The sequence below is a fragment of the Eumetopias jubatus genome, unplaced genomic scaffold, assembly GCF_037043125.1.
Source record: "Eumetopias jubatus isolate StellerSeaLion01/CBP00866 unplaced genomic scaffold, mEumJub1_p1.0 scaffold_7, whole genome shotgun sequence".
Classification (NCBI taxonomy): Eukaryota; Metazoa; Chordata; class Mammalia; order Carnivora; family Otariidae; genus Eumetopias; species Eumetopias jubatus.
This window is the reverse complement of record NW_028274813.1, coordinates 61,473,523-61,615,797: the sequence shown is the minus strand read 5'-3', so window position 1 is coordinate 61,615,797 and position 142,275 is coordinate 61,473,523. Positions and strand designations below refer to the sequence as shown.

The 142,275-nt window shown below is 37.3% G+C and overlaps 2 protein-coding genes, 1 long non-coding RNA gene and 1 pseudogene across 5 annotated transcripts; 1 reads left to right on the top strand and 3 right to left on the bottom strand.

Annotated features, from left to right (window-relative positions):
• Nucleotides 1-39,305: 39,305 nt before the first annotated feature.
• LOC114217884 (transforming protein RhoA pseudogene) lies at nt 39,306-40,069 on the bottom strand (annotated as a pseudogene).
• Nucleotides 40,070-44,646: 4,577 nt separating this feature from the next.
• LOC148163900 (uncharacterized) lies at nt 44,647-45,681 on the bottom strand. Its single transcript, XR_015768633.1, has 2 exons — nt 45,331-45,681; nt 44,647-44,940 (listed from the first exon to the last, which is right to left on the bottom strand). It is a non-coding gene; the product is annotated as an uncharacterized LOC148163900 (long non-coding RNA).
• A 20,401-nt stretch (nt 45,682-66,082) lies between these two features.
• Nucleotides 66,083-100,805, bottom strand: LOC114217799 (uncharacterized). Of its 3 annotated transcripts, XM_028114744.2 has the most exons (9): nt 100,616-100,805; nt 100,293-100,390; nt 85,911-86,032; nt 83,938-84,076; nt 80,738-80,859; nt 78,859-78,969; nt 72,801-72,907; nt 69,207-69,297; nt 66,083-66,411 (listed from the first exon to the last, which is right to left on the bottom strand). In XM_028114744.2, exons 2-9 carry the CDS (start codon nt 100,387-100,389, stop codon nt 66,295-66,297), a joined length of 906 nt encoding a protein of 301 aa, XP_027970545.1. In that variant the 5' UTR covers nt 100,390; nt 100,616-100,805; the 3' UTR covers nt 66,083-66,294. The 3 variants fall into 3 exon arrangements, with proteins under 3 accessions (XP_027970545.1, XP_027970546.1, XP_027970547.1); XM_028114745.2 differs by lacking the exon at nt 100,616-100,805 and having other exon boundaries at nt 100,293-100,499; XM_028114746.2 differs by lacking the exons at nt 66,083-66,411; nt 69,207-69,297; nt 72,801-72,907 and having other exon boundaries at nt 78,878-79,454; nt 80,653-80,859.
• A 43-nt stretch (nt 100,806-100,848) lies between these two features.
• Nucleotides 100,849-141,566, top strand: SRP54 (signal recognition particle 54). The gene is made up of 16 exons (XM_028114741.2): nt 100,849-101,096; nt 111,284-111,394; nt 114,990-115,081; nt 116,245-116,329; nt 119,797-119,901; nt 121,410-121,476; nt 121,557-121,614; nt 124,862-125,012; nt 126,369-126,517; nt 126,879-126,979; nt 127,502-127,588; nt 130,905-130,978; nt 131,194-131,302; nt 136,318-136,488; nt 139,866-139,961; nt 141,044-141,566. Exons 2-16 carry the CDS (start codon nt 111,317-111,319, stop codon nt 141,133-141,135), a joined length of 1,515 nt encoding a protein of 504 aa, XP_027970542.1. The 5' UTR covers nt 100,849-101,096; nt 111,284-111,316; the 3' UTR covers nt 141,136-141,566.
• The last annotated feature ends 709 nt before the right edge of the window (nt 141,567-142,275 follow it).

The following is a 142,275-nucleotide window of genomic DNA, read 5'->3' as shown; positions in this document are numbered from 1 at the left end:
TGACCTATCACTAAGTTTCTGGTAATTTGTTAGAGCAGCAATAGAAAAATACATCCACTTCTCAGTCTGAAAATAATCTTAATCCTCAGCTGATTTTCAAGGCAATAGTGACTGACACCTTTGAACTTTAATGAATGATTTAGCTCTTTCAAGCTGAGGTTATTAGCAATTCCTTAAGTTTTCTGAAATGATTCATCCAGTTCTACCCCTTCAAGTTGCAAAAATTCATGTAGTCATTTCATAATGCCTCATTACCTTAACCATACACAGCCATGACATACATAGAGTCAAGAGTTATCATGTATATAGCAAGAGGATGATTATAAGTGGACAAAGACTTTTTTCTCTTCATTAGATTTGATCTTCCCAGATCTCCCTGGGGATCTTGCTCAGTCAATCATCTTTCCTCTATCTAATATCAAGCTCTCCACTACTGAGATCTCTACCCTTAGGCTATAATCTAGTCAAGTCTCTTCCCTTGGGGGGAAATTTTTAAGTTCACCTCTCTTTATCTTCAGCATTGTTTCTCATCTTTTCTTAACCAACATTTAAAAAAGGAAACCTATGCCCCTCATTTCTATTTCTTTATTTCTTAACTGTCCATAGTCTCCCTGTACTCCCCTAAAGCTGCTCTTGATTCTGACACCCTAATTGCCAAATCCAATGGACTCTCGCCCAGGAAGAGTCCACCTTATTCACTCTGTTCCTTGACATCCTCTCCTACCTTGGTCTCTGTGACACACTCTCCCCCGGTTCTCCTCCAACCCTTCTAACTTTCCTGAGTTTCCTTGGCATCACCTCTTCCTCCTCAACTTATTTCCTAAACCTGATGTATCTCATCTTTCTTGCATCCATTCTCCTCTCTCATCACTCCTCAGGGAAGTCTCCTCTAACTCAACATCTCCTGACTACATAAACTGCCCCATTCTCATTGGAATATGATGTTCTCTAGGGTCCTCTTGTTTCCTTAGGGACTCTACCACAGCGCCTTGAGGGTTTTTGAGATGAGGAATGACTCACCAAATTGACCTTTTATAAAGATTAATCTGGGTGGGGTATGTAGGACTGGCTGGATTGAGTAGGCCTGGAGGCAGGGAAACCAGCTGAGAAGGCATAGAAGTACCAGTACGGAATGAAAACAGCCTGAATTATTGCCCTGGCAATGGATGGAAAGGAAAAAAAGCCAGGAGAAATATTTCAGTGGAAGTATTTAAGGTCAGTACTTGATGACACATTAAGGAAGGAGAGGAAAAGGCAGAGATGACTCAGAAATTTCAGGTCTGGGAGACTATAAAGGTAACAACATCATTAACAGAAATGGGGTAACCAGGTATAGAAATAGGTTTGGGAGGAAGCTGAAGCATTTAATTTTAGATATGGAACATGAAAGCTGAGATGCCCCATAGAGGGAAGACTGGGCTCTGTAATCAAAAGAATCAAGGAACAGTTTCCAGAAACAGGATAACAAAAGCTGCTAAAGTTGATGTAGGCGCCCCCCTCATTCCACAATTCTGCTTTCCACAGTTTCAGTTACCCACAGTCAACTGCAGCCCAAAAGCAGATGATCCTCTTCCTGATGAATCATTGGAAGTTCAACAGTCGCCTAATGCCAACCAAACTCCTTCACCTCACCTCACCTCATCAAGTAGCATTTTATCATCTCGCATCATCACAAGATGGGTGAACACAGTATAATAAGATATTTTGAGGGAGAGAGACCATATACACATAACTTTTATTATAGTATATTATTTTTTTAAATGTTTTATTTATTTATTCATGAGAGTCAGAGAGAGAGAGAGAGAGAGGCAGAGGCAGAGGGAGAAGCAGGCTCCCCGCCGAGCAGGGAGCCCGATGAGGGGCTCGATCCCAGGACCCTGGGATCATGACCTGAGCCGAAGGCAGATGCTCAATGACTGAGCCACCCAGGCGCCCATATAGTATATTATTATAATTTTTTATTTTATTATGACTTATTGCAGTTAATCTCTTACTGTGTCTAATTTATGAATTAAACTTTATCATCTCCTACCTCATTTGCTCCTTTATTTTGGGCTGCTAACATATTCAAGCCCACCTTATCTTTAAAAAACTTTTTTCCTTCGCTTTGATTTCCTCAGAGCTTCCTATGACCTTATTACTCTTTTTTTGTGTGTGCTACTAAGTAATATAAACTTTACAACTAGATGTAGTCTTGATAGTGGCTTGAATTCTTGCTAGAGCTATTTGTGTTAGTATGTCCTATATGTTTATGTCAGAGTCTCGAAAATGTGCGTTTCTGTAGGGCAAAAGGCATATAGTAAATTAATCATAAAATGTTTTCAGCTATGACTAATCAAGAAATAGTTGTGAGATTTGGGATGCTGACTTCTGAGAAACAATAAATAATATAATACTACTTTGCCATTAGCTGTTTCCAAGGATTTAAAATTCTAAATGCACATAGAGTTTCACATAATGGATATCTCTTAGTCATAAGTCAGGATTTTTCTGATATCTATAACAAGAGCAATTGCATTCATTTAAGCCCATAAGTAAGAGTCTTGGGCAATCCCTATGGCAATGAATGTAGATGTTCACATGAGAAACAGGCAGTCAAGTTTTAAACTTAGAAGGCACCATGAGAACACTATTTTTTTCCATTATTAATTTAGATATAATCAATCTTCAGTAAAGTTATTTGTGTTATAGAGCTTTCCAACAGGGAAGTTGACAGTGCTTTCCCCTCTATACTCTATACATACATACACCTACATTTCTCCTTCTATCCTAAAAATCTACCTTTCAGCCCTGATCCACTATAGCTGCCTTCTTAATTGATGAAATTAGAGAAAATGTCAGAATGTGATGCTATGAGTTGGCTCTAAGAGCTAAAGAACAAAATATTTTAAAAACTTAAATTAATTTTTATAACCAACTTCTAGAAAAAGTTATTTTTATAATTTCACAAAAATAAAATATGTCTTTTATGTCATCCTAACAAAACTAAGGCCCCACAACTAGAAAACTTCCAAAAAAATTTAAAGATTGAGATTTGCAGGTAAAGCAAGTTTATTCCTCACAGTTAAGTATAAAAATTCAATTAAAAACCATTTAGAGAGGGGCGCCTGGGTGCCGCAGTGGGTTGAGTGTCTGACTTTTCGTTTTGGCTTTGGTGGTGATCTCAGAGTCGTGGGATCAAGCCCCATGTCTGGCTCCACGCTCAGCTTGAAGTCTGCTTGGAACTCTCTCCCCCTCTGCTCCCCCTCCCCCACACTCTCTCGCTCTAAAATCAATCAATCAATCAATCTTTTTAAAAAATCATTTAGAGGGTACCTGGGTGGCTCAGTTGGTTAAGCGACTGCCTTCAGCTCAGGTCATGATCCTGGAGTCCCTGGATCGAGCCCCACATCAGGCTCCCTGCTCGGCAGGGAGTCTGCTTCTCCCTCTGACCCTCCCCCCTCTCATGTGCTCTCTCTCTCTCTCTCTCAAATAAATAAATAAAATCTTTAAAAAAAATTATTTAGAAAGCAACTACTTGTTATAAAGCACTTTGCCAAGCACTGAGCTTAATATTTAAATATAATATAAGAAAGTCATAACGGCTCAGCTTAAAGGTCTGTGTTACAAACATGTCTAGAAATACATTTTATATTGTTATTCTCATTTTATAGATAATAAAGCTGAAGTTTATCAGAGTAAAGAAATTGTTCAAGTTCCCACAGTCTGTCAGTGGTAGAGCTGGGATGTGAATCGAGATTGATTAGATGTCAAAGTCTATTCATCCAGCAAATATTTCTAAGTGCTTTCAATATGCCAGCCACTATTCTAGAGACATGGGCTACATTAGGGGAGAAAACAGAAGATCCCTGCACTCTTGGTGTTTATACTCATTAGCTGACAACTCCTGTCTTCTCTCCTGCCTGCCACTCCCCCACACACATCCACCCACCTACACACACACACACACACACACACACACACACACACACACACACACGTACTTTCCCAAGATTAACCCTTCTACCTAGGTTGTTGATTTTTTCATCTTTATCGTAAACCTCCTTTGAAGCCTGGCTTAATCAGTTATTGCCTCTTCCACTGGATCCGTTCAACTACATTAACTATATACAGGTCTCATCTTGAAAAATGCCTCTACTTGTCCTTACTTCCATTCTTCTTTCTTGCTCCACACCATCCTCCGTATTCCACAGCACTCATGCTCTCTAACCCTCTGCTACCTGGTTTCCCTTCCACAGGTTGTTTGCAGTCCTCATGCCTCTCGATTTGTCCATGACATTTAATGAGGCTGGCCACTCCTAGAAACTCCTTCCTTGATTGCTGAGAAGTCACCTTATGCTGGCTTTGAATGAATGGTGTTTCTACATCCATAAAATTATCTTTAAGAAGAAATAACATCTTGTCCTGTGAATAATGTCATCACAGTGATACATTGAATAAGTCAGAAAATCGGCTGATTTTTTCTTGAAATCATCTAGAGGAATTTTTTCTTTTCATTTTTTTAAAAGATTTTATTTACTTATTTGACAGAGAGAGAGAGAGCACGAGTGGGGTGAGGGGCAGAGGGAGAAGCAGACTCTCTGCTGAGCAGGGAGCCCGTTGCAGGGCTCGACCCCCAGACTCTGGGATCATGACCTGAGCCAAAGGCAGATGCTTAACCGATGGAGCCACCCAGGTATCTTTTTTTCACGTTTTTAAGATTATTCTTTTCAAACTTTTTTTTTTTAACTTTTTATTTTTCTAGAAAGAGAGAGCACGCACATGAGTTGGGGGAGAAGGGTAGAGGGAGAGAGAGCATCTTAAGCAGGCTCCACACGCCAGAGCCTGACATGGGGCTCAATCTCACAACCCTGAGATCATGACCTGAGCCAAAACCAAGAGTCAGATGCTCAACTACTCAAGGGACTGAGCCACCCAGGTGCCCCTAAGATCTTTCTAATACAAGATGATACATATTTATATTCATGTATTTCAGTGGAAAGCACAGATAACTCCAACTGACATAAAAGACAATTTCTACCACTCAGAAGATGACTCAGAACTACTTCCTACTCAAGACACACTCAGAAGCAGATATAAGAATTTTAAAAGCCTGGATTTGAAGTCATTTAATGTTAGGACAAAAAGTCCCCCATAAATCAATTGTATTATAGCCCCAATAAGTGTTTATTATAGTGTCTCTAAATTATTAAGAAAAGATAAAATTACGTTCAATATACTATTAAGGAGTCTGAGAATGCATACAGTGTATTTTTTATATATGTATATGTGTATACATACGCACACACATTTTTACCCTTTCCATTGCAAAATACGTAGAACAGTACACAAAAGAAGTACACAGCCTAGCCTAAGGAATTATCACAGAAAACACTGCCTAGGTAAAGAAAGAGAACACAGTGCATACCCTAATATTTATGAGATTCATCCATGTTGTTACACATAGCTGTAGTTTATTCATTTTTGTTGCAACGTGGTATTCTATACATTCACCATAATTTATCCATTTTTCTGTTAATTAAAAATTAGGTTGTTTGCAGTTTTGTCTATGAGTATTCTTGTACATGCGTCTTGGACATGTGAGTGTATAGATAGCAACAGAATTATTGGGTCATAGGATATACATATTTTTAGCTTTAGTAGATAGTCAAACCCTCTTCCAAAGCGGTCACACAAATTGGCACTGCCATCAACAACATTATATAAGTTCCAGTAACTGTAAATCCTCATTAATACTTAGTATTGCCTTTCTTTGTAGCCATTCTGGTGGCTATGTAGTACTATCTCATTGTGGCTTAAATTTGCATTTTCCTGATTGCTAATGAGGTTAATTATACTTTTATATGTTTATTGGCCATTTAGATTTTTTCTTTGTGAATATCCTCTTTACATTTTATTTTATTATTTTTTTAAAGATTTTATTTATTCAATTTAGAGAGAGGGAGAGAGACAGAGAGAGCACAAGCAGGGGGAGAGGCAGAGGGAGAAGGAGAAGCAGATTCCCTGCTGAGCAGGGAGCCCAACACAGGGTTCGATCCCAGGACCTGGAGATCATGACCTGAGCTGAAGGCAGACACTTAACAAACTGAGCCACCCAGGCACCCCTCCCCTTTACATTTTAAAGGATTTTGATTATTAAGTGGTTAAAATAAACAGAATGAATTTTGTTAAGTGGAAAAGGGACAAAGAACAGCTACTAAAGTTCTTTAAATTTTTTTTTAAAGATTTTATTTATTTATTTGACAGAGAGACACAGCGAGAGAGGGAACACAAGCAGGAGGAGTGGGAGAGGGAGAAGCAGGCTTCCCGTGGAGCAGGGAGCCCAATGTGGGGCTCAATCCTAGGACCCTGTGATCATGACCTGAGCCGAAGGCAGATGCTTAACAACTGAGCCACCCAGGCGCCCCTAAAGTTCTTTAATTTTGCTCTTGGGCTCTCTGAGCAAGGCAAGAAAAGACCAAAAGCTGTTGTACAGCAATGGAGAGTTATTATTTCTATGGAGTGAGCTTGAGGCCAGCAAATAGAGAGAGAATATTATTTTCTCAATAGGTTTTGGAGAAATTTATCTTTCAAAATATAATGTGCAAGTTTTGTGAAGTCTAAAGGAGCAGGGAGGCTAAAACCATAGGGACCCTGCTCTATCACATTTCCTTTTAAGCCTCAGGATCCAGAAGGCATTAGTCCAAAGAATGGAATCCATCAGTTTCTAGGGTGTCTAGTGGGTTTTGATAGCAGCAGAGAGTCTCATAACCAGAAAGAATATTTTTGAGAGATTGCAAGCCTAACATTGGAAGCCTTCCCCCAGTCTAAAAGTGAAGCTACAGTGGGGGCTGAAATGGGAGGGCCAGCTAACCGCTGGTTGATCACATATGGGAAATTCACAAATATAGACGAGTTTCATTTCCCCTTCATGTCAGATTATTGAGACTTTCTGTAAATTCTGTTCTATCAAATGACAAGAATCCCTTATTTGCAAGACATCTCTACAATAGTTAGGGATAATAAATCATGCTGGAGAAACAATAGGCTGTTGCAGAAAGCAAATGTCTTTTATGACTGGTTTTTTTCTTTAATTTTTTATTGTTATGTTAATCACCATACATTACATCATTAGTTTTTGATGTAGTGTTCCATGATTCATTGTTTGTGCATAACACCCAGTGCTCCACGCAGAATGTGTATGACTGGGGTTTTAAATTTCTGTTTGGCCTATAAAGCCTTGAGAAACAAAAAGTTTCCTCATCTATAAAGAATGGAGCTAGATTCCAGGCTCATAACTTTAAGGCATACATAATCCATAGTATCTAATCCACTCTAGAAAATAGAATGCTACAGAAAGCTTTATTATTCATTTTACAAAGTTAGCATAACCCTGAGAACAAAATCTGAGACACATAGTACACAAAAAAAGAAAACCACTGACTAATATCACTTAGGAAAACTGATGCAAAAAAAATCTTAAATAAAATATCAGCAGTCGAATCCAGTAGTATATTATTTAGAATAACACACCCTAACTGAGAAGGGTTTATTTTGAGAATGTATAGATGGTTCGACATTAAGAGATCAATAAATAAATTTCACTACAGAAATGCATCAAAAGAGTAAAAATCCAAGATTGCTTTGAGAGAGAACAAAAGAGAACTTGGGAAAATTCAATGTCTGTTCCTGGTTTGTAAAAAAAAAAAAAGTATAAACAAAACCACAATAAAACATAAACAGCAAATTTCAAACCTAACGTTAAAACTTCAGTTACGCTTTCATCAAAATCAGGAACAATAAAAAAAATCCCTGCTATTGTTGCTATTATTTATATCTGTTCAGGAAGCTAGCTAATAAATGAGACAAGACAAAGGAACAAGACATAGCTACTTTAAAATAAGAGAAATTTATCATTATGTGTGGATGGTCTAATTGTCTGGAAAAACCAAGAGTCAACTACAAAAGCTATTACCACTAATAAGAGAGGTTCAGAAAGATGTTTGGTTAAAAGACAACTTTCCTCTACAGTGGCAGTAGCCGTTTGGAAAATATAAGAAAGATCCCATTCAAAAGAGCCCAGATTGAGGCCTTTGCCTTGGTAACTTCTGCTTGAAATATTTCGCCTCCAACCTCTGTGTGTCTGCCACTCTCTCATCATTCCTTTCTCTTCTCAATTTCCTGTTCTTTATAAAAGACTTCTCCCCATTCTAGGCCCTAACACTCTTAATCATTTCCAGAGGCAGAGACGGCTGCTATGTGTGTTTGCCTGTGTTTACTTTTTCTCCTGGGTACACAGAACACATTTCCCAGCCTTCCTTGTAGTGAGTTGGGTCCATGTGACTGAATTCTGGCCAATGTCCTATGGGAGAAAGTGCCACTTCTGAAGCGGGGTGGGACACAAACCTCTCAACCACTTCTCTGCTCCCTGTTCTCTCTTCCCACTAACAAAATGAGAATACTCCAAAGACCCAGAGATGGTAGAGCCACAAGAAGGAAGTAAGAATTAAGGAGGCTTTGTCCACAAGTCACGGTTTAGAAGAGAATTGCTCAAGGAAGTCACCTTATCAGGAACACCCACTTTGGTTTGTTGCATGAGCAGGAAGTAAGTTTCTTTCTTTCAAGTAAGATGTCTTTGGGTTTTTTATTACAACATTAGACAACCAGACTAATACATTTATTGTTTGTCAAACATTATGGCACTCTGTAGACATTAAATGTTTAGTTTCCCTCAGCTCCATTTCCATTTCAGTTTGCTTGCCCAAGACCCCATAGCTACTTGAGTGGTTAAGCTACTGGTTTTGGAGACTAAGCTCTTTACCACTAGGCTATACTGATTCACCAGAGCAAGTACATTTTTGAAAAAGAAGAGCCATGAAGATGGCCTTCCTTACTTTACCAGAAGCAAAACGTATTATAAATCTCTAAAAATAAAAAAGAATAAAAAGGGCAAGTAGACACACAGACCGATAGAATAGAGCTACAAATAATCCCAACAACGTGCCCGACAGATTTTTGACAAAGGTGCAAAAGCAAGTCAATGGAGGAAGGAGAACTTTTTTTATAGATGGTGATGGAATGATTGTGGACAGCTATAGGCTATAAAACAAAAACCTTCCTCAACCTAAAACTTACCCCTTATATAAAAATTAACTCAAAATGGGTCATGGACTTAAATTTAAAACATAAAAACTATAAAACTTTTAGAAAAAAAAGAAAATTTTCAGATCCTCTGCCATTTTTCAATCAGACTGTTTTTTTGTTATTGAGTTGTATGAGTTCTTTAAATATTTTGGACAGTAACTCCTTGTCAGATATGATTGGCAAATATTTTCTCCCATTCAGAATGGTTGCCTTTTCATTTTGTTGATGATTTTCTTTGCTTTACAGAAGTCTTTTAATTTTATGTATATATGTACATGTATATATATATACTTTTATATATATATCTATAAAATATATGAAGAACTCTCAAACTTCAACAGTTAAAAAACTGGGCAAAAGACAGGAACAGACATTTCACTAAAGAGGATAGACAGAAGGCAGATTAACACATGAAAAGATGTTCAATATCATTTGCCATCAGGGAAATGTGAATTAAAACCATAATGAGATACTGCTACCCATCTATCAGAATGGCTAAAATAATGAAAAATGATAAGATGAAATGCTGGCAAAGAAGTGGGAAAATCGAATCACTCGTACATTGCTGGTGGGAATGTAAAATGGTACAGTCACTCCGGAAAATACTTTGGCAGTTTCTTATAAAACTAAAAATGCATTCTGGCAACTGCATTCTTGGGCATTTATCCCAGATAAATGAAAACTTGAATTTACACAAAAACCTATAACAGCTTTATTTGTAATAGGCCCAAACTGCAAACAACCCAGATATCCTTCAACGGGTGAATGGATAAACAAACTGTGGCATATCCATACCACTAAATATTACTCAACAATAAAGAGGAACAAGCCATTGGTATAACTACTTGGATGGATCTCAAGGGAATTATGTTGAGCAAAAAAAAAAAAATCTCACAAGGTTATGTACTATGTGATTCTATTTATGTAACCATCTTGAAATAACAAAATTATAGAGATGGAGACTAGTTTAGTGGTTGCCAGGAGTTAGAAGTGGGGGTGACAGAGGTGTGAGCTTTGTGGAGATGGGACAGTTCTATATTTTGATTGTGGCTGTGATTACATTAATCTACATATGACAAAATTGCATAGAACTTTATACATATACACTCGCACACACACACACACACACACACACACACACGAGTGCATATAAAATCTGAATAAACTCTATGGATTATACTAATGTCATTTCCTTACAAAGAAAAGGAAAAATGGGGAAAGCACATGAAGCCCCTTATAAAAGAAGAAATACAAATGGCCAACTGTTTGGGAAAGATGTTGTCTCATTAGACATTAGAGATGTGGACACCAATTTTCATTTATGAATCTTCAAGGGTTAAATTTCACCTACTTTTTTTTTCACTAGAATTGTATTCCCCAGAAATTTTGGGTACTGTAGGCAAAGATTTATATATAAGATTGTCCATCAAAGTTCTATTTATAGTAGCAAAGAAAGAAAAAAAAAACAAAGAAACAGAAGACAATTCAAATAGTTAGCAGAAAGGGATTAAATAAATTATGATATATCCAGACAACTACTGTACTCCTGCCATTAGACATGACATTGTAGAAGTGTGTTTTATTCCCATGGAAAGATATTTTTAATGTATGGTTCAAGTGAATTTTTAATGGTTCAAAATAGTATGTATCATAGGTCTTAAAGATGTATCAAAATTTTAACACTGGCCAGCGTTTATTTCTGGATTGATGGGTTAAATGGTGTTTTTAATTTTTATTTCAAATATTTTCTTTGCTGTTTTGACTTTTCTGCAATTGGCATATATTGTTTTTACAATAAGAATAAAAACTAAGGGGTGGTGCCTGGGTGGCTCAGTGGGTTGAGTGTCTGACCTCAGCTCAGGTCATGATCTCAAGGTCCTGGGATAGAGACCCCGCCCTGGCTCTGCCCTCAGAGGAGAGTCTGCTTCTCCCTCTGCCCCTCCTCTCACTCATACGTGTGGGTGCGTGCTCTCTCTCTAATAAATAAATAAGATTTAAAAAAAAAGAATAAAAAGTAAGGTTAGCTGGGTTTTGTTTGTCTTGAAGCACTGCAACTCAGTAATATTTATGACAACCAGAAGACAATACAGCACGAAAACTTTATGATGGGTCTGTGAAAAAGTGTTTACAATACACAATGAAATATTTTTTTTGACAATATGATTACATATGAAGAATGCAAAATGCAAGTATGGACGCCCCCCAAGCAACATCATCCCAGTCCCTAAACTTTGCTTGATTGCCCCTGCCTCCACACTGCTCTTTTAGGCAGTAGAACACAACCCAATATCACTTATCTTTCTCCTTTCCAATTCTCTCTGTTGATAATATTGGCAATTTCATACACAAAAACACAAGGAAAATGGATTTTGAAAAATTATTGCTCTAGTAAATTAATTTGATCATTAAGTCTACTGGCTAGCAAAGGTCAGATGACCCTACAGATTGATAATTTTTCAGTCTTCTAATTGCTTGTTTATACTGAGATAGTTAATTGTTACCTTTCAGAGAAAGTAGTAAGCACACAGGCATTTAGTATTGTTCTCTATGCTCCTTAAGCAATATTTGTATTTATAACAAGAGTCTTTCTAAACAGCAGGAAAATCAATATGGTCAATGTTGTCACTCACCCTCCCACCAAAAACGGGATTGATCCTTGCCTTATCTGTGTAAACTGAGGACCACTTTTGGTTTTGATGTTCATTTTAACTTGATTTTGCCTTTTTAAAAATGCTGGGTGGGCACCCAGTGATCTGGGCCCATCTCTCTCTATAAAATGGTCCTGGAGGCCTCGCCTCAAAGTCACAGCCCCATCCACACATTCACCTCTATTTCTATGTTGTTTTTGTTCTTCCCCAGAGCTCATGTAGGACTTCTGACCAAACTCACTGAAAAAACCCCCTCTGATGTCTGTATGGGGCAACACTCAGCTTTTCTGGAAAGGTCCCTGGGTCATAGGGTGGCTCGATCCCACTCACTTTGAAAGGAAGGCTCTTCGGGACTTGCTATCTATGGAGTGTTTAGTCTCTGTCCCTCCCAGGATTTAGCTTCCCAGCAAAAAGTATAGTCTCTCTGTTCTAACAAGATAGCAAGTTTTGTTTCAGTCTGAATGTCGCTTCTCTGGGTTTTGAATGGCTTCAGGCTTACAAATTGTCTGTTAGTAACACCTAACTTTCTAGGCATGTTCTCAAAGATAGCCTAAAATTTAATTATGCTGTAATTTCATTCTTCATAATAATGGGGATACACAACTCGGTCGACCCCTGTACCTTCTGGAGTCCACCCTGTCGCATGATTGGACCTTGGGAAGTATATTCAAATGTTAAGATTCCCAAGAGACAATCAACACAGGCAGTTTTCTGCAACTTGCACTTATCTGTTTCTTGTATCATCTGTGTACAGTTTAAAGTTTGAAGCAAAGTAGCAGATCTAATAAAAAGCAAATTCTGAACTGTAACATTTTGTGTTTTTGTTTGTCTTTTGACTTTGCAAACACATTTCAAGGCTGTTGCAACCAGTCTGTTCAAGAACAAAAGCTCATCAGTGTGTCTCAACAGTCAGAGAAAGCAAATTGCAACAAGTAGTGCTAAAACTTCCAAAATAAGCAGGACCCGGGGAAAAACTTAAGGGGTCCAAAAGGTCTTATGTAACTTTAATTGGCCAGAATAAAAACTTCTATTTTTGTACAAGTCAGATAGAATTATGTAGACCAAGCCATTGTTTTGCAAGATCAAGACTAGTAATCTTAAAACATATTAAACTAAGCACATATCTTCTCAAGGAAGCACTTCCTGTATCCTCCCCACCCCCACCCAAACACCAAACACTGAACACTTCTTTCTTGGTTCCCTTATTTCCCTACAGAGCTGTTATAACACATTGTACCCATTTGTTTATATGTTAATAATCCTGGTATGGAGGAGGGCAGGGACAACCCCTTCCTCCTCTAAAACAATACATGACACACATTAGTCCCTTATTTAATATATACTAAATGAATGAATGAATGAATGAATGAATAGAATGGACGTTAGGAAGAATCTGGATTGTATTTTTTTTTAGGTTTTATTTATTTATTTATTTCAGAGGAAGAGAGAGACAAAGAGTGCAAGCATGAGCAGAGCGGAGGGGCAGAGGGAGAAACAGACTCCTTGCTGAGCAGAGAGCCCTGGTGAGCAGAGAGCAGGACCCTGGGATCATGATGCTTAACTGACTGAGCTACCCACGTGCTCCTGGATTGTATTTTTTTCAACTCCATTGTATGAACTTAAAGAGATGTGAAATAGTTTCTCCTTTTTTGAATCTTGAATAAGGTTGAAATAAAATCATGTTAAAAGTGGAATGGAAAAAAAGAAGTAAGATAGAAAGAACCCCAATAGCAGGAGGTTTAGTTTCTACCATCATTCATTAAACTTCTGGTGGGGGGTGAAGGGGACCCAGTTTTCTTAGTGGTGGGGTTGACATATCTATAAAATAAAGAGGTTTAAATCAGACGCTTGCCACAGAACCAGCTTTTTATTGCCCCCCCTTTTTAAACAAAGAGAGAGGGGGAAGAGAGACAGAGAAGCGGGGGGTGGGGTGGGGGCAGAGGGAGAGAGACTCTCCAGCAGATTTCTTGCCCAGTGCAAAGCCCAGCCCCGGCTTGATTTCATGATCCTTAACCAACTGAGCCACCCAGGCATGCCTAGAACCAGCTGATTTATAGATTTTGTGAGGCCCTTCATTATTCCATAGCACAGAAATGTATCTTTGTCTTTAGAAAAATTGGTATTATTAACACAGTTTTGGGAATGATTGTTATTAATGTAAGATCTTTTGCCTTTTTACATACCATTGTTTTCATGCTTTAGCAGAATAGCACTTTGGTAAAGGCCTCTGTTATAGCACTTGTCACTCTGTATCATAATTATTTGCCTCCTTTATGGTTTCTCATTAGAGAGCTCCTCAAGGCCAGGTGTCAGTGTTGATGTATTTATGTATCATTGGATAAACCACTTCCAGTACCTGTTTAATGCACAGCAGACCTCCAAAGATATATATTTTTTAAGATTTTATTTTATTTATTTGAAACAGAGAGAGAGAGCAAGAGGGGGTAGGGTGAGAGGGAGAAGCAGACTCCCTGCCGAGCAGGGAGCCTGATGTGGGACTCGATCCCAGGACTCTGGGATCATGACCTGAGCTGAAGGCAGTTGCTTAACCAACTGAGCCATCCAGGCGCCCCCTCCAAAGATATTTTTTGAAGAATGAATTAAATTTTAATATTTTAGGTCCACCTTGAACTATTTCAAGCATAAAATTTCACATATTCTTAAATTTAGGAGTCTTCATGGTTATTTTATTTTTATTTTTATCTTTTTTTTTTAAATTTTAGTTTATTATGTTAATCACCATACATCATTAGTTTTTGATGTAGTGTTCCGTGATTCATTGTTTGCGTGTAACACTTCATAGTTATTTTAAATTCATTTGTATTTCTCTGTGGTTTGTGCCATTATTGTTATTTAAAGTTTTAAATTTCATTTTAAATATGTAAGAGCATAGTAATGAGGAACTGATTCATATATCAAGTGGGCAGATCACAGAATTTAATTACCTACAAACTGTCAGAAGTGTTGTGAATTTTAATGTCTGTAAAGGCTTTTACCATGTTGGGATGAAAGACGTTCAAGAGTAATGCATCATCATCAGTGCCACCACAATCTACGCACACAAATTTGAAAGTACATCTAAAATACCATTTCAAATTCTGTAAGGACTTGCAAATGTGCCATATCATGCTACAAACAAAATCAGAAATAATTTAGATTTTTATTAGTGCTTATTTTAGTCCATTATTTCTAGCTAAAATGTTTCATCTTTGTTTTTTTTAAGATTTTATTAATTTATTTGAGACAGAAACAGAGAGAGAGAGCATGAACAGGGGGGTAGGGGGAGAGGGAGAGGGAGAAGCAGACTCCCCGCTGAGCGGGGATCTTGATGTGGAGCTCGATTCCAGGACCCCAGGATCATGTCCCAAGATCCCAGGATCATGACCTGAGTGGAAGGCAGACACTTAACCACCTGAGCCACCCAGGTGCCCCTTCATCTTTGTTAATAGAACTTAATCTTCAACTATATTTTAGGAGGGTCTTTGTTTTGTTTTGTTGTGGTGGTGGTTGTTAATCTAGCTCTCAAATTACTTTATCCCAAAATATGACCATATTTCATGGTAAAACCACTTAATTCTTTCTTAATTTCCATTATCTAATTAATAAAAATCCCTTTAGAAAATCACTCAAATCAGTTTAATTTTCCTACTATGACCACAATCACTGTACAAAACTCTATGGTTTGTTGTTGTTGTTTAATATGATCTAGTCATGCCATTTTCAACTTGAAAACCTTCAATGTCTTCCCATTGTTCTTAAAGTCCAAACTCCTTAACACAGCCTTCAAAACCCTGGACGTTCTCATCTCTCATCTATTCTTCAGGTTCTTATTGCAATGCCATCTTCTGGCCTTCTCCAGCCACACTCCCTTCTTTCAATCCCTGGTATTCCTCCTGTCTCCTGGAGCTGTTTTCTCTGCCAGGGATATTCTTCCCACTGTTTTTGGCTAGTTACTTCAGAGATCATCCCTTCCGTCCTCTGGGAAGCCTAGTGAGAATTCCTTGACTCAGTTAAATACCTATTTGCTCTAATCTCTCACAGCACTATGTGCATCTCTCTCATAGCCCTTACCACAAGCACAGCTTTACATTTATTTGTGTAATTATTTGATTATTTTGCTTCTTCCATGAGGACACAGGCTGTTTTTGCTCACTATTAGATCCCCTGCTCTTAGAAGAGTGCCTGGCACCTAGATGCTCAATAAATACATGTTAATTCTGTTCTATTAAGGCTTTGTCCAGATTTACCACAGGCACTAAAATACTAAAGGTTTAAAAGAGGGAATTTAAAAAGTAGAATCGTAAAAACTGAAATCACTATTCAGAAATTATTTTTATTTGTTAAGTTATTAAATCTGATAATGGAGACGTACATGACATTGGAAGATACATGCCATAAAAATTTTCACCAACAATAACATTTTTACTAGTACATATCAATGTCACTCTCTCTTTTGAGAGAGAGTCACTGTGAAATAATAATAAAAATAACAGATGGCATTTATTGAGTGCTTACCATGTAGTAGGCACCATGTTAAGTACTATACATGCATTATCTCACTCAATCCTCACAAACCCTTGAGATAGGCATTATTAAACCTATTTTACTCATGAGAAAATTAAGGCTTAGAGAAGTTAAGCTGAACTTACTTAAAGTCATACAACTACTAAGTGGTAGAGACAATACAGCCAATAGTCAACCCAGATCTGACTCCTGATTTCCCTCTTCATCCTTTCTTAACCACGAATATCTGTATGCTAAGAGATACTAGATCATCATAGGCTTTGATGTTAGACCAGCTCTGAGTTTGAGACCCAGCTCTAGCACACACCAGCCATTTGATCTTAGACAAGTTACATAACCACCTCACTTCCACCCTAAACCTCAGCAGAATTCTGTAAGTATAAAATGGAAATAATAGCACCTATCTTGCACGGTCGCTGTAAAAATTAGGTATACTATAGATAAAGTGCCTGACACACAGTACCTATTCAATAAATCACTGTCTATTGTTGTTTTATATGATGTTTATTTGTTTCAAGTACCTTGTAGTTGGCAACATTGTGTTTTAGATTGTTCAGGCTAGCACTCTCTATAATTTAAAAACACTGTCTCCAAAGAGATGTTTGTCAGAGCATGTGTCCTATTTTTTTAGCTTAGAAAATAGGATCATTATATTCAAGTATCATTTAGCTGAGTACTAAGGTTATTAAAGATACCTAACATATCTATGTTAAATAACTGAATGATTATTATATAGCAAATACACAAAGAATTCACAGGTAAACAGAAATATCTCTTTAAAACAGATCAGAAAGAATAAGCAGCTGTCACAAATTATCTCTGAGTTTTATCTCTTATTAAATTCGAAAGATATAGGTCCAATTTAATTTTTGCAATTTGATGCAATAATGAGAAAGCAACATCACTGTCTGTACATTTAAGTCTATAGTTACAGATTAGTCAAAAAGTTATGATTCACCACTCATACAAACAAAATAAATGAGCAAATAAAATGTTTGTTAAAATGATGCATAATATTTAATTACATTCATGTGAAAATATAAAGAATTTTTTAATTAAAAGAAATACATATGATTCAGATTGTCCACAAAAGTATTGAAAATTAATTGAGCTATTTGGATGATGGTAAACATATACAAGGACCTTTCAACATAGTTACTAAAAACAATTCTGCTTTTAAAGCTATGCCAATTCTTTTTCCCAATTCTAAAACCTCAGGGAGAAATCCAAATTAAGTAGTATGGTTTAAAAATAGAATCCATGAGATCTGCAACTGAAAGAGTATGTGGTTTATACACTGTATAAATTAAAAATTATAACTCAGTTTATATTAATCAGCAGTATTGGTTTAGAACCTATAATCAGCAATGATGTAAAGTGCCAGTAGTTTTCTTATTTTATTCTGACTTGCTCATTAGGGACAAATTTCACACACAAAAATTAAATTCTATAGCTTATCCATTTGGAATGTTTAACACTTCCAAAAGCTCTATCCATCTTGATTTAACGTTTATGTGAATTAACATTTCACACACTTTTTATTTATTATTTTTTATTTTTTTAAAGATTTTATTTATTTATTTGACAGAGAGAGAGAGAGTGCATGAGCAGGGAGAGGGGCAGAGGCAGAGGGGGAAGCAGAGTCCTCACAGAGCAGGGAGCCCGATGCAGGGCTCGATCCCAGGACCCTGGGATCATGACCTGAGCTGAAGGCAGACGCGTAACCGACTGAGCCACCCAGGTGCCCTTCACACACTTTTTAAATTATAAATTTATAATGCTATATTTATACCTGTATGATTTTATAAATGGTAATATTGTAGAAAACCACAAGATTGTGACTTTAAATAAAATAATTATTATTTACTTTTTTATACTTACAATGTAGTAAATAATCATTGAGTTCTGTGACATTCCTATAGAATGTGACATTTCATTCCTATTTATAAATTATTCGTATAGGAATGCATATAAGATATGTGGTAGCAACAAAGCTAGGAAAAAGATGAGTTTCTGATATGTGATTTTGGAATTAGTCTCCTAATTCTTACTTTAACTCTAGATGTTAAAAAAAATAAAATTCCCACATTCTCAGACACAATTAAGCAGTAGCCCCCTAAATAAAGAACAATTTTGTGTTTAGTATATCTGTTACCGAAGCGAGCACAGAACTACTTTATATTTAAACAATATATTGTTTCCAAATGTACCTCAGGACTTGTCGATTAATTTGTTTAGGAAAAAGACCACACTTGTAGATAAGCTAATTAATCTGTTGCCCAGGTGGGATTTGAAAGCCACAGGGAGAGGCCTTTCTCAAACCTCTTCCCCAAATTCCCAAGACTGCTGTCAGCCATTAATATGTTAGTTTGAATGAGTTTATCAGTTACCAACCTGTGCAAGACTTGTAGGAAACAGGAGCTCAGTGCAGAAAGAAAAAGAAAGGACAAATGTCCGGCTAGTATATCTGTGGTAGAGACTGTAAGCAGTTTGGGGAGCAGCGGCAGAACACCAGTCCTGGAAGAATGGAGAATGCGGAAAGATGCCACAGAAAAGGGGATAAAGCACTCATGGAGGAAACTTCACATATTTCACAGTTTTTCAAATAATCAAAAGTATGTTATTTATACAGTTGATCCCAAGCAGGATTCAAACAAAATAGTCAGATTTCAAATACTAAATAAAGATAACAAAAGTTCTAAATGACTAAGAAATTCTTAAATAATTACCTTTTTTTTTGGTGTCGAAAAGTTATAGGCTGAATTTCATATTGCTGTGAATGTATTCTATTTATTCTACTGGTTTTCTCCTCCTAGCCGTTAAAAACCAGTAACCTACAGGAAAACGGTAGTATAATCCCAACATTCCATGAAAGTTGACCATAATCAGGAGCTGGGCCAATACTGAAGTGGTAAGGTCATTTATTGTCATTTATAGTGAAGTAAAGATACATGTGCGTGTTTTTAATCTCTTTTATTGGAAATAGGAGATTACAGAACATTTAAATTATTGAAAAAACCCATATTTTTATCCTTTCTTATTCTCTGTGCGCAATTCTAATAGATGGGCTGTGATCAGGTGTTGAGCTCAAAATCTGCAAATGTAATATAAGGTAAAGTATTTGGGGAAGCGTGTGTGTCCATGTTTCTGGCTGTTTCAGGTATGTGCAAGGGTGTTAAAGACAGAAAAGCAAATATTCAAATGGGGCCTCTGGGCACCACTGGGAGCATGAACAGAAGTAGGCCAGAGGAGCCAGAAAAGGACCATTCCCATTTTTTTGTTGTTTTTATTTTTTTTTTCATATGTCACTGAAGGAAAGCAGAATGTTTTATTAAAAAACAAATGCAGTGGGGTGCCTGGGTGGCTCAGATCTGGTTAAGCATCTGCCTTCAGCTCAGGTCATGATCCCAGGGTCCGGGGATCAAGTCCCACATCAGGCTCCCTGCTCGGCGGAGAGCCTGCTTCTCCCTCTCCCTCTGTCCCTCCCACCCCCCCCACCTTGTGTGCTCTCTCTCTCTCTCTCTCAAATAAATAATGAACAAAATCTTTAAAAAAAGCAACAGCAAACTAAAAAAACACCCATCTCCACAGACACCCAGTATGGTTGGCATTAAGAGATGAAATTGCTTAGTCAGTGGCTTCCAAGAACCATCTCAAGTCCGAGGCTTTGCTATCCCACTGACAGCCTGAAGGAAGGCGGAGAGGCAAGCTCCACCCAATAGTGTAGAGAGAACAGCAACAAACAAGAGAGCACTTTGTATGGTGGCTCCTCAGTTAAGACTTGGCATCAGGCGGGCTTGGGTTTGAACCCTACCATGGGCACTTAAGAGCTGCTACTAAACAATGTATAAGTGTCTGTTTCCTGATCCTGTGCCTATTTCCTGATCTGTAAGTGGAGTTAATAATAGTGCCTACATCAGAGGCTTGTTGTGAAGATCAAATAAAATAGGTGCCTGGCATAAATGAGCTCAATAGTCATCATTATTAACTCTCTTCTCTACCACTGTTCTGAAGTTGGAAAGGACAGATTTTTGAGGGAGATCATAAAATATGTTATGAGTGACTTGTTGCTAAATTATTTGTTGAGCCAAATCTGCTTTAACACTCTGTATGCCCAAAATACCAAACATTTTAAATCTTTATCTTGATATAATTAAAGAAAATCTTTCACCTGTAGATTTTCTTTAGAAGTCTGTGGGAGGAAATACTTCAAAACAAAAAATAGGCCCACTGCTTGAGAGAAACGGTATGATTGTAACAGCTGAAAAAAGAGAGAGAGAGAGAGAGAGAGAGAGAGTTGGGTTACTTGATTATTTCATAGATCCCATCTTCTACACAAAAAGAAATATTTTCAAGCTGGAAAGAAAAATCAAAATACTACTTGGATACTGGTCTCCAGTCCCTCCAAGATAAAACTGTTCACATAATCCACACGCCTGGGACAAGCTTTAAAATCTGCAAATCCATAATATCAGTATTCAAAATTCAGAACTTTAAGACCAGCTACTTTCACATACAGAATTTCATCTACCCCATCCAATCCACTTCAGGCACACAAGGGTTTGTTGGTTGAAGACATACATATTACCTTTTACAAATGGAGAGTAAACCTGCTTATTCAACTTTGTCCAAGTTTAGCACATCATGGTGCTTATTCATGTATGTTAGATAGTAAAGGTAGATGAAACTAGACGAGAAGAAGCCTACAATATGTGAAGAAATAATGACTATTCTTTTTTTAAAGATTTTATTCATTTAAGAGAGAGCACGAGCAAGAGAGCACAAGCAGGGGGAGCAGCAGAGGGAGAGGGAGAAGCAGACTCCCTACTGAGCGGAGAGCCCAATATGGGGCTCGATATCAGGACCTGAGATCATGACCCAAGCCAAAGGCAGCCACCCAACCAACTGAGCCACCCACGTGCCCCAATAATGACTATTCTTATATTCTTACTTCTACACAGAGTTCAAGACTCCAGGACTCCTGAGAATCATACACTTAGATGCTGAAAGAATTGGCCCATTGATTTCAGAGTCAGTGTTAGTAATCTCTGAGAAATAATATAAGAGAAGGAGTTGGGGGAGCAGGTTTCTAGAAACTGTAGACTGATAACTTTACAAAATTTCAATAATGTATATTCTAATAATTACACAGTGGAAACCTTGATTCTGGTAGCCTGCAACATTCTGTAGTGGTTTATTAAACATTGGCTTATGAACGTTAATGGAAGTACATAGTGATCATTACAAGCCAGCACATGTTCTCTCAGAATGCCCTTCAAAAGTAATCCCTTTCCCTCTTTTGCTAAAGTTACCGGGATGGTGTATCAGGGGAATTCTATAGCTTGTTTTTGCTAATCACCATGGCTCCACAGTAAGATGAACTGGCCACTGTGAAAGCTATTTATGAGTATAGGATTCAAATGGTACACAAAACCTAAAATCTCTTAAGCGAACACTGGAGCTAGCAGGCAGGGATGAAATTAAAGCAGGCTCATGAACTGGAATATTTAAGGTAGCACAGAAACACTGGCTGGAACCCACTTATGGCTTCTTATTAGAGTAAGCAGACAAGTCAGAAACTTTCACTGGGCATCACAACAGAAAGATGAAGAAGAGGTGGTTAAGTTATCAGGAAGCAAGAGTAATTTATCAAGGAAACCAAAGAAACAGTGGGAGAAAAAGTCAAGCCCAGCTGGTGCAACAGCTAAGAAATTCTGGGGATGCAGGTTGCACAGATAATGCTTATGGATCATGGTTGTTTTCTAATGACACCCCACCAGATGATAAAGGCATCCTTCATGGTTTTTGAGTAACCAGGACCCTAACAATGGCAAGCTGTAATTCTAGAACACTGTTTCTCAACCCTGGCTGCAATTACAGGTTTTTAAAAATACAGTGCCAAGGGTCCCAACGCCAGACCAATTAAATCGATCTCTAAGGGTGTAGCCCAGTCCTCAGTATTTTTTAAAAGCTCCCCCAGATGAATTTAATGTGCAGGGAAGGTTGTGGATTACTATCCTAGAGGGAAATCTCTATTGTATATTGCTCTCGAACTTTTAACATGCGTACAAATCACTTGGGGATCTTGTTAAAAATGCAGATTTTTAATTAGTAAGTCTGGGTAGGGGCCTCAGATTCAAAATTTATAACCAGCTCCCAAGTAGTATTGGTGGGATTGATTCATAGACCATACTTAGAGTAAAGAGGCTCTAGGACAATGCTACAGGCATCTATTTCTAACCTCTTCTGTTGAAAATTTTATATTGGATTAAGAGCTATAGGCATGATTATTAAATATGATAATTAGAGAGAGAGAGCAAACAGTTTACTTCAGAATTAAGATTTTAAAATATTTTTACCAGCTGAAATAAACAAGATGAAATTTATTCCTTAACAGGGACCATTTAAAGTCTGTCATCTAAAAAAAAAGTCTGTAATCTAAGCTAATTCTGAAAAAAAGGAGAAGATATTAAAATGCATTAGAAAGCAATACTAATTTCACAGTGTGGAAATAGCTTATGAATAGTAAGAAGAGAAATGCATCTTAAAACAGGAGAATTGGAATATGATAAAAGTGGTATTTAAATTGGGAGAGGATTATTCAATTACATGTAATCAAAATGAAACAAAAGAAAAAAAAACAGCCATCCAGAAAAAAAAAATTAAGATCCATATTTCACACCTAACCCTAGGACCAGTTTCACATAAATCAAGGATTTAAATGTAAAACAAAAACAAAAACAAAAACCCTTGAACCTATGAGACAAAACCATGGAAGTATTTTTTTTTTTTTTTGCTGCTAATGTCTGAATGGGAAAGCCTTTCTTAATATGATATAAAGCTAAAAGCCATAAAAAAAACTAATGAATTAACCAGAAAAAAAATGCATGGTAAAAACCTTCATAGGAAATTCAAAAGACTAAGAACAAGCTGAGGAAAAACATTTGTCACTCATAGCATAGACAAATAATTAATTTTTCTAATATCAAAGAGTTCCTACAAAAGAATAATAATAAAAACCCACAACCCCCAAGAAAGATGAACAAAGTATATGACCAAGCTATTCACAGAAAATGTTACAAATACATCTCATGATTCCTCTACCAGTGTGCTTATTCAACTAAGACATACTGATACCCAACTAGTTATCTACCGATATGCTTTATATTATCTCTAAAGCAGGCAAATTCTCATGATGCCTGCTAATTGAGCAGTCATAGAAAAAGAGCATTTTCAAAAGGAGGGAGTGATCATCAGTAAGAATCAAATGCTGATGAGAGGTCAAGTATGAAAAGTGCCCATTGGATCCATACATCTATGGTCAATTGATTTCAACAAGGGTGCCAAGAAAATTCAATGGGGAAAGAATAGTCTTTTCAAGAAATGGTGCTGCAATAGTTGAATATCCACATGCAAAATAATGAATTTGGACCCCTACATCACACTACATATAAAAATTTACTAAAATGGATCAAAGACCTCAATGTAAGAGCTAAGACTATAAAGTCTTAGAATAAACAAGATGTATAAATCTTCATGACCCTGGATTAGAAACCCTGGTTTCTAGATATGGCACCAAAACACAAGCAACCAAAGGACAAATCAATAAATGGGACTTTATCACAATTAAAAGTTTTTGTGTGTTGGGGTCCCTGGGTGGCTCAGTCAGTTAAGTGTCTGACTCTTGATATCAGCTCAGGTCATGATCTCAGGGTTGTGAGACTGAGCCCCGCATCAGACTCCTCGCTGGGCATGGAGCCTGCTGAAGATTCTCTATCTCTCTCCCTCTGCTCCCCCCACCCCCTGCTCACATGTTCTCTCTCTCTCTTTCAAGTAAAAAAATAAAAAAAAGCTTTTGTTTGTCAGAGGACACTATCAAGAAAGTGAAAAAACAGCCCACAGAAAGAGAGAAAACATTTGCAAATCATGTATCTGATAATGGTCTAATATTTAGAATATATCAAGAACTCTCACAACTCAATAATAAAAAGATAAGCCAATTTAAAAATGAGCAAAAGATTTGAATAGAGATTTCTCTAAAGATACACACATGGCCAATAAGCACATAAAAAGATGCTCAATATGTTTAGTCACTAGGGAAATGCAAATCAAAACTCCAATGAGATATCACTTCACACCCACTAGGAAGGCTAGAATCAAAAAAATCAAATCATAACAAGAGTTGATGAAATTGGAGCCCTCATCTATTGCTGCTGGGAATGTGAAATGGAGCAGCTGCTTTGGAAAACAGTTTGGCGGTTCCTCAAAAGGTTAAATAGTTTTCGTAGGACCCAGTAATTCCACTCACATATTTACTCAAGAGAACTGACACATATAATCACACCAAAACTTGTACACAAAGGTTGATAGAAACATTATTCATAATAGCCAAAAGTGGAAACACCACAAATGTCCATTAACTGATGAATTGACAAAGAAAATGATAGATCTATTCTGTGGCATACTACACAATATTATTCATCAATAAAAAGGAAGGAAGAACTGATCCATGCTCCAGCATGGATGAGCCTGGAAAACATGATGAAAAATGAAAGAAGCCAGTCACAAAGGGTTACATATTGTGCGATTCCATTCATAGTAAATGTCCAGAATGGGCAAATCCATAGAGACAGAAAGTAGACAAGTGGTTGCTAGGGTCGGCAGGGAAGAGGGAATGGAAAGTGACTACTAATGGCTATAGGGTTTTTCTTTGGGGATAATAAAAATATTCTGGAATTAGACAGGGGTAATGGTCACACAACCTGGTGTGTGTGACCATACTAAAAATCACTGGGTTGTATACTTTAAACGTGTGATTTTTCTGGTATCTTAATTATATCTCTTTTAAAAAGCATTTATTGGATTTTTGAGACTAGGATATCCCTGATGTCCTTTGCAAGAGTAGTTTTACAAAGGTTGATGGCCAAAGACAGATTGCAGTGGACCAAAGAATGAGTGGGAAATGAAGTCTAGTTAGTAAAGTATATGCAACTCTTTCAAGGTTAGGTGAAGGATAAGAAGGGCAATAGCTGAGTGAGCAGAGGGAGGGGCTGAGGGGGAGGGAGAGGGATGAGCAGACTCCTTGCTAAGTGTAGAACCATCTCAGGGCTGGATCCCAGGACCAGAGATCACGACCCGAGCCAAAATCAAGAGTTGGACACACAACCAACTGAGCCACCCAGGCACCCTTCTACTTTTTACCTTTTAATCTATCTGAGTCACACATCTGCATTCTCATTCTTGTTTTAGTGTTTTATAAAAAGAAAAATCTATAATCTGCAATACTTTTGCAGCTGTCATATACATTTTCCTAAAAACATACAAAATTATTTGTTGACTAATTGTATGTGGATATGCATGCCCTGAATCTAACAAACTTATTTAGAAAGAGCACATAATTTTCTCCTAGTCTTAGAACCATGTAAGATTTAATTTAAACATCTGTATTTGATAAAATGATCATAGTGGCATGAACAGCAGAGGACACGGATTAAGAGGAGAGACACTAGAACCACAGAGCCTGGGTTTAAATCCCAGGTCTATGTAACCTATATGAACCTTAATTTCCTCAAATGTAAATGTTTACCATTAACTAAGTACAAAACATGTAAGATAGAAAAAAAAGTCTGTATCTGGATCTGATACTAGTACCAGAAATCTGTCATAAGCACACATACTGTTGGCAAACCCAGAAATTCAGTCTCTAGTCCCTGATGATTTAGGAGGTTTAGGACACTTGATCTGGTCAATTGCCTCTCTAATGTATCATTGGGGTTGTCCTTAAATTCCAGAAAAATCCCCAGACAGAATAATTCTAGTGACCCCAAACAACCCAGTTTGGTCCAATGCCTGATTATGCTTATGCTAACCGGAATCCCCAGGTAGCACACACTTTCTGAAACTGATCAGAACTCCTTGGAGACTCTATAGTGCTTCTGACCTTTTGGGCATATGGTACCTCCACTTCCACTCCCTTGTTTTAGGTCCCTCACACCTATTCTAATCTTACTCTAAACCCCTGGAGCAGCCCAGGATCCTAAAAAGATAGCTGGTAGTTTCTCATTAGTTTAGTGACACTGTGGGTTAAGCTACAGGTGTCAGCTATTTTCCACTAATGTCTCAGTAGGACTAAGCCACAGGAAACTGTTCTTGTAATTAAAATTCCTTGGTTATTTTATTTTCATACCTCCATCTTGTGTTAGGCTTGTCTGTCTGTCTATCTATCTATCTATCTATCTATCTATCTATCTATCTATCTATCTATCTTTTATCTCCCTCTTCACTGTGGTTTGTTTCTTTAAAACAATCTTTATGATAAACATCACCACAATTTATAAATGACTAATACTCTCCAACTTCCCAAAAACAGTGATCGAAATGATATATTTTAATCACATAAGGGGCACTAGTTTTAATATATGTCTGTACCACTTTATTCAGAGCTTACTAAACAAATTTCCTTTTGCCAAGCATGATGAAAGCTTTGTGTAGAATTATTATTCAAGGTCAACAGTCTACAATAAACGTCAGTATATGCCAAAACTCACCCAGAACAAATAATCCAGTTTGCTGAGTCTTCAAACATTGAAAGCTAAACCTTGAGGGGGAAATGATGGTTAGAGTATCCATAAACAGTGTGGTCGTGGGGCACCTCTGACCCTGGGAGGAATTAAATGGCTGAGAAGCGTGGCCAGGAGAGCCTCTGTCACATTTCTTCTTCCTTCAACCCATCTCAAGGTTAGAGTGAAGTAAGTTCATTGCAGCATCACTAACAATTTCTTTTCCATCTCTCCCTGTAAAAACTGAAGCAAAATATACTGAAGAAAGGAAGCAAAGAGGCTGTGACACTTCTGACAAGTCAATTAAAAGGAGAATCATATCTAATGTAGACAAAACACCTATTGTCTACACATACAGTTTCTTAACTAAATTCACATTTGTTTCTGGTGTTCTCATGGTGTGGTGGCTTATCCATTCACTCTATAGCAAAAACATGGAGGTCCCAAAGGCTTCCAGTAATAAAGCTAAGGACTCATGTTTCCTGTGCTTAAAAATAGATTTTTTAATTGTGATAAGATACACATAATATAAAATTTACCATTTTAACCATTTTTAATTGTACAATTCAGTGGTAGTAAGTACACTCATAATGTTGTGCAACTATCACCACTATGCATTCCAGAACCTTTCCATCACCGCCAAATAAAAACCCTGTACCCATTAAACAATAACTCCCCATTCCTTCCTTACCGCCCCCCCCCCACAGTTCCTGGTAAACTTTTCTATGTCTGTCTCTGTCTCTATGAATTTGCCTATTCTAGATAGCTCATATCAGTGGGCTCATATAATATTTGTCCTTTTGTGTCTTGTTTATTGTACTTTGCATGATGCTTTCTTTCAAGGTTCATCCATGTTGTACCATGTATCAGAATTTTATTCCTTTTTGAGACTGAATAATATTTCATTGCATATATATACTACATTTTGTTTATTCATCTGCTGATGGACACTTGGATTGTTTCTACCTTTTGGCTGTTGTGAATAATTCTACTATGAAAATTGGTATACAAGTATTTGTTTGTGTTCCTGTTTTCAAATTTTTTTTTAGGTATATATCCAGAGGGGGAATTGCTATATCATATGGCAGTTCCCTTCCTCCCTCCCTCCCTCCCTTCTTCCCTTCCTTCCTTCCTTCCTTCCTTTCCTTTTTCCCTTCCTTCCCTTCCTTTCCTTCCTTCCTTCTTTTTCTTTCTTTTTCGAGGAACTGCCCCATTGTTTTCCAATATGCACCATTTTATATTCCCCATGGTATGCACCATTTTATATTGGAGGGTTCCAATTTCTCCATATCCTCACCAACACTTATTACCTTTTTTATTTTTTATAATAGCCATCCTCATGAGTGTGAATTAGTATCTCAGAGTGGTTTTGGTTTGCATTTCTCTAAATGACTAGTGATGTTGAACATCTTTTCATGTGCTATTGGCCATAGTATATCTTCTTTGGAGAAATGTCTAAGTCCTTTGCCCATTTTTAAAATTAGGAGTTTTATTTGTTATTGAGTTGTAGGAGTTCATTATATATTCTGGGTATTAATCCCTTTTCAAATATATGATTTGCAAATATTTTCTTTCTGTCAATGGGTTGTCTTTTCACTCTCTTGATAGTATCCTTTGATGTGCAAAAGGCTTTAATTTTTATAAAGTACAATTTATCTTTTTCCTTTGTTGCTTGTGCTTTTGGTGTCATATTAAGATAACCTCTTCAAATTTAATGTCATAAAGATTTCTCTCTATATTGTCTTCTGAGAGTTTTATACTTTTAGTTCTTATATGTAGGGCTTTGACCCATTTTGAGTTGATTTTTATATATGATGTAAGTTAAAAACCCAACTTCATTCTTTTGCATGTGGATTTTCCTACGCCTTTTGGTTATATTTATTTTTCTCATTTATAAACTCAAGATTGTAGTAGCTACATCCTATATTTGTCTTTAAAAATTATTATATATATTATGTTATTAATAAAATAATACACTGTGGACAATTTAAAAAGTAGATTTAATTCAATAAAATGCCTTTTTTTTTTTTTTTGGTTGATTGTATTTCATAGGCTGAGTATACTCTACACCACAGCATTTTAGGGGCCTATAAAGAAAGACATCAGTGTGGGAAACAGAACTGGACTGGGGTCTGAATTTCAAAAAAGAGGATGTTACCAAAAGGAGCCAGCTCTAAAGATGAGCGCTCTGCTTCAGCAATGGGTTTGGGGGACAACTGGTGTCAAGACCCCTGCCCTGGGTTATACCATTAGGGACTTTTATCATTAGAAACTGAGTCTAGAAGGGTCTTCTAAAGCTCTGTGGAATAAAGACATTTCACAACAGATTATTTTTGTTTTCTGCCCAATGTTAACCTTCGGACCCTGACTACTCATCCAGGGTAGGTGACCACCCTCCCACCGGGCCGGGCTCACCCCTTGAGTCACCGTGGCTCTGGCCTGGGACCACGCATGCATTCTCTCATTCTCGCATTCTCCCTGCTGGCCACCTGCTCATCTCACTCCCCTTCACTCAGAGCCACCCAGCTCGCCTAGGGCAAGCCGGCGGGGGTTGTGCCCCTGCCCGGAAGAATGGCTGCTAGCCTGAACACAACTTCAGATTGCTTGAGATCACTGCGTATGTGTCAGGACAGAATTTCTGCGGGAAACATTTTGAATGGCTCTCACCAAAAGCAAGACAGAGGCCTAAGTTTGCCTTTCCCATCAGCAGAGCTTCAGAAGGGGGCAAGTTCCTGGGGGAGGAAGGGGTGGCTGGGTCCCTGCAGGGGTGGGGCTGAGAGGGAAGCAGAAGGGACCTGAAAGGTTTACAAACCCAGCCTCTAGTGAGGTTATGAATGGAGCTCCGGTCAGATGGTCGTGTCGGAGAGAGACAATTACCTACCTGGTCACCTACACACCACTGACTTGGATTGAACGGTACCTTTCCAAAGCAGACGCTCTGGCTACCTCAGTAAATCCGTTCGTCACATGTGGGGTAGATACGAGTTGTAAACGTCAATGAGAAGTGGGCTGATAGTAATTGAAAATTTAGAAAAGTGGAAAATCACCTCAAGATGATTATGCCTAAAAATCTGCTTACAGACTGGCTAAAAGTATTTAAAATGGATTATCTTCTTGAAGATTCCTAGAGATGGAGATTCTAAAAGCCTATTTAGATAGTTCTTACATACATTTAAATGGAGCCCCTGTACTAATGAGGCAGCAGGATATAATGGGAAAAGTCCAAAACTTGGAATTAGGGTTCTGCCTCTTTTTTCTTTTATTCTTTTCTTTTCTTTCCTTCCTTCCTTCCTTCCTTCCTTCCTTCCTTCCTTCCTTCCTTCCTTCCTTCCTTCCTTCCTTCCTTCCTTCTTTCTTTCCTTCCTTCCTTCCTTCCTTCCTTCCTTTCTTTTTCTTTCTTTTTTTTTTTTCTTTCTTTAAGTAGGCTCCACCCTGGGAGTGTGGGGCTTGGACTCACAGCCCTGAGATCAAGACCTCAGCTGAGATCAAGAGTCAGACGCTTAACTGACTGAGCCACCCAGGCTCCTGTCTGCTTCTTTTTAAATGTGTGAACCTAACCTAGGGCGAATTGCATAACCTTTCCCAGCCTTAATTTCCTCATCTTTAAAAATAGGAATAATAATAGCATCAGTGTTGTAATTGTGTTACAAGAAATAAATGAGGTAGTGTGTATGAAAAGTGTATTTTGAAGTGTTATACGAATGCTAATCTTTCAAAAAATTTGTGTTTTGTAAACAACTTGTATAAAAGGTCATCCCTTCTATGGCCAATTATTTCTATTTTTGATCTTTATGGTCGATATTGACATTTTTCCTTTTCTTTACATCATTATATAGGTCACTGGACACCACTTTAAAATGGCTATTTGTTGTCATGTTATAGATTTAATTTTGGTAAGGCCAACCTTATGAAAATGTATTATTTTCTGTGAGCCATTATATTTATAATTCAGATGCCACCAAGTGGATGGTGGTGCCTGCTTTATGGTTGCATGGGCTTACTGTTTAGTTTATTCTCTGATTTGGGTAAGAGAACATAGATTAGTCTATAACCCAGCTAATTTTTTCCATCATATCTATTTACTAAGAATAATAGTCTTAACACGAACAGACATTTCTCCAAAGAAGACATACAGATGGCCAACAGACACATGAAGAAATGCTCAACATCACTCATCATCAGGGAGATGCAAATCAAAACTACAATGAGATATCACTTCACACCTCACATCAGAATGGCTAAAATAAAAAATATAAGAAACAACAAGTGTTAGCAAGGATGTGGAGAAAAAGGAGCCCTCGTGCACTGTTGGTGGGAATGCAAACTGGTGCAGCTACTGTGGAAGACAGTATGGAGGTTCCTCAAAAAGTTAAAACAGAGCTACCCTATGATCCAGCAATCACACTACTGGGTATTCACCCCTAAAATACAAGAACACTAATTCAAAGGGATACATGCATTCCTATGTTTACAGCAGCATTATTTACAATAGCCAAACTATGGAACTATGGAAGCAGTCTAAGTGTCCATCAACAGAAGAATGGGTAAAGGTGAGGCATATATATATATATATATATATATAATGGAATATTACTCAGCCATAAAAAGGAATGAAATCTTGCCATTTGCAACAACATAGATGGAGCTAGAGGGTATAATGCTAAGCAAAAGAAGAGAAAGACAAATACCATATGATTTCACTCATGTGGAATTTAAGAAACAAAACAAATGAGCAAAGGGGGAAAAAAAAGAAGAGAGGGAGAGAGACAAACCAAGAAACAGACTCTTAACTACAGAGAACAAACTGACTGATGCTTCCAGAGGGGAGGTGGGTGGGGGATGGGGGAAATAGAGGCAGGGGATCAAGAGTACCACAGAATTGTTGAGTCACTGTATTGTACACCTGAAGCTAATACAACACTGTAGGTTAACTATACTGGAATTAAAAATTTAAAAACATAATAAATAAAAAAAGAATAATAGTCTTCAATTACGACTTCTCTACTTACTAATGACATATGTTGAGCATCATGTTCAATAAGATTCAGAGAAGCCATAGCACTCATATACAAAACCCCTCCCTCAGTCAATTTCAACTCTTTAACAACACCTTGCCAAAATCACCAAAGGTTCTTTTGGAGCTAATGTCAGAGCTGGAATGCTACACCTATTAGGATGGGTGAAAGGTGAAGACAGCAGAGGGCTGCTGGAGCAGTGCATTCCTGAAGAACAGGTGGGTCAAGTTGCCAATGTAGAGCAGGTAGGGTAGGGACTAGAAGGGAGTTGTGGTGTGCTCCGGATTAGTCACTGGGATGACAGGGAGAATATTGACATTAAGTCAAGACCAGAATGATCCAGGAATTAGGAAACCAAAGAAGATGTCTCACCAGGGCAGAAATTAGAGACTAAACTGAGTCAGGTTGCCATGGGGAAAAGCCAGTGTATCCTTGGATTGAAGTTTGTATGCAAACACATCCCTCTTGGAAATCAGAATCTCCCTTTGGGTTGATGGTCAAGAACTTCCCATAGTTATCTTCTTTTTAAAAAATCTGATATTTTTTGAGCATTTGCTATGTGCCATCACTGTTCTAAGCACTTTGCTTGTCTTGTCTCTTTTAATTTTTATAACAACTTTATGGAGTAGGTAATCGATTGTACGCATTTTATAGAAGAAGAAACTGAGGCAAAGAAGGTTAACCAGCTTGTCCAAGGTTACTCATCCAATGTTGAGTAGAGCTGTGACTCCATTCTAGGCAGCCTAACTCCAGAGCCTGCACTCCAAACCATTATAGTACATGGCTCTTTGCCATTTGAACTCATGTTTATCATTTTTTCATTTCACTGGGCTCAGACTGGTCCTGAGAGAGATGGCTGAAGATAGGCATATCAGGTCCAGATATTATTTAGTCTAATTTTTCTTGGTAAGAACATAACATTTAAGAAAAAAACTTAAAGAAGTACAACTTAAGGAAAAACATCTTTATCCCCTATGAGGTTAAAAACCTCTAGTTTGCTGCACAAAAGCTCTTGACATTTTGTCATCAGAAGTCTTCATGGCTGATTTTTCTCAATTTTGGATTTGTTCATTTATAGAAGAGAAGTTGGCCTTATTTTTCCTCCTTCAAGGAAAGGCCACATTTATCTCTTTGCATCCTGAACTTTCAATCCCTGCATTTTTTCCTCTCTGGGGGCATACTGAATTTAAAGGGATTTCAATATGTCCAGATGAATATGTCAGCTAATACATGTAATTAGAACTCAAGAGAAATTGGGACTAGAAATACGAATTTGGGTGTTAATAATAAAGAGGTTACAGTTGAAGTTATGGGAGATAATTAAGATCTCCAAGGAAAATATTAAAAAAATGAAAAAAGAGGGCTCAGTTCAGGTAGAAAAGACTTTTCGTAGATCATTCTAGTCCAAGCCTTTACACAAATCTCAACTCCCTAGAATAAAATGATCCCAGTTTACTACCAGACCTGTGGTAATGGAAACTCATTAACCCCCTACATGAGTTTCCCCTTATCACCGTAGCAAATTACCACAAATTTAGTGGCTTAAATAACACAAAAATATAATCTTACAGTCCTGGAGGTCAAACGTCCAAAATGAGTTTCACTAAGCCAAATTCAAGGTGTTTATAGGACTGAATTCCCTCCAGAGACTAGAAGGTAGACTCTCTTTCCTTGTCTTTCCAGGTTCTAGAGCCTGCCTGCATTCCTTGGCTTATGGCCCCTTCCTCCAACGTCAAAGCCAGCAATATAACATTTTCATATCTCCCTTTCTCTCTGGCCGTCTGTTTCCATCAACACTTCTCCTTCTCTGATTCTTCTGCTTCCCTCTTCCATCTTTTAAAGACCACTGGCATTACATTGGGCTCATCAGGTAATCTCCCTAAATTAAGATTCTTAAATTAATCACATCTACAAAGTTCTTTTTGCCATGTACAGCACCATATGCAGGGGTTGCGCGGATTAAGATAGAGACATCATTAGTACGTCTACCACACCTTCAAAATAGCCCACAACCCTAATGCTAGAAAGCTCTTCCATTGAGCTAAGCTTTGTCTACATGTAGTTTCTATATATTGATCCTGGTTTTGTTCTCTGAAGTCACAAATACTAAGTTTAATATCTGCCACATAACTCTCCTTCAGATATCTGAAAATATGTCATTTCTTCAGCAGTTTCATAAAACATAGGTTCAAATTCCTGTTATCCTTGTTGGCCTCTTGTGATACTTTTGGTTTATCAATGCTTTTTTGAAACTATGATGTTGTTTAATCAAGCAAGAATAGATAGGGCCAATGTCCCTCTGGTTCTACACACTGAATTTGAATTAATGAAGCCCAAGATTGTAGTCTATTAAAATTCTTCTCCGTGAGGACATGTTTACCTGAACTATACTTGTAGAGTTGATTTTTAACTGAAATACTGGCATTTACAACAGTTTATCAAATAAATCTTTAGTGTCAATGTTAGTAATCCTTAACTACATGTGATCTACAAATGTAATTATGTGTGCATTTCTATCAAGCCATTAATAAAAATGTGAAGTGCAGTAGAGTCCATGACAGTCCAACCCCTTGCAGCATAAATGAAGGACTTGTCCAAGAGAACATTTATCTGCTTTTCTGGGGGCCAAAGTCATTCAAGCAAGATTTAACTGCATTATAATCTGATTCATAGTTTTTCATCTTGTCCACAAGGAGTTCAATGTTTTACACCCTTCACATAGCATCTCCCTTTACGACCAATCTCCCAATATTACCTGAAAATGAAATAAAGTTAGTGTGGCTTACCCGGTTTTCAGTAAACTCATGTCGGCTCCAAGTGATCAGTGTCCTGCCCTTTGCGCTCCGATCATTGAAGAAAATCCATCCTCATCTTTTTCCTTTTTCTTAACTTTTTAAATGTTAAGTTTGCCAAAATACAGTACGCAGAATCTATCTTTCTTCCCTTGTTGAAAAGCATGTTGTTCTGACTTTCCCGTCTTTCGACCCCTCTCTTCTTCCTTACACTCCTTCCACTCTCAATCACTGTGGTGACTTACAGCAGGAGATGGCCTCATCTGGAGATTCTCCTGGTTGCGGCTGGTTTGTGTGGCAGGTTCAACTCCTCAGAGACTGATAGTAAGGGTTGCAAAGAGCAGGTTCAGCCTGTGAAAGAAATGGAGCAGGAGGACTATGTGGAAGCTGTATCAGGTAATACAAAATACACTTCATGGTTTTCAATGTAAGTGTTTATTTACGTAAGAGCTTCCTGACCAGTCTACAAAGAAGCGGAAAGGTGACTAGAGGAGCAATAGGAGACTTCTGGGCTAAAGCACAGAGCTTTAATTGACTACATATTGGCAACAGACATCAGTATACAAAGTGAAATATGTCCAACCAACCCAACCAACAGTGAATAGGGTTTTTTTTAATTATTTTTTAAGTTAACATATAATGTGTTATTTGTTTCAGGGGTACAGGTCTGCGATTCATCAGTCTTACACAATTCACAGCGCTCACCATAGTACATACCCTCCCCAGTGTCTGTCACCCAGCCACCCCATCCCTCCCACCCCCCTCCACTCCAGCAACCCCCAGTTTGTTTCCTGAGATTAAGAGTCTTTTATGGTTTGTCTCCCTCTCTGGTTTCATCTTGTTCAATTTTTGCCTCCCTTCTCCTATGATCCTCTGTCTTGTTTCTCAAATTCCACATATCAGTGAGATCATATGATGATTGTCTTTCTCTGATTGACTTATTTCACTTAGCATAATACCTTCTAGTCCCATCCATGTTTGCAAATGGCAAGATTTCATTTTTTTGATGGCTGCGTAAAGTGAATAGGTTTTTATCACAGTTTATCACTTTACCAGACAAAAAAACACTTATTTTTATATGTTAATAGTTTTTACTTAAGCTATTGATTAAGAAGCTATGTCAACAGAAGCAAAATCTACAAATTTGATGATCTTTAACAAATAACATGGTAAAAGATTTTAGTGTGATAATTACAATTAGGTACACACCTGGTTTTGTACTGGTGCCCTTGAACTTTTTGGAGGGTATATATTTAGTTTGTTTCCACAATATAGGAATATACAGGGGGAAAAAGAAATATATAGATATTGAACACAGATTAACTTAAAAAATAACTTTTAATGTCAATAATGAGAATGATTTCTGGAAATGGTTATTCTTCTCTTGGGGAAACTTGCCCATGGTAGACTTCCAATTGATATTGAACGATTAAGAACTTGATAGGATAATAATTGTAATAATACCTTCCAAATTATTGGTTTAATTTTAATTTGTCTATATTAGCAAACTGTCTTCTAGCACCTGTAATCCTAGTAACAAGAGTTAATAACAAGCACACAGAGATAGACACTCAGTGTGATGAGATGCCATAGACATTTCTAATAATTATACTATTTATGAAAAATACAAAAATACAGAAAAAATCCATTCTTCAGGTATCTAGATGTCTCTGCATTTTCAACTTGTTTTTCTTGGTTTTATAACATATTTCATATTTCAAAAGAAAAAATTTAAACACCACTGGCACTTACAGCATCATGTTTTATATTAAAACGCAAAGCTATAATACTCAAAACAATATGGTACTCACACAAAAATAGACATATAGATCAATGGACCAGAATAGAGAGGCAGAAATAAACCCATGCTTATACAGTCAATTAATCTATGACAAAGGAGTCAAGAATATAAAATGGGGAAAAGTTAATCTCTTCAATAAATGGTGCTGGGAAATTGGACAACTGCATGCAAAAGAATGAAACTAGACCACTCTCTTATGCCAAATCCAAATGTAAACTCAAAATGGATTAAAGACCTAAATGTAAGACCTGAAACCATAAAACTTCTAAAAGAAAACATAAGCAGTAATCTCTTGGACCTCAGCCTTAGCAATATTTTTCTGGATGTTTCTCAGGAAATTGAAACAAAAACAAAAAAGCAAAAATAAACAAGTGGGACCACATCAAGCTAAGAGGTTTTTGCATAGTGAAGGAAACCATCAACAAAATGATAAGACATCCTCTGAATGGGAGAAAATGTTTACAAATTATAAATCCTTTAAGGGGTTAATATCCAAAATATATAAAGAACTCATACAACTCAACACCATAAAACCCCAAATAATCTGATTAAAAGTGGGCAGAGGACATGAATGGATATTTCCCTGAAGAAGATATGCAGATGGCCAACAGACACATGAAAAGATGCTCAACAACACTCATCACAGGGAAATGCAAATCAAACCACAATGAGATACCACCTCACAGCAGTAGGAACACTTGTTCACATAACAAGTGTTAGTGAGGATGTAGAGAAAAGGGAACCCTCACGCACTGTTGGTGGGAATGTTAACTGGTACAGCCACTGTGGAAAACAGTACGGAGGTTCCTTAAAAAATTTAAAATACAGGGGCACCTGGGTGGTTCAGTCGGTTAAGCATCTGACTCTTGGTTTCAGCTCAGGTCATGATCTCAGCGTCCTGGGATCGAGCTCTGTGTTGGGCTCTGCCCTGGGCTCTGTGCTCTGAGCAGAGTCTGGTTGGGATTCTCTGTCTCGCTCTCCCTCTGCCCTTCCCCCCACTCTATCTCTCTCAAAAATAAATAAATAAAGTCTTTAAAAAATTTTAAATAGAAATTCTATTTAACCTAGTAATTCCACTTCTGGGTATTTATGTAAAGAAAACAAAAACATTAATTCAAAAAGATATATGCACCCCCATGTTTATTGCAGTGTTATTTATAATAGCCAAGATAGGGAAGCAACCTAAATATCCATTGATAGATTAAATAGACAAAGAAGATGTGATAAGTATATACAATGGAATATTACTAAGCCCTAGAAAAAGAATGATATCTTGCCATTCACAACAACATGGATGGATCTTGAATTTATTATGCTAAGTGAAATAAGTCAGATAGAAAAAGACAAATACCATTTGATTTCGCTTATATGTGGAATCTAAAAACCAAAACCAAAACAGCAATAGACTCAGAAATACAGAGAATAAACTGGTGGTTGCCAGAGCAGAAGGGAAATGGGGGGATGGGAGAAATAGGTGAGGAGGAGAAAGAGGCACAAACGTCCAGTTTTAAAATACATAAGTCACTGGGATGAAAAGTACAGCATAGGGAATATAGTCGATCATTGTTGTAACATTGTACAGTGACAGGGATGGTGACTAATGTGGTGAGCACTGAGTAACGTATAGAGTGGTTGAATCACTATACCGTACACCTGAAACAAACGTAATATTGAATGTCAGCTATACTTCAATAAAAAAATGCAATGACTATTTATTCCCTTTTAATGCTAGGGAGATGTGTTCGTTAGAACATAAACTCCCAGCACTGGGTATTATATAAGACTGATGAATCACTGACCTCTACCTCTGAAACTGATAATACATTATATGTTAATTAATTGAATTTAAATAATAAATAAATAAGAAAGAAAAAGTAAAAAGATTAAAACCCATCAATTAGTTAATAATTATTATAAACAGCAATTAATTACTTTTGTGTTTTTTTTCAGTATACTGTTCAACAGAAATTTAAGATATGAGCTTTAAATGTCTAACTGGGAAATAAAACTAATATACAAAAAATATAAATACAAAGAAGTATAATTATACTTCTTAATTATTGGTACAGACTATATGGGTTGTACTGACTCAGAGAAGGAGATCAATTGACAAAGCCTGAAGAAAGATATTATAGTGAATATGAAGTAAGATTTTTTTTTTTTAAATTTTTCCATCTGACTTTATTTTCAAATACACTTTCTTTTTTACAAAACCAATACACTTTCTGCAGGGATGACAAATATCAGTATTAGGAAATCCAATTATACAAAAAATACTACATCTAGTCTGGGGTAGATATATTTATTTTTTGGTAACATACATTAAGTGGCACTAATTACACAGTAACTATAAGGTAACTAACATGAAACCACAGAACTATAACTGCCACAGCTGCATGGACTTGGGCCTTTCTGGATGAGCATTTTCAAAAAACTGGATGCCCATCACAGAGCTATGCCAATAAAATCTGTTAGAGAGTAAAGCTCTGAAGTAGGGACTCACCAGAGTACCTTGCAGCTGACAGAGGGCAGGCAGGACATGTTAGTTATAAAGTAGTTACAGCCAAATTCACAAAAGTTACCAACTGTTTCTCTTTCTAGAAAGAAGCAAGGAAGTTAAGAAATCCCTTGAATTAGCGCCTGGTGTGCCAGGTGGGAGTGCAGAGGAGGGCTGTTAGAGCGGTGTCAGAAGGACCCCGGTGGTCGGGTAGGTTGGACATCATTAATAATCACGGTTGGCTTCTAAATACTGGTAGCAAGATGACTTCTGATTTGTAATCTTATGTAAATTACAGATAAATGAAAAAAGGCCAGTAATCATACACTAAGATTAATAAACAGCACTTCAAAATTAACTGCATGAGCGCTGTGCTTGCAGCAGGGTTTCACAAGACAAGGCACCCAGATTTTTTCTTCCCACGTCTGGCTTGCAGAGCAGCTCTTGTGGCCATTTCAAAAACCTCTCTCACTCCATCTTTGGTCTTTGTTGAACACTCCGTGTAACCGAAAGCGCCAATCTTGTTTGCCATATCTCTGCCCTCTCCCGGGTTCACTGGCTCCTGCTTCATCCTGGCTAGCTCCCGCCTTGTGTGCTCATCATTCCGAAGATCCTTCTTGTTCCCAACCAGGATGATGGGCACGTTGGGACAGAAGTGCTTGACTTCCGGGGTCCATATTTTTGGGATGTTTTCTAAACTATCCGGGCTGCTTTCCATCAACTTTAATATCTGCCACATAGTTCTCAAACACTGTGGGTACATACACTTCCGGGAACTGGTCCTTGCTAAAGACGATGAGCAAACAAGTCTTGCCACAGGCTCCATCACCAACAATCACCAGTTTCTTCCGGATGGCAGCCATGCTTACAAATGTGCTGCAAGACCCACGGCCTGTGTGGCAGAAGTTCTACAAGTGCCTTGAACTTCTCAGATGAAGGGCACTCAGGCGACGACTCGCAGTCCGGCCTCTCTGCGCCGAGGACGCCTGTCCATGAGTCGCAAGCTCGGAGACGGGCGAGTGGCTGAGGAGACGGCAGCAGACTAACGGGAGGACCGACGAAGAACGGCGGGCGGCGGGCGGGGAGCGCGAGCGAGCGAGGGCGGTCGGCGGTGGGAGGGCGGGGTATGAAGTAAATTTTTGTTGAATTAAATATATAAGCCTGGAAAGGGTCAAAGATGAAATTTTTATCATATTTTGGGGAGAAGGAACCCTAGAATTAATTCACTCCAACTTTCTTTAGAATTGTCAAAAGCAAGATTCAGAGACTTACTTCAAAAAATATTTATTTCATGGGGCGCCTGGGTGGCTCAGTCAGTTAGGCTCAGGTCATGTCATGATCCCAGGGTCCTGGGATTGAGCCCCACGTTGGGCTCCCTGCTCAGCGGGAAGCCTGCTTCTCCCTCTCCCTCTGCCTGCTGCTCTGCCTACTTGTGCTCTCTCTCTGTCAAATAAATAAATAAAATCTTAAAAAATTAATTTCATAATAATTCAGTGAGTGACAAATAGAGAAGTGGGGTTATAGATGAAATGAGATTCATCATAGTTAATAATTGTAGAAGCTGGGTGATGGGTATACAAGGGGTGGTCATTATGTTATTGCCTCCACTTGTGTATATGTTTAAATTTTCCATGATTAAAATTATAAAAAACAGAAAGAAAAGTAAAAAATTATTTTCAATCAAGAATCAGAGGTATGCGGGTGCTCGGGTGGCTCAGTCAGTTGAGTGTCCAGCTTTTGGTTTTGGCCTGGGTCATGATCTCAGGGTTGTGGGATGGAGCCCCGTGTTAGGCTCCATGCTAGTGGGGAGTCTCCTTGAGATTCTCTCCCTCTCCCTCTGTCCCTCCCCCTGCTCATGCTTGCTCACTGTCTAACACTCTAAAATAAATAAATAAATCTTAAAAAAAAAAAGGAACATAAACTCCTTAACTCTGGAAAACAGTACGGAGGTTCTTCAAAAAGATTAAAAACAGAACTACCCTACAATCCAGCAATTGCACTACTAGGTATTTACCCAAAGGATACAAAAATACCTACTTGAAGGGATACAGGCACCCTGATGTTTATAGCAGCATTATCAACAATAGCCAAATTATGGCAAGAGCCCAAATATCCATTGACTGATGGATGGCTAAAGAAGAGGGGGTACATATATACAGTGGATTATTAGTGAGCCATCAAAAAGAAGGAAATCTTGCCATTTGCAACGACGTGGATGGAACTAGAGTGTATAATGCTAAGTGAAATAAGTCAGTCAGAGAAAGACAAATACCATATGATTTCACTCATATGTGGAATTTAGGAAACAAAACAGATGAACAAAGGGGAAAGAAAAAAGAAGAGAGGGAGGCAAACCATAAAACAGACTCTTAACTATAGAGAACAAACTGAGGGTCGATGGAAGGAGGTGGGTGGGGGGATGGGCTAGATGGGTTATGGGCATTAAGGAGGGCACTTGTGATGAGCAGTGGGTGTTGTATGGAAGGGCTGAATCACTATATTGTACACCCAAAACTAATATTATGCTGTATGCTAACTAACTGAAATCTCAATAAAAACTTGGGAAAAAAAATGAACATAAACTCCCTAACACACAGAAACCTTGTACTATTTGTCTTTGTGTCCCCAGTACTTGGGGCAAAGGGAGTTCTCAACATATTTTTAGAAGAAAAAATTCCCTTTGTAGATCACCTATATGAAAAGAACAGAGCAAAATAGTATATATAAGGATTTTTACTCACTTCATTTAGTACAACCACTTTTTTACACATCTGTGGTGTTTATTGTCTCTGGAGAAAAAAGTAGTCAAGGGAGTTCTTCATGGCCGCAGCAATGAAATGAAGAGAAATGAACTAAATTCCAGTTTCATGCATTTGGTTTGCTGTTTATAATTTAGAGTTCTTTATATCCCCTCACAAAACATAGGCCAAGTCAGTTAAGTGAAGTTACTGAGTTTTGAGGGTATGTGAATGAATGAATGTGAAGAACAGTTCATTTCATTTCATATTTAAAAGATTTTATTTGAGAGAGAGAGGGAGAGAGAGCATGCAAACAGGAGGAGGAGCAGAGGGAGAGGGACAAACAGGTTCCACGCTGAGCGTGGGGCCCGAAACAGGGCTCCATCTCATGACCCCAAGATCATGACCTGAGCCAAAATCAAGAGTCGGTTGCCCAGCTGACTGAGCCACCCAGGCGCCCCTAGAACTGTTTATTTTAACAGCTACATATGTGCACATTTAAGAAAAGAATAGTACTATGTAAATCTTATATGTATATAAAATTAGTAAATGTCCTTTGGTCTGTGTCCCTCTAAACACCATTACTGTGCTTACAGTTTGGGGTTTGTACCTGTTAGTTAATCAAGAATTTGGTCCCGTTAGTCCTATTGCATGTGTGCATGTTAGTGTGCGTTATTGTGTTTTTGCTCTTATGTCAGGATTTCCCATTTGTCTCCAGCAGTCACAGATAATATTGCTTCACAGAACCACTTTAGGTGACAGTTGAGAATAATTATTTAGATTTATGATCTTGTAGAGCTAGATTTTTTTTGGTAGAACATATATAAGTACTTTTCTCATTAACATCCTAACAGTAGAGAAGAGTAAATATTATCTCAACCTTCTGCAAAAGATCCGAAAGCCAATGTAGCTCTAAGAGTTTCACTTTTCTTAAGTCCCATTCTCAGTTTTCAAAATTCATGCAATATTTTGAGGAAATAGATATGTTCATTATCTTGCTTGTGGTATTGCTACAGGCATATACATATGTCAAAGCTCATCAAATTGTACACTTTAAAAATGTGCAGTTTATTTTACGTCATATAACCTCAATAAAATAGAAAAAAGTTCATTAAAGAATGAATGAACTATAGTTATATAAAACAATTATAAGTGAATACCACAAACATAATGTTGCGCAAAAGAAGTCAGATACAAAAGGGTACGTGATATGTGATTCACTCTTAAGGGAGACTAATGACTGAAAAGAGGTATAAGGAGGTCTTCTGAAATGGTGGTGATTTTGTTTCTTGAACTGAATTACTTGGGTGCATTTACTTTATGAAAATTTACTGAACTGTGCCTTTGTGCACAGGATCTTTGTGCTGATGGAACTGTTCTATATCTTGATGATGGTGGTGGTTACACAAATCTATAAAGATGTGATAAAATCGAACAGATTTTCATACAAACATACAAATGAGTGCATGTAAAGGTGGTGAAATTGGAATAAATTCTATGGGTTGTACTGATGTCAATTTCCTGCTTTTGATATTATAGTACAGTTAGTAAGATGCTATCCCTGGGGGAAACTAGGTGGAACCTCTCTGTACTAATTTTTAATAATTAATAAATAGAAAATACACTATTGTGTTGTGTGGAATTTTAGTGTAAGTATGGCTGTAGGATTTTCTGCTTATTTCCCATTTCTAGAAATTTCCCTCCTCTCTCTCAGGATTGTGGTGAAAGCTGTTATGTTGTCCCAAGTCTAGATGACAGTTGATTAGCCCAAGGGTGGGCATCTGTCCTATTGTGGACCAATTAGAGCCTTTTCCTGGAATATGGCATTTGGACTAAGAGAGCCATCTCTCTTTTTATGTCTGGACTATAACTTTTAAATTCAAGAGCTTCCAGGCTGTCCTCTTTTCCGCGATATGGTCAGGGGAAGCAGAGGAACCTGGTCTACAGAGAGAAGGTGGAATGAAACAGATGCACAAAGAGAGGGAGAGGCAGGAGAAGGCGAGTGCCTTGGACATTTGCCTTCCTGGTTCTTTATGTGCAGTTGAATTTCTGTCCTTGAGTTCTGGGAGATGTTTCTATACTGTATAATAAATTTACCTTGTTATCTAAATAAGATCCATTTGGATTTCGATTACTTGCAACTGTAAAGAATCCTAACCGATACAACTAGGAAGAGGCAACGTGAGGAGTATTTTTATTTTATTTTCTGTAAAGATTTTATTTATTTATTTATTTATTTATTTATTTATTTATTTATTTGACAGAGAGAGAGCACAAGCAGGGAGAGTGGCAGGCAGAGGGAGAAGGAGAGGCAGGCTCCCGCTGAGCAGAGAGCCTGACACAGGCCTGGATCCTAGGACCCTGGGACTATGAACTGAACGGAAGGCAGATGCTTAACCATCTGAGCCACCCAGGCGCCCCTAGAGTTTTTTTTTTTTTTTTTAATTTAAGAGGTATGACTCTACCATATCTGAAATAAAGATTTCCACTTCTCCATAGTACAATTACACAGGATGTACTAAAGATCATTTAACTACCCATCTCATTTTTAGGTGAGAAAACTGAAGCCAGAAAGATTAAGGGGCTTAGCCAAAGTTATACAACCAGTTTTTAGAGGATCCAGAACCACCACCGTGTCACCTCCTTCACTTCAATATTACATAGTATGTCCTGGACGGGAAGCACCAGAATGTTCCACTGAGGGTTTTATTTGCTTGTTTTCAGTGTATTAGCTGTACAACTAATGATTCAGAATATGATTAACAAGGACCTACTTTAAAGATCAAATGAATAAGGGATAGGGAATATGGGTATAAATAGAGTTATAATTACAGGCACTACTAAAAAAATTTAACTTTTATCATTATTAGTCATAGAGATATTCCATTTGTCACTTAGAACAGATATACATAGTCTTCTGAGAGTCAAAAGAAACATAATTTCAGGACAGATTATTCAAACATTTTAATTCAAAGAGTGACTGTCTGGAATTGAGGCGAAAAAATGTAAGACTCTATTAAACAGGATGTCAATACTCATTTTGACGTAAACTTCCTGAGAAGTGGAGGTTTGCTCTGAAACTTCCTGCTTGGTCATAAAGAGGAACAAGGCAACTGGAACACATTAGTCTTTCTCTCTCAATCTGGTCCAATGTGGGTGATTAAAAATGCTGATTTGGGTTTATTCTTAAAAAACACAAGCAGCCAAAGCACAGCATCATGTGGACTGTATTTTGGGAGGAACCTGCAAGGTGAGAAAGAAGTTATCACCCAGTTTTAAGTAAAGAGACATTGATAAACACGTGACTTGCTGGAAAGCAAAGCACAGAACAGACAAATTGTCATTTGCAGCTTTCAGTTTTATGTTCCCTTCATGGAAGTAGCTGCTCTTACCACACTGGATGCTTAAAGTTGTAGCAGTCTACTTTTTGATGAAAGTTGTCTCCCACTGTTGGCTGTACCCCAACTCTCTGTGCTGGGGGGGCTGTGGGCGATGACACAGCCCTCCCTTATGTACACATGTAACTCTCACTGCTCTTGTTCTCCCCTAAACCTGCAGTGTCTTTTATTTTTTATTTATTATTATTTTTTTTAGTAATTCCTTTGGTAGAGGATCCCTTTAATGCTGACTTACCAGAAGTAGCAATCCCAAATCTGTCACCGCCCCAGGTGCATGTTTTGTTTTGTTTTGTTTTGTTTTGTTTTTGCTGCCAACTCCTAAATCCAGTAACTGGTCAGTCAATGAATGATGCTGCATGCTGTTTCTTTGGGATCTCACTCCTAACGCCACAGGGGACCAAGTGCCATTCTTAGTCTTTGGATCTCTTTTGGCTTGGCATGCTGGTGTGGCTTCCGTCTTTCTCAGTAGGTGCAGAATCTGTGACTCTCTAATGACCACCCCCAAAGATGGCGGCTCCAGGTCCTTGGTCTTCATTGCCTGCTGCTGCACTCTCCTGGACAGAAGGTACCCACTCATTCACATGCTTGATACTTCAAAACCTTTGAGCTGGGGGAAAGAAAAAACTTTTCTCACTATATAGTGGCTAAAGAGTAGATAAATAACTAAAAATAATAACTGCTACAGAAAAGGGAAGGAAGGAAGGAACAAAAAGGAAAGAAAGCCTTCCCAATCCTTAAGATTTTTTCTTGGGGGAGGGGTCCCAACACTTTGATATTTAGTTGTCTTCCCAATGTTCCCAATCCTCTCTGGAACATTTTCTATTTCTTCCTGGCCTAGAGCATTGCATCTTCCCAATATTGTTTTGCAAAGAAATGTATCATGCCTGTGACTTTGGTATTAATATTTGGCATAAGGTTAATTTATCCCCACCCCCTGTGGAAGTCCCCATCACCTTGCAGCTCTATCACAGAGGCTAGGCTAACAGAAGGATAAATGTATGTAATTTAATTTCGCAAATCCTCGTTAAATGGAGAGGTACCTCAAACTAAGTTGGAAGCTCATAATCCTATAACTGTGAAACTGATAAACATCAGACATTGACAGTTGATATCATGAAGGTACAGACAATCTATAGACACTCGGAAAGTGATGACAGGAAGAGCGATGACAAATGAGAATAATGAGATTTTAGAAAAGTAGAACTTTTATTTAAAGTTTATTTATTTCAGAGAGAGAGAGCGAGATTGAACACAAGTCAGGGTGGGGGAGAAGCAGAGGGAGAGGGAGAAGCAGACTCCCCACTGAGCAGGGAGCCCCACTCAGGGCTTGATCCCAGGATCCCGAGATCATGACCTGAGCTGAAGGCAGACGCTTAACCGACTGAGCCACCCAGGTGCTCCGAAAAGTAGAACTTTAAAAAAAAAGTTATTGTTTTTTTCTTTGATGACAAAAGGGATACCGGCTTTTCATTCTTAAAAGTTTGAAATACATAGAAAAGCATGGGGGGGACTCGGTTGGTTGAGCGTCTGACTCTTGGTTTTGACTGGGATCATGATCTCATGGGTCATGGGATCAAGGCCCCTGTCCATCTCTGCACTCAGTGTGGAGTCTGCTAGGGATTCTCTCCCTCTGCTTCTCCACCCAGTGGGTGAGTACTTGCATGCTCTGTCTCTCAAATAAACAAATCTTAAAAAAAAAAAAATACACAGAAAAGCAGAAAGAAAGAAAAAAGCCACCCTTGAGATAATCACGGTTTACATCTGGGCATATACCTAACATTTTAATTTATATGTACATTTACACATATACACATGCATATATGTAATTGGGATCTTATTCTATATAACACTCTGTAACCTAATTTTTTTTCTGCATTTCAAATCCACTGCATAATCTTTGTTCAAAATACAGATTAAAAGCATTCAAGAAGCATTCTTGTTCTGATATAATGACCCAGGAGTAATGATTTCAATAATTTTCAGACCTGAGGTAATTATTAAGAAATGTTGATATACAATTATATGCCCTTTTAGGAAAGAATTAGCTAGCTTTTCACTACTGATATCTGTGAAAGATTCTTCATTTCAACCACATTAACTCATATTCTCTACTTCTATCTTTGGCTATTATGAAGATACATCAGTATTTTAATGGATTGGCAACACTTTTTCTTTAAAGATCAATTGGTAGAACATTTATTTATAAAATTCAAAATGATCCTTAGTCATACAAAATGCAGAAGAATGATGCCCTAAACACCGATTTCAAGGTAACAATATCAATGTCATAAGTCAACAATGAACAGCATCTCCATTTAGATTTTATTCATGTATTGTGTATTATGTTGTCATTAATCTTCCATGGAAAATTAGATATGTATGAATCCCACCTAATGAAGAAGGGCATTTCGTATAGTTCATTCAGAAACAATCAACCACATGATTTCACATACCCACAAGGAATAAACAAATTTCATGAAGAGACTTGAGAGTAGAAATACATTAATATTTGCTAGTCACAAATCTCAAGTAGGGTCAATGTAAAAAAAGCATACATTGAAATTAATTAATACTGTCCAAAAATTTATCCCCTTAATCTTTTGAAGCATAATAACATATACATTATCTAAGAGTTTAACTTTGGATTATTCCTTATAGTAAGTATTCTGATTTAGAGTAATATCTGTAAAGAGTGACTGGCTTGGGCGCCTGGGTGGCTCAGATGGATAGGCGTTTGCCTTCGGCTCAGGTTATGATCCCGGGGTCCTGGGGTCGGGTCCCGCATCGGGCTCCCTGCTCAGTGCAGAGCCTGCTTCTCCCTCTCCCTCTGCCATTCCCTCTGCTTGTGCTCTTCTGTCTCTCTGTCAAATAAATAAATAAAATCTTATTAAAAAAAAAGAGTGACTGGCTTACTGCTATGTGAATTCTGTGACATTTATTAACATTTGATTTTCAATTAAATATTTTTCTATATTTTGTAAACGCATTTTTTAACCTAACAATATATTGTGAATATTTACTCACCACCTGAAATATTCTTCTATACTTGATTGTCATTTCAGAATATGGTTGCTCTGTACTTAATCTTTATTAGACGTTTAGTTTGTTTCCAGTATTTTTTTTTAAGATTTTATATATTTATATGACAGAGAGAGAGCGTGAGAGAGTAGAAGCAGGGGGAACGCAGAGGGAGAGGAAGAAGCAGGTTCCCTGCTGAGCAGCAAGCCTCATGTGGGGCTTGATTCCAGGATCCTGGGATCATGACCTGAGCCGAAGGTAGAGACTTAGCCAATGTCAGAGCCACCCAGGCATCCCTGTTTCCAGTGTTTAACCATTATAAACAATACTGTGTTGAACTATCATACATAAATATTCTTGTAAATATCAGATTATTTTCTTAAGTTCCTAGAGATGACACTGCTTAGTCAGGGTATTTAAACATTTTAAGGCTTTTATGACACTCCTATCTGCAACATCTGAGGGTCTCATATTCTGATGGGTAGAACTTTTCTAGGGGTGCCAATATTTCTTGTTCGAAGCTTGATTTGTTTTGAAGATACAGTAAGTTATATAACAGAGATTTTCATCCCTGGCATGCCTTAGCAGGAAAGAGACACGGTGTTCTCTCTATTCTACCCTGCCAGTTTGAGTGGGGAAGGGTAAGTTTGTGTTTAAGGTGGTGTCACACCCTTGGCATGTGAGGCACAATATGTAGATCAAAGAGGAGAAAGCTCCGGGCATTTCTTATCTCCAGTGGGCTCTTGCTAAATGCCTTCCCTGTAATATTAAGCCGTCCACAGCGGGTGGACAGTATAGGGCTTTCTCACCTGAATGTTCTCCCCTTCAAAGCCGTTAACTAATTTTCTTATTTTCATTAAATACTCAAGACCTGAAAGATCAGGTCTGCTCAAAGATATTTTCTGTGTGTATTTAATGGTAAACTCTGTAATTTTTACTGAAAGAAAAAGAAAACCAAGTGACATTAACTTTGATTTGAGTATATGCATGATGAGAGTTCCTCCCTGTTTTAATGAATATGGCATTAAGTGTATCTATCTTGATTTTTTAGTGCAGTGCAACCTATCATTGAGAGGTTTCAAAGCTGTTATTTAAGATGTTGATTATATAATGTATAGATGTCATAGGTGTGTGGTTTAACCTGTTAAGGCACACTTAGAGAAGGGAACCTGAGTATATTCTGTCACTTTATTACAAATTGCATTAGGATATATATACACACACACACATATATATAGTAATATATAGGTATATGTACTATACTATATAGATATATAACTTTACGATACTGTATGTGGTGTATATATAGTAATCCTTGAATAACAACAGGTCATAGATTACTGAAAAATATTATGTCATGCAAAATTTCAGTTGGTAATTTACTTTCCTTGCCTAGCATTCTCCATCTCCACGCCTCCCGCAGTTGAGATATACACGCCATAAAGACTGTGACCTTGTCTATCTTGTCCACTACTGCATACCTGTCTTAAACAGTTCCAGATATGTAGTAAAAGGTCTATAAATACTTGCTGAATGAATGAAAAATAGAGCCATATTTTATTATTTATTTTAAAGATTTTATTTATTTATTTGACAGAGAGAGACACAGCGAGAGAGGGAACACAAGCAGGGGGAGCGGGAGAGAGAGAAGCAGGCTTCCCGCGGAGCAGGGAGCCCGATGCGGGGCTCGATCCCAGGATCCTGGGATCATGACCTGAGCCGAAGGCAGACGCTTAACGACTGAGCCACTCAGGTGCCCCAAAATAGAGCCATATTTTAAAAAAAGAGTAAAAAAACAGCATTGAATTTATAAAATACTATAAACAAATGTTCTAGAGGCATCCGGTTCTAAAACAAACCAGATTTGCCAACAGAGTTGCAAGTTTAATCTAATTCCAAACTTTATTTTTATTTTTTTTTAAGATTTTACTTATTTATTTGAGAGAGAGTGAGAGAGAGCACAAGTGGGAGGGAGGAACAGGCTCCCTGCAGAGCAGGGAGGCCTACACGGGGCTCCATCCCAGGACCCAGGCTGGATCCCAGGGATCATGACCTGAGCTAAGCCAAAGGCAGATGCTTAACCGATTGAGCCACCCTAATTCCAAACTTTAAAGTGGTGACATGCATTACTGGTTCAATGAATGATGTAATTAGATATTAATATTAATATTTAAAGTTCAGAGTGAGTAATAGAGGCATAGTGGAGTCCATAATACCAGTGTCACAGGTAGCCCTTTGACTGAATATTTGAGAAAGGGAAGAGATCAATTCATGTAGGCAGGTGGTTAAGCCCACGGAGGGTGAAATTGGAGGTTTCTGATTTTGTGGCTTCTCTTTAATTTCTGTTTTTTCCCCCCACCCTTTATCTTCCAAAACAAAAGGATTAATTGACTTTGGAGGATCTGATCTTTGGTAAATAGGTAACTAAAAAAATTTTAGGAGAATTGAAGTGTGTTAAACTTAATGGAAGCTTAGAAAGCACATCTTTTTTCAGATGACTACTGTATGCACCCTTTAAAACCTGACTTTTCGGGCACCTGGGTGGCTCAGTCGTTAAGCACCTGCCTTCGGCTCAGGTCATGATCCCAGGGTCCTGGCATGGAGTCCCACATCGGTCTCCCTGCTCTGCGGGAAGGCGGCTTCTTCCTCTCCTACTCCCCCTACTTGTGTTCCCTCTCTCACTGTGTCTCTCTCTGTCAAATAAATAAAATCTTTAAAAAAAATAATAAAACCTGACTTTTCACTGAAGTCAAATATCAGAAGGCAGAAACCTTGTTTGATTTTTTAACTTTGTTTTTATTATAAAATGTATCATACATAACAAAGAGCATATAAAACATAGATTTTAAAGAACTAGAGAAACATCAGTGTACCCACCAGCTTGAGAATAACTTAACTATTTATGAGAACTGTCAGCTTGATTTTTCTCCCATTGACCTTTCACAAAATGGTGAGTGTTTATTTAAATAGATAGGTCTACTCAAATCCACAGCTCTTATAATTTCCACCACAGAATACTTATTTCCGGAATTGACCATAGTTACTACAGAGCTAGGAGTATATTATTTTTCAGAATAGTGGAAAATTAAGTACTTATGGCTTGTGAAAATAGAACCTCATAGTTTTTTAATGGAAAAGTATGACTGGAAACTACAATTCTTTAAGATTAATTTCTAAACTCAGAAGTGAGATTATGACACAATCACTTAGCAAGTATCAAAGCTTTTTCTGGGCAAAATAACTACCTTGACTGGGTAAAGAATAAATCTTCTCAGATGCTTATCAATTTCTTCTTGAGTGAAATTTGAGTTACTATTTATCAAATGGAATCTGTATTAGTTTTCTATTGTTGTACGACAAGTTACCATTTAGTGGATTAAGGCAATAGATGTTGACTATCCTATAGAGTCTATGGGTAAAGAAGCTGGACATGGCTTAGTTGGGTTTTCCAACTCTGGGTCTCTCACAAGGCTGCAGTCAAGGTATTGTTGACTGTTGCTGCAGTCTTCTTAATGCTTGACTAGAGGTGGATCCATTTCTATCTCACTCAGGAGGATGTTGGTAGGATTTAGTTTCTCTCAGCATGTTGTACTAAGAGCCTCAGTTCTTCACTGGCTGTTGACTGGAGTCTGTCCTCTGCTCTTTGCCACCTAGACCTATCCACTGAACAGTTCACAACATGGCAGTCTCCTTCACCACAGTGAGCAAGTGAGAGAGCAAGAGAGAGAGAGAGAGGAAGATGGAAGTCATAGCCTTTTGTAGTCTAATCTCAGGCACGACTTTCCATCACTTTTGCCATATTCTGTTCATTGGAAACAAGTCACTGGGTCCAGTCCACACACAATGGGAGGAAACTAAAGAAGGGTGTGAAAGCCAGCAGATGGAGATCATTGGGAGCCTCAAAAAGAAGCAGAAGATGTTGTATTTTTAGGTGATTAGTGGAGGATAATCACCACATCTCCTGCCCTTCGGCACCCTTACATAGTAACATTTCTACTGTACCTTCATTTTTATCAGAAGTAGCCTTCTGGGCTCCTTTCATCCATTTGACAGGAATGCTGACAATACAGCTTTTAGGTGATTAGGGTTCCAGAAGCCTGCTGGAGAGATTGCTGAATTACAAGCCCTTTTCAGTTGTACCACCCTTTATGTGTGTTTGAAGCTTGCTATGCCTTTGGTCAGCCCAAAGGTGATTATTTTTTGTTTGGAAAAAGTGAGACACTCATCTGAGGTAATTTTTTTTTTAATACTCACTGCGGGGGGTTGGTGCTTGGGTGGCTCAGTCGTTAAGCATGTGTCTTCGGCTCAGGTCATGATCCCAGGTCTTGGGATCGAGCCCCGCATTGGGCACCCTGCTCCGCGGGAAGCCTGCTTCTCCCTCTCCCACTCCCCCTGCTTGTGTTCCCTCTCTCGCTGTGTCTGTCAAATAAATAAATAAATAAAATCTTAAAAAAAAATACTGGGGAAAATATATTTATTATTTCACTTTGTAAATTTTCATTTAAAGGTAATTTCTTCTTTCATTCTGTAACTTGTGCTGGAAAATGACCATAATCATTTTTGGCCACTCGAAAATTAAGTTTTACGCTCAATATCTTCCATGACTTAAAGAAAAATTTTTCAAATTTTACTTATAAGCACAATTGCAGTGGAAGGGTAGGTTTTCAAAAAGCTGCCAGTGCTAGAGTCTGTTTAATACTTGAAGCTATAAAATCGAGATATAATAAATGATTCAGAGAATTTTTGATATGTTTTCTCAAAGGCTTTGGGATATTCAATTATTAGATAGTACTACAGTGGGGCGCCTGGGTGGCTCAGTTGGTTAAGCGTTCAACTCTTGATACCAGCTCAGGTCTGGATCTCACAGTCGTGAGTTCAAACCCCATGTTGGGCAAAAAATTAGCTAGTGCTACATTTTGGCAAAGTATCACGATTGTTTTTTGGTTTTTGGTTTATTTTTTTGCATTTCTCAATTGTTCATTTCAGGCTTTTTTTTTTTTTTTTGCCTTTCCCACTTTTTTTTTAGCTTCCTCCATCTTATGAAATTATATAAAACACTTAAATTTGGATTGTTTATTTAACTAAGAAAATATTAGGAAATAAAAAAAAAGTGTGGTGTGATCTCTACTACTGCCAGAGACCAGAATTAATCTCTCCCCAAAAATAACTTAGAAAGTGGACAAAATGTATGAAGTCATAGTTTTCAGGGATCAAACAGCAGGCAGCGATTTTTCAGAGAAAGGAACAAACAAGGTGAGTCCTATAATTCTTCTGGCTGCAGATTTTTCACACTGCAGCCAGAAGCAAAGCTCGGGCACCTCTGAGCAGAGGAAACAGAGTTGGGAGATCTGGGAGGTGAAGGCATCAGAATTTCAGGGTGAAAACCAGAGGAGAGAGCTGCCCAAAAGAAGAGCTTGGAAGAGTTCCTCCTGAGTCTTTAACTGAGTACTGATCAGCACAGGCATGTGAGAAAACTACCAAGGCTGGAGAAAAAAGATCACTGGAAAAGAATAAGCTAAACAACACACTTGGAGTCCCACAGGGCCAGGAATCATTTGTGTTCCTACCAGATAGAGTGGAAAGATCTCTTAACATGTAGGGCATCGAGTAGAGTCTTTAGAAGGGTATAACCTCAGTAGTTGGGCCAATAAGCCCCAAATTAAAGGCTGTTCTGGACCTGCCTAACAAAGCTTAAAAGTGAGGCTTGAAAGGATCAAACTGTTCCCAATTAGCATAACTGCATCCCAGAACAAATCCCCCAAATGGTTAAAGGAATACAAAGAAAATCCAGCACAATGGCATGCAATAAAAAATTAGAAGGCATTCAAACAAGCAGGAAAATACAACCCATAATGAGGAAAACTTAATCAACTGAAACAGTCCCAGAAATGGCAGAGATGACAGGATTAAATTAATTAGGAATATTAAAACAGCTATTATAATACTACTCCATATCTTCAAAAAGGTGAAGTGTGAGCATAAGAAGAGGTACGTAAGATATAAAAAGGACCTAAATCAAACTTCTAGACTGGAAAAAAGAAGCAATGTCTCAAATGAACTCTGAATGGGATTAACAGCAGATTGGACACTGCTGAATAAAAAATTAGTAAATTTAGGATGCCTGGCTGGCTCAGTCAGTAGAGCATGCCACTCTTTATCTTGGGGTCGTGAGTTCGAGCCCCATGTTAGGTGTTAGAGATTACTTTAAAAAAAAGGTTAGTAAACTTGGAGACACAGCAACAGAAGTTATTCAAAATGAAGCACAGAAAGACGGGGTGCCTGGGTGGCTCAGTCAGTTAGGCCCCTGCCTTCGGCTCGGGTCATGATCCCGGAGTCCTGGGATCGAGCCCCGCATCAGGCTCCCTGCTTGGCGGGGAGCCTGCTTCTCCCTCTGCCTCTGCTCTTGCTCTTTATCTCAAATGAATAAATAAAATCTTAAAAAAAAAAAAGAAAGAAACAGAAAGAAGACTGAGTTAAAAAAGAACAAAGCATTACTGAGCTGCAGGACATCATGCAGCCTAACATATGTGTCCTTAGAGTCTCAGAAGGGGAGGAGAAAGATGGAGGGATGGAATGCATATATGAAGAAATAATAACCCCAAATTTTCTAAATGTGATGAAAAGGATAAACTCACAGATCCAAGAAGCACAATAAATCCCAAGCAAGAGAAAAAATGAAATAAAACACAGCCATTCATATCAAAATGCAATTGTTGAGGACCAGTAACAAAAAGAAAATATTAAAAGCAGCCAGAGAAACAAGATACAAATACAGAAACAAAGGTAAGGATGGCAGAAGCAGCGCCAAAATGCGCAGAGAACGTCTTAAAATATGGAAAGACAAAACCATCAACCTAGAATCCTAGACCCTGCAAAAGTCTTTCAGAAATGAAGTCAAAATATAGACATTTTTAGACATATAAAAGCTGAGAGAATCATCGCCAGCAGACCAGTTCTAAAAATGCAAATAGGAAGTTCTTCGGGCACAAAGTAAACGGTAACCAATTGGAAATATGGATGTGCACAAAGAAATGAGGAGCACTAGAAATGGTAAAAGTGGGGGTAAATATAAAAGATTTTTCCCTTACTTTAAAAATGTCTTTAAAATAATGATCTGTTGAAAGCAAAAAACAATAGCAATGTATTGTGGGGTCTATAATATATGTGGAAGTAAATCTGTATGACAACAATGGCACAAAGGCTGGGTGGGGACAAAAGGAAGTATATGGTTATAAGGTCTTTACACTATGTATGAATTAGTATAATATTATGTAAGGTAGACTGTGATGACTTAAAGATGTATTCTGTGAACTCTAGTGCAGTCAGTTAAAAAAACAAGATGTATTGCTAATAAGCAGATAAAGAAGATAAAATCAAATCATCAAAACTGTTCTAATTAATACAAAAGAAGATAGGACAAGGGGAAAAAAAAGCAAACAAAGAACAGATGAGACGGGGGTGACTGGGTGGTTCAGTTGGTTAAGTGTCTGCCTTCGGCTCAGGTCATGATCTCAGGGTCCTGGGATCGAGCCCCGCACCCGCATCAGGCTCCCTGCTCATGGGGGAGCCTGCTTCTCCCTCCCTCTGCCCCTCCCCTACTTGTGCCCTCTCTCTCTCACTTGTTTTCTCTCAACTAAAATAAAAATAAAAGCTTAAAAAAAAGAACAGATGAGACAAATAGAAAACAAAAAGAAAAATGGTAAATTTAAACTTAATTATATCAATAATCACAGTAAATGTAATCATCTAAACACACAATTTAAAGGCAGAAATTGGGGGCACCTGTGTGGCTCAGTCTGTTAAGCATCTGCCTTCGGCTCAGATCATGATCTCGGGGTCCTGCGACGGGCTCCCTGCTTAACGGGGAGTCTGCCTCTACCTCTGCCTTTGCCCCCAACCCATGCTTGCTCGCTCTCTCTCTCAAATAAATAAAATCTTAAAAAAAATAAATAAAGGCAGAAATTGTAAGAGGCAAGCATTAACCTAACACCAAAACCAGACAATGACATTTCAATGAAACAACAAGAACAACTATAATCTACACATCAAAATTCCTTGTTGACATGGATTTAAAATTCTACGAAATCAAATCCAACAATTGACAAAAATGGTAATATGTCATGACCAAGCAGGGTTTATCCCAGGGATGCAAAGTTGGTTTAACATTTGAAAATCAAACAGTGTAGTTCGCAATTTTTACAGACTTAAAAAGAAAAATCATGTGATCATCTCAGCAAGTGTGGCTAAATAATTTGACAAAATTAATATACACTTACACTACAAATGTCAGTCAACCAAGAATAGGGAACTTCATAACTAATAAAGGGCATGTGCTTGAAACCTGTAGCTAATATCATACTCACAGGTGAAAGACTAAGTGCTTTCCTCCCAGCAGATTGAAAATAAGATAAGGTTTGTTTTTACCACTTCTGTCAAACATTTTACTGGAAGTCAGAGCTACTGCAATAAGGCAAGTAAAGAAATAAAAGTAAATAAACTGGAAGGGAAGAAGTAAAACTTTTTCTGAAGGAATCACCAAGAAACCCACTAGAACTTATAAGTGAATTTAGCAAGATTATAGAAGACAGGTTAGTACATAAATATCAATCGTATTTTTATATAACTAGCAACAATCGAAATTAAAAAATAAAAAGAAATCATTAATTAAAAACATTAAAAATATAATGCTTAGGAATAAATTTAACAAAAAATGCACAATACCTGAACACTAAAAGCTATAAAAAATGGCTGCAAAAAATTAAAGACCTAAGCAAATGGAAAGGTATACCTTGTTCTTGGGTCAGAAAACTCAATATTGTTTTATTTGTTTTTTAAAGATTTTATTTTTAAGTAATCTCTACACTCAACGTGGGGCTCGAACCTACAATTCTGAGATCAAGAGTCGTGTGCTGCACCGACTGAGCCCAGAAAACTCAATATTGTTAAGATGTCACTCCTCTCCAAACTGATCTATGGAGTCAATGTAATCCCAATGAAAATCCCGTCAGGATTTTCTGTGGAAATTTACAAGGGGATGTGGAAATTTGTGTGGAAACACAAAGGACCTAGAGTAGCCAAAAAAAATTTTTTTAAAGATTTTATTTATTTATTTGAGAGAGAGAGAATGAGAGATAGCACAAGAGGGAGGAGGGTCAGAGGGAGAAGCAGACTCCCTGCTGAGCAGGGAGCCCGGTGTGGGACTCGATCCCGGGACTCCAGAATCATGACCTGAGCCGAAGGCAGTCGCTTAACCAACTGAGCCACCCAGGCGCCCTAGCCAAAAAATTTTTGAAAGAAAAACGAAGTTGGAAGATCTACAATGCTTTCTATCAAGATTTATAGAAAATGGTGGTAAATCCATACCATTGAACACTCTTCATCAATAAAAAGGAACAAACTGTTGATACATGCAACAACGTGGATGGACATTAAAATCCTTATGCCAAACGAGAATAGCTTGACAAAGAAAGCGTATACAGCCTGTTTCCATTTATGTAAAGCAAACTAATCTATCACAACAGAAATCAGATCTGTGATTGCCTAGGGTAGGGATCAAGGGAAGGATAGATGACAAAGAGATGGGAGGAAAGCCTAGAAGGGATGGAAATGGTTATCATCTTGATTGTGATGATGGTTTCAAAGGTATGTACATATGTCACAATATACTTATTACACTTATTGCAGCTTATTGTATGTTGATCATACTTCAATAAAACTGTGTGCTTTGGTACCAATACTAATATTACATGTAGTGCTCAGAAGAACTAGTCAGAATTCTAAATGGGTATAATAAAGCCCTGCAAATTGGCTTCTTCAAATTGTTTTACCTGTAAAAATTGTAGTTCTTTTGCAGTGATCAAAGATCTCTTTTATCCATGCCCTCCTTTCCTACCCAAGAGACTTCTGACAGTTTTGAGCATGTACGATACGCCTCCATCAACCCCAGTACCTAGTTCAGGAACTCTTAGTAAATACAGAGAAAAAAGGACAGCAGACACAGTTGCTTTTAGGGCTGCTGCCTCCTTGGTTTTGGGGCAGCTTGCTTTTAGATCTTTGTCAGTGGGACATGTCCCAGATCTTGTTTCCTGTCTGTAGTCATAAGTGTAAAAGTTATTTTCAGTGCTAAAAAATGTATGAAGGCGATGAAAATGCTAGACATCTGTCCAGTGGACTTGCATAAGAGGAGGACTAAAAGACCACTGGTTTATACTCTTGTCGGATAACCTTATGTCCACATATACCTAAAATCGTAGGCGATAGCACTACAAGGACCTCATTGCTTCTAATGAACCTACTGAGATTAGCATAATTTTTAATATAATTGTTTGTTTTCTGAAAATCAAGCATGTACTTGTTAAACTAAGTATATGAGTCTTCTCACTTTATGATTTGCTAGTACAAACACTGCTGTGCTAAATAGTTACCCAACTCTTTCAAGGATAAAGCCTCAGATATTGCTTACAACCTAAAGTAATTTTGGTACCTCATTTTATTTTTTTAAACAATTTTATTAAGATGTCTTCACATACAGTAGACAATTTCAACCATTTAAAGTGTGCAGTTCAATGGTTCTTTGGATATTCACAGAGTTGTGCAATTATCACCACAATCTAATTTTAAACTATTTTTATCACCCCAAAAAGAAACCCCATATCTATTAATAGTCACTTCCTATCCTCCCCCTACTCCCCTCCCAGCTCAAAGCAACCACTAATGTACTTTCTGTCTCTACAGATTTGCCTATTCTGGGCATTTCATATAAATAGAATCATACAACATGTTATCTTTTGTGACTGGTTTCTTCACTTAGCAGTTTTTCAAGATTCATCCATGTCCTAGCATGTATCAGTACTTTATTTTTATTCTGAATAAAATGCCATGGTATGGAATTATTTATCCACTATTATTTATGTATCCATTCATTAGTTGATGGATACTTGTTTCCCCTACCCTGCCTTTTGGATATTATAAATAATGTACTATGAACATTTATGTACAAGTTTTTATGTTGGACGTATGTTTTTCTTTTTCTTGGGTATGTATCTAGGAGTGGAATTGCTAGGTCATGCGGTAACTCTATGGCTAATATTTTGAGGAACTACCAAATTGTTTTCCACAAAGCGTCTGTACCATTGTATATTCCTACCAGCAATGTAGGAAGATTTCAATTTCTCAATGTCAACTTAAAGTACTTTTTTTAAAAAAGATTTTATTTTTTTATTTGAGAGAGAGAGAGAACACAAGGAGGGGGGAGGGTCAGAGGGGGAGAGAGAGAGAGAGAGAGAGAGAGAGAGAGAGAGAGAAGCAGGCTCCCCGCTGAGCAGGGAGCCTGACGTGGGCCTTGATCCTAGGACCCCGGGATGATGATCTGAGCCGAAGGCAGATGCTTAACCGACTGAGTCATCCAGGTGCCCCCCTGGTGTACTTTCCAAGCTTCATTTTATCCCATAAATTGTTGGTCCCATGTTATCAGAATGCAGATCTATCTTAAGGAAGCTGCTTTTTTCCCACTTTGCAAAGATGCTTCAAATATAATTTTATTTCTCTAAGAAAATGGATTTGAACTGGTATATCCTGTTATCTTCTAACTAAAAATCTGTGCTTCTCTGAATTCTTCATCTTCCAACAGAAAGAATGGCTCTTCTTATTTGCACCTTGCAGTTTGACCTAAATAATAATGTCTGTTTGGCAAGGAAAAATAAACAAAGCTGGAATCCAAAAACTGAGTCATTGTTTTAAGTAAATCACCTATAGTCTAAACCAGTTACCCTCCCTGCCTGTAAGCCATAATCTTGGCATGTTTTCTATGTCTTCAGTTGCTTTTGAAAAGTTCAGGTATTATTTTATAATGTATGAATAATTTAAAAAATGGGGAAAAAAGGGAGAGATTGAACCTACTTTCTATATAGGTGACTTTTTAAAAAAAGATTTTATTTACTGATTTGAGAGAGAGAGAGAGAGAGCACGAGCAGGTGGGAGGGGTTGAGGGAGAGGGAGAAGCAGGTTCTCCTCTGAGCAGGGAGCCCAATGAGGGACTCAGTCCCAGGATCCTGGGATCATGACCTGAGCAGAAGGCGGACGCTTAATTGACTAAGCCACCCAGGCGCCCTATAGGTAACTTTCAATGTAAAAATATATTCACATTAATAATTTTCATCTACGATACTACTACTACTATGTATATAATGTACTATGAACATTTTTGTATAAGTTTTTATTTTAGACATTATGCTTTCCTTTTTCTTGGGTATGTATCTAGGATACATACCTGAGTACATACTACTACTAATCATAGTATTAATCAATATCAATTATAATATTAAAGCCATGTTGTACCTCTCTTTCATTCAGAAGCCACAAATTTTGAACTATGACCTTGTCACTTTTACTCTTGGTTTAAGGATCCAACAGATTTATAAATCAGAGCTGTAACTGGGTGGGGGGGCTGGGTAAAATAGTTGAGGGGGATTAAGGAGTGCGCTTGTTGTGATGAGCACTGGGTATTGTATGAATGTGTGGACTCACTATATTGTACACCTGAAACTAATGTTACACTGTATGTTAACTCACTGGAATTTAAATCAAAACTTTAAAAAAAATCACAGCTGCAGCTCACACACTAGACAATTACTCAAGCAATTCTCACGTTGATGAGGAATCTAAAGGCAAAATAAAGAGGCTACCCTCCATTATAATCTGTTGATTTTGTGGTTAATATTAGACTATGAAATTTAAAATACAGAGGCAGCATAACAAAAGAGCATAGGCTTTGGAGTTGAGATAGGAAAAAGAATTGAATCTTCCCTGTGCCATTTACCAGCTGGAGAACTTTTGGAAAGTTTCTTACCTTCACTAAAACTCAGGGGGCACCTGGGTGGCTCAGTCGTTAAGCATCTGCCTTTGGCTCAGGTCATGATCCCAGGGTCCTGGGTTCGAGCCCTGCATTGGGCTCCCTGCTCCGCAGGAAGCCTGCTTCTCCCTCTCCCATTCCTCCTGCTTGTGTTCCCTCTCTTGCTGTGAAATAAATAAATAAAATCTTAAAAAAAAAAATTAAAAAAAAACCCCCGCAGTTTACTCATCTGTTAAATAGGATTAATAGCTCCTACTTCATTGGGTTGTTGTCAGGCTCCGTACCTAACACATCAAGTACAAAATCCGTGTCAATGAATTTGGGGTTTTGTGTGTGTGTGTGTGTGTGTGTGTGTGTTTTAATCAGAAAATCTTCCTTGAGCGCTCAGGATTTAAATGTATATTACCTTCCTGGTCTAGAAGTCTGTCTTTGATTTAGGTCAGCATGGAAGTATTTTAACAGAGCTACTTAAGAACCCATTTCATAGCTTGTGATCTTTTCCAGCCCTTAGATTCAGATTTTTCATACATTTTTTTCTTCTTAGTCTATAGGATTACGTTTTCATTAATGCATATTCAATTTATTCCTAGATTATCTTGGGCATATTTTTCTTTTCCTCATCTCCTTCAAAGAAAGTAGAAATTTGAGAAAACAAGAAGTTTTGGAGAATTTAAACAACGGATGATCATTATTGTTGGCAAAAACTAACTTGAAATGAGGATCCTTGATACAATTATGCTTAGCATATCTATCAATTTTCTTGGGACACATCTTTAGAGAGAGACTCTAAAACCAATTTTAAGGGGCGCCTGGGTGGCTCAGTCAGTTAAGCGTCTACTTTTGGCTCAGGTCATGATCCCAGGGTCCTGGGATTGAGCCCCCCCCAAGTCCTTTCTCAGTGGGGAGCCTGCTTCTCCCTCTGCCTCCTGCTCCCCCTGCTTGCTTGCGCACTCTCTCTCTGTCAAATAAATAAATAGAATCTTTAAGAAAAATAAAATCAATTTCAATTTCTATTCTATTTATGTGCTTTTCCCTGTGTATATCTCAAGGTATTTACCATTCAATTACTGTACATAATACTCCTGTGAAACTCATGGTCCAAAAACATTAATTAACTTAATTTACAAGTGGGTAAACTACATCCTAAAGTGGTTGGGTTGCTTTAGGCATCTGGACAAGTCTAGGGAAGTTGACAGCTGCCAAACAAGGCCTGTTCAATTAATATGGTGTCCCAGAATTGAGTTCCTCTGAAAAGGAGAAATCTTTTCCTGTGCTAGCGTGTCCCCAGTGAAACCCGTAAGTTTTTTGTTTTTGTTTTCTCCCAGCTAGATTTTTATTTACATGAGGAATGTTTGGAACTTTATGCCCCACCCAAATCCTTCTCTTCAATGCTAATTTTCTTGTTTACTGTGTGTTTGCGTGTGTGTCTGTGTGTGTGTGTATGCACACATGTGCGTTTCACCCTTGGCAGTTCCCTTTTCAAGTTATTGTCTTAGTGTTTGCCTCCTAGCATTCTTTTCTGGCCATATACTTAGTATCTAACCATTTTTTATGCTGGCAGTATAAGACTGCATTCAGTAGATTCCTTGCTATTATCTTTTGACTTAATAATTATTTGCTGTAATGCCACATGGATTTTCTTATGTATCTTCATAAATGTAATTTTTAAACCCTCTTTAATGTTGGATTGATTTACTCCCTAATAAAGTGCTGAGCACTCCTAGATACCTCTTGACTCCTTTCTTTTCCCTACATCCCTAGAGTTGCTGGACTACCATATGGCTTCTATAATTTTATTCTGACCATATCAATATGCTGCTTAAAATCTTGTGATGGTTCACCCTGACTCAATAAAATGTGATCTCCTTTGCTTGGGATACCATGCCCTTCCTGATCTGGCATCTGTCCACTTCATGATCCTCATGTAATCCTTCCTAAGCTGGGCTCTAGTCATACTAAAATACTACCCTCTGCCTCCGCACATGCTGTTCCCTTTACCAGGAACATCTTTCCTTATCCTTTATCTAAACTAATGTGTCATCCCTCTCCCTCCTTAGAGTGTGAGTTCTTTCATGGTGGAGCCAAGTGTTCTATTTTTGTAACTAGAGGTGGGTAGAGTGCTAGATACACAGTGTGAGCTTTAATACATGTTTGTGGGATTAGTTCATGTAATTAATAGTTGCATGGCTGTGGGATTCACCATCAATAGAAAATACCTTATAATGACTACTAATAACAAAGTTTTCATGAAATTCTGGAGTGTTTCAGCTCTGGCATCCCAAAATAGGACCTGGTTGGGACCTCAAGGGTATCTGCATTTAGTAGAGGGAACTGGAGGTTGGGTGAAGGAACGCGGTGATCAAACTTGGAGAAGCTCTATTAAGTTCAGTAATTTTAAAGGAACATAGGCAGAAAAAAGTTCTAAAAAACAATTTTATTTTCTGCTTTCCATCAATTTAACTCTTTCATCCAATTTGTCATGTATTTTATCAGCTAAAGAGCTAAATAATTTGGACATTTACTGTAATCTTAATGTTTTTAGTTGTCTGAGCCCAAGTAATGCTATACGGAAAAATACTTTGTTTTGTGTATTTTTTCATTTGGCTGCTGAAATACAAAAATATCTTAACTTCACTACTCTTCCTCCCCTGAGCCTTGTGAGACACACCGCACAGACAATGGAGGGGAAAGAGGGAGGCTGAGGCTAAGGAGTGACAAACCGCGAGCAGCGTAAACTCCATATACGCAAAATTTTCCCCAAGTAAGAAACTAGCCTTTTTAATGACAATAATTGTCTCTAGACAAATATATAGACATTTAAAAAGTTAAGTTAAAGAATTCCACATACAGAATATTAATACTGGTAGAAGAAGGTCTCCTCAATATTCTAGAGTTCTAATATTTGCCTCAGGCATTTATTAAAAACTGTTAAGTGTATAAATATTACACAGAATAATTTCCAATATTTTATATTTTATACCTTTTTTCCACTCCATCAACTAAAGACCCATAGTTTATTTTAACATGTCTAAAATCATAGCAATGACAATAGTATTTAAACAATTGTCAGGACACTTGGCTGGCTCAGTCGGTAGAACATGGGACTCTTGATCTCGGGGTCATGAGTTCAAGCCCCATGTTGGGTGTAGAGATTACAAAAAAATAAATGTCAATTTTTTCTGTAACTTTATGCACATATCTATGGAAACCACTGATAATCTGTGGTCTTGAGTATATTCCACTATTGATAGCTGAATACGTACTTATTTTTGTTTTACAAATTAGGGGCTGAATGATATGAAACTAGGTTTACAGACAGACTTGTCCCTTCCTGGTCCAGAGTATTGCTAGTGTTTTCTCTCCTTCTGTCCTGTCCAGAGCATTCTAGAATGGGAGTTCTGGCATTCACCCAGGGCCATAGAAGCCGATTGTGCTTTAGAGGTTCACGCTTCTGAGTAACAGTCAAATAAACTAGGGCGATCGGGAACCAGAGTTTATGAAATACAGTTTCTCAAGAATAGGTGCACCATCAAGTGAAATTCAATAAATGTCGTTTGTATGTGCCATATTATTAATAAACTTATTTTTTCACAGATGATTACTATTGGTATCTTATGTATTTGCTAGTTAGTAGTGTTTGTTGTGTTTGAAATTTAAGTGCCAAAATATTATTGCAATAAACCAATACATTTAATTATGTATAAAACAATCATATGAATAACAGCTGCAAGTATTTTAAGTATGAAATATTTTCAAATACTTTCGATTAATTTTTCTCCATTTCTAGAAATCTCTTCAAAATTTCAGAAAATCTGCACAGCCTCCTGGAAACATCCAACTGTTACTGAGATGCCAGAGTTGATAGTAACTTCCTAACTCTGCTTTAGCTTCCTGGGTAACTAGCATGGTAAAAATGTTTAATGTATTAGCAGGAATAAGTAATGCCTGTATGAATAAGAAATTATTGGAATTCCAGCATTTATCCTGATATTCAGTATTATACCAGATACTAAATATGAAGCTTATTAATAACAGTAAAAGTTCTAAACTTTAAAAAAAATTTTTTTTTTAAAGATTTTATTTATTCACTTGTCAGAAAGAGAGAGAAAGAGAGCACACAAGCAGGGAGAGAGGCAGGCAGAGAGAGAAGAAGGCTCCCCACTGAGCAAGGAGCCCAATGCTGGACTGGATCCCAGGACCCTGGGATCATGACCTGAGCTGAAGGCAGAGGCTTAACTGACTGAACCATCCAGGCGACCCAAGTTTCAACCTTTTTATTTTTAGCATTTTATTTAGCTATTGACCAGTAACCTCTTGAAAACAAAACAAAACAAAATAAAAAAGAAATGGATGCCTGGGTGGCTCAGTTGGTTAAGTGTCCAACTCTTGATTTCAACTCAAGTCATGATCTTGGGGTTTTGAGATTGAGCCCTGAGTCAGCTCCATGCTGGGTATGGGGGCTGCTTAAGATTCTCTCTCCCTCTGCCCCTCCCCCCGCTAATAAATAAATAAAATCTTTAAAAAACCCAAAACATAGATTTCCAGAAAGTTCCGCAATTCCAAAATGTAGGTTAGTTTCGTTTAAAAAAGTCATTTAAATATAATATTAAATATGAGATTACTAGAACTAGTTAGGTGTTCTTTTGATGTTCCATTATATTCTTTAAAAAAAAAGTTTTGCTTTTCCTGATCTCAAAATACATTCATTATAGAAAAAAATGGAAAATACAGAAAAATACGGAAAAGAAAAAAAATCAGCAGTAATTCCTCCAGCTAGATAAAATCTCTATTTATATTTTGGAGACTATCTTTCTAGTTTTGCTTTTTCCTAGCAACTGCAATTATTTTTTTATTTTGGTTCTTGTGCTAGCCTCTTCACATAAAGCTGTGTACAAGGAATCTTACAGAACAGAAACCTAATAAATGGGATACAATGTAACCTACCTTCCCCTCTACCCTTCTCTCATGATAGAATCACCTTCTATTCTTTTTTCTCATATCTGGAATTGGTATACAGAATTAGTGACTAAAGAAAGACATTTATGTTTTTAACAAGATAAAAGAAACGGGAGAAAACCAAAAATATTCAGATAAGTATTTTAATTAAATTATCACAGAAATCAAAGGTTATATGGACACAATTATGTGTCTATACACAACCATATATGTGCATATATACCCATAAGACTATTTACAAATATATAAACATACATACAAAGTCTAGAAAGGAATATACAGAAATATGTGTTAGGGTATTGGGGTGATGTTTCTTTTTTATTAATTTGTAATATACTCAACAAACCATTACACTGACGTAGGACTATTTTAATGTTAGAGAATCTTATACAAATGAATTTGTTCAAGAGCTTCTCTGTCAATATGCTTTTCTGGGTATACATCATAGTTCAGTGGTACCTCTTCAACCCAGGAAGATAACTGTATATTTATCTAGAAGAAAAAAGGATTACAAACAAACATGAAAATTGCAGAACGATCCTGTTCTCTGGAACTTCAAGAAATCATGATGAACTAAGTAACTGAAGACAACAGATTTTTTTTTTTTTACAACAAGCAGGACTAAGTTTACATGGTGTCACATGAACAATTCTTTGTTGTACTACATGGTAGGTCTGTGGGTTCAGGATTTAATTTACTTTGATTTTGGAATTTGAAAGAATAAAGAAAATACAGAATAGAGTAATTGTTTTAACGTAACTAGGTTAATAATTATCATTAGGTTTAAACAATAAAAGACTAAAACAACAATGAGAATACACAGAGAACAGAGAAAACTGTTCATACATACACAGTGATGGTGCTAAGGGGTTGCATGAGAGGCACTAATCTCCCTCCGTAACCCTCATCGGTCCTTCCCTTTACACTGTAAACTTGAGTCCCTATGACACAGAAATTCTAGAGCCGCCAATGAATATATCTGGTTAAAGAAGTTTCATTAGGGATGCCTGGGTGGCTCAGTCAGTTAAGCGTCTGCCTTTGGCTCAGGTCATGAGCCCGGGGTCCTGGATCAAGCCCCACATTGGGCTCTCTGCTCAGAGGGGAGTCTGCTTCTCCCTCTGCCTGCCGCTCCCCCTGCTTTGTGCTCTCTCTCTCTCTGACAAATAAATTAATAAAATCTTAAAAAAAATAAAGAAGTTTCATTAAATAAGAAAGCAATAAAGTTATTCAAAAATTCATGCATAAGGACTCTTTCATAAATAATAATTTCCAGTGATTATCTAGACAGATTTATATATTTAGTGTGAAACCATTATTTTGTTAAGTGAAAAATCACCAAATTATTTCAATCTATAAAGAAATTATAAATTGGAGACCATATATATATATGGTCACATAAACATATATATATATTTTTAAGTTTATATATATCTATATTTTTTTTTTGGCAGGCTCCACACCTAGCGGGAGCCCAATGCAGGACTCAAACTCAAGACCACTAAGATCAAGACTTCAGTTGAGATCAAGAGTTGGATCCTTAACTGACTGAGCCACCCAGGCGCCCCTTGGAGACCATATATTTTAAAAGACTTATTTTTTTTAAATTTTTATTTTATTTATTTATTAGAAAGAGAGAGAGAGCACAAGCAGGGGGAGTGGCAGATAGAGGGAGAAGCAGGTCCCCACTGAGCAGGGAGCCCGATGCGGCACTCGATCCCAGGACCCTGGGATCATGACTTGAGTCAAAGGCAGACGCTTAACCGACTGAGCCACCCAGGCATCCCTAAACACATATTTTTATAAGCATGGAAAAGTATGGTGGGTTATACCACACATGAGATGGGTCTCTCCTGGAAAAGAATCAAGTGGAGGGGATGGGGAGATTAACATCTTTTCTTTATATATCTCAGGATTATTTCCCTTGTTATTATAAACATGAATTACTTTTATAATTTATTTATTTATTCATTCATTTAAGATTTTATTTATTTATTTGACAGAGAGAGACACAGCGAGAGCGGGAACACAAGCAGGGGGAGTGGGAGAGGAAGAAGGAGGCTCCCCGCTGAGCAGGGAGCCCGATGCGGGGCTCGATCCCAGGACCCTGGGACCATGACCCGAGCCAAAGGCAGACGCTTAACGACTGAGCCACCCAGGCGCCCCTACTTTTATAATTTAGATGACTGACAAAAATTTCTTAAGGAAGTATTATTGATGATGGCTTAGTTTGTTTTTAAAGGAAGAAATAGATGCTTACATTTGGCAGTGCTTATAGGAAAGGAAAGCGCTACTGAAGAAAACTATAATAATACTCCATTTATATTTTATTTCTTTCATCTAGGGGTCTCTAAGAACTTTATAAATACTAATTAACCTTTATATAGGGTCAACTTATTGGGCTGAAACTTAGTAAATAGGGGCCTTACTTTATATGGAGAATCTAAGGAACAAAGAAGTGCTTTGTACAAGATTCCAAACTGTGCAGAGTATATGGGCCTCCAGTCTACACATCCGATTCTAGAAGCCTTGAACAACTCTGTTCCTTTTGTTCTTTTTTTTTCTTAAGATTTTATTTATTTGTCAGAGAGAGAGAGGAAGAGAGAGAGCACAAGCAGGGGGAGCATCAGGCAGAGGGAGAAGTAGGCTCCCTGCTGAGCAAGGAGCCTGATGCAGAACTTGATCCCAGGACCCCGAGATCATGGAGCCGAAGGCCGGTGCTTAACTGACTAAGCCACCCAGGTATCTCTGTTCCTTTTGTTCTAAGGGGGAAGTTATGATGTGGGTGTTCTAAGCCTCTTACAAACATTTAGTAGCATTTGTTAACCTAAAACTGTAACCCCCAAGTTGGAAAAACTGGTTGGAGAAGTAAAGGAATCTATATCAAGATAAGAATTGCAATTTCAGAGCTCTTGAGGCCAATAAACAAACCAAAAACCAGTTCTTGGGCCATAAGTTACTGCTATTCTTTCTATCATCTGTCACTATATTCAGATAGAACATCTCTAGAATATTGTTAATAGCTATCAGAAAAAAAACTGGAGAAAAGTTTTGGCAATAAAAATGCTGGGAAAGGGGCGCCTGGGTGGTTCAGTCGGTTAAGCATCTGCCTTCGGCTCCGGTCATGATCCCAGAGTCCTGGGATCAAGTCCCGCATCAGGCTCCCTGCTCAGCGGGGTCTGCTTCTCCCTTTCCCCCTGCCCCTGCCCTCTCTCTCTTTTTCTCATGCATGCGCTCTAATAAATAAATAAAATCTTAAAAAAGAAATGCTGGGAAAGAGGCTTACATACCTGAAGGCCTGAGAGAGAATCTTCAAGACTTGGTACTGTTAATAATAACGATCCTTGTTTCCTTACATTTTGACTGATATATTCCCAGGCTCTGCAACATATTAAAAACTTATATTTTAGGTTTTACCAGATACTGAACACTTTTTAAAAAATGAAGATGACAAAAGAAAATGCAGCACAGGCAATACCTAGAAATCCAGATGGGCAAAATGTTTGCCTGCAGGAAATAGGATTGCAGCAAAATATTAGAAATTGGTAAATTCTTCAGTTTCTGAAGGGGGTGTTGGCAAAATTATGATGTTACAACATTGAAGAGATTCAACACGATGGGGATTTGTGTTACTACGAGGTACTGTTAAGGCCAAAACTCAGTTTTCAGAACCAATACACAAGTCAAAGCTGGATCAGTAGTTAAAGCCCCTTAAACTCTTTTGATTTTTTTTGAGGGGAGGGGGAGAGGGAGGAAGAAGGGGAGAGGGAGAGGAAGGGGGTGGGGAGGGGGGGGAGAGGGAGAGAGAGAGAGAGAGAGAGAGAGAGAGAGAGAGAGAGAGAGAGAGGCAGGGGAGAGAATCCCAAGCGGGCTCCAAGCCCAGCACAGAGCTGACACAGAGCTTGATCCCATGACCCTGAGATCATGACCTGAGCTGAAACCAAGAGTCAGAAGCTTAACTGACTGAGCCACCCAAGCGCTCCTTAAACTCTTGATGAAGTGTGTCAAAACTGGTTCTGTGGAATGGAGAAGGGCTAAGAGGTAGAGGTGGGGAAGAGTAGTGGAGAAAGGCCATAGACGCCAGAAGCCAAGCAAAGACTAACAATTAAGCATGATATGTAGATTACATCTTTTAAAATAACATCAAGAGTGAAATCATACTTTATCTGGTTGTCAAAAATATTTAATGGGAAGACTTTTGGGCAACATGGCGCCTGCGAAGTTGAGTGGGGCCAGCCAGATTGAAAGCATGATGAAATGCCATGTGCGTGTATATGTGCCACAAGGCAGTACCTGCCCAGTTCTGACTAATTCAGTGCAGACATGAACTGGCTTTCTATACTGTGCATGAGTGTTGACCGTACACCCCACTAGCAGGGAGCAATGGCCAAGCAAGGCAGAGATGCGCATCCCTTGCAACGGGCAGGTGGGCAGTGGTGTCATTTGCATTTCTCTCAGTTACAGCAATGGTTATTAGGTTTAGTGTTCTGGAGTTTATTAGGCAAAATGATACAAATGTTCTTTTTCCTCAGGCTAGATCTAAAATCATGTAGCAGTGCTTGATAATTGTCACTGTGCTTGGGCTAGAGCTATTGTTTTGATGTGGTTCCTTAAAAATGACATATTTTATAAGTTTGTTTAATAAGAATGAAGAAGCTGACTAAATTGGCACGGTTGGCCGTGCCTCTCAGAATAGCACTTGCTGTTTCTGGTAAGCTATCATTCTGGTTGCTGTGTCTGTTTCACCTACTCAAAAAATACATTGAGGCACCTTTTAAACTTACAATTACTCTACAAATCTGGGGTGTTACTCTGTAATGAGATCGGACTTATTCTGAAGCCCGAGTCTTTGCTGAGTACACATTTTCTACTATTACGATATATTTCTGTTTTCTCGTATATACTAACTCCTATAGCAGTATCATCCCACTTGTCTCAGATTCTAATTAAGACAAGTCCTTGGAGGCTATATGTGGCGTCATCTTTCTTTTTCACTCAGTACAATACAGAATTAACATAGGTAAATGATCAGTTTTGTCAGAACGATTCCAATGCCAGAATGCTTTACCGTGTCTTCTAAACATTCTCCTGTATACTGTCATCCATGGCTATAACCTATATTTCAAATTCATTGTACTAGACTGATTTAGGAGAAATGACTGAACTAGCACACGTGGTCGATACCTATTCACTGAACAATGTAGAGCGTGTGAATGAATGTACCAAGAAAGCTTTTTAAAACAACCCAAATATTCAGTATTTCCAGTGTCAAGTTCACCAGTGGCTTTCATCACTCTTCAGCAGTCAAAATCTTCCTGTAATGAATCTCCAAAGATTTTAAAGTGTTTTTCTCTTTTAACTTCTTATACAACATAAACCTGGTACTATTTCATTCTCCAACAATTATGGAATGCTTTTGCTACTGGTCATTAACTTAAAAAGGTGAAAAGCTAGTCATACTTTGTCCACTGGAAATTAAGCTTAAAGAGGGCTATGATTAAGGTAACTTTGCTCATGTTGTGTTTCTGGTCTTCAGCCTGTGACCAAAAACTGTCACCCGTTCTGGCTGAGCTTTGATTATATGATTAGCTTTCTTTTGAACTACTTTCTTTTAAAAATATTTAAGCTGTTAATTTCACAATGACCTTAACCTACTAGCAGTGTGTGTGTGTGTGTGTGTGTGTGTGTGTGTGTGTGTGTGTGTGTGAGACAGAAAGCTGGGGGCAGGGGAGAACACAGGAGGTAAAAGGGTAGCAGGATAAAGAGCTTTAGCCATTCAGGATTCCACTCCGTATTAACTGTTTATGGTCTATATGTCTTTTTATTTCTCTGCAGTATAAACCTTATTGATGCACTAATCCAAACATCCGTGTAATTCCATTTTGTACATATGGAAAGGAGTTTTCTTGCATTTAGAGTACACATATGCCATTATGATAAAAAAAAAAAGTCATGAATCCTAGCTAGCTAGAAAATAAATGTCTCCGACTATGGACCACAGGAATTTTCTAATTAGAGGAAGCTACTGGTCCTGATGGGTCACAAAGCATCAAACTGTGGCAGAGAAGTCAAAAAAGTGATCACAGATATGCTAATTTTCCCACTGCGTGAATAGTGGAATAGTTTTAGGAACCTACTATTACCACCTTAAAAATATTTTAAAAGTTTGATAACTAATCACTATTTTGGTTAATATTCTTATATCTTATATCACTTATAGAAATTAATTCCCATCATGTTTTTTTCAAAGAAAATAAAACGGAGACAGAAAAGAGTAAGTATAAACGCCCATCGGGAATTGTTATTGCATTCCTGATTGCTAAGCAAATGCTTGGGTCATGATATCATTTAATATATACCCCCCCATTAGATGTAATATTTTACAAACTTAGACAATCAAAGTTTACTTTTTGTTTTATCCATACTACATTTCCTTACTAATATAATCTTGTTGAGGTTGTTTTAAAAAACAGTTTAGGGCGCCTGGGTGGCTCAGTCGATTAAGCGACTGCCTTCGGCTCAGGTCATGACCCTGGAGTCCCGGGATCGAGTCCCGCATTGGGCTCCCTGCTCAGCAGGGAGTCTGCTTCTCCCTCTCACCCTCTTCGCTCTCGTGTTCTCTATCTCTCATTCTCTCTCTCTCAAATAAATGAAATCTTTAAAAAATAAAAAAAGTTTAATATGAAAATACTTCTACTTTACCAATCCCTTTTTAAAAAAAAGATACTTATTTAAGTAATCTCTACACTCAATGTGGGTCTTATATTCTCCAAGATCAAGAGTCACATGCTCTACTGACTGAGCCAGCCAGGCACCCCACTAATCCCTTTTCATAGTTTGCTGAATATATTTTAACAAATTTCTTGCTTGAATAAGTAACATACCTGGCCTGTTCTGCCTCATCAAGAAAATATTCGAAGACATTATTCATGATAATGACATCAGCATTTTGCAGCAGTGAACCCTGGGTACAGATGTCTGCATGAAGCACCTTAAGAAGAATGAGTTCATTTAGGAAAAGAAAGATAACCACAGAAGAAATATCTATTGGTTCAACGATAGGAGGCGATATGAGAAGTCAACCTTAATTAAAATGTGAGAAAGAGCAGTATATTTAATAGTATCATCTATGGGAGATATTTAGTATCTAATTAGAAACCATAAACTTGTGAATATTTGTTTTAGACAGATTTGTTTACATAGTCATATAATTACAGTCTTTCAATCCCCAGTTCAGAACTTTTTCCACTATGACTATTATCATTAATTGTAAGAGTCAAAGGCCTTACGTTCAAACTCTGGTTCCATCATCAACTGAGTTTGTACACTAGGCAGTTGGTGTCTTCATAAATAAAAAGGAATAATATCTGTCCTGATTCACAGAATTAAATGGGATCATATAAAAACTATAAAAGTTATTTATGTATTGTAAAATGTTAATACAAAAAAATAAAGTGTTAATACAGTATGTTTATCGGCTTCGTCTGACTTTTCATCTAAAATTTACTTGATTATTTATCCAAAAAAGCAAACAAAACAATGTATTTAAAAATACATGCCTCACACCCAAAACAATAAAACACCTAGGAATAAACCTAACCAAAGAGGTGAAAGACCTGTACTTTCAAAAGTATAAAACACTGGGGCGCCTGGCTGGCTCAGTCGGTTAAGCGTCTGCCTTCGGCTCAGGTCATGATCCCAGAGTCCTGGGATCGAGTCCCGCATCGGGCTCCCTGCTCAGTGGGGAGTCTGCTTCTCCCTCTCCCTCTGCCTGCCGCTCTGCCTACTTGAGCTCTCTTATCTCTCTGTCAAATAAATAAATAAAATCTTTAAAAAAAACAACAAAAGTATAAAACATTGATGAAAGAAACTGAAGATGACACAAAGAAAGGGAAAGACATTCCATGCTCATGGATGTAAAAATGTCTACACTACCCAAAGCAATGTAGAGATATAATGCAATTCCTATCAAAACACCAACAGCATTTTTCACAAAACTAGAACAAACTATCCTAAAATGTGTAGGGAAACATTTGACAAAAGACTCCAAATAGACAAAGTCATCTTGAAAAAGAAAAACAGAACTGGAGGCATCACAATTCCAGGCTTCAAGTTATATTACAAAGCTGTAGTCATCAAAGCAGTATGGTACTGGCACAAAAATAGACACACAGATGAATAGAAGAGAAGAGCAAACTAAGAAATAAACCCACAATTTTATGGTCAGTTAATCTTTGACAAAAGAGGCAAGAATATGCAACAGGAAAAAGTCTCTTCAACAAATGGTGTTGGGAAAACTGGACAGCTACATGCAAAAGAATGAAACTGGACCACTTTCTTACACCATACACAGAAATAAACTCAAGATGGAGTAAAGACCTAAATATAAGACCTGAAACCATTAAAATCCTAGAAGAGAGCACAGATAATAATTTCTCTCACACTGGCCACAGCAACATCTTTCTAGATAGGTCCCCCGAAGTAAGGGAAACAAAAGCAAAAGTAAACTATTGGGACTATCTACTAAAGGTAACAATCAACCAAACTAAAAGACAACCTCCTGAATGGGAGATGATATTTGCAAATGATGTATCTGATAAAGGGTTGGTATCCAAAATATATAAAGAACTTGCACAACTCAACACCAAAAAACCAAAAAATCCAATTTAAAAAATGGGTAGAAGACATGAACAGACATTTTTCCAAAGAAGACATCCAGATGGCCAACAGACACATGAGAAGATGATCAACATCACTCATCATCAGGGAAATGCAAATCAAGACTACAATGAGATATCATTTCACACCTGTGAGAATGGCTAAAAACAAAAACACAGGAAACAAGTGTTGGTGAGGATGTAGAGAAAAAGGAACTCTCTTGCACTGTTGGCGGGAATGCAAACTGGTGCAGCCACTGTGGAAAACAATATAGAGGTTCCTCAAAAAGCTAAAAATAGAATGACCCTATGATCTGGCAATTGCACTACTGGGTATTTATCCCCAAAATACAAAAACACTAATTCAAAGGGATACACGCACCCTTGTGTTTACTGAAGCATTATTTACAACAGCCAAATTATGGAAGCAGCCCAAGTGTCCATCAATAGATGAATGGATAAAGAAGTGGTATCTGTATCTATCTATATGGGATATTATTCAGCCATACATATACACAAACACACACACACATACAAATGGTATGACTATACACATATATGATCATATATGTGTGTGTGTATATGTATATATACATAGGATATTATTCAGCCATAAAAAAGAATGAAATCTTGCCATTTGCAATGACATGGATGGAGCCAGAGAGTATAATGCTAAGTGAAATAAACCAATCAGAGAAAGACAAATACGATATGATTTCACTCATACGTGGAATTTAAGAAACAAAAACAAGCAAAGGAGAGAAACAAAAAAAAGTAGAGAGAGACAAACCAAGAAATAGATCTTAACTATAGAGAACAAACTGATGGTTACCAGGGGGAGGTGGAAGGGGGGGGATGGGTGAAACAGATGATGGGGATTAAAGAGTGCATTTATGATGAGCACTGAGCAATGTACAGAATGGCTGAATCACTATATTGTACACCTGAAACTAATATAACACTGTATGTCAACTACAGAGCAATTACAATAAAAAACTTAATAATAAAAAATAAAAACTATATACCTCAAAAAATTAACTTGACCACAATCAACAAGTCTTGCCACAGGCAAGATAACAAGAGAAAACATCTATTTTCTCAAGTGCAAAACAAAGCACTTTTATTTTAAAAAGAAGAAAAAAAGTTTAACTCTTTTGTATTAAAGGATTTCTTTGGGCTTACAAATAAATAGTATTCAGAATGTTGTGGGGTCTGATTCTTAACATATTTTATCCCCCTTTTTAAATAGTAAAAATACTAAGATAATTTAAATTAGGTGGGCCTCTAGTCTCTGAAATACACCTTTGACATATTCCTGAACACACAGAAAACAATCACTTTAAACTTTCTAAACATGTTGCTGAGATATGAAATAGGCATGCAAATTAACCTACTGATATACCACAGTTTCCTCTTTTTCTTTCCCATCTCTGTTCACTCTCCCACACCCCACCCCACAGATAGGGTAAAAAAAGAATGTGGTGGATCAATTAATTATGGCAACCAACAGAAGTCCCAGGGAAACTCCCCAAAATGGCTCTGGACAAACTGGAACACTAACAATGCAAAGGCCACATGGCAACCCAAAATAATTTAACCAATTTTTAATGGGCACCTTCTATATACGAGATACTGTGCTGGGAGATACATACACCATGATGAATGAGATACAATACCTACACTCAAGTATGTTATATTCTAGTAATGGGATGAAACAGCTATGCTGGTAACGCTAAGTGCCATCAAAGGAATAAGCAAGATATGAATAAAGAAAACTTCCCCTTTAGTCTAGCGGAGAGGGTAGAAAGAATTTAAGTCAATGGGTCTTTCATGTAAAGATAGTGCATAAGACACGTGGCATCCTGAAACCCCATTATAGTAACAGTATAGGGTTTTTAGTATACCCAGGAGGATGGGGGGAATGGGAAAGGAAATAACGGAGATAACATTTTGTAAGCTAGGGAAAAAAAGGAACTAACAAGGAATTTAGGAGACTAGAAAAATCTGATTTCTAAGCTGGATAGATAGAAAGCAAAGACCCACACTTGGTTTATACTACAGAATCTCAAAAAAGGCTCACAATTGATGGCACCAGGTATTTCTGGGTGAAGGAGAAGGGAGAAATGCTAAAAATAAGGTAATTGGGTTGAAAGTCAGTTTTAGAAGTACCCAGACCCCTATACAACTTTCTCATACCCCAGCAGAAGAATAGAGGTTTATTCTCTGGAAAGGGGAAAACAAAAGGTGTCTGGGTCAGGGGGCACCAGGACTAGTTGAAAGAAAGGCTAATGTACTGAAAACAAGGGAAGTAAGGCAGACAGGATGCTGTGAATCCCTTATGCTTCACTTCTTTTCCTCTACCACTCAGTCCCCAGGATGTTGTTTGCCACTCAGTAAGGAGACTGGAAAAGTTTTCTCTGGGCAATCAGACCAGCCCAAGAGGAAAGATCTTAAGATACTTTATCAGATATTCCCCAACTAATTAACCAGCCAAACAAGATCACTCGACACTGAAGCCCACAGTGCTCAGAATCCCCCACTTCAACCAGCTTGTTTCTCACTCTTAAGTCTGAATGGACAACCAAGGATTCCTAGACTTCTTAAGAAAGTCCTGTTAAAAAAGCCCAAACAAGAACAAAAACAAAACAAAAAGCAGAGCCTGAGACTTAAAGGCTACATAGATTTCAAGATACTATAAAAAATAACCCTAGAATTCCTTTCTGTTGATCTTAGGGCCTCTCAAATACAACAATTGTCTTTACCATTGAGGAAGGAAACTCTTAAGGTTGCCAATAAAATGGTATAAAAACAGCTTTCTGTCACTGGGTTACAAATAGCCACTGAAGCCGCAGAAGTATGTGGGGTGGGCATTCATCCACACATGCTCTGTTGAAAAGCAAGGGGTGAAGACCTTTTAACATGTAAATAAATGTGTTTTACATACCTTTATCGTCTTCTTTAAAAAAATAACAAGGTACTTGGATCTCCATTTATTTATTAAAATATTTGTTTATTTTAGAGAGAGAGAACATGCGTGGGGCGGGGGGGGGGGGGGAGCAGCAGAGTGAGAGGGAGAGAGAGAATCCCAGGCAGACTCCCTGCTGAGCACTGAGCCCTGCGCAGAGCTATCCCACCACCCTGAGATTGTGACCTGAGCCGAAATTAAGAGTCGGATGCTCAACTGACTAAGCCACCCTGGCACCCATTTATAAACTAGGATTCTTAAAAGGTCAATTTTTAAATCTTAACTTTCAATTAAATCAACATTCCTGTTATGTGATTATTATATAAGAACAATGTGTTTCTGTTCACTAAATATGGGATAGTGAGAAAAATCCATGAATTTATTACTAGACGATAAATTTGCTTTAATCATTTGTTTCTCTAAGATGAGAGAGAGACAAAGAGAGAGAAAAAAGGAAGTTTGGAAGGAGGAAAAAACATTTCCTTCAATAAAAAAAGGGGAGGACTAGATCCTTAATCATAACGAGATATCTTTCAACACTTTAACACCAGAGAGCCTTAGTTGCTCAGTATCTCTCTGCATTGCCATTGAAGTGTAGGATCGTCAGTGAAAGGACAAGAATTACTGCATTAACCAAAACACTTCCTTTCCCTTTTCTGGTTATTTTTCCCCTTGCATACAGAAAAAGAGAAAAGTTCTGTTATAGCCAAATGCAGGGCATCATTCTCCTGAACTGCCGTTCTGTGGCATCCACACACAACTCCTGGAAGCTTAGAAAAAGAAGGTAAAGAACTGAGAGCATTACTTAACTTTTTTGCTTACTTTCAACATAAGAGTTTCATTACGTACACTTCTGACCTACATCTAGAGATTCAAATTTGAATGTTGCTACCAAAACTATACTACAGAAGAGATGAAAGAAATTAAGAAAAATTCTACTTTCTAATAAAATTGGGGAGGAAGAGAAATAGGAGTGGAAGGTAATTATAATTAAATTCACCTTTATTGTTTAAAAGTACTAAGTCAACTCAATCTGTTTCTACACGACAGCCACCAAGAATAGATTCAAAAAGATTTTCCAACTCCAATCCAGAAGAAATCTGGCTAAATTATGCTATAAAATAGATAACGGAATATATATTTAAAAGGGTACCTTTAGTGCAGCATAGGGAACATAGTCAATGATATTATGATAACGCTGTAGGGTGACAGATGGTAGCTACGCTCGTGATGAGCACTGCATAACATACAGACTTATCAAGTCACCATGCCGTGCACCTGAAACTCATGCAACGTTGTCTCTCAACTGCACTTCATTACCTTTATTCTGTCAGTGAACTGGTATTTTTTTATGACCATTTCCTGCAACTGGCAAAAGTCTCCATTCAATTCTACTCCATACAGTTGCAGTGCTGAACTGTAAAGATAACCCTGAAAAAATAAAGGCATGTTATGATGCAAGTAAATGAACCGTGAGTTCATTTCTACACAAAATTAAAAAAAAAAATCACACTTTAAAAAAATAGAATTCAATAAAGTAAAAATAAAATGAAAGATAAATAACATGTATGTAAAACTTATAACTTCGAGAACTCAAACTCTTACTGATCAAGATCTTGACTGTAGTTTATTAATTTCATTATTTAAAAGCAATTATATTTTGAAAGATTGATTTCTTACTTTTCCTCACGAAACTGTGCATACAATAAAGTTGGAAATGAGAAAAGTGATCGCATACAGATTCTCTGTTTAATACCCTGTTTCTGTAATTTCTTGGGAAGTTACAGCGGCAGAAAGCAAGAAAGGAGTTAACCCGTGGGGAATATAATGGAAAATCATGCACAGTCTGACACTAGAGGCAGGTGGCTGGAGATGTGTCCTGTTTGGCTTAGGGAAGTCAGTCTGGTGTCTGCGATCTGCCAAAGATAACCGACCAATTAGTTAACAAGAAAAATCAAGAACTGACTAGATATTATTATGTATGCACTTTTGATTGTAAAAACAAAAAACTAACAAGGAAGGAAAGGTCAAAACATATTCTGACTTTACATCAAGTTACATTACTTTACATCAAGTAACACCCACATGTGAACCAAATTTATATTTATAGCTCATGATAGATTTTTAGAATATGTTCAACAGAGCATAAGTAGGTATTCAAAAATTTTTTGTTGACTGAATCAGTAACCATTTTAATATGAAGAAAAATGAGGATATGTTTAAATTTGTTAACACTGTCACATACTTGCATAGCCTCATTTCTTTCAGCTATATATACATATATATATATATATATAAATATATACTTTGCTAACAAATCAAAAAACGGACAAGAGTGGAGCAAATATGGTAAATAATCATATTTACCCATGTTCTCCCTCAAAAAACCATCTGACAAACTGTATTTTCTATTATGGATATCTTTCCTAATTATAGAATAAAAGCCTTAACACTGACAAATAAACTAAGCACTAAAGAGTTAAGTGTTTCTGTTTAGAGCAGGCAATGGATGCTGGGAACTGAGAGTTTCTGGCATGAGCCTCTACTGCTGTTGGCCACATGTTTTAACAAGTCTGCTAATGACAACCAGAAACCACATTTAGAGTTTTTTGATAAAACCACTTAGGAACGTTACAAATACTCATGATCTGAATTTTTTAAAAAAAGCCACATTGAAGTGATATTTCAGACACAAATGTCTACATTCAAACTTGAATCATAGAAAATTGGAGCAAGATATGTCCTTGGATATCATTTAGTAGCTTATTCACAGGTGAGGAACGTGAAGCCAGGAGTGTTAAGCGACTTTGTTATGGCCATATGCAACTTCCTAGGTGAAGTAAATTTTATAAAAGTTTTTATAAAAGTTCTTATCAAAGTTCAGTACACTATTTAATATAGCACAAAGAAAACAGAGTTCGAAGGTCAACAATGACTGACAAAATAGCAAAATGTTATGAGGTCACCTGCTTCTGCTTTGTTGATATGCCTTCATTTGTGTTACAGAGACAAACCAGTAAAGGAAATCAGAGAGCTGGCTTTTAAATTCCAAATTCAAGATAATATTTTAACCTTATTATTCTGTTACTCTAATAAATAAAGCCAAGCTGTCACCTTGGATGGTGGCAGGCAAAACTGTTGCTAGCAGGAGGAGAAAGTATTTTCCAAATGTTGAATATGTCCACAAGCTGGACTTTACCCCATAGAGGACTGTGCCAAGCCTGGAGCCAACATCAACCAAGACCTTTCCCGACAGATCAGGGAGCACATGATGATAAATGAACTTCAATTCCATGAGGGAGAAGGAATGAGAAATGAATCCTGGGGAATTAGAACAGAATAAACATTAAATTGTGCTTGGGTATTAAACATTCTATTCTGTTTTTCTAATTCTTTTATCCCTATTTATAAAGTATACTCCACGTTTTTCTCTTCTAAATCAATGAAAGCTATTCGAAGACTATTTAGAAAAAATTAATGTGATAATTTTGCACTCATTCACTCTGAGCTATATTAGAGAAGAATAACTATGAAGTCTCCGGCAATTATTTTTATTTTTAAAGATTTATTTATTTCAGAGAGAGAGAGAGAGAGAGAGAGCATAAGCGGGAGGGGCAGAGGGAGAGGGAGAGAAAAAGCCCAAGCAGACAACACGCTGAGCACAGAGCCCGATGCAGGGGTCGATCCCACGACCCTGAGATCATGACCTGGGCTGGAACCTGAAACCAAGAGTTGGACACCTGACCAACTGTGCCACCTTGGTGCCCCCAAGTCTCTGACATTTAAAAAGGCCTCTAGGGAATAGCTACCCCGCAACCTGTCCCTATCTTTATGCCCCTCACTTCCTTCCTGCTATTGCTTAGACGGTCCTTGGTTTTCCCCTTCTCTTCCCTATGACTGTTATTCCGTGGGATGCTTCCTAACTCCCCAGTCATCTGGCTTTCTCACCTGACCCCAGAGCAGCCACACAGAATAGCCCCGTACTACTGCATTAGACTGTAGTACTACTTCAATAGACTACCAAATGAATGACCATCTCCGGAGTTGAGCAATGTGGCAGCCCTGACCAACCTAAAACGTGTTCTGGAGTGCAGGAGAAGGGTGGTATGAAAGGAAGTGAAGATATGCCCATTAATTATTCTTATTTCCCTTAATTTAACCGCTACAATTTTTTTTAACTGCTACAAGCTTCCTAGCCCATCTTCTCCCTCCATTGTTTCTGTAATCAAATATCTGGGAGAGTCTGAGTGTATTTTTTTTAAAGACTTACTATATTATGTCCCACATAATATAATGGTCAGGAAGGGGAGAAACTTTGGCCATAACTAAGAGATGGTGGCAAAGAAAATGGAAGCAGGCAGGCTAATCCTTTGGAAGAAAATAAAGGGTGTGACTTGGGGTGGGGGTGGACTTTGACCATTAGAGCCTTACCTGCCTAGAATCCTCATCCTCACTACTCTGTCACATTAGTGCTTCTGCCCTGGGTTACAGAGTCGTCATTAGTGTCTTACAGCTAGACAAGTCCCTTGTCACAGAAGGAAGGAGAGTTCCACAGATGATAGCTTTTTCAGATTCACTGTGGTTATGTGGGCTGGCCTGCATACCCAGTCACTATTTACAACCTGATTTGGATGGGAAAATGCTTCCTAATCTTTAAATTTTTATTTGTCAAACATATCTCTTCTTTAAATTTCTGTAAATCAGGGGCACCTGGGTGGCTCAGTTGGTTTAGTGTCCAACTCTTGATTTTGGCTTGGGTCCGGATCTCAGGGTCGTGGGACTGAGGCCCACATCAGGCTCCTCACTCAGGGGGGAGTCTGCTGGAGACTGTCTCTCTCCCTCTCCCTCTGCCCCTCCCCACCCCCGCTCTCTCTTTCTAAAATAAATAAATCTTAAAAAACTTCTGTAAATCAGATCTGATATGGTATTATAGTTGCAATTCACTTTTTAGTTTTCCTTCTATCCTTCTTGTCTAAGTCACTTTCTATTCTGTAAATTTCAACCACCTCAAATGGAAACTGTAAGTACTATCTAAAAACAGAATCTTAAGTTAATCAGGAGAGTTTAATTCCCAATTATAATATAGATACAATATATTTGTATTAGCAGCATATTACAAATTTGGTAGTAGTTAACTTTTGACAATGATATTATCTAAGATCAGTAATATGAACACAAGATTACTCACCTGGAGAGGTAGGCCACTATAAGCAATAACTCTATATCTAAGTGACCAGGAATCCTGAAATAGCGTGTCTAAAGGAATAGCCTAGATGATCATATCCAATTTGAACAAAGAAAAAATATATATACACGCACATATAAAATTAAAGACTTATTTATTTATTTGAGAGCGAGAACATGCATGTGCATGAGTAGGGGGGAGGGCCAGAGGGAGAGGGAGAATCTCAAGCAGACTCCCTGCTGAGTGTGGAGCCTAATGTGGGGCTCGATCCCATGACCCTGGGACCATGACCTGAGATGAAATCAAGACCCTGACACTCATGGGGTGCCTAGATGGCTCAGTTGGTTAAGCCACTGCCTTCAGCTCAGGTCATGATCCTGGAGTCCTGGGATCGAGTCCTGCGTCGGGCTCTCTGCTCAGCGGGGAGACTGCTTCTCCCTCTGACCCTCCCCCCTCTCATGCTCTCTCTCTCAAATAAATACATAAAAATCTTAAAAAAAAAAAAAGATCTGACACTCAAACAACTGAGCCACCCAGGAGCCGCTTAACAAAGAATACATTAACAGAAGAGTTAACATATTAGCGGCATGGAGTCAGTCTAGCTTCCCATTTGGGACACAGGTGCTGCCTCTGAGGGGCGGAGATGCAGGAGACATTTTGTCACTAGAGTTGTCCCTTGTTATGGACTGGAGATGTTCTACTAGGTCAAATCAAGGCTTGAATAAGCTCTTTCTCAAGATTATCTCTGTCCTCTAAATCCATGCCCATCCAACAATATCTGATTACTATCTGACTTCTCAAGTAGATGCTTTTATTGGGACATTTCAGCCCCCTTGCAGTTATATTTATCATTGTAAGTGAACCAGCATTATGGTATGGTTTATCTATGAATCTCTTTGAAGTATGGAAAGTATAAGTTGGTTTCCCTGTACTCAGTCACTTGTGATTAGTTTCTGGACCTGAAAAGTCACCTCTGATTCAACAGTTTCTGTGAAAAGCAGAGATACTCTCCTTGGAGACATTATGTGGCCCGGCTTCCCTGGACAATGTTGCTCTTTGGTCTCCCTAACCTCAATAACTGGTAATGGTTACGCTGAACGGTTGGCATTTTCCTTTCAAAAAACACTGAATGACTTGGTCAAGAATCTGTGTTCTCAGGACATGGAGAGAAAAGTATACACAAAGTCGTCAGGTTTGCATACTTTAGTGCCTACCTAAAGGTGCCGTCTGGTGTGAGCCACACACCATACAGTAATTTCTGCTCATTTTTCCTTCCTCACATAATGAATCAATAAAGTCTTCATCATAAAGGAATGCATCAACGTGAACTGTGGGTTCTGGCTGCTGCTGTATCTGGGGGAAAGGAGAAGAACTTCAAAAGAAATGAAGTACAAAGGAGTCTCTTTTTATTGCTAAATAAGGCAAAACATCAGTGGTTCAAATGCTAAAATTCTGAGAGCAACAACAAGGCAGAAAGACAAGTTTCACTTATCGAAGAGCCATCCTGCTCTTTTGTGTTTTTTGTGTGTGTGTGTGTGTGTGTGTGTGAGACACTTGGTGAGACACTAGCAACTTTTAATTTGACCTGTAACGATACAAAACGTGGCTAGGAGAAATAGAAAAAATTTGTGTTAAAGGAGTACTTCGTGACCGTCTTGTCCATCCTGGGTTGTGTGTATATATATATATTTTTTTTTTTTTTTAAAGATTTTATTTATTTGACAGAGAGAGACACAGGGAGAGAGGGAACACAAGCAGGGGAAGTGGGAGAGGGAGAAGCAGGCTTCCCACTGAGCAGGGAGCTTGATGTGGGGCTGATCCCAGGGCCCTGGGATCATGACCTGAGCCGAAGGCAGACGCTTAACGACTGAGCCACCCAGGCGCCCCCTTGGGTTGTAAATTTTACAAATAAAGAAACTCCTACTCAGAGATTTCTCCAAAGAAATGACCATGTAGAGGGGAAAGAATTAAACTAATACCGGGTCTCCTGAGTCCTGCGTGTCAGTGACCGACCCATGAAAACACTTAGCAAGTCATCTCTGCGCAGAGGCAGAGTTTTCAAATAATAAAAACGTTAGTAACATTGCATGCTTACAACGAACAGGCCTTTATTAATACTGGTGATACGTGATATAATAGCAAGCGGCTACCAAGAAAAAATGTCTGATTCCTTTTACCCTAACTATAATAAAGAATCAACCTATCTACTTGGAGACCTACAAAATTGTATCTACACCCACACACATCTATATTATAAGCGTGTAAAATGTATGGACATACACAAGGACCAGAAGGAAATAACAGAAGATAAAAATAGTTTGTTAGGAGAAGGGATTATGGGTAGACTGTTACATGCAATGACTACTTTTTCCTTGTTTCATATATTTTGGTATATCATGCTATTGATACGACTGCCTTATTAATAACATCCAAACTATATTACAAATATTGCTCTCAGTTTTTATACTATCCACTATTTTCCACCTTTGGGACTGGAGGTTTACTAAAATTTGCTAAGTGCTCACAATGTGCACAGCACTACTGAAAATGTACAAGGTTTGGTTCCTCTGCTTCGGAATCTACACGGTGAAAAACCACAGAGGGTTGCTGTTTTCAGATTAGTGGGAGAAGAGAAGATTATTATTAGCTTTGTTTCAGGAAACAATATTCCTTGCACAGGTAAACCAGAAGAGCTGAGATTTGAAGGGGCTTGAATGAGGGGGTTGTCCAGGGAAGAAAAATGAGAACTTACTTTAGGAACGAAGGAACAGAATAAGCAAAAACTGTACAGCACAAAAGCAGGAGAAGACAAAGAGATGAATTTCACCTTCGATAACAGTGGGGGATACTGAACAGGAAAGAGAAAACCAGGACCATGATGTATACAGGCAGGGCCAGATTACTGTGGGGCCTTGTGTTTTTGGGGGTGGGGGACATGGAACGGGGTGGGGGGAGGTGCAGGGGTTTGAGTGTTTGGCAAACAGGATGCCCTCAAAAAATACCTGTTGAATGACTAGGGAGCCAGAGGATTACGGACTCAACAGAACTGGGGGCATCACTGAAGTACCAAATGAGAAAAGGTTTGAAGTAGAATTCAGGACGAATTAGATGAGAGAGGCTGTGGGATTAGGGAAGAACAGGAGAATCCTCAAGTAGCACTAAGAGTAAATTAATGTAATGTATTTACTTTTTGGAGGGCTACATGTTCTGAGGAAAGCATGGTTTCTAGAGGTAAGCAATTCCGAAGGTCCTCTGCTATGTTTTTCAACAGAATGTCGTTATTATCTTGAGTGAATTCATCAAAATCCCCTGGAAAAAAAAAAAGGAAAGAAATATCTTTTATGGTTTTGGTTATACCTAGGCTCAGTGAACACAACGGCCATATTTTCTGTCAGCATCAATTTATAGCCGTAAATAAACCTTTTAACCAATGAAATATCCAAATTCTAACAAATGTTCCATTTCAAATATTGAGTTTTTCCTTTTCCTAAACTGCTTGAAAATACAAAACTTGATTATTTCAGCCTGTTTGAGAAAAACAAAAGCATTTAAAAAATATATAGTATTTTAACTATTTTTACTCAAGAATAATACTGCCATTAGTTTGTAGGGTCTTAAACTTACCAGTAAGTAGTTAAATATTCCTTCTTTGACTATGCAGATCTGAGAAGTGTAGGAAGCATGGCAGAGATTACTAAGAAGATAACTTTAATCTGAGTTCCCCTACCTCCAATAAAATATACCTAAGCCTTCAGATAATAAGCACAAACAGCTGATACCAACTATATAATAAACTTTACAATAAATATGTTGCTCTGCTGCATTTGAGCAGCAAATAAATGATCATTAAAATAGCGTATTTTTGGGGGCGCCTGGTTGGCTTGATCAGTGGAACCTGTGACTCTTGATCTTGGGGTCATGAGTTCCAGCCTCATGTTGGCGTAGAGATTACTTAAAAAAAAAAAAAAAGCCTATTTCTGATGGCTGTGGTGTACTTTTGGATGATCTGGCAAAAAGGGTTGGGGGGAATGGCAGGGAGAGAGTGTGTATAGCAATAAAGATGGAGAAAGTTTGGTTAAGGGATTGACAACTGTTGAATCTAGGCGAGGGTATAAAAGTGGTGTTCATTGTTGTTGTTTCTACTTTTCTGTGTTTAGTTTTTTTGGCTCTAAAACAGTATTATTTCTAAGCAGCTCATATGTAATTTTAAATAGAATGTGACTTATCTGGAAGTAAAATATTCCTAAAGTTAGCTACTGTCTGGGATGCCAAATGTAGAATAGAAAGTGCTACTAATGAAAATATTTTACCTTTCTCTTAAAAGACTTTCTTATATTGAATTTTTGCTAGAATAACAGCATCCCAAGGGTATTGTTTCTTACTCTGTTTTAAAATAACTGTAGAAGGAAAACAAGGAGATCCTGAAGGAAATGTCATCTGTCTCCATATCCCCTGCCCCCAAATCTTTGGTGGTAGTTTTTAAGTAAGCTCACGATTTCATTCTTTTTTACTTTTTTATTATTTTTTAAAGATTTTATTTATTTATTTGAGAGAGAGAATGAGAGAGAGAGCACATGAGAGGGGGGAGGGTCAGAGGGAGAAACAGACTCCTCGCTGAGCAGGGAGCCCGATGCGGGACTCAATCCCGGGACTCCAGGAACATGACCTGAGCTGAAGGCAGTTGCTTAACTAACTGAGTCACCCAGGCGCCCCTCACGATTTCACTCTTAAATGAAAAATAATTCTTGCGTTGGTGTAGAATGCTATTTTCATGTCACTAAATAACAATTAAAAGTTACAAAGCAGGCCGACAGCAGCACAAGGAAATAAACGGAGGTCTTCTGCTTCTACATAAAGGTACTCTTCTTTTCAGCTATACCACTCTGTGCCCTATATCCAAAGGATCTTCCTCTGCATAGCTTCTCATTGAGCAATAGTAGTGAATACAAAGATCTGGCTCTCTGAACTCATGTGAGAAGGCCTTTGAGGCCTTTTTTTTTCCTTGCCTATTTAGCATAATTTTTTTTTTTTAAGATTTATTTATTTGACAGAGAGAGACACAGTGAGAGAGGGAACACAAGCAGGGGGAGCTGGACAGGGAGAAGCAGGCTTCCCGCTGAGCAGGGAGCCCGATGCGGGGCTCGATCCCAGGACCCTGGGATCATGACCTGAGCCGAAGGCAGACACTTAACGACTGAGACACCCAGGCGCCCCGATTTAGCATAATGTTCTAAGTTGTTGCTTCAAGTTATTTCTAGAAGGAGGTAGAATATAAATTATAAAGAAACAAAAATACTATTAAAATTCATTCCAAATTGTTTTAGGTAGAACTTAAATAGCATCTGTGAATACGTTTTTCAAAAAATTGGCCTTTTTAATTGTATTTGTAAAATCTAATTGAATTTTCTCAAGGTGCTAATTAAACATTTATTAAATAATCTCTACACCCAACATGGGGCTCAAACTCACGACCCCGAGATCAAGAGATGCATGCTCCTCCAACTGAGCCAGCCAGGCGCCCCTCAAGGTGCTAATTAATACCTAACATGTACTTAGCTTTCCTTCCCTCCATAGATAGATAGAACACTGTCTGGGAGCCTCTATGACTCACATTTAATTCTAATAATATCACTCCCACGAGTGATCCTTAGCAGGTTTTTCAATTTGTAAATGGTATAACTAGAGAAGCCAATAAAAATCTCATTATGTTAAAGTAAGATATTTCCTATCCCAACTTCTTTGGACTTAATTCTGTAACATAAATAGCCACGTTAATAAAACACAGTTTTCATGTGGGTCTGCCTTATAAAACGTCTTCCAGTGAGAAGGGAACTTAGATTATGACTGATTACCAAACGGCCCCTCCATCTACTCATCTCTGATACATATATATATGATAGTTTAGTCTTTGTTTGAACACATTCAGGCCAGCCTTTCTTCCTCATGCAGAGCCAGAATCTGCCCCTCCATAACATTAACTCATTTTTCCAGTTTCAGCCCGAGAGGAATCATCACATTTAATGCTATACAACATTTACTGAATGAACCCTTCAGGCATGGTAGACTTGGTGCAGTGCTTTTCACAGGACATTTAATCCTAAAACTCCTATAGGTGGTACTATGATCATTTCTCCATTGTAACAACAGCAACAAAAAATCTGAGGTCGGAGGTTAAGTTACTTGCCTCGGGTCATATTGGCCAGAAAATGGTAGAGCAGGGTTTGAATTCAGGCCTTAGTCTGAACTTTTTTTTTTTTAAAGGTTTTATTTTTAAGTAAGACCCCATGTGGGGCTTGAACTCATAACCTCGAGAGCAAGAGTCGCATGCATGCTCCGACTGAGCCAGCCAGGCGCCCCCTTAGTCTGAACTCTTAATTACCACACCATACAGCCTCTCCAAAGTGGCAAAGTAGGTAGCTGGCTAGTAACAGTCCTCCTGTCACTACTGAAGTTTTCTCTTCTCCCCACCTCTGACCACAATTCTCCTCCATAGGATGCCACAGCTGTATCCCTTGCCATCTGCTTGCTGTCTTCTGGACTTGTTCAACAGAACCCTTTAAATGTGGCTCCATAAGCAACACTAGCAATCAAGTTCTCTAATCCATGACTACCTTAATTTTATTCTCTTCTCCTATCACTTTGTAGCATCTAGGGCCCTGAGCACCACTGCTCTGGGTGATTAATAGATTTGGAAGGGGGGAGGGTAGCAGTGGAGGCCTTGAGTGCCTTGTAAAGATTGAGGAAGCTGGGACAATGACAGATAGGAATGGCTGCAAATTCTGAACCATCACAATAGATTTCCAGCTGTCCGAAATAGTTTTATTTGAGAGTCAATATCCCAATTAATGTGAGCATCACCAGTCAAGATGAGAGACACTAAGAAATTGTATGTTAAATTCGGTCATTCAGAAAAGGTAGTATTAAATGAAGACTGCATTTATTTTACCTCAATACCAAAGATGTCAGGTGAAAATGAGAATTGGCACCTCTTAACCCTGGACAACAAACTCTGATTCAACCACCCACATGCAAGGGTAAAAGGAGATTTCTTCAGTTATAGCAACGATTCTTCACCATGGCTCTAGGCAGAGGATCCTCTGCATATGGGATTTATGTGGTCCATAAAGGGCCTAAAGTTGTATGCTTGGTTGTATACATAAATATGTATGCTTTTCTAGGAAGAAAGTTCTTAAGAGATCTTCAATAATTATAGCTAATATTACTGAGCACTATATGTAAAGCACTGTGGAAATTTTTAGTGCAAGAAGGCTAAAATTAGCTTTATTATCTGTAGTGGTTGGCAAATAACTTCTGAAAAGAGCAGCAAAACATTTTATCCTAATAATGGCTGTACAGGTCAAAAAAGCATGATATGATATGATATTAATGAAGTATGTAAAACTGGAATTCACTTAACATTATATTTACTCTGATATTAAAGTTAAATTCCTTAAAACACTATTTCTAAAGGCTGTGCAATATTCTACCATTGTGCATTTATTTAACCATTTGCTTCTCCTAATATATTTTTTTTTTTTTAAAGATTTTATTTATTTGACAGAGAGAGACACAGCGAGAGAGGGAACACAAGCAGGCGGAGTGGGAGAGGGAGAAGCAGGCGGGGCTCAATCCCAGGACCCTGGGATCATGACCTGAGCCGAAGGCCGACGCTTAACGACTGACTGAGCCACTCAGGTGCCCCCTCCTAATACACATTTAGATATACTTATAATTGTGAAAAATTAAGGATACTGCAACTGACATTTTGGCATCCATCGTCTCTTTGCATTTCTGATTATTTCCTTATCATTAATGCTTAAAAGTAGAAGTACTTAAACATTTTAAAGACTCTTGCTACATATTGTCAAACTTCTTTCCTGAAAGATTATACACATTTACTTTAAGAGAAAAGAATATGGATCTCATTAAACTCTTGCAGCATTAAATATTACCATAAAATCAAACTTTGTTGTTTTAATTTGCATTTCTTTAATTACTGGTGAGGCTGACATCTTTTAACATGTGAAATAGCTATTTCAGAATGTGTGGTAACAGTATTAGGCTTGGAAAAAGATTAAAGAAAGGTGTTAATCAGTTGCCTGACAGTAAAGTTCTTCTCAAAATTACACATGTAGGTGGGAAGGGTATGGAGGAAGAAAAGCTTCTCTAAAGGGCAAAATTAATTCTTTCCAAATTTCCTGGTTATTTTTAAAGAAATAGTGAGGAAACAGAAATTACCAAACCTGACGGCCTATGAATCAAACCTCACTTTTTTATATCCAGTCAGGTATCAAGTCCTACCCCTTTCGCTTGTAAATCCTACTTCCTCTTTATTCCCACTTCAACCACCTCATAGCCACAGTCAGGATCTCACACTTGGATACCATGACAAACTCACAACTAGCTCCTTGATACTGGTTTTCCTCCACTATAAAATACCTTGTACATCTATTTCAAACTAATCTCACTTAAACCTCACTTTTTTTTTTTTTTTTTTTTAGGATTTTATTTTCAAGTAATCTCCACACCAACATGGGGCTCGAACTTACAACCCCAAGATCAAGAGTCACATGCTCCATCAACTGCACCAGCCAGGTGCCCCAAACCTCACTTTCATGTCACTTGTTTCCCTTACAAGTTTTGGATATTTTTCTACTTTTCAATCTAGCAAATCTCACTTTAGATATTTAAGGCCCTCTATATCAGCAGTGCCTACCCATCCTATTTTCTATTCTCATTACCTCCTGACATAATTTCTCCTCAAGACAGGCAAATCTTCCCAGTTGTTTTCCATAGTCCTTCCTGTTCATACTGTTCCCTTCAACTGCATGATCTTGCCTTTTGCTTTAAGGGCCTGTCCAAATGATTTTGTCTCCATGAGGTCTTAGGCTCGACCTCTAGCTTTAACTCACCCATATCCTTACCTCTAATGACTTATAGTGCATAATTAAACACAGGGTTATATATTACCTATTATTCATTCATATCAAGTCCCTATTCAAATTTTAAAAATTTATTGAGGGGACTTCTGGTCCCAGACAAGATGGCAACTTTCCTCACTTTCCCCTGTTCCTCCCCTCTGACTACAACTAAATACCCTGGAAGTAATTCAACAGGCAATTATGAAGACTCTGAAAGCTAGAAAGAAAAGGTAAACTGTCTAGGAGTCTTAGGACTTAAGAAAGGTCACAGCATTGAGTTCCCTGGGTTTTCTTTTTATCTTCCATGTAGCTTAGACTGGGCACCAGAGAGACCTGCATCCCAGAACCACTAACAGGCACAGGGGAAAAAAAAAGAATTAAGAAAAGCTTGCTGTCTCTTGCCAAAGAATGGTAAAGGGGGAAGAACAATGGGAGACCTACTGAGGAAACCTAAGCCCCACTCCACACCTGGGGTGGTAGCAGACTATCCAGTCTCCGGGCCCTCTACCCAAGGGCATAAATAGATCCAGGTCTGGCATCTCCTAGCCATCTGCCCAGTGGAGGAGAACAAAACAGACCCAAGTTGCTTGTTCTCCTACCCCTACTAGTGGAAGGCAGCTCAGCAAGACTGGGTAGCCCAGAGTCTTTCCCCATGCAGGTGACACCAGCATAGATTCAACAAGAACTGCAGCAAGGGCAAAGAACAAAGCAGAGTTAACAGCACTTCAAGGACACTGAAAACTAAATTGTTATTAGGCCAAGAACCAATAGGTTAAAACTAAGCATGGCAATTGCCTATTAAGATAGAAAATCTGAATAGTAACAAGAGTCTTAGCATAATATCCAAAATACCTGGGATACAATCAAAATTATCCTAGCATAATATCCAAAAATATCCAGGATACAATGGAAAAATCGATTATCATACAAAGAACAGGAAAATAATCGTTTGATTCATAATTTGAATCTGACAATCTCTGGATTATATATCCAATATCCAAATGAATCAGAATTTGGATTATCAGAGAAGGATTTTAAGCAGCCATCACAAAAATGCTTCAATAAGCAATTATGAATTTTCTTTCAACAAGTGAAAAAAATAGAAAATCTCAGCAAAGAAATGGAAGTTATAAATAAAGAATTAAATACAAATTACAAAACTGAAAAACACAATAATCAAAATAAAAAAAGCTTGCTGGGTGGGCTTAATAGTAGAGATGACAAGACAGAACCACCGAACTTGAGGACAGACATAAAATTTACTCCATCTGAACAACAGAGAGAAAATAGACTGAATAAAAGAAGAGAGCCTCAGAGATCTATGGGTTGACAACAAAAGATCTAATATTAGTATCACAGTTGCAGAAGTGGGAAAAAGAGTGTGGGTCTGAAAAGCACTTAAAGAAATATAGCTAACCCCCCCCAAATTTGGCTTTTAAGAAGCTGAGAAACTCCAAATAGAATAGACCCAAAGAAATCCACACAAGGACATGTCATAATTAAACTCCTGAAAATAAAAGACAAAGAACAAATCTTAAAATCAGAGAAAAGATTAATTCTCTGTAGGCAAATACCCATTTGAACAACAGTGAATTATTCATCTGACCCATGGGAGCCAGAAGGAGGTACATTTTTCAAGTTCTGGGAAAAAAAAGGACTGTAAGCTGTGGATTTTATTTTATTTTATTTTTTAAGATTTTATTTATTTATTTGGCAGAGAGAGACAGCGAGAGGGAACACAAGCAGCGGGAGTGGGAGACGGAGAAGCAGGCTTCCCGCGGAGCAGGGAGCCTGATGTGGGGCTCGATCCCAGGACCCTGGGATCGTGACCCGAGCTGAAGGCAGGCGCTTAACGACTGAGCCACCCAGGTGCCCCAGCTGTGGATTTTATATCTTATAAAATTGTCCTTCAGAAATGAAGGGGAAATAAAGATATCCTCAGATGAGGAAAAACTAAGAGAATTTGTTGCCAGCAGATCTACCCTTAAAGAATGGCTATAGAAGTTCTCCAACAGAAAAGAAACAGCAGAAGAAGGTTTGGAACTTCAGAAAGGAAAGAACAGGGTGGGTAAAAACAGTAAGTATGAGAGACTATCTTTCTTGTCATTAGTTTCTTAAAACATATTTGATGGTTTAATCAAAATTTATGAAATCATCTGATACAAAACAATTGTATTTAAAAAGTGGGGGAGGGTAAAGGGATCTAAATGGAAGTAAGATTTCAACACTTCACTCAAGTGATAATAAAACACTTGTACCAGTAGATGGTGATGAGTTACATATGTATGTAACTACAAAGAAAAGAACAATCAAAAATATACAGAGATATACTCAGAAAAACAGAATTCTAAAACTGTCCTAGTAATCTATAGGAAGGCAAGCAGAGATAAACAGGTTAAGAAACAGAAGGAACAAGCAGAAAACAAACAATAAGATGCCAGACTTAAGTTCTAATATAGCAATAATTACTTTAAATGTAAATGCACTAAATACATCAGTTAAAAGACAGAGATTGGCAAAGTAGATTTAAAAACACAACCCAACTATATGTTGTCAATAGAAACTCACTTCAAACACAATGATATAGGAAGAATGAATTTTTGTAAAAGGATGGAAAAAATATATTGTGCCAACATTAGTTAAAAAATGGGAGTGGCTATATTAATATAAGAGAACTAGACTTTAAAGCAAAGAAAATTATTAGGGACAAAGAGGAACACTACTTAATTATTAAAGGATCAATCCACCAAAAAGATATAGTTATCCTAAATGTGCATACATTAAACAAGAGCTTCAAAATACATGAAACAAAAACTGATAGATCTGAAGGGAGAAAGAGGCAAATCCACAATTATAACTGGGGACTTCACTGTCCCACTCTTAGCAACTGATAAGACTACTAGGCAGAAAATCAGCAAAGATATAGAACTGAAAAATATAATCGACCAACAAGTTCTAACAGATATTTACAAAACACTCCACTAAACAAAGTAGAATACACAGTTTTTTTTCCAAGTACCCATCGAACATTCACCAGGATAAACCATATCCTGGGTCATAAAACAAATACTAAAAATTTTAAATGAATTGAATTCATGCAGAATATCTTTTCTGACCATAATGGAATTAAATTGGAAGTCTCCAAACACTTGGAAGTTAAAGAAAGTACTTTTAAATAATAATAGTTACAGTAATCAAGATAGTGTGGTATTGGTCAGGGAGAGAGACATAAATCAACAGAATAAAATAGAGGGCTCAGAAATGGATCCACATAAAAATGCCCAACTGATTTTAATAGCCTTTTCAACAAATGGTGCTGGAGGAAATGGACATCTATAGGGGAAAAAATGAACTTCAACCTAAACTTCACACCTTACACAAAAATTAACCTGGACCAAAGAATTAAATGCAAAAGACAAAACCACAGTTCTTTTAGAAAAAAAGACAACACAGAACTCGACACTAATATAGTGTCGTAAATTTTTAAAGAGAAAAAATAGAAAAATCTTTGGGAGCTAGAGCTAAACAAAGTTCTTAAAGTTGACATCAAAAAAGGAAAAGTGGATACCTTGGACCTCATCAATATTAAAAACTTTTCCTTTTAAAAACTCTGTTAAGAGGATGAACAAATTACAGACTGGGAGAAAATATTTGCAAACCACATATACGACAAAAGGCTTATATCTAAAATACATAAAAAACACTCAAAATGACAGTATACAAAAAATACAATTAAAAATGGGCAAGAGACATGAACAGACATTTCATCAAAAGATAATATTTAAATGGCAAATAAACACATAAACAATAATCGTTCAACATCATGAGGGAAATGGAAATTAAAACCCAATGATATATCACTACACAATTAACAGAATGGCTAAAATAAAAATAGTGATAATACCAAATGCAAGTGAGGATGCAAAGAAATTGGATTACCTCTTATATTGTTTGTATAAATGCAAAATGCTACAGACACTCCGGAAAACAGTTTGGCATTTCCATAAAACTAAAAATGCACTTACCATATGACCCAGCAATTTGTGAATATTATCACAAAGAAATGAGAACTTAGGTTAACACAAAAATCTGTACATGAATGCTCAAGCAATGTCATTTGTAAGAAAGGCTTGACTGGACTAGGCATTTCAGATGTCTACTTCACTCACATGTCTAGTGCCTGGACTAGGATGGCAATAACAGTTATAGCCTGGTTGGGCATCTTGCTCTCCACAGGATAGCTGGGAGTTCCTGACAGTTTGATAATCTCAAGGTAGTCAGACTGCATACATGATGGTTAGCTTCTCCCAGACCAAGCATGCCAAGAGACAGAAAGTAGAAGTTGCCAGTTTCTGAAGTCCTGGATCTGAAACGGACATGGTGTCACTTCTGTCATATTCTATTGGTCAAAGCTGTCAGCCCACCCAGATTCAAAGGTAGACAATACAGATCAGACCTCTCATGGAATGAGGGTCAAAGAACTTGTGGCCATTTTTCAAAAAACAGCTTTATAGGAATAGAATTCATACACAATAAACTGTACGTATTTAAAGTATATAATTACATAAATATGACGTATACAGACATGAAACTGCCACTTACAATCAAGATGGTAGACATATCTGTCGCCCCTAGATGTTTCCTCCTGCCCATTTGTAATCCTTCTCCTCCCTAACCCCTCTACTCACTCAGCTGCCAGAGACCTATTTTCTGTCACTACAAGTTAGTCTGCATTTTCTGTTTTTAGATAAGTGAAATTATATAATATACAGTCTTTTTAAATATGGTTTCTTTCACTTAGTATAATTTATACATGCTGTTGTGCAAATACTTCTTTCCATTTATTTGCCAAGTAGTATTCCATTATAAAAATAAGTCACAATTTATTTATCTATTCATCTGTTCCTAATTGAAATGCCTCCCTCTTCCTCTTTCTCTTGCCATATCGTACAGGCCAGAAGCTATATCATGATGCTGGGTAGTAGTGATGAGTGCACATCCTTGCTGTTTCTGATCTTAGGGAAAAGAACCCAGTCTTTCACTGTTGAGGTTAGCTGTAGATTTTTCACAGATGCCCTTTATCAGGTTGAGAGTGTTCCCTTCTAGTCTGTTGAGAGTTATTATCAGGAAGAGAGGTTGGATGTTGTCAAAAGCTTCTTCTGGTCTATTTAGATAATAACATAGTTTTTCTTTTTACTTAACATGGTGAATTACATTGATTTTATAATGTTCCACAATACATTCTTGGGATAAACTCACTTGTTTATGATATATTATTCTTTTCGTTTATCATGCCCATTTTTAATATACAACAATATATTAAAGTACAAAAGTGCTTTAAAGAAAAGTATTAATTCTTTTTAACAGAAAAATTTTAAGAGATACCAATTAAAAAGAAAAGAGGTACCAATTTGCTTAGTACACCTTTTTAGTTTTTGAAGAAACAATCTATTTCTGTTACCACATGTAATTGATAACTTTCATAGATTCATATGGTTTCAATAAAGACTGGAATATCTTTGTTATATTGATACTTCCTCAGTAGTAATGCAATATGGAACTGGGGCAGTATGCTGTCTAACAAATGTAACTAGAAACCGGGCTTGGCTTTTTAGATTTGCAGGAATTTCAAAGAACTTCTAACAGCTCTGCAGCCGCATCTCACAAACATATCCAATTCTGGTCAGTGAAGATATACTTAAAATACAGAATACAGTGAAGCTTCTAAAAGCTTCTAGTCACCTACTGTTACCTTCTTTAAGCATTAAATAATTTTTGATGATTTTGTTAATTTTCTTAAAGCAAACCCTAATTTTCTTTCCTTTGCAACTTGATTCTTAATAGAAACTCTTATGGGCTATGGGTTTGACTTCCTCATTTATATTTGCATATCCAAGAAAAATTCAGAGGCTTCAGAAAAGCATTTGTTAACAGAGAGCTGTTCCAATGTATTTTTTTTTTTTTAATTTTTAAGTAGGCTCCACACCGAGGGTGGAGCCCAATGCAGGGCATGAACCCATGACCCTGAGATCAAGACCTAAGCTGAGATCAAGAGTCAGTGGCTTAACCAACTGAGCCATGCAGGCATCCCCCAATGTATTTTTTTATATGCTGACTGGGGATTCCACTTGTAGTTCTGGTTCTTAGCTCCCTTCACTTAATGGGTTGCAGTCACTCTCCTACACTTTGAAATCTAGATCAAGAGCCCACTTTACTTACATACAGGAAATAGAACAGATGCTCTGCTACAAGATCAGAATCAATCAGCTGAGGTCCTGTTGTATTTTACTCCTTTTATTTAATTTTTTTGGGGGGAGGGGTGGGTATCTTTGTGTGCTTTGCCCCTCAGACTTGGTTCATCCTTCCTATATTAGTGTTCTTTGTTTCCTAGATCTTTGGCCTATGCTGTACCAAGGAAAAATCTCGGCTCCTAATCTTTATTTCTTCTACATCTTCAGTTTATCAGGCATTGACATGTGCTTGGCTCTGCCCTGGTCCAAGCTTCTGGTTCCACCAGCCTGATCCTATATGACCCCAGGTCTTGGCGAGATAATCCCACTATTCCTTCAGAGATCAAGAATATTATTCTTCCTTTTGTAGATCTAAAATTATTGTGATTTTACCTGCAATGTTTTTTAGTTTTAATAAACTACGAAACTCAAAACCAAAGTCATACTCAGTGCCTAATATTGTCCCTTGCTATTCCATTAAATGGCAGAAAAATTCAAGAATTTATAATTACTAAAGGTCTAAGAAAACATCAGACAAGTAAGATATTATGCAAGTGACTTAATGCTAGAGATAAAAGATAATTTTTTTCCCTAGAAGGACATTAATTAGGAAAGTAATTGGAAGAACCTTTTGTGCTCTATTTAGAGCCACTTCATAAAAAGTATACTAAGTTTCAGCTTGAGAAGATGAGAAAGTTCTGGAGATAGATGGTGGTGATGGTTGCACAATGCAAATAAATGTATGTAAAGCCACTGAACTGTACACTTAAAAATAACTTAAAATGGTAAATTTTATGTTATCGGTATTTTACCACCCAAACGGTATACTAATAAGTTGCTTTTTAAGATTTATGTTAAAACACTCCACTTTAAGCAAAGTGACACCCTCATTTCTTAAAATACTCACGTTAATAAACATTCTCAGAAACTCAGGTTGTTTTCTAAATCATTTAACAAAATGCATGAGCTTCTCTGACTACAGCGTATGCTGGAGAAAGGAGCAGAAAGAGCTTTTTAAAAGAGTAAAAAGGTACTCTTTAGCCAGTGATAGTGGGTCTTCTTGTTTACAAAATTATCATCCAAAACACGCTTGCAAGTTTTCCTGATTTTGAAAAACGGAGTTCTCAAATGATGCCTCTAAAACTGGAGATTTAGATTACAAATGGTTCCACAAAACTGAAATCTTGAAGGAAAGGGTATTTTAGTAATTGTGCAATTGCCAGAACCAGGCAGTAGGTGGCATTTTTGTAGGCACTCAGGGTTTTTGGAATAAAAGATGTTGTGCTGAGGAATGCAGAAAAAAACCTGGAAATTAGCACGTTTTATAATCAATTGGGATATGATCGATAAAACTGGCAATACAAGGTTTAAATGAAGAGACAGGAGACTCAGCAATTCCTATCCTGAATCTTGTTATGTGTGGATAAGTATGAAGTTAACCTGTCTGGTTTTCTCTACTTTTCCAGGCTAAATTTCACTATTAGTAGTCCAAGTTAATTTCAGTTTGGCATCTTATTTAAAATGATCTCCCCAAATGTGTAATAATAGTAATACCCCAACCTACTGATTGACTCTAATATCACAAAGAAAGAGAGTTCTAGGAAGAAGTCAAGTTTGGAAATCATTAGCACACAGGAATATTTCAAGTCATGAGTCTGGATGAAAATAAACATAGGATTCAATGTTGAGAGGTACAGAGGCATAGCCTCGTTTGGCAAAGCTCCCAAACAAGGAATATCCTATTTTCTTGTGCTTCACCAGGCCTCACTTTCCCAAAACAGATCTAACCATTCTTCACCAAGTCTACCTAATCAACATATTTCCTCGATTCTAACTTGTGCTTTTAATTATTAATTTTATTAACAGTTTAAAATCAGAGTCTTTTCCCTATCCCCACACCCTTCTCTCCTTTCCTCACCCCGGAAAAACTGCTATCAAATTGATGGTCCACTTTACAACTGAGAAAATAAATGCACTAGCTACAGGTGATTTTGCTTGCAGGGTAAAAGCTTCCTGCTCCACTGCCTGAAACTCTTTTGCGAAGTGCTTTTTCAGGTAGTATCTTAACTGGTAGTCACAAGTTTGTGGGAGTAATGGGGGGAGAGAAGAGGGGCAAAATCCCCCTCCCTTTCTTTTCCTTCTGAAAAGGGTTAGGCACAAGGAGCCTCTAGTGGCTTGTGTGAAGTCTGCAGCGCAATCACAAACAACCGAGAGCCAGGTCTTCCGGCACCCAATCCCAAACTGGACTCAAGCTGCTGAAGTTTGAGGTGTGCCCCCGCCAATCTGTCCTATACTCGAGCGGGGACCAGCACAGCGACCCCTAGGAGGCTTTCAGCCTCACCCTGTCTTAAGTCCCAAAGGTCAGCGCCCATAGCATATCCTTGCCCCAACCACTTGCGTCTGGCTCTGGTCGCTTACGGGTTGTTCGCATCCACTCGAGCAGCGCTGGGAGGTCCGCGGGAGTCACCGTACGCAGCAGCTGTAAGATTGCTCGCCGCGCTGAGCGGAATTCCATGCTGAAAGAAAACAGCACAAGGGAAGGTTCGCATTGCGCACGCGCAGGCAGAGACGGGTCTCCACGCCAGATCCGACACCGAGGAACCCACCTCCCCGGGCTGCGAAATCCCTAAGCCCCGCCCCTTTTGGGAGTTCTCAACGCGCGCCTGGGGAGGAATCCCTACTCTCTAATCGCACCTCCATCTCTCACCACTACCCTCTTAGCTGGCAGTGCACAGACTAACCACTTTTTCTTAAAGTAACTTATCGAGGCCGGAATTCTTTCCTGAGATCACATCCCTAGAGGGCGTCCTATCTTGCCACTTGGCTGTCGCAGTGATCGAGAGATAGAAAACGGAATGTCAAAAAGCCAGTCGAAGCAAAGGAACATCTTAATAAACCTTTGCAGTTAAAGCACTGAAAGAATGCGGCAGGTACCCCGGAAGCGGAAGTGTATCCTTTTCATGAAAGGCTGGACTTCGCTGAGTGGTGACGTTTCCTCATTGGGCGGAAGGTTCGGTGGCAATTGTCGGTCTTCCAGCTGGTGGGAGTTGGCGTCGCGGTGCTGGGCGCTGGAGCCCTAGTTTGTATAGTTTGGGAAGTCGGGCTGTGGGGTCGCACCTGTCTGTCTGATCCCTGCTTTCCTTTGTTTCCTCCCACGGCGCGGGGGCCTCGCGAAAGAATCCCCGGCCCCTTCGGGCCACAGCGGTAGCGGTGCTTTTTGCGGTAAGTATCTTGCTTTTTCCCGCCCCCGACCACGGACTGGCAGCTAGGGGCAGCCTCAGCTCTGCTTGGGGGCCAGAGACTCCGAAGGGAGTCGGCTTCCCTGGACACCGGCTCTCGTCACCGAGACTGAGGTGCACTGGCCCTTTTTCATCTCGTGTGCCCCATCAGAAGTTTTATTAAAAGATGCACTGTGACCCTTTTAAGTTGTTTTCAGATTTACCCTAGCCAAATAAGGTGTAGGCAATTACAGGCCCAACTCTGCTTTGGTCTCCCGATCAAGAATTTAGATGTGTCTACTTCTCCGAAAACCTTTTGGTCTGTACCAGATTTTACTTTTCCGTGTTCGTTGTGCTTAACACATTGTCCTGCGTATAGTAGGCGTTCAATAAATGAATAAGGGATATCAGTTCAATGCCAATGATGAATTCGGATATACTGATGGCTCTCTCTGTACATTTGCCACTGTTGACCATTTCTAAAAACTCTTTCCCCTGTTGGCTTCCTTGATGCTATTCTCACCAAGTTCTTTCATATGCTTAATTCAACAGAATATTTACTTATTCCTATCTATAGGGATACAGAAGTGAATGACACAAACCCTGTCATTGAGGAGCTAACAGTACAGTGAGAGAGAGGCACATAAGTGCACATTAAAGCAAGATGCATAATGAGAAACTCTAGGAAGGTATAAAGAGCTATGAGAGCTCTGGGAATGCAGATGAGAGAACTCCTTGGAAGATCTGTAACCCTGAGCAAGTTGCTATTCCAGTCCAAGCCTCAGTTTTCTCATCTATCTAATAAGCTTATTATGGGGATGAAAGATTAGATGACCTGTTTCATGCAATGCCTAGAATATAGCAGTGTTGGTGCCAAAGGGGAGAGGAATTATTTCCCTCAAAACTCTTTCTCTTAGTGTTTTCATGTGGTCAGTTAATATTTTCTAATTTGATAAAAGCGTCTTCAGGCCCTCTTTCAAACAGTTTATTCCTCTAACTCCACCTAACTGGAAATTCTGGACCCGCCACTGGAATTTAGTGAGATAAATGGTAGCTTTTTTTTTTTTTTTTAATTTATTTTCTTCTGTATGCCTTTGGAGAGGGAAAGGAATTGGTAAGGGCTTTTATCCATTTTAATTATTCTGTTTTAGTTGACTCCTTTTGTTGGCTCTTCGCCATCCCATGGTCTTTCACAGGCTGTCCTTGAGAATTCTCATCTACATCCTTGGCTTCCATGCCATTATCTTTGTACGCTAACCATTTCCAAACTTCTCTAATTTCTCTTTTTTCCCCTGTAACTTCTGTCTCATGAATGATAGAGTTCTTTAGTTTCAATAGGTCCCAAACCAAATTTACTACCTACGCTTCCCTTTTTTCCACTTTTTTCATTATTATGTATATCATGCATAGGAGTTTTGACTCCTTGTTTCTACCTGAATTTTGTGATATTTGTATGCTCAATTTTAAAAACAATAATAAAACAAACCCCTATGTACTCAGTATCCAACTTTAGTAGGACATTACAAAGTATTATAGTGGATGTACTCAAAATCCCACTTTAGTAGAACATGACAAATACAACATTACAAAACCTTAAAGCCTCTTGAACCTTTTCTCTGGTTACTCTTTAGCTTTCAAACCAGCATCTCTTTTTTGTCTTCCCTTCATTGGTTAATGGTATCCCTGGCCATCTGGTTACTGTTTGAGACCGTGGAGTCACTTCTGCCTTTTGTTTCTCCTTCATTTCCCACAGCTATTTGGTGATTAGGTCCTGTAGCTTCTGCTTGGGCTTGACTTGATCCATTCTGCTTTCTGCTTCCCTGGTGCAAGCCAACATGCCTCCACCAGACTTTTGGAGTATGATTACTATGATTAGTACTGTAGTCTCCTTGCTCTCAAGTTTTTCACCCTTCAGTGTATTTGCTACATTGACTCTAATTTTTAAATCATGGAACTGATTTTTCTTTCCCTTGTTTCCTTTGAGGAGTATTGTTTCATATAGTGATTTTTAAGCCTGGTTGCACTTCAGTATAGCCAGTGAAGTTTTTCAAAATATAGATGCCTTGTTTCACTCTCCTAATCAAGAAGTTAGATGAGGCCAGCCACTTCCCCCAAAACCTTTTCATGGTACGATCCTTGCAGATTCTAATTGAGTATTTAATTTTCAGTGGATAGGTGATAGGTACAGGTAGCTGAAATAACAAAAATAGTATATACTTCTTATTCCTCCTCGTCTATGCTTTCAGCCTATGGTCTTTTCAACTTCAGGACAGACTATTGCTGAGGAATTCTTTTGACTTTGTTTTAATCTTGGTAACAGTTTACATTAAGATTCTTGTTATGATCGACCTGATAGCCAATAAAGGATCTTAAATGATTCTCATTGTTTTTGAGTTATTACCCCTTGTTGCTAATTGAATTGTTGGCATACCTTTTCTGCTATCAAACTATGAAATGTTGCATTGTTTTTTTAATATTAAAAGGAGTTTTAAAATTTGGAAACAGATTATTTTAATGAAGAGAGAATTTCCTGATACTTCTTGCATAGTTAAATAAAACCTTTGGTGCAGAATTAAAGCAGTTAAGTCAGTGGTGGTATGATGTATAATTGATCTTTTGAAGTCAACAGAGGAGTCTTGTCTGTGTTAAATTGATGTAATTTATTGATTTGGAGTTAGCACTTTTCTCCTGCTGGGACGACTCCTGGAACACATGGTAGATATTGAATGAATGAATAACTAAATGAATTCAAGTGGCAATTCCATCTCAATCCCCAGTATAATATCACTGTATTTCTCACAAGGAGCACTTTGAAAAATAATTTTCCCTTTGATTTAAAAAATAATAGTCTTAGTCATTACCAAAAATTTGGAAATTACAAAAAGATGTAAATTAAAAAAATAAAGATGACTAGTTGTTCATCATCCAGAAATGACAAATGTTATTATTTTCTAACAGTTTTACTGAAATAATATTCACACGTCATACAGTTTACCTAAAATGTACAATTCAGTAGTTTTTAGTGTATTTACAGAGTTGTGCAAGCATCACCACAATCAATTTTAGAACATTTTTATCACTCCATGAAAAAACTCTGTGCTTATTAATAGTCACTCCTCATTTTCTCCCAACTCCTGAGCCCTAAGCAACTATTAATCCACTTTCTGTCTCTATAGATTTACTTCTGGACATTTCATATAAATGGAATCACAGAGTATGTGGCTCTTTTGTCACTGGTTTCTTTCATGTAACAATGTTTTCAGTATTCATCCATGTTGTAGCATGTATCAGTGCTTCATTCCTTTTTATTATCAAATATTCCATTTTATGGATATTTGTGGATGTGTGCTTCTTACTTTCTCTTGGAGGTACCTCGGAATGGAATTGATGGGTCAGATACAGTAACTCTATGTTTAACATTTTGAGGAATTGCCAAATTATTTCCAAAGGGCTATACCATTTATATTCTTACCAGCAGTGTGTGAGGGTTCTGATTTCTCCACATTCTTAACAACACTAGTTGTGTCTTTTTGACTGTAGCCATTCTAGTGTGTGAGAAGTAGTATCTGGTTGTGCCTTTGCTCTGTATTTCCCTGGAGGCTAATGTTATTTTTTGATATTTGTTTATAGACAAAAATGGATTATACAATATATGCAGCTATGTATTCTGCCTTTGCATTTAAGCATGTTTTTAGCATTAGCAAGCGTGCTTACAAAATAATTTCCCTCATACTGCTTCCTTTTTCACTCCCCCAAACCGTAATCCTTGTGAAAACTTGCCTAAATTATATGCAAAGAAAAGAAAATCTATAGGAACGTATACCAAATTGTTATTGGTGGTTATCCAGGCGACAAGAGGCTGTAAGATTAGGGGAATTATATTTTCTACCTTTAGTATTTCTGTAGTGTTTGAATTTTTACAATGAACGTGTATCTTCCTGTAATCACAAAAAGTTATTATGAATTATTTCTTTGAAGGACTAAGATTCAGAATGAAAAAGTATTCATAAATTTAAAAGTCATAATTAACATATTATTCAAATAGAATAATTTTAGCAAATAAGATGCGTATAGGCCACTTGGTTATCTGTTACCCTAGAATATGAATACATATACAGAATTTAAATATATATAGATATATTTAGTATTATAGTGAGGAAAGCAAGTATTAGTTTGGGCTATTTGAATAGCTTCTGGAAAGGTATATAATATAGAATTGAATTTTCTAAAGGTATTTACTACTACTAATGTAAAATAATTTAGTTTTTTAGTCTAATATTGATCCAATAAATTAGTTACTGACTAGGGCTTAGAAGAACTTTTCTACAGGGATTTTCATTGTAATAGGATTTGAAATCTCCAGTCATTAGGATCTATTTATATAATCTCAGACCAGGTAACGTTCTGGCAGGAATATTTATAATTGTTTATGTAGAGGAAAGTGGCTGTTTGAACACTCCAGCTCCTGTTGAACAATAGAACTACAGGTACGTGTAATTGGCACTAAAGATTCCTGGGGTTGTTCCTAGGTAATGGAACAGGAACTTTAGTAGGGTTTAAGAAAACTTCCAGTTTACTTACACTTCAGATAGCACTATAGGGAGAGCCAGTTGGTATCATTCAAGAAAGCAAGGAAGTTAATATACTAGGCGCTTGCAGACAGTTTTATACTTACTGTCTAATTTAACCCTCACAACATCCCTTCAGGGTCACTACCTTGATAATGGTATTATCTCCATTTTGCAGGTGAGGAAAGTGAGGCTTAGAGAGATTAAGTAATTTACCCAAAGTAACACAGCCAGTATGTAACAGAGCTGGGATTTGAATCCAAGTCTGTCAGACTCCAAAGCCTATGCTCTTTCCAGTACTTCACACTGCAGCGGGTAAATATAATACTTGGCCTTGTGCTTGCCTTATCAGGGAACCCTAGACTTGGGCCTATTTCCATCACCTCACTATCCAACTCCTCTTAGATTCCTGTTAGAACATGTGACTCGGACAAAGCTCAGTCCTTATACATCCTGATTGCAGTGGTCTTTATCAGTTTTTTCTGGACATTGCAATGATTCTTCCATGAAGAGGAGTGTGCATTTTTGCTTTCAAAATATGATTTCCTCGGCCTGGGTGGCTCAGTTGGTTAAGCTACTGCCTTCGGCTCAGGTCATGATCCTGGAGTCCCGGGATCGAGTCCCGCATCGGGCTCCCTGCTGAGCAGGGAGTCCGCTTCGCCCTCTGACCCTCCCCCCCTCATGCTGTCTCTATCTCATTCTCGCTCTCAAATAAATAAATAAATAAAATATTAAAAAAAAACAAAAACAAAATATGATTTCCTCTCTTGTAATATAGCAACAAAATTTGTCCTGGAGTTTTTCAGCAGGGATATTCAACCCTGTTTTTTAAAGCATCATTCATACTATAGGACCTGAGACTGTGGAAAGTCATTTTGCTTTTTTTTTTTTTTTTTGTAGGGAACACCATTCCCTAACCTGCTTATATCATAAAATTGTTGTGAGGGTGGAATGAGATAATAGATGTTAAACTGTATGAAGTACTATACAGTAATTTACTCTTAAACTTTTCCAACAGCCCCATCTAAGTAGAGATTCCTCTTTTATGAAATTCTAGTATATACTGATTTACTTCTGTAAACCTTTTTAGTTGAACAAGAGAATTTTGAGTGAGTGTGCTTGAATTGTAAATTACTCCAATTTGAGATACAGGGTTAGCTAGTAACATTAAAAAAAGATGTTCTGTATTTTAGTATGCATATTAGATCAAGGTGAAGTTAATTTTTAAGAATCTTATTGGATGGGGTGCTTGGGTGGCTCAGTCTGTTAACCGGCTGCCTTCGGCTCAGGTCATGATCCTTGGGTCCTGGGTTCGAGCCCCACATCGGGCTCCCTGCTCAGCGGGGAGTCTGCTTCTCCCTCTCCCTCTGCCTGCTGCTGTGTCTACTTGTGCTCTCTCTCTGTCTCTGTCAAATAAATAAATAAAATCCTAAAAAAAAGAATCTTGTTGGAAATTCTAAAAAGTTGTCATAAGTAATGGCAAACGGGTATTAATTGTACAATATCAATTTCTTAGGTCATTGACTTTCTTTTGATTTCATTGGTTTATATTAGAGGTCTTTCTTTTTTTTAACTCTTCCAAATTTTTTATTAACGTATAATGTATTATTTGTTTCAGGGGTACAGGTCTGTGATTCATCAGTCTTACACAACACACAGCACTCACCACAACACATAACCTCCCCAATGTCCATCACCTAGCCACCCAATTCCCCCAACCCCCTCCCCTCCAGCAACCCTCAGTTTGTTTCCTATAGTTAAGAGTCTCTTATGGTTTGTCTCCCTCTCTGGTTTTGTCTTTTTTCATTTTTTCCTCTCTTCCCCCATGATCCTCTGCCTTGTTTCTTAAATTCTGCATATCAGTGAGATCATATGATAATTGTATTTCTCTGATTGACTTATATCCCTTAGCATAGTCCCTCTAGTTCCATCCACATCATTGCAAATGGCAGGATTTCATTTTTTTGATGGCTAGTAATATTCCATTGAATATATATACCACATCTTCTTTATCCATTCATCTGTCGATGGATATCTGGGCTCTTTCCATAGTTTGGCTATTGTGGACATTGCTGCTATAAGCATTGGGGTGCAGGGACCCCTTCGGATCACTACATTTGTATCTTTGGGGTAAATACCTAGTAGTGCAATTGCTGGGTCATAGAGTAGCTCTGTTTTCAACTTTCTGAGGAACCTCCATACTGTTTTCCAAAGTGGCTGTATATTAGTGGTCTTAAAAGAGATATTTATAAGGTCTTTCATGACTTTGGTTCCCTAGTCTTGCTTTATTCCTAAAGTCTTTAATACATTCATTCATAAAGTTCATTTTTAATAAGGGTTCAATATATAACTCTGAGGGTACATAAAGCAGTGAGTTCATAGGAGAGAGCAAAAGAGGCAAAAGTCCCTGCCTGCATGCAGCTTACATTTCAGTTGGGGATATTATAGACCACAAACAGTATAAGTAAATCATTTTATTTGGTAATGGGACAATGAGAAAAAATAGAGGAAAGGGGAATTATGATTTTAAACAAGTGATTAGGGAAGGCCTTATTGAGAAACTGCATCTAGACATCAATCTGAAGGAGATGAGGCAGGGAGCTGTCTTCCCCTTGTCAGCCAGGGGGAGATCATGCCAGCCAGTACAAAGGCCCTGAGGTAGAAATATGCAGCATCAACAGTAAGGAGGTCAATGTGATTAAAATGGAGTGTGTGTATTTGGGAGTGTCTTACAGTCCATTTTGCATTTTGAGGACTTTACCTCTGCATGAAATAGGAAGTCATTGAGGTTTTGAGGATAATTCTAATACCAGAGTTTTCAAGAACACATCCTTAGAAATTGCACAGATAATACTTTATAAATAAAAGGTATTATTAGATATCATTATTCCTCTACTGAAATGTAAGTTTTTATAATCAGGCAAATAATTAAAAAATGTGCTGCCAATAAATACTTACATGAGGAAAAATGTATTAGAAAACTTCACAGAAGCTTTTTTAGTTTAAAAGATCTGTCTACAGGGAGCCTGGGTGGCTCAGATGGTTAAGCGTCTGCCTTTGGCTCAGGTCATGATCCCAGGGTCCTGGGATCGAGCCCCGCATTGGGCTCCCTGCTCAGTGGGGAGCCTGCTTCTCCCTCTCCCTCTGCCTCTTCCCCTGCTCATGCTCTCTCTCTATCTCTGTCTCAAATGAATAAATAAAATCTTAAAAAAAAAGAAGAAAAAGACGGTCTACATGGGAAGATAGGTTTATTTTTAAGATTTAACTAATATAGCTTTTTAAAATGGAGGATGAGGGGCACCTAGGTGGCTCAGTCGGTTAAGCGTCTGCCTTCGGCTCAGGTCATGATTCCAGAGTCCTGGGATCGAGTCCCACATCGGGCTCCCTGCTCTGTGGGGAGCCTGCTTCTCCCTCTCCCTCTGCCTGCTTCTCTGCCTACTTGTGTTCTCTATCTCTCTGTCAGATAAATACAATCTTTAAACAAAATAAAAAAAATAAAATGGAGGATGATGTGTTTATGACATGATCTCTAAAAAAGTAAATTGTGGTGTCATAATTAGGATTGTATCACTCTTGGTAACACAGTGGTAAAATAGATGAACTGAAACATCTGACTCTTATTTTTTACCTCAGGAATATTTACTTAAGCAATAATAATTTAATATAATGAGTATGGGATAAGAAACATAAGAAATAAAAAGTGCTGGATCTTGTCTGTGAAGTAGTTGGTCTTTCAGGTGAAGTAACCATGTAAATAGTTTATGGTAAGCACATTTTTTTCAATTCCATCAAGTGTTGGTAGTAATTTTTTAGGTTCTAAATTACCTAGTTTTACCTGAGTGGAAGTGTAGTGTTTAATTTAGAGCTCAACCTGGAATATCTCTTTGCCAGTGATAGGTCCTTGAGTGCATTTCCTTTCCTGCTTCTTTTGACTCCCCTCATCTCTTCGTTCTCTATGTTGAATGAGTCAGCAATTTTGTCCTTCTGTTTCTCTTATTTTTAATCTCCTTATACTCTCTTTATAGGAATCTAGTCTAGATTATCTCGGTTGCTAAATTAGATTAGATTAACTCCGAAGAGTTAACTAAAATAGTTGGAACACTGAGCTTTTCTGCCGATTTTCCTTCTACCAGACAATTGATACTTCTTAACTTGGTTTCAGAGCTCTTTACAACCTGTATTTCCTTTTAATTAGATAACCCGCTGTTCTGACTAGAATATTTTATTTACTGTCTCCCAAATAATACATACTTAATAATCTCTAAGTCCACACATAATGCATATGTAATGTATAGTATGTCCCAAGCTTTTCTAGGTCTCCATTTCTGCTCATGCCTATCATCTTCTTCCAGTTCCTTTTTGTCTTCTTCTCTGCCTATCCACGTTCTACTTATATTCAGGATCAAATTCATATTCCAGCTTCTCTGTAAAGCTTGTTCTATCTACTTGAGCCTGTTTTTTCTTCCTTTGAATTTTTACGGAAATAATCATTGACAGTTGATCATAAAGTTTTATTGCTAGCTTTGAACTAGTTCTTTACTGGTATTAGTCAAGGGTCTCCACAGAAACAGAACAATAGGATGTGTGTGTATGTATATATACACACATATATAAAAAGAACTTTATTATAAGGAATTGGCTCATGTCATCACGGAGGCTGACAAGTCCCAAGATCCTCCAGCTTGGCAAGTTGGAGACCCAGGGCTGCTGAGTGAGTGGTGTAGTTCCATTTCAAAGGCTGGCAGGCTTGAGACCCAGGAAGAGCTGATGTTTCATTTGAGCCTGAAGGTAGGAAAAAGCCGATGTCCCAGTTTGAAGGGAGTCAGGCAAAAGGAATTCTCCTAATATTTATTTTGCTGCACATTCATGTGTCTTGTCTTGTCAGTTAGTGGATAAGCAACTTGAGGCCAGGGACTGCCTGTCCTATTTGCTTGCTTACCACCCATGAGTCCTTGCATGGTCTAACGACTTAGGTGTAGTAGGTGCATCTACATACTTTATAAAATCGTAACATTTTATTGCGGAAAGGGCCTTTGAGCTTATTTTTTATAGAGTTGGGGAATCAAGAACAGCTTTAAAATAGGAAAGTTAGTAATATACCCCTTTCCTTGGGTGTTAGAAGAATAAGACGAGCTAACGTAATGTGTGTGAAAAGTGAAGTGTCTTATTAATTAACCTTTTTTTTCCCTTTGACTTAGAGCATGAATCAAGATAGTTTACAGAGTCCTTTAATGTGGTAAATTGAACAATAGTTCTGAGTGGAGATTTCACATTTTTCCTTCTCTTATTATATTCACATGTATGTCCAAAATGTCCATATTCACATGTGTGTCCAGATTTGAGATTATATCATTTCCTCAAAGCATATTACCTGATATGTTAAATTTGCCGATTTGTATAGACTATTCCAATTAGATATTCAAACATAAGGCATCATAATCAAGGGGTAGCTTTAGCTTTTGGGCATACCTATATTGAGGCTGCAGGTTGAGGCTATGGAAGTTGAAGTTATAGAATCTAAACACTACTTTAATTTGAACTAAATACTCTTCTTTAGAAGTCCTCAATTAGGGGAACTGGTATTATTTTTCAAATGTTTTTATTTAATGTTTTTCCTTCTTAGATTTTCTTGTAATCACATCTTAAAGCCTTCAAGATGGTACTAGCAGACCTTGGAAGAAAAATAACATCAGCATTACGCTCATTGAGCAATGCCACCATTATCAATGAAGAGGTATGTATAATGTGTGAAATATATATGATTGCACATCATTACTAGCATCAGGGAGATGAATTATTACTAATCTCTATGTTTATATTTGTTTTGATGTAGATTTAATAACTGTAGATAAAAATTTAAAACTGGATATACTAGATGGTGTTTTCTATTGAGTTGACCATCTTACTATTTAACTTTCTGTAAAGAATTATAAAAAAGGAAACAAAAAAACCCCAAATCTTAACGAACATGTAAAAATGACATTTGTTTGTTTTGAAAATGGCTCAGATCTGAAGACATAGGCCCAAAACTTCAGTGTCCTGCTTCTTTCTTCCTGGGTAGGCATGTGTGCATCTCACCTTTCTCTCCACTTTGATTTAGCATTCTCATAAAAGGCTAGTATTTTCATGTTGTCTACTTTGATTTTCTCTGAAATCCTCACTCAGTTTTTGTTTTTTAGATTTTGTAAGCTGACTCTTTATATGGTATCTGAAATACTCTTTCTCCTGGCTTTCTTGTTTTAAGTTAAAAATATTTCTTTCTCAGGCAGCCCTCCCAGGTCCCCTCCCTCCTCGGGAGCTTTATACTGTCACTTTGCTATCACTCAATAAACCTTTGCTGCCCACCAAAAAAAAAAAATTCTGTCATTTCTCCCCCTCAAAACTTGTATCTTAATGATTTATCAATTGAAGAAGATGAGAGCCCACAAGTATACTTTATATTTTGTGGCACCATTGGGAGAGTACTGAATTTGGTTTTAGAAGACCTTGTTTAGCAACCTACTTAGTAGCTTGTGATAGAAATTTGGGCAAGTCAACTTCAGATTCCTTAATGTATAAAATGAGAAAACAATATTTACCTTACAAGATGGTTTTAAGGATCAAATGAAATAATAGATAAAAAGTACTTTCTAGGGGCACCTGGGTGGCTCAGTCAGTTAAGCATGTGACTCTTGATTTCCACTCAGGTCATGATGTTGGGTTTGTGAGATCGAACCCCAAGTTAGGGTCTATGCTGGGCATGGGGCCTGCTTGGGATTCTCTCTCTCCCTCTGCCCCTCCCCACTCCTCTCTCTCCCTCTCTTTCTAAGAAAAAAAAAAGTACTTTCTAACTTGGAGGTTTGAAAAGAAAAAATTTTTTTGAACTTAAAAAAAATTTATCCAGTGTAGTTAATATAAGTGCTATATTAGTTTCAGGTGTACAATACAGTGATTCACCAGTTCTGTACGTTACTCAGTGCTCACTGAAAAAAAAATCTAATGCAGAATTTGCTATCAATACTTTAATTAGCTAATGGAATTAAATAGTTTTGGGGCCATCTTTGAGTTTAGCTAGTGCAGGCTCTCAGTTAACAGCAACAGAAAGTCAGTTCCACATATTTATCCAAAAAGCCAGGATTAGTATCTTTTTTCTAATTCCTCATCCAGGGCTTTTTCTAATAATTATTATTAAATGATAAATCATAACTTAAATCATTGTGTAGTCTTTGGAATTCAGAATAAATAAAACAATAGCCGTTCAAACAGTTTTCCCCTTTGTGTAACCCTTATGCAGCTTATGTTTATAGTAGAGAAAAAAGAAGCCAGGGAGAAGAGCTTGGTGGGAAGTAGAGTAACAGCTGTTGCTTGAATTGGCAACTTCTCTGCTCTTAGTACTATGTTGCTAGGGAATTAACAAGAAGAAATCCCTCTAATGAAAGATCAGTTCCATTTTTATCAGACTCCTTTAATGAGAGGTAGATCTGATAAGCCTCTGTAGGATGTATGAAGTGAGTTGAAGATGGGAATTATTCAAGAAATATTCCATGGCCCATTTTTTTTTTTAAGATTTTATTTTTGGGGTGCCTGGGTGGCTTAGTGGGTTAAGCGTCTGCCTTTGGCTCAGGTCATGATCCCAGGGTCCTGGGATCGAGCCCCATGTCGTCGGGCTCGCTACTCAGTGGGAAGCCTGCTTCTCCCTCCTCTGCCCCTCCCCCTGCTTGTGCTCTCTCTCTCTCTTTTTCTCAACTAAATAAAATCTTAAAAAAAAAAAAAAGATTTTATTTTTGAGTAATCTCTACACCCAGTGTGGGGCTTGAACTTATAACCCAGAGATCAGGAGTCATATGCTGTAACTGACTGAGCCAGCCAGGTGCCCCAGGGCCTACATTTTTGCAGGCTTTTTGCTGGCACCAGGGATATAGCAGTGACAAAACAGACTAAAATCCCTGCCCTCATGGAGCTTACAGTTTAGTGTGTAAACACTTACTTACCTGAGCAACAAAAGCCTCATCTTTTTTTAAGACTTTATAGTTTATGACCTTTTAACCACAGTACCTTGTAACTCAGCAAATACGTGATGATAGTGAGTTATTAATGGAGGATAGTTTTCTTTTCAACTTTCTTCCTCTGCTGTGAGTGGAAATAGTAAGACTGCTAGGTCAGACCAGGTCATTTTCTTTTGTTGCATTTTCTTCCTGGTAGTCCAGTTAAGCAGATATTGTGAATATAAAGTGTTGTGTAGCAGCAACAGAAGGTGTTCAATGGCAACATCAATTGTGTAGTAACTTTCTTTGGCTTGCATATTGTCTTTACTATGGTTACTTTAATATAGGAATAAAATTGTGATAATTACTACTTGGTTGAATAAAACTAAATAGAATATCTTTTTTTTAATTATTACAGCATTTTACTTACCAGTAATTAACATTAATTACACTTACATAGAATTTTTTTTCCATGTGCCGAATGATTTACTTTTTATTTTCTTATTGAAGTTTAATTGACATATATATAACATTATATTAGTTTCAGGTATACAACATAATGATTTGATATTTGTATATATTGTAAATGATCACAGTAAGTCTAGTTAACATCCATCACCATGCATTTTTTTTCTTCTGATGAGAACTTTTAAGATTTACTCTCAGAAACTTCAAAAATAAATAATAGAGTATTATTAACTGTAGTTACCACATATATATTACATCCCCATGACTTATTTTTGTAACTGGAAGCTTGTACCTTTTGACCATCTTTCTTTTTTTTTTTTAATTAACATATAATGTATTATTTGTTTCAGGGGTAAAGGTCTGTGATTCATCAGTCTTACACAACACCCAACGCTCACCACAACACATACCCTCCCCAGTGTCCATCACCCAGCCTCCCCATCCCTCCCACCTCCCTCCCCTCCAGCAACCCTCAATTTGTTTCCTGAGATTAAGAGTCTCTTATGGTTTGTCTCCCTCTCTGGTTTCCTCGTGTTTCATTTTTTCCTCTTCCTTGATGATCTGCTTTGTCTTTTAAATTCTGCGTATCAGTGAGATCATATAATTGCCTTTCTCTGATTGACTTATTTCGCTTAGCATAATACCCTCTAGTTCAATCCACATCGTTGCCAATGGCAAGATTTCAACTAAATGGAGTATCTTATTTTGATAAAATGATTAGACATTTGCTAAGATTACCTCTCTGAGGCTAATTGAAAAACTTTTTTTTTTTCTCTAACAGTGTAGTATTGTTTTTATTAAGCTATGGTAGTATATGATGATTGATCAGCCATTGTTTTTATACGATTGAAATGACACACTGGGAGTGTTCAATTTTTATGTATTATTTATTTGCAGGTATTAAATGCTATGCTGAAAGAAGTATGTACAGCATTATTGGAAGCAGATGTTAATATTAAACTAGTGAAGCAACTAAGAGAAAATGTTAAGTAAGTTAAATTAATCAGGTAAAAAACAGGCAAACTAAATTGAGTTTACTGAGATGAAGAACTAACTAGAAAAGTCTGCTATATCATGAAACATTTCTGCTATACAGCATTTGAAAAGAGTAGAACTCATATGTTGCAAGATTGCATTGATAGTGTGTTTCCATAATGATGTTTCAAAGAATAAACTACATGTGGCTTTCATTTAATTATGGATTTCTTCCCATTTTACTACTCCTTTATTTGGATGGATTCAATCATGCACAGTATAGTATTTTAATATAAAAGCCTTTTAACAGTTCTTCATAGAAAAGTGGTGCCATTTTATCCTCTTCAGGCTTAAGATGACATTAATCAGCCTCCTTCATTATTGGAGAATTGGATTCGTTCTTGTTCTCCTTTTGGTTTTTCTGTCCATATTTGAATGAAGGAGTAATGTGTGTTGTCTCAGTTATTGTGTTCTTTGGGAGAGGCACTGACTGGGGCAGGGCACATAGAATAATACAGGCACCTCAATTAACTGTTTGAATCCTAGCCCTTGTCATGTTCAGGCCATTTCTCCTTTTCATACTGTTAAACTGGGCAGTAAATGTAGAACTGGCATTTAAACATTTAGAACTAGAGAAAGCAATCCTACTTTCTGCTCTATGTAAAAATGTATAAAATATACATGCTGTAAAAATAAATAAAACTGGGCGCCTGGGTGGCTTAGTTGGTTAAGCGACTGCCTTCGGCTCAGGTCATGATCCTGGAGTCCCGGGATCGAGTCCCGCATTGGCCTCCCTGCTCGGCAGGGAGTCTGCTTCTCCCTCTGGCCCTCTTCCCTCTCGTGCTCTCTTATCTCTCATTCTCTCTCTCTCAAATAAATAAATAAAATCTTAAAAAAAATTAAAATAAAAAATTAAAATAAATAAAATTAATACTTTGCAGTGATATGAATTCAAAAGAAAGCCTTGAAAAACTAACCACGGTCTTGTATCTAATATTTCATGGTAAATTCTTTATGATATAGACTTATGAGTCTATAGTAATTATATACATACTAATCAGAAGACTATTAATGTGAATGATTGAATATTTTTACATGTTTTTGGAGCAGAAACTTTTTTTCAGAGTGTCTTAACTGACTTTTCTCTCTCCTACCCACAAAAACCATCATCATGAAGATCTGCTATTGATCTTGAAGAGATGGCATCTGGTCTTAACAAAAGAAAAATGATTCAGCACGCTGTATTTAAAGAACTTGTGAAGGTAAAAGTATATCAGGACTGTGCTGTGGTTCTCCATAGAGTCCAGTGGATAAAAATACATTAGCACTGCAAACAGGAATACTATTTCAGAATACTTTTTAATGTTTTTATAGAATATTCATCTCTATTAAAAATATTAATTGAAGGATTATTAACTTTTCTAAAGGGGCCTATTTTTATTATAGACTTTTCTGAATACAAAGTTCTGAGTATAGATATGAAAGGCTAGTAGTGTTCCTGCAAAAATTCCCAAAGCCAGGTTACAAAAAGTAAAACTTCCCTACAGATTAATTGATGGAAGGGCCTCTCTTGAGTTTATCCTCTTTAATATCAGGTTTTGCCTATTGAAGGTCCTACTTTTGTATGGAAAGTCACTCTTGAGAAGTGTTCTTTTCTGAACTGTTCATTGTGTCCAGAATTCCCTTTGAAAAGACCAAATATCCTGACTCTTGCCTAGATTTTATTTTGCAAGTAGTAAATATAGCCTATTGCCTTGTATCGCCTTAGAACTGATACTGCTGCTATGGTCATGAAAATTATGGTGAAAATCTTAGAGCTTTAAAAAATATGTATGGGTCCAATGGTAGGGGGGAAAAAAGGAAGGAACTAAAAAAAATTTTTTTAGAGGAACAGATGTCTGCTAGTGGTCTTCTAGTTTTTTTCCATTTATTGTGTGAATAGTTTCATTTACTCCTTTGGTTTCAGCAGAGCTGGATTGGTACTTTGCAAAAGTCTAGTATCTCAGATGGTTATATCATTCCATGTAGTCTTGTAGACTAATTAATAAAAAAAAGAAATTCAGACCTAAAAGAGGTCAGAGAATTTTCCAGTCCTACTTCTCAGTTTGCAGTTGAGAAAAATGAGACAGCTAGTTAGTGGCAGACACAGGTCTGATCTCCAAACTCCTTGTAAGACTCCTCACGTTATTTCCAGTTTGCTTTTCATCTGTCTCCTGGGGTCAGTGCAGGGTGAGTGAAAATTTCTGTTTTTAGGGTTTGGCATCTGTAGGCAATTCTGGTGCATTAACTGCTTTGTTAAGAAGTATTTATTGAGTACCTAATTTATTCTAGGCAATATGTCAGATGCTGCTGATAGAGATAATTTAGACTGGACCCTATACTCAGAAGTTTATTGTCTAGAGCAGTGATATTACAAAGCAAGGTCAAAACTTTTCATAATAATACTAAGACATTATTTGCCTTTTTTATTGTTTGATATTTGCAGCAGTAGTGCAAAAGCAATGGTGGGTAAAATTCCCTAGCATGAATCAAGGCAGTAGTACCAAACTATACTAGTAGTCATTGTACTCTTTACTACTACACACTTGCAGGGGGTGGAAAAAGCCTTATTTAAGAATGCCCTTGATGGAGCAGTAGAAGTTATTAGTTGTATTAAATCTTAACTCCTGAGTATACACATCTTTGTACGATTTTGTAGGATGAAATGGGAAGTATACAGAAAGCTCTTTTGCTGCATACTGAAATTTGATGGTTGGCTTGAGGAAGGTACATGTGTGATTATTTGATTGCAAGCTGAACTAGCTGCTTTCATAAAACACCATTTTTATGTCAACTAACAACAGACAGATAATCTGTGGTAATTCAGACTTGAATTAAGATTTTCAAGTAAAGTGAGCCTGTCACTTTAAGGCGAATAAGTAACAATATTGTGACCAGTGGTAAAATTGAGCTTTCCAGTGAAAACTAAAAACTTGTATCTCCACCATGAGTTTGACAAGATCCCAGTACATTTCTGATGAGATCAGTAATGATATAATAATTTTTTTTGATGTTGTGTAGTGAAATGTGTCAGTGACTAATATATGATGTTATAAAATCATGCACCAGCATAAGATACATTCAAAGTGCAAGGTAGAATAACAGATTTTAATGTAATGGAGTATGAAGTTTATATGGTTTCAGATTCTACATTGCAACTCATCTTAAAAACTACTATAATTATAAAGGAGTCCTGACACTGAAAAGTACTGCTGTTCTAGGGCGCAGGAGGAATAGAAGTTAGATTTATAAAATAATTAGTCACTAAAATGCATATGTTCCAAATTTAGGTTCATAGAGAGGTGAGTGCTTCTGCTGTGAGATATGGAGACCGGAGGTGAATATAGGGCAGTATGAGTGTCTGAAAAGATCTAGGAGGAGGGAGAGTGGATTTACGTTTAAGATAGATTGTGACTATTTCAGAAGTTTCCTTAAGGCTAGGCCTGTGCCTGGAAAAGAGATAACAAAATGTGTTCTCTTTTCCTTCCTTTGTTACCACATGGCTTTCCTTGAAATTCAGGTATAATACGGACTATGTGATCTTTATGGTATTGTCTCACATGGGCTTTGCAAACTTTCTCTTAAGGACTAGATAGTTTAGGCCTGTGGGCCATATGATTTCTGTCACAGCTACCCTGCTCTGCTGTTGTAGCACAAAACAGTAAATGAATGGGCTTGGTGATGTTCCATAAAAACTTTATTCACACAGAGTTTGCTAGTTTCCGATCTAGGGCATTAACTGTAATTATGGAGATACATGCTTCCAGCTCTAAACAACTGACTTGCAAAGGAATTGTTTTTTAAAATGAACTTTAAAAAGTCCTCATGCTTGTCATTTTGGGGGCTATCCATATATGAACCTTAATTTCCCACTGACTCATGAAATTGGTGATTATTTTTTACTAGCCCTCTAAATATAAAAGCTTCATAGAACAGTAGGTGTTTGGCATTGGAGGATTTGACATCTGACTGACCTGGAAAATCTTTCACATATGATTTGTAATTTTGCTCATACATAAGCATTTATTAAACTCAACATGAAGATAAGTGTTGTCCCAATATGGCAGCTACTAGCCCCATGTAGTAATTGAGCACTTGTAATGTAGTTAGTCCACATTGAGATGTGCTATGAGTTTGAAAAAGATGCCAAATTTGAAGACCTCATATGAGAAAAGGGAATATAAAATATCTCATTAATTTTTAAATATAGATTACATGTTGAAATGATAGCATTTTAATATATTGGGTTAAATAAAGTATTGAAATTAATATCACTTATTTTCACTTTCTTTAATGTCACTACTAGCAATTTAAAAGTTCATATGCGGCCTGCACATATATTTTTATATTTCTGCAGTGCTGATGTAGATTGCTCCTTTGGCTCAAACTTGATCTCACTGTTCACACTCCCGCTTATTCTAAAAAAAATGTCTTGAGAGCCTTTCTCTGCATTGGTTTGGGAGTATAGGCTTGCTTATGACTTTGCAATGCATTATTTTATATTCTTAAATTTCACTATGTGTGTACTCAGGGAAATAGTAAATTTGTATTAGAATGGTAGGATTATTGTTGCCTTTTATACTAAAATGTCTTTAAATTATTTTTACAATTTAGAAGTTGTGGAGAGAGGGGTTTTGGGTGTAAGCATATGTTAACCTGATTTTATCTTTATTTTATTTTTGGTACCTAGCTTGTAGACCCTGGAGTGAAAGCATGGACACCCACTAAAGGAAAACAGAATGTGATCATGTTTGTTGGATTGCAAGGGAGTGGTAAAACAACAACATGTTCAAAGGTAAATTATACATGGGGCACCTGGGTGGCTCAGTTGGTTAAGCGACTGCCTTCAGCTCAGGTCATGATCCTGGAGTCCCGGGATCGAGTCCCGCATAGGGCTCCCCGCTCAGTGGGGAGTCTGCTTCTCCCTCTGACCCTTCCCCCTCTCATGCTCTCTCTCTCTCAAATAAATAAATAAAACAAAATTGAAAAAAGGTAAATTATACTTAGTCTTAAAAAAAAAGCCCTGGAGAAGATATGTTTGTATAAATCAAGTTTTATGTTAAAGCCAGGCTAGTATTGTTGCTTTACAATTTTGTGTTACTCAATATTATCTATTATGTTTTTGTAATAGCTTTTTGTATGATAAGAAAGAATCCCAGAGTCTCCCTTGTGGTTGATTTTTGTAAGAATGGTAGACTTTTATATAACTATGCTATTTCTTTTACCAAAGAGACTGTCCTATCGATACTTTAAGGAAGTGAGGATATGATTTTTGGAGAAGAGAACATGGAAAGTTTACCTTATCTCCGATGGTTCAAGGCTCCCTTTTAATAGTGTCCCACCCAACATAACCTAGATCTTCATTTTACATATCCTTCTACTAATTTTTAATTCATTGCTTTCTCCAGAATTGGGTGCCTCAAGTTTGTTACCAGATTTTGTTTCACAAGCCTCAATTATGTTATAGTCTAGAAAAAAAAGAGAAAAGGATTATTTCTTAGAGGGCTATGTTACTGTTTTTGCTTAATTAACATTAATAGTAGTAACATTTTTCACTATGGTCATGTATTGCTTGATCATTTTATATCCTTTGAATGTTACTGGATGGCAGTTAGAATTTAAACTCTTTAGCAAATTTGCTGTATTCAAGATGTAATAATAGGGGCACCTGGGTGGCTCAATCGGTTGAGTGTCCGACTCTGGATTTCCACTCAGGGCATGATCTCAGGGTCATGAGATTGAGCCCCGTGTCAGGCTCTGCCTGTGTGTGACACCATAGACACACAATGGAATATTATTCAGCCATAAAAAGAATGAAATCTTGCCATTTGCTACGACATGGATGGAATATTATGCTAGGTGAAATAAGTCAGAGGAAGACAAACACCATATGATTTCACTCATATGTGGAATTTAAGAAACAAAATGAGCAAAGGGGGGGTGGAGAGAGACACAAACCAAGAAACAGACTCTTAATTATAGAGAACAAACTCTGATGGTTACCAGAGGGGAGGTGGGTAGGGGAGGGGTTAAATAGGGATTAAGAAGGGCACTTGCTGTGATGAGCACCAGGTGATGCATGGAAGTGTTGAATCACTATATTGTACCCCTGGAACTAGTGTAATACTATTTGTTAACTAACTGGAATTCAAACAAAAACTTAAAATAATGTAATAATACTACTTTCAGGAGAATACGGGCAGTTTTACTTTAATCTTTAAATAACAAGGGTAAACAAAAAAAATTATGTGTATAATAATTTGTGGTTATTGATATTGTATTTTTTAAACGTTCTTTTCCCAGTTAGCATATTATTACCAGAGGAAAGGTTGGAAGACCTGTTTGATATGTGCAGACACATTCAGAGCAGGTAATGTGTTGAAATTTGAAAACTGTTCTCTGTAATTTTTATTTTCAAGTTTGAGGACTCATTAACTCTTTATCTTACAGGAGCTTTTGACCAACTAAAACAGAATGCTACCAAAGCAAGAATTCCATTCTATGGAAGGTAGGTTTTTGGTTTTTATTTTGATAACTCCCTCATGTGTCTCATCTTGTCTGAGTTTTTATTTTATGCTACCTGGTCACGTTTTAATATTTACTTAGAAGTTTAAATCTTCCTGGAACAAAGTGGGGGGTATAATTAATAAATTGCTATCTTTTATTATTATAACATGACTCTTCTGATCCAGCCTGATAGATCAGAGTAGACATTGTTTAGTTTATAATCTGCCTGTACTTATCATCCTGCCTTGTATGTTTTCTCACTTACTTCCCTATTCCTATTGTTTCTTTTAAGACCTATCTGAAGCATTCCTTGATTAAACACACTGGTGAATTCCATACTACCTATTTCTTTAATACATAATTTTAAAAAGTTTGTGTTTGATCATCCTAGAGTAGTATATAATTTATAATTATCTCAGACAGAGATTCTCATCATTGTGGTCTTTCATTTGATATAGTAGTTCAATTAGGAGTTTATACATGTTAGAATGATTAATGAAAAGAATCAAGTCTAGATTGAATTTAGGACTTTTTCAGGTGATAGCATTTTTCTTAACATTGTTAATATAATTGGTTTCTTAGAAAGGAAGTTAAAAGAAGCTAAAATTTGAGGTAATTTAATGAATGATATCGTTTTGTTAGTCATTGCCTTCTACTTTTTGGCTGGCCAGAAATGCTAATGAACTTTGGCTTACCCTATATTCTTTATTTAAAATTTTTTTCTTTTAGTTTTTTTATGATTTCTAATAGGTAGATTAAAGAATAATGTTAGGAATTTTATTTTTAGGATAAGAACTGTTTCTAATACAGATTTAAAAATCAAGGGATAAGAAAATATCAAGTGATAATAAACAGTTGTATCCTTAGGCTTCAAAATTTGTAAATAATTTAGCTGATAATGAACTATTGGCCGAAGCCAGAGCCTCTTAAAACAGTATTCTCAATACCATTTATTAAATAATTTCTCCTTGCTCATGTAAATTTAAGAAACATAATACATGTATGGAGTAAAGTATTAGTGATCATTGTTTCCTCTGGGAAGACTGAAGGGAGTGGGACTGAGGAAGAATTTGAACTGTATCTCTGCTGTTAAATTTACATATTGGCATCTATTTTAGGGGGTGGTATATACAGGACCGTTTGTTATATTATCATTTGTTCTTTTTTTTTTAAATTGCTTAAAATTTTTAAAGAAGTGAAAGCACTAAACGGTTTCACTTCCCAGTTTTTAGCACATCCACCTGTGCTTTTTTCAGTGTCACTACAAACGAAAACACAGATATAGATAGGTAATTTTAAATTGAAATGGAGTCTACAGTGCTTTGTACTTTGTTGTGATAATGGTTATATGTAAATTTGTCAAAACTCATCAAAATGAACCCTTAAAATAGTGCATCTTACTGTATATCAGTAGACCACTATAGAGTTGATTACAAATGGGATCTTATGACAAGATTGTGGTTACTCCTGGGAGGGAGTGTGGTGCTGGTTATGTTGTTTCTTGATCTGGGTGTGTTTACTTTGTGAAAATCCACTGAGTTTACAATTTGTACAACTTTTCTATATAAATGTACTTCAGCAACACATTTATAAAAAAATGGGATCTTAATGATTCTGGAATAGACCATATACTGTTTAAGGTAATTCTTTTTTATGACATCATTGCAATTCCATTGTATACTTGTATATGATCATATTTCTTTGTACATTTATAAATTTTAATTGTTTTTTAGCATATTTAAAAATATCTGGTAATGCTAATCTCTTTTTTACCAACGTTCTCTTGCCTAGTCTCACCTGCTTATTTTCCTAGATTAAATTTTAAAATTCCTTATTAAGTTCCAAAATCTCCTTAAATTTTGGTTAGAACTACATTGAAACCAATTAACTCAGTGGAGAACTGACACCTTTACTATATTTGTATTGTTCAGTTTGAGAACTTTCTATGTCATTTTTGCTTTAAAAATTTATGTCCTTAACTATAGTAATTTTCTTCATTTAAATCTCACACATTTTCTTATTAAATGCCTTCCTATCTGATTATTATTGTTAATTTAGGGGGAAAACTTATTTTAACATACGTCTTTTCATTTGACAGCATTGATCTGTATAAAAAGTTGCCACTTCTGGGGCGCCTGGGTGGCTCAGTTGTTAAGCATCTGCCTTTGGCTCAGGTCATGATCCCAGGGTCCTGGGATCGAGTCCCGCATTGGGCTCCTTGCTCCGCAGGAAGCCTGCTTCTCCCTCTCCCACTCCCCCTGCTTGTGTTCCCTCTCTCTGTGTCTCTCTCTGTCAAATAAATAAATAAAATCTTAAAAAAAAAGTTGCCACTTCTGAAAACAGTGCAGATTAAAATGCGATTTCACTTCTTGATTTTCAAGTTGAAAAGATTTTTGAGGATTGTGAAAATGTGGTTATATTAGGAATGAAATTAAACTTTTATGGAAGACATTTTCCTTTTAGAAACCAAAAGCTTACCCATTAAATGTAATAACATTCATATTGTAGGAGTCCCAGAAGAAGAGAGAGAAAAGGGGTCAGAAAATTTATTTGAGGAAATAATAGCTGAAAACTTTCCTAATCTGGGGAAGGAAACAGACATCCAAATCTTGGAGGCCCAGGGAACTCCCATCAAAATCAACAAAAAAGAAACCAAAAGCCTAAATTATCACATCATTTCAAGCTGTAGGAGTATGTTATAACAATTCAAAGAAACAACATTATGAACTCTTTATTTTGACTGTATTTTTAATACTAAGAAATTAGAAATACTTCAAATGACCAACAGTAGGGCATTTCTTTAATAAATGATAGTATAACCATATGATGGAATGTTATACAGCCTAAAAGTCATGTTTTACAAGAGTATTTAATGGTTTTATAAAATGCTTACAAAAGGGTGTTAAATGGGAAAGCATGTGTGAAACATTCATTTAGTAAAGAAAATATAAAAAGTATTTGAGGGAAATAAAACTCATTCAAGATAAGACATGCAGCGGAATCACGTAAAATTTTGTAATTGGAAAACTGGATATTGCTTTATGCTGCTCTGGAAGTGGTTTGCTATCTTTATTTTTAATTTTTATCATTTTGTTTGCTGTTTTTAATATTTATTAGATTTTTTCTTCTAAATTGAAATTGTGATCATTATGACTTTTTCTGAATAAAGGTACACTAACAATTGCAAATTAGTATTTGAAAGTTTTGTTCTGCAGTTGTTATTAAATCATTTGTTCCTTGTTAAATAGCTATACAGAAATGGATCCTGTTATCATTGCCTCTGAAGGAGTGGAGAAATTCAAAAATGAAAATTTTGAAATTATTATTGTTGATACAAGTGGCCGCCATAAACAGGAAGACTCTTTGTTTGAAGAAATGCTTCAAGTTGCTAATGCTATAGTAAGTAACTTTCAATTTAATAACATTGTAAGGATTTTGGTTAATTTAATTACAACCCCTGATTGAGTTTAAGATCCATATAAATTATTTTTTGTCTGTATGGTAGATTCCAAGTAATTTATTTCTATTTTCGGTATGTATATCTTGTCTGGTAAGGACTTAATCTTCTCTACACTAGATATGAAATTTTCATGAGTAAGTATCAAAAAAATTTTCCTTTCTCAATCATCTTATTGTATATATAAGAAAAAACAAGAAATAAAAATTTAGAATTAACTTTTAATATCTATTGATTTCTTTAAAATGCTTTATTCAGCCTCTGTTACTAGGACGATCTCTTTTTTTTTTTTAAGATTTTTTTTTTTATTTATTTGAGAGAGAGAGGAAATGAGAGAGAGAGAGAGAGAGAGAGAAGGAGCAGGGGGAGGGGCAGAAGGAGAGGGAGAAGCAGACTCCCAGCTGAGCAAGGAGCCTGACTCGGGCCCAGTCCCAGGACCCTGGGAACACGACCTGAGCCGAAGGTAGATGCTTAACTGACTGAGCCACCCAGGTGCCCCTCTACTGAATTTTCTTTCTGTAAATTATTTACATTAAATTGGGACATTTAATTTAGACAAATTTTGAAGGATTTTCAAAATGAAGCATTTAAAAATATTAATGATCATTTAGTCTCTTTAAAACTGTGATGGAAATGATTTAGAGAAGAGAAGCAGTTTCTAGATAATCTATAGAATGTATTTTGCCCATGAGCCCATGTTTTGCCATTGAGGAGTTGGCAGTAATTCTTTAGCTAATGGTTAATGCTACTAAGTTTCTTTTTAGCCATGACATTATTTTGACCTAGTTGAGCAGAACTAAGGGAAAAACCTCAACTGTTTTACTCATTTTGGTTTTAGTGCACAATTTTCAACTTTTTCCCTCTGACTTACTTTTAGTATTCCCTTTGCCTGGAATGTGATTCCTCCAGATCTTTGGATAACTTTTTTCCTCTTTATTCAGGCCTCATCTCAAATGTTATCTCTGGAAAGACCTCATGTGGTCGCCCTATCTAAAGAAGTCTCCCACACCTCAAAACTGATATTCTCTATCCCATTTTAATTGTACATCTGAAATGTTTACTTGCCCATTTATTATCTGTCTCTTCTGACTAGAATATAAGTCTCACAAGGACAAGGATTTTCTTGTTTATCTCCTTGTCTCAGGACCTAAATGGTGCCTAATTCATAGTACTCCCTCAATAAATATTTATTGATTTTATGAATAATTACTTATAATAAATATTTTTCTATAGCTTCTAATGATGAAATTTGCTTAAGAGCAGTAAAAATATGTATCTTTCTTATTTAAATTTTCTAGCAACCCGATAACATTGTTTATGTGATGGATGCCTCCATTGGGCAGGCTTGTGAAGCCCAGGCAAAGGCTTTTAAGGATAAAGTAGATGTAGCCTCTGTCATAGTGACAAAACTTGATGGCCACGCAAAAGGAGGTGGTGCACTCAGTGCGTAAGTGTCATTGATGCTATTGTCCTACGTCTTGGGCTTATATGATGTGTTTGTGTGTGTGTGTGTGTGTGTGTGTGTGTCTGTGTGTCTGTGTATTTATGGCTTTCTTATTGATCATTGAAAATATATTCCAATATATACTCCAATTTAAAAAAAAAAGATAAATTCCAGTATTGGACCTAATATGGTCTATAAAAGAAGTTTAAACAGAAACAGAATTTTGGAATCTTTCTGATAATAGTTCTGTTTTAACAAGTGAAAAGAAACTTGGAACTATGTACCTTTGTCTAATTACTTTGAAATCTGCTTTGAAATTTGTTTGCCTTTTTGAGATTATTTCATGTTATCTTTTTCTTTGCAGAGTTGCTGCCACAAAAAGTCCAATTATTTTCATTGGTACAGGGGAACACATAGATGACTTTGAACCTTTCAAAACACAGCCTTTCATCAGCAAGCTTCTTGGTATGTGCAGTGGTGGGGATATAGAAAAATCTCCAAGAAAACAGCAGGGATATTTAAAACAGATTAGGACTTTAATCTCGCCCTCTCATTGACTAGTTCAGGAAAATCATTACCTTTTATGATTTATCTTCCTCACCTGTAAAAAATAAGGATGATGGTTTTTCTGCTTCTTGTGGTTAGAGTGGTAGAATGAGCTATTAGATGGAAAGTTCTTTGGAAAAGTTTTAGAGCACAATACAAAAATATGTAGTTGTGGTAATAGCAGGGGGAATGGCAGTAAAACTTTTTGTACCAGGTAATAGAATTAGAGAGCATGGAATTGGGAATAAAACCCTGGGCTGGAGTCCCTGCTTTGTCACTTAACATCTCGAGTTTCGGTTTTCTCACCTGAAAAGTATAGTAGGAATGGAATATCTTACCTGTGATCCCACAGGAGTATTATCTCTGTGCATGTATTTTGTATAATGTAAAGCAGCATATACTATTGTTAATTTTTCTTTTTTTTTTGGGGGGGTCTTGTAGGCATGGGCGACATTGAAGGACTGATAGATAAAGTCAATGAATTGAAGTTGGATGACAATGAAGCACTTATAGAGAAGTTGAAACATGGTATATGAGAAGCAAAACATTTGCTTTCAGATGTCTTCCCATGGTTTCTTTTTGATAAAGTTACTGTTAATTTGTTTGAAATGATAAATCTGTTATTAAAGTTCAATTCGTCAAATGTTTATTTCCTACACGATTTATGCGCAAATCATTTTAAATCTCAGATATGTGAACAGTTGTATAATTGAGTGTTTTTGTTTTCTTCCTTGTAATCAAATTGCCTTAAGGTTAAAATTGAGGTTTTCATTGGGTTTCTTGAAGTAGAACAGGTTAAATGTAAGTTGGAACACTCTAATCTGTTTACTTATAAATTATGTGTGTGTGTATATATTATATATATAATAAAATATAAAGAAATTTAGAAGAATGAGATTAAGCACACATTTTTTCATAACACATTAAAGATCACTCCTGTAGAGAATATAGATTGTGAATAAGAGCTCAGGTTCTTAAATCTATCATATCTGAATTTATATCTGATCTATTTTTAGCTGTGTAACTTTTTCAGATTAATTAACCTTAATTTCCTTATCTGTAAAAAATAGGTAATACTAAATCTCTTCTTTGTAGAGTTGTGAAGATTAAATCAGCTGATACGTGTATAAAATCAGAAGTTTCAACATATATTATTATTGACCATTTCCAGTTTTCTCCAAGTGGTCTTACTGTCAGTTTCCATGGTCACGTACTATCCTGCCTCTTTGCTTTTTCTCACTTATCTTGTCAGTTACCAATGCCTTTATCCCTCTCTTAAATGTTGATGTTCTTCAGGGATCAATGCTAGGCCCCATTTTCTTTGGAGCTTCAGACCGATAGGCTTACTAGACCATTCTTGGATGGTCCATCAATACTTCAAATTCAGCATATTCGTATCTTCCCATCCTAATGTCTCACCCTATTGTTATCATCGATGAATGCTAATTAGTCTTATTGCCAGAGGCAGAAACTTGGGTGTTGTCACGGACTCTTATTTCTTCCTCGCTCTGCCCTTTCCTTTTCCCATCAGTCAGCTTGTCCTAGTAATTCTGCCTCCTAAATATCTTCATTCCATTCCCTTTTCCTCAGCTCCTGCAATTATGCAAGTTTATCTCTTGCCTAGATTGTTTATTCTAATTTTAACAATCTTCCTGTTTCTTGGACTCTTCCCTTTGGATCTATTTTTTATACTGTAGCCAAATGATCTTTGAAAAATGCAAGTCTGATCCAATTACTGCCTTTCTTAAAATCTTTCAGTGGCTTCCCGTTGCCCTTACAATGTTTTTAAAAGACTCTATCATTGGGGCACCTGGCTGGCTCAGTCGGAGGAGCATTCGACTCTTGATCTCAGAGTTGTGAGTTCAGGGCCCATGTTGGGTGTAGAGATTAAAGTCTTAAAAAAAAAAAAAATGACTACCATCTGGCCCACGTCTTCCATATCATTTTTGATGCTGTTCTTAACGTTCCATGTGCCAGTCATGCTGAATTTCACTCAGCTTCTCAAAGGTACATTACTGTCTGTCACCAATGTGCCTTTGCCTGTTAGACAGGTGTCCTCTCTCCTTCCTACTTCCTCCCTCCTCTCCCAGGTGTCCTCTCTCCTTCCTACTTCCACCCTCCTCTCCCCAGCCATACTGGCTAACTCCTACTCATACTTCAGTCTCTCCTACTTCAGGGACATTTTACCTGATCCCTGGACTGAGTTAGAACTCTATGCTTTATGTTTCCACTGCACCCTGTACTTTTTGTATTACTCATCACAGTTATTCGATATCTGTCTTCCCTGCTGAAGGTGTCGGTAAGTTTCATAGCTGTGTTCCTCACCTTTTACGTTTACAGTACCTAGCACAATTTGTGGCACTTAGTAGATCTTTAATAAATATTTGTTGAATGAATGATTCTATCCCTCATTGCCGGGTTCTTTTCCCCACCTTCCTCTACACTGAACAGCCCTACCACTGCTTTCACCACCACACTAAACTGTATCCCTAGTAGGTCTACTTTTTGACTCTTCGGTCTCTCCTTATGTCTGCATTTTGCTTCTGCTCTTAGCATTCTACTCATTTCTGAGGTCACCAAGGGCAAAAGTGTAACCTTTCTTCTTTTCCTTGGTTCCCGGTATGTGTTACCTTTCTTTTGTTTTCAAACTCTTCACTTGGGTTCCATGACAGTGGATTTCTTATACTATCATGGCTTCAGTGGTCACTTCTGTATAATGGCCAAATATGTATTTCAGCCTTAACTTTTTCTACCATTGTTTAATTTTGCATTTCTAGCTACCTGCTCTAACATTTCCTTTAAAATATTGTACTGCCACTTAAGGGGCGCCTGGGTGGCTCAGTCGTTAAGCGTCTGCCTTTGACTCAGGTCATGAGCCCTGCATCTGGCTCCCTGCTTGGCGGGAAGGCTGCTTCTCCCTCTCCCACTCCCCCTGCTCCCCCTCTCTTACTGTGTCACTGTCAAATAAATAAATAAAATCTTAAAAAATAAATAAATAAAATATTGTACTCTGCCACTTAAATTCAGAATGACTAAACCCAAATACCTTTTCCAGTTATATATTTAGGACATAAATAGAAAATACTCTGGGTTATTGTTGTTGTTAATTGAAGTTAACTTACATATGAGGAGATGCTTGGTTCCTAAGGATATAATTCCATCAATTTTGACAAATGCACAATAACCCATATCCATCAGGAAACAACATTCCCATTAACTAGAAAGTTTGCTCATTCTCCTTACCAGTAACTACATCATATTGTAGAAATCCTGGAGTTATGTCCTCCCCCCTACCTACTTTCTTTGATTCAGCATAAATTTTTGACATTCATCCATCTAGTTGCATGTACCTGTAGCTTGTTCTTTTATTGCTGAGTAGTATTTCATCCATAGTCTATTGTTTTCATGTCCATGGACAGCCAAGTTGTTTAGGAAACGCCAAATAATCTTCTAAAGTGTTTTTGCCATTTTTCATTCTCACCAGCAATATATGAGAGTTCTGCTTACTCCACATCTTCTTTAACTTTCAGTGTTGTCAGGCTTTTTTAGTCATCCTAGTGGGTAGAGTTTGTCTGCCTTGTTTTCAAGTTTTTTGTCTATTTGTTTTTGTCCATCTTCTCTGAGGGAATGTAAGCTTCTCTAGGATAGAATCTGTCTGTGTATCTCTATATTCTCCACCGCATTCATCCTATGATCTTGCCATAGTAACTACTTAGGAATGTTTATTGATTAGATGTTTTGCGAGTGTGCTTCAAGATGAACCCATGACTAAGGAAAAGATTAATTTTACTGAATGGAAATGTACGTTCTCTAATATATCTGAACCATTTATATTGTATTTCAGGTCAGTTTACGTTGCGAGACATGTATGAACAATTTCAAAATATCATGAAAATGGGCCCCTTCAGTCAGATCTTGGTTAGTTATCCTGAAAAGTTTTTTTTCTATCTTCTTCTGTTTTTCATTAAAATTTTTAAGAATAGATGCATTTGCTTTCATTATTTTTGCTGTTTGGGTAAAAAAAAATTTTAAAACCTTTGTGTCAAAATTAAAGCCAGTAGTTAAATGTGAACATTCTGAACAATTTAATCTCAAGCTGTTATTGATTTTATGTTTAAATATATTTGTTTTAGGGGATGATCCCTGGTTTTGGAACAGACTTTATGAGCAAAGGAAATGAACAGGAGTCAATGGCAAGGCTAAAGAAATTAATGACGATAATGGATAGTATGAATGACCAAGGTAAGATGGGAGATTACTTGATCTAGAGGACAATGTTCTGAATATTTGCAAGTGGATAGTTTCACTGTGTTCTTGTGGACAAGATGGGCAAAAAATTTAGAATGGAAGATTATTGTTAGGTAGATTTGTAGCTGTTTGAAAGCTCTTACTCAAAGGGTTATGACTACTGGATTGATTTCATCATAGAAATGTCTAGTACAGTGTTTCTCCAAACACTCTCCAGTGTTCTCCAAAGAACACTTGTTTTTCATGATGATGATAGAAATCACTTGAGAGTTCTGTAGTCAAATAAATTTGGGGGAATTCTGGGTTAAAAAAACTATTAAGTTTATTTATTGTAAGTTTCCTCAGAACTCTCATATGCTAACATGAATTGGAAATCTGTAAGAGAGATAGTTTTAAGCAATGTTTACAAACTGATTTTGCACTGAAACTCTCAAGGTTTCAGTCTTTTTTTGGTGGGGGGAGAGAGAGTGTGTGTGTGCACAAGTGGGGGAGGGGTAAGCAGAAGAAGAGGGAAAATATACCCTCAATAAAATACTTTCCTGTATCTCCAGTCTCTTCTTACCTACTGACTTTTTTTCCCCATCAGCATATAAACGCTCTTAATTTCACATTTTCTGGGCTGTACTTCTCCCTCATGCTTTTTTACTCTCTTTTTCTCTTTTCAGTCAAACTTCTTGAAAGAACAGTTTGTATTTTTCTCAAACTACTGAAATCTGACTTCTGTCCCCACCACTACGTGGAAATAGATCATACAAAGATTTCCAGTAATGTACTGGGCTGTTCTAGTGGATTTTTTTCAGTCTTTTTCTTTACCTTTACAACATTGGCTGTTGTTAATCACCTTTTTTCTTGGCTTCTGTTATACCATCTCCCCAATTTTACCCTTGTCTTTCTTGTTAACTCAGTCACTTTTTCACCCTGCCCCTAAAGTGACTATATACTACAGGTTCTGTCCTCAGCCAATGTTTCCTCTCATTCTGCTCATTTTCTTTGAGTAATTCATCCACTTCTGTGCTTTCTCTACTGCTTGACCGATTATTTTTTGTAATCTCTACCTCTTTCCTGAGCTCTAGGCTTTCATAGTAACCCAAATAAGATTGTGTCTTTTTCATCTCTGTATCTTCAACACCACAAAAAGTTTTGTATGTGGAATTAATAATTGCAGCCATATCTAGCGTATTTACTCTGTCCTGAGTACTTTATATATATTAACCCATCTAATCATCATGGTAACTCTCAAGGGACAGTTCTGGGGTTAAAATCCATTATTATCTGGCTTTTGCAGATTAGGAAACCGAGATACAGGAAAGTTGAGTAATTTGCCCAAGGATGCTAGCTACAGAATGGAGAGACTGGGCGTCAAACTCAGGCTTTCTGGCTCAAGAGCTGGACCACCTCTTTTCTAGATGCTCACTAAATGGTGGGCAGACATCTCTATTTACAGGTTTGAAAGTTTTCTGAGTCACGGATCCAAAATGTAGTTTTCTCCCTTGATGAGTGACACTTCCATCTATCTGATAGATAATTTATCTACTCAGTCACCCAAGCTAGAAACTGGGGTCAACCTAGATTTATATCCTTGCTGATTTTCTGTCTAGTGGTTCTTTTGATTATGGAGATGAAGGTATTGAAAGTGCCTAACTTTTCTCCTCTTAGTTCTGTAAGTTTTATGTCAGGTAAGCTCTTTTGTTGGGTACAGTACGCATTTAGGATTGTTAGGTCTTCTTGGTGAATTGACCTTTTTGTCATTATGTATGTAATGTCCTCCTTTGTCCCTGGTCTGTTTTGTCTAATATTAATGTAGCTTTCTTTTAATCCGTTGTTTGCATTGTTTATCTTTTTCTATCTTTTTACTTTTAACCTGCCTATATCATTATATTCAAAGTGAGTTTTATGTCAACAGCATGTAATTGGGTTATTTTTTTTTCTCTTAACACATTCTCATATACTCTCTTTTAGCGGATATATTATTGATATATTAGGATTTAGTTCTGCCATTTTATTTTTTGTTCTATTTGTTCCCTGCGATTTTTGTTCTGATTTTTCTTTTCAACTTTCCTGTGAGCTACTTGAATGTTATTTAGTATTCTATAATTATTATAGATTAATTATTATTTATAGGTTATTTAGTACCTATAATTTTTCTGAGTGTATTTTAAAAAATAATTTTCTTAATGGTTGCTTTAGGTATTACAATATGCATACATATTGAACTGTGTGGTATTACAATATGCATATACATTTAAACTTATCGCAGTTTATTTCAATTAGTTTTTTACCACTTCTAGTGGAATATAGGAACCTTAACATTACCTTAGGTTTAGTGAGTTCCACTTCCTAAGTAATTCTCATATCTTCCCTCTTCCCTTTGTCTCTGAGTCCCCTACATTAGTTCATACACTCATTATTTCTTACCTAGATTGTTATATAGTAGCTTCCTAACATTTCCCTTTCAGTTTTTTCACTTCTCTTTCTAATTTGTCTTCCTTACTGCCACAAGAATGGTCTTTCTAAACATAAAAAATTCTGGGATCAGGGGTGCCTGGGTAGCTCACTTGGTTGAGCGTCTGACTCTTGGTTTTGGCTCAGATCATGATCTCGGGGTCATGAGATCGAGCCCCATGTCTGGCTCTCTGCTGGGTGTGTAGCTTGCTTGAGATTCCCTCTCTCCCTCTTTCCCTCTGCCCTTCCTCCTGCTCGGGAGCTCGTGTGTGCTCTGTCTCTCTCTCAAATAAATAAATAAATAAATAAATAAATAAAATCTTTAAAAAAAATTCTGGGGTCAGACTCTTTCAATCGTTCTTTATTGTTGTCATAATGAATTTCAAACTCCTAAGCCTGGCATACAAATTCTGTTATAATCTTGTCCTTACCTACTTTTGCAACTTCTTAAAATCTCAGCTTTTATCAAGCTTGTTTTCTTCTACACAAAACTGTTTTTATTCTATTTTTTTAAATATTTTATTTATTTGACAGAGAGAGACACAGTGAGAGAGGGAACACAAGCAGGGGGAGTGGGAGAAGGAGAAGCAGGCTTCCCGCTCAGCAGGGAGCTCGATGTGGGATTCGATCCCAGGATCCTGAGACCATGACCTGAGCTGAAGGCAGACGCTTAATGACTGAGCCACCCAGGCGCCCAAAACTGTTTTTATTCCAAACATCCATGTTCTGCTTTGTAGAATGTCCCTTGCTTCTTTCTCTTGTTTACTTAACTCATATTTGTCCTTTAGGACTACTCAGTTAAAGAACAACCATCAGTATGGAGCCTTTCCTGACTTCTTTGTTCTTTAAATTATGTCCCCTTCTGGCATTTGTTTAATTCTGTCATATTGCTTACCGTGATGTGCTGTTATTAGCCTGTCTTCTTTCACTTCACTCCACTTTAGGTCTTAGAATACATATTTCCTAAATATTTTATGGTGAAGATGTGGCTTAAAAGCTGCATTTATGAAATGGATTTAGGTTTTAATGACTGTAAGTTTATTATGAGATAATATGCTCCTTATTTACATTGTATTGGATTTCAGTTCACTTCTGGATGATATGCTTAGAAGGCGTAGACAAATTAGAAAATATTAGGAAATCAGGATAATAAATGGAGTTCTAGAAGCACCTGGGTGGCTTAGTCAGTTAAGCATCTCCCTTCGGCTCAGGTCATGATCCTAGGGTCCTGGGATCGAACCCCGCGTTGGACTCCCTGCTCGATGAGGAGCCTGCTTCTCCCTCTCCCTCTGCTGCTCCCCCTTGCTTGTGCTCTCTCTCTCTCTCTCTGTCTCTCTCTGTCAAATAAATAAAAATAAAATCTCTAAAAAAAAATAAATGGAGTTCTAAACCATGTTATAAGAGGAACAGTCAAAAGATTTGGATATTTGTAACCTAGAGGAGATTCACCAGAGACTTGGTAGCTCTCAAATATTTGAAAGCCTTATTCTTTGTGCCTGGCAAGGAGACAAGTATGCAAATAGGAAGAGGTGCCAGGAAAATTTATTTTATTTTAACATGTGAAAAGATCTTCCATAATTTCAGGTATGATAGAAGAGCATAGATTACTATATTTTAGATATTAGATAGTGGGTCATCTGGGAATATTAAGACAGGCTAGATGACCATTTATTGGGGGATGTTGTAGAGAGAATACAGTTGTAATAGAAATTAAAAAAAAAATTTTTTTATTTTTATGTTAATCACCATACATTACATCATTAGTTTTTGATGTAGTGTTCCATGATTCATTGTTTGTGCATAACACCCAGTGTTCCATGCAGAACGTGCCCTCTTTAATACCCATCACCAGGCTAACCCATCCCCCCACCCTCCTCCCCTCTAGCACCCTCAGTTTGTTTTTCAGAGTCCATCATCTCTCATGGTTCGTCGTAATAGAAATTTTGACTAAAGTCCATTGCATTCCTGAGATTGTATGCAGCGAAAGCCAGAAGAAATGCACCTCATATTCTAAGAGTTATAAAGACACTGGAGGAAATTAACTCACTCTTTTTGTCACAGAAAGGATTAAAATACTAGTAGTAATTATATGGAAAATATTACCATTATTCCGTTGATGATAGATAGAACCTACCTACTTCTGTTGCTTAGATGCCTAAATTTATGATTTAAATGTTAATAGTTATTTAGAGCTAAAGTGAGCACTTTTCTTTTTTGAAATATACCTTATACTTTTAGTATATGCTCTGAGGAGCAGTTGGATATGAGATATGGAAAAGGTGGACATGGGTTTTAAAGGTTTTCAGAATGTTCTATTTTACTTAAACTGTGGGGTGAGTACATGTGTATTTTTTTATTGTTTTTATAGCTTACAAATATTATAGATGTTCTTTTGAATATATTTCATGTTTAATGTTTAAAAATCAGATGCAAACATGGCAGGTGATAACATTTGTTAAATCAGGTGGTGGTTTCACCATTTTATTTGTGTGTGTGTATGGTATTTGTACATAACTTTTGATAATGTTAGTTGTATGTAAATGAAAGTAATTAATCCTTGTCTACAGAACTTGACAGTACTGATGGTGCCAAGGTTTTTAGTAAGCAACCTGGAAGAATCCAAAGAGTAGCAAGAGGATCAGGTGTGTCAACAAGAGATGTTCAAGAACTTTTGACACAATATACCAAATTTGCACAGATGGTAAAAAAGATGGGAGGTATCAAAGGACTTTTCAAAGGTAAGAAAAGTAACAGACTCCTCATTAGTTAACATAGTGAAAGTAAAGAAAGAAGTTGAAAAACTGAAATTAAAGCCAGGGAGTACTGCCAGTATTGGGAAACTCATTGCTGAATTTCATGTTCTGTTGTAAGTACTTCTTGAATGTGATCTGTGATTTCTCTGTTTTCAGATTCAGGGTAATGAACACTAATTAAAAACAAACATAATGACTTTATTTTTATGAAGATGTAATGCATATTAAAGAAAATTTAGAATAAGAAAGTATATGGAAAAAACTTAAAACACCCATTACCATTTCTCCCCAGAGAATCCTATGGGTCCTACTGCAAATAGGACTATAACTAGTGCTTTCTTCTGAAACATCATGACTATTTTTCTATGTTGCCAAATATTCTTCAAAATACAGCTTTTAAGCACTGAATACTCTTCCAGTTATGCTTGCATCTTTGTTTTGTGCAATGGATATTTAGGCTGATTCATCTGCTTCTGTATCAGTATCAGTTCTTACATCAGTTCCTGTGCAGTCTTCTGGGAAGCCAGGGATTTTGTCTGCTTTGATCAGATACATAGTACTCGCTGAATAAATTTTGTAATAATTTAAGATTTCTGGGGCGCCTGGGTGGCTCAGTCGTTAAGCATCTGCCTTTGGCTCAGGTCATGATCCCAGGGTCCTGGGATTGAGCCCCACTCATTGGGCTCTCTGCTTGGCAGGAAGCCTGCTTCTCCCTCTCCCACTCACCCTGCTTGTGTTCCTGCTCTCGCTCCATCTCTCTCTCTCTGTCAAATAAATAAATAAAATCTAAAAATAAATAAATAAATAAAAAATAAAAGATTTCCAATTTAATTATCAAATGTTTCTTTCAGGAGGTGTTTTTTAGATTACTACTCAAGTTTAACATCTCTTCATACATTTTTAGTTTGGATTTCCTTTGTGAGTCACCCCTTAGGTTCCTTGTTTATTTGTCTCATTTTCTACCCCTTTTGCTTTGTAGTAACACTTTAAAATCCTTGGTTTATGTGTGCAAATATTTTACCCAGTTTTCATTTGCCTTTTATTTTTAGTTGTATTTTTTAGTGAATGGAAGCTTTCATTTTTAATGTAGCCACGCCTAATTATCATTTTCTTGATTTCTATTATGCTCAGAAAAGCCTTCCCCATGCTGATTCCACAGTACCCACCTACATTTTCTACTTGTTTTGGTTTTATTTTTTAGGTTTTTAACTTTTTATCCCATCCGAAACTTATTTTGCTGTGTATTGTGTAAGGTAAAAAGATAAGTTTACTTTTCACAGTTGTCTTAACCCTCTCTTAAATTTTTTTCTGTATTATACACACTGTTAAAGTGAATTTATTATTTCAAAATACACTGATTAGATAATCTCCAAAGATGAAGCAATACTACTGAATAGCTTTCTAAAAAGGATAAGTATTGATATAATTTTTATCCCTTTTGTCTTTGACATTTTTTGTATTTTCTTTGCTTGTTATATGCTATTTTCTTTTTCTTAAGATTTTATTATTTATTTATTTCTTTATTTGCGAGAACGCGGGAGCATGCGAGCATGTGAGTGGGGGGAGGAGCAGAGGGAAAGAGACAATCTCAAGTGACTGCCTGATGTGGGGCTCAATCTCATGACCCTGAAATCGACCTGAGCTGAAATCAAGAGTCTGTGGCTTAACCAGTTGAGCCACCCAGGCGACCCTATGCTATTTTCTTTTTTGTGACAGGGAGAAAAGTTAGACAAACATGTTTAAGATTGGTTATAATTCTTCACATCACATGCTATTTCAGATAGTGATTATTAAACACATGTCAGTTTAACATCTTTCCCGAATAACCCTATTTTTTTTTGTAATTTATTTATTTATTTTAGAGAGAGAAAGAGAGGGGCACCTGGGTGGCTCATTTGGTTAAGTGTCTGCCTTTGGCTCAGGTCCTGGTCCCAGGACCCTGGGATCAAGCCCCACATCCGCTCCCTGCTCAGCAGGGAGTCTGCTTCTCCTTCTCCACCCACCTCTCCCCCTGCTCATGCTTTCTCTCTCTCTCCCTCTCTCTTGCTCTCTCTCAAATAAATAAAATATTTAAAAAAGAGAGAGAGAAAGAGAGCACAAGTGGGAGGGGCAGAGGGAAAGGAAGAGAGAATCTCAAGCCGACTCGACGCTGAGCTGAGCGGGGGCGGGGCGGGGGGGAACCCAACATGGGGCTCAGTCTCATGGCCTTGAGATCATGACCTGAGCTGAAACCAAGTTGGATGCATAACCAGTTGTGCCACCCTGGCGCCACTTTTTTAAGGCCTTTTTTTTTTTTTTTAAGATTTATTTATTTATTTTAGAGAGAGCTGACTATTCTTGATAGAACTACTGTAGATCCATTTATCTAAGCATTGATTGATTGCTCAATAAAGGTACAATCAAGATGAAATGGGCAGTGGATGTGGCACACATTCTTGTCACACCAAACTCAATATTTTTTAGGAGTTTTAAGTCCTCAGAAACAATACTTGTGACACTTTACCAACAGACAGAATTCACATCTTACACAGATGTATTTATCATGAAAAATTTTTCACAGATTTTATCCTATGTTTCTAAAAACATATCTTTTATTCATATTTCTTAATGCATATTTTTTATTCAGATTAGCCAGCTTTGAAGTTCATTTTCATAATGCTTTTGAGAAGTACCAGAATTAATGTTCCTTTGAAATAATTTTGCCTGAAGCAACTCTACTTACTTATTGTTGTTGCATTGATGATCTGTTCTGCTTCCACAGCAGCTTTTCTCTAAAGGATGCTCTTATCTGGTCTGCCTCAGAATGCATCACTTTTATTGGCTTCCTTTTTTACTGTGGAGTTTCAGTTAAGTGTGTGGAAATTCATTGGTAAATGGAATTGCATTATTTGTCTTTCCATTCTCTGAAGCTTTTCATTATTTTTAACAGCTTCTTAGATATATGCAAATCTTCATGTTCTCTCAGTCTTATTCTTTCATATTAATTTACCAGCAGCCCAGGCTCTTTCCCTATGAACCCTTACCTATAAAGTCAGGTTTTTGTTCAGCATTTTCCTGTATGACTTTTAAAACAATTGTTGTTACAGCTTACTATTAATAATCACTGGTTACAGTTTTGTATTAACAAAAATCATAGCCCTTAAAAAAATCCCTTAAATGCCCCTTAATACAGAATTTCACTATCTCAAAAATATGTATGTAATTGAGATAACGATTAGAAGGGAATATGTACAAATAGAAATAATGTGTTAGGGTGGTAAGGTTATGGGTGATTTTTAAAAATTTTACTCAATTCATTAAACTTTCTATGATACCCTGATTATATTGCATTCTACATTGACTCAAAACCTTTTTTTTTTCAGGTGGTGACATGTCTAAGAATGTGAGTCAGTCGCAGATGGCAAAACTGAATCAACAAATGGCCAAAATGATGGATCCAAGAGTTCTTCATCACATGGGTAAATACAAAGTTGTTGCCAGTTTATAATACACAGTTTAATTTATAAAGGTTGAGTTTTAATAAGCCTTCTGTTGTGGGGCGCCTGGGTGGCTCAGTCATTGGGCGTCTGCCTTCGGCTCGGGTGATGGTCCCAGGGTCCTGGGATCGAGCCCCACATCGGGCTCCCTGCTCAGTGGGAGGCCTGCTTCTCCCTCTCCCACTCCCCCTGCTTGTGTTCCCTCTCTCGCTGTGTCTCTCTCTGTCAAGTGACTGGATAAAATCTTAAAAAAAAAAAGTAAGCCTTCTGTTGTAATATTATGAACATCTGTTCAAAAGATGTATGATTTGAGGGAAATGGCCATCTGAATTCTGTTGAATGGTTGTAATAGTGCTATATAATTGAGATTTTATTCCCTTTTCTGCTGCCATCTGTGTAATTTTTGAACAAGATACTTCATCTTCTGTTAATGTTTGTTCCAGTGATCTTTTGCCCTAGTTTGGAATCTGCGTATTTTCAATGATGAGACTTGAAATTATATAAGGATTTTGAAACCCAGTTATACTTTTGCTATGTGACCTATGAAGAGTTCCTTAAATTATCTGAAAATCACAGATAATATCTCATCAGGATATTGTGACAATTAAGTGAGCTAATATATATGAAAGCATTTATCAGCTCTGGGCATATAGATGTTTAATAAATGGTGAATTCTTTTCTTCCCGTAAGTCCTATGAAACAACTCCTCCACTCCCCAGAATTGGTTACTATTTACAACAAGACTCTCTTGGACTTACCAGAAAAAATTCTTTTGTTTAGATTTATTGACTCCCTGCTGTGTGACAGGTACCGTTCTAAGATCTTTTCATATATTACCTTATTTATTCCTTCTAACTTGATGAGGTAGGTTATTTTTTTTCTGTTTTATACAGGATACTGGTGATAATACAGTGTTTTAATTGGTATGTTCTTTAAGGCTGATGACCAAATTGTAGTCAGATCCCAGTAAATTTTTTAGAAGTTAAAGTATTTATTTGGCAAGAGTAATATATGTTTCAAGTTCCACTTAATAATGATCTGATTTTACTTTATTTTTACTCTAGGTGGAATGGCAGGACTTCAGTCAATGATGAGGCAGTTTCAACAGGGTGCTGCTGGCAATATGAAAGGCATGATGGGATTCAATAATATGTAAAGAAGATGCCTTAATATAAACTGACTCTGTTGATTACATTATTTGCTGAGACCTCAGAGTTTCCCTCCTTTTTGCAAACAGGAAAAAAAAAGAAGTATTTTTCTTGCCTGTCTTGCCATTTTTCTTCCTCTTCTCTTTTCCCCCCCTCTCCTTTTCTTCTTTTTTCCTTTCTACTTCCCTCTCTCCCTTTGATACAAGGGAGGAATATATAGTTTTTGTGGAAATCATTTTATTTTTGCTTCAGATTTTCTTCTGTTAGTTTTCACCATCATAATACTTCTTAAGTTAAACAAATCATGATGTAAAATTTAGTACTTAAAAGTTTTTAATTGTCTCAAAGGCCAAGCATTACATTTGTAAACAGTCCTGGTCAGTAGTTACATGATGTCTCAATAAAAGTGCTGTAAAATAAACTTGAAACTCATTATAAATTAAGGGGTTGTTAACTTCCTTTATGATTTAAATCTATCAGTGGATCACATTAAAAGGCAGACAGAAAAACCAATGGCTCTATGTCACTTAAAACTAGTCCTATAGGGCGCCTGGATGGCTCAGTTGGTTAAGCATCTGACTGTTGATCTCAGGTCTTGATCCTCAGGATCATGAGTTCAAGCCCCATGTTGGGCTCCATGCTGGGCGTGGAGCCTACTTGAAAACAGAACAAAACTAGCCCTACAAGTATACCTTTAAGCAGAAATGTGGTAGAATAACTTAACCATTAGTATTAGGAATTTTTGTTTAACTTAGAATAATTACGGTAATTTTGCCATAGAAAATCTCTTGCCTGCCATTTAAATGGAAATTGCGAATTTAGTTAGTTTATAATATGATGTTTTGTATATAGCTTCCATTTTTTTTTTACCTCATATATTTGAAGCCTTAATGGCAATATTTGGTTTTTTTTGAAAAGCCAATTTTGTTGTTTCTCACACACCAAAAAAACCTGCTTGACGGAACTGATGTACTTTGGTGATAGTTAACATATAGACCTTCCTAATGAGAAAATAATTGCGTATATTAGGCTGTCATGATTACATGTTAAAAATAATGAGACAATGACGAGGTTGATTTGGTTGTTGGTTACTTTGGATTGCTACACATTTCATTTAGAATGTAGCAAAATGAACACAGTTCATTTAG

Bases quoted from the DNA above. Each gene is read 5' to 3' on its own strand.
- SRP54 (XM_028114741.2), top strand. From the start codon at position 111,317: ATGGTACTAGCAGACCTTGGAAGAAAAATAACATCAGCATTACGCTCA. The intron at 116,330-119,796 runs GTAAAAGTATAT...TTTGGTACCTAG, and splicing joins TATTTAAAGAACTTGTGAAG to CTTGTAGACCCTGGAGTGAA. The intron at 121,615-124,861 runs GTAGGTTTTTGG...CTTGTTAAATAG, and splicing joins AGAATTCCATTCTATGGAAG to CTATACAGAAATGGATCCTG.
- LOC114217799 (XM_028114744.2), bottom strand. From the start codon at position 100,389: ATGGAATTCCGCTCAGCGCGGCGAGCAATCTTACAGCTGCTGCGTACG. The intron at 84,077-85,910 runs GTAAATACATTA...CCTTTCCCCCAG, and splicing joins AACATGTAGCCCTCCAAAAA to ATACAGCAGCAGCCAGAACC. The intron at 78,970-80,737 runs GTAAAGTCCAGC...TTATTTTTTCAG, and splicing joins TTGGCACAGTCCTCTATGGG to GGTTATCTTTACAGTTCAGC.